At 40.7% G+C, this 135892-nt stretch overlaps 1 protein-coding gene and 1 long non-coding RNA gene across 11 annotated transcripts; one reads left to right on the top strand and one right to left on the bottom strand.

The window, feature by feature from the left end:
- Positions 1–45099: 45099 nt before the first annotated feature.
- On the bottom strand, positions 45100–114627 carry ECT2 (epithelial cell transforming 2). 9 transcript variants are annotated; one of them, XM_075202141.1, is made up of 28 exons: positions 114482–114627; positions 112878–112962; positions 112173–112316; positions 105355–105434; positions 105158–105250; positions 100347–100529; positions 99800–99889; positions 98982–99089; positions 96401–96474; positions 95911–96041; positions 95302–95417; positions 95159–95221; positions 94085–94307; positions 93774–93881; positions 92785–92921; positions 92561–92680; positions 76270–76338; positions 74200–74310; positions 61575–61671; positions 61052–61133; positions 60420–60498; positions 60093–60212; positions 59519–59657; positions 57208–57362; positions 49628–49735; positions 48044–48190; positions 47320–47647; positions 46479–46557 (listed from the first exon to the last, which is right to left on the bottom strand). In XM_075202141.1, the coding sequence occupies exons 3-27, from the start codon at positions 112291–112293 to the stop codon at positions 47336–47338; spliced, it is 3066 nt and encodes a 1021-aa protein (XP_075058242.1). In that variant the 5' UTR covers positions 112294–112316; positions 112878–112962; positions 114482–114627; the 3' UTR covers positions 46479–46557; positions 47320–47335. The 9 variants fall into 9 exon arrangements, with proteins under 9 accessions (XP_075058248.1, XP_075058249.1, XP_075058251.1 ...); XM_075202147.1 differs by lacking the exon at positions 47320–47647 and having other exon boundaries at positions 45100–46557; XM_075202145.1 differs by lacking the exon at positions 49628–49735.
- A 163-nt stretch (positions 114628–114790) lies between these two features.
- On the top strand, positions 114791–118654 carry LOC142142739 (uncharacterized). Of its 2 annotated transcripts, none has more exons than XR_012689303.1 (4): positions 114791–114852; positions 117464–117524; positions 117797–117874; positions 118519–118654. It is a non-coding gene; the product is annotated as an uncharacterized LOC142142739 (long non-coding RNA). The 2 variants fall into 2 exon arrangements; XR_012689304.1 differs by having other exon boundaries at positions 114811–114857.
- The last annotated feature ends 17238 nt before the right edge of the window (positions 118655–135892 follow it).

Below are 135892 nucleotides of genomic sequence, written 5' to 3'. Positions count from 1 at the left end.
AAACTAATACCACCTGGGGTTTAATGGAATTCATGCAAAAGCCTTGAAGCAAGTTGATAAGTAGAAAAGTAAGTGATTCATAGTGGTTTGGTTCAATTACCTTAACCAAGGGCTCATTGACTGCCTGAACGGAGAGCGGGGGGGAAGTAATTGCCCAGGAATTGCCCTTGATTTGATTTTTGATACCCATCTTGTATTACTACTTGTATTTGTTACCCACACTTTTCAGTTCTACTCGTAAATTTGTTTTCGCTTTTGTTCGTTTATGTGAACTGTCTAACTTGTTTGTTCTACTACCATGCACGCTGTGGAACTTTGCGGCACCCTATAAATAAACACTAAAAATAATTATAATATTAATAATAATTTAAAATGAAATGCAAATAAACTGATATATATCAATCTATTTGCATTTTATTTAATTAATTATATATATATATATATATATATATATATATATATATATATATATATATATATATATCTTGTTAACCTGATTAATTTAACCCAACAGTAAATGCATCAATGCCAAAATACTTATGTACTTTATATGTGTGTACATTTAGTGCTGTATATCTTGGCTTTAGGTAAAATAAAGAGATAGAAATGTGGCCAGTGCAAATGATCATGTAGACTATGTAAGCGATCACTTCCAGGAAGAATAGCATTAAATCAATCAGTAGTTTGGCTATAAAGCCTCAATCAGTAGATGACTCTAAAGTTTTCTTTGGACATTTTTATCGAAGCATTGATTAAAAGCAACACTAAATGTCATTGCCTGGAGTTAACCTTTTTCCGCATAATGTTCAGGATAATAGAACGTGATGTCATAAATCTGTGTCAGAATATGCAAATCACAGGTTTACAGATTCAGTGCTTATGAAAACGAAATAAAGTGGTCAAACAAAAATCAACAACACCTTGGAATAGACAAATCACTTTGTTACACAATTATGTGCAACTATATATCAGTAGATGAGACTAGATGTGAAAATACTGTATATGTAAAGTATGTAATGTGATAAACATTTGAATCAATTAATAGAGTATAGCAACTTTTGGACAACCATTGATATTTAGGTATGTGCTCCCTACATGTAGTGCTTTGTAAATCCACTCCTTGGGGCCACCAGTTAACTGAATTCAGCTGCCTGTCAAACTGTGCAGAAGTTAGAACTATCTGTGGACTGTACTTTGTGGATATCTCCTGTATTTTGTGGATTTATACTGTACTCTGTGGATATGAACTGTATTCTGTGGATATGTACTGTATTCTGTAGATATGTCCTGTATTCTGTGGATATGTACTGTACTTTGTGAATATGTATTGTACTCTGGATATATATTGTATTCTGTGGATATGTACTGTACTTTGTGGATATGTATTGTACTCTGGATATATACTTTATTCTGTGGATATGTATTGTACTCTTTGAATATGTACTGTATTCTGTGGATATATGTTGTACTCTGTGAATATGTACTGTATTCTGTGGACTGTACTCTGTGAATATGTACTGTACTCTGTAGATATGTACTGTATTCTGTGGATATATGCTGTACTCTGTGGATATGTAGTGTATTCTGTGGATATATATTGTACTCTGTTGATATGTATTGTACTCTGTGGATATGTACTGTGCTCTGTCGTTATATATTATATCTGATGATATGTATTGTACTCTGTAGATATATATTGAACTCTGTTGATATGTATTGTACTCTGACTATATATTGTACTCTCTGAATATGTACTGTACTCTGAATATGTAATGTACTCTGTCAACTGTACTCTGTGAATATGTACTGTACTCTATAGATATGTACTGTATTCTGTGGATATATGCTGTACTCTGTGGATATGTAGTGTATTCTGTGGATATATATTGTACTCTGTGGATATGTACTGTACTCTGTCGTTATATATTATATCTGATGATATGTATTGTACTCTGTAGATATGTATTGTACTCTGTAGATATGTATTGAACTCTGTTGATATGTATTGTACTCTGTGACTATATATTGTACTCTCTGAATATGTACTGTACTCTGTCAATTGTACTCTGTGAATATGTACTGTACTCTGTAGATATGTACTGTATTCTATGGATATATGTTGTACGCTGTAGATATGTACTGTACTCTGTTGATATGTATTGTACTTTGTGGATATGTACTATACTCTCTGGATATGTACTGTGTGCGGCCAAGTCATTCAGCTATTTAATACAATGCATACCCCTGCCCTAGCTTTCTGCATAGCAGGTTTAGGACATCAGCCACAACAGCCTTCATCTCTGTATGCTTGTCTGAGTGGCAAACTGAATGCTAAAAACATGTAACTTAGGGATCTCAGAATAGGGGTGCCCCACTGAAAGACTTAATGGGTAAGTTGCCTCAAAAGTCGGAATTATCAAAAGTGGACACCCTCTTTAAATAAGAGATTAAAGAAGAATTTCAGTACCATCAGGGCCAGCAAGAAGAAACCTGTGCCCCAGTGCGGCAGTTTCTCCCACCCCCAGATTGCAAATACAGCTTTGGAAATTAAAAATTATAATGATCATGTCCCCACCAACTTACTCTGTACCTTGCAATTCAAAATTACTTTTTTTTTGTACTAACCTAGCTTAACTGCCCCCTGATACACTGTAGTCTGCTGTATTTGAAAATACATTAAAATGGACCGGTATTAATGTGTAGTAGGACAGAGCAGATAACTTCATAGAGTGGTGGGACTACCGAAATGTCAAATTCATTACCATGCAGCCTGGGGACAGAGAGATAGTAGTGTACAATTTCAGTGCCTGTACACAGTTTCTGTATACTGCTAAAACAATAATGGATTGTGGGCTAATACTATTATTGTGGTTTCACAAATGGGTGATTGAAAGGTACAGCAGTTATTTTAACTGGAAAACCTCTGGAATCTAATAGTAAGTCTACATGCATGGACAGAAGTTTTGAGAATGACACAAGTATTGGTTTTCACAAGGTTTGCTGCTTCAGTGTTTTTAGACCTTTTTGTCAGATGTTGCTATTGTGTACTGAAGTAAAATTACAAGCATTTCATAAGTGTCAAAGGGGAGAATTCAATTCAATTCCCCCGAAGTTCTGACACGTTAAACGTATTACCATTACTACGGTAATATTAAAACGGCTTTCTGCTCGCAGCTCAGGAACCTGCAAGCAAAAAGACAGCGTTAAAACTACCCTAATAACGGTATTTACATGCACTATTACCATAATAACGGTAATAGTGCACAGGCCACGTTACTTTTTCAAGTAAAACGGCCATTTGAATTCCCCCCAAAGGCTTTTATTGACAATTACATTAAATTTATGCAAAGAGTCAATATTTGCAGTGCTGACCCTTCTTTTTGAAGACCTCTGCAATTCACCTTGGCATGCCGTCAACCAACTTCTGGACCACATACTGACTGATGGCCGCCCATTCTTGCCTAATCAATGCTTGGAGTTTGTCAGAGTTTGTGGATTTTGTTTGCCCACCCGTCTCTTGAGGATTGACCATAAGTTCTGGGGAGTTTCCTGACCATGGATCCAAAATTTTGATGTTTTGATCCCCGAGCCACTTAGTTATCACTTTTGCCTTATGGCAAGGTGCTCCATCATGCTGGAAAAGGCATTGTTCGTCACCAAACTGTTCTTGGATGGTTGGGGGATGTTGCATTTGGAGGATGTTATGGTACCATTCTTTATTCATGGCTGTGTTTTTAGTAAGGGTGTGCACCGGGCACTTTTAGTGTTTTGGGTTTTGGGTTCTGATTTGTTTTGCCAAAACACCTGACGAAAGGTTTTGGTTCTGATTTCGGGTTTTGGGTTCTGATTTATATTAAAAAAAAAAGATTAAAAAGCACTAAAATCCAGTTTTTCACTCCTACGCTATTATTAACCTCAATAACATTCAATAACAATCATTTCCACTAATTTTCAGTCTATTCTGAACACCTCACACCTCACAATATTGTTTTTAGTCCAAAACGTTGCACCGAGGTAGCTTTCTGGACTGCGTAGTGGAGTGGGTCCGGTACCCAATTTGGTACCGGGGCCACAATACCTCCTCCAACCATGGTACAGAGCATTCATCATTGAGATCCCATCAAGTATGTAAAAGACAGACAGGGTCGAAGTGTTATTTGTTGACTTTGTGAACAAAAAAAACTGTCCCTGTTGCAAATCTTCGTGCAATGAAGAGTGACTTTTTCATTTAAAGGCTCAAGCTTTCAAATGTAGTGTTTATAAGTTATATTATACTTTTGGTTTAGTTTGTTTAATTTGTTTTAATTTTGTTTTACTTTGTGCTCATGGCAAACGACTGTTGAACGGTCACATAATGCCAAAAAAAGAGTTGCAAGATGGAATTGTCCTTGGGCCCTCCCACCCACCCTGATGTTGTTGAAATAGGACATGCGCACTTTAACAAACCAATCATTTCAGAGACAGGGCCTACCAAACAACTGTGGCTGAAATGATTGGTTTGTTTGGGCCCCCACACCAAAAAAGCTATTCATCTCTCCCTGTACAAACTAAACAGGCTTTACTGAGGCAAGAGGTCGTCCTCATCCTCTGATTCCTCTCCCCCTTCAGTGTGTACTTCCTCATCCTCATACATTATCAATTCGTCCCCGCTGGACTCCACAACCACAGGTCCCTCTGTAGTATCTGGAGGGCAGTGCTGTACTTGATTGAGGAATTGATAATTCATTTTTATGAACATCATTTTTTCAACGTTCTGCGGAAGCAACCTCCTTCGCTGCTCACTGACCAGGTTCCACGCTGCACTAAAAACTCTTTCCGAGTACACACTGGAGGGGGGACAACTCAGGTAAAATAGAGCCAGTTTGTACAGGGGCTTCCAAACTGCCTTTTTTTCCTGCCACTAACAATATGGACTGTCTGACATGTCTATTTGGATGGTGTCAGAAAAATAATCCTCCACCATTTTTTCTATTGTGACAGCATCCAATGCAGCGACAGTAGACATGTCTGCAATGGTTGGCAGGTCCTTCAGTCCGGACCAGATGTTGTCTGCATCCCCGCTAGCGGGTCTTTTAGGAAAACTGGGTTTTTCCCTCGCTGCCACAGGTGTGGAAGAATATGAAGGTGGAGCTGTTGGCATGTCACGGTCCTCTTCAGAGGACAATTTCCTGACCAGCAGGTCTTTGCACCGCTGTAGACTTGTGTCCGCCGGAAACAGAGACACAATATATGCTTTAAACCGAGGATCGAGCACGGTGGCCTGAATGTATTCCTCTGACTTTAAAAGAGTGACCACCCGCGGATCCTGGCAAAGCGTACGAAGGGCTTCATCCACAAGAGCTACATGCTTGGTGGAATCGCAATGGTTTACCAGCTCCTCCCTCACTTTCTCCAGCTGCTTCTGCAACAGCCTGATCAGGGGAATCACCTGACTCAAGCTGGCAGTGTCGGAACTGACTTCTCGTGTGGCAAGTTCAAACGGCTGCAGAACCTTGCACAACACGGAAATCAGACTCCACTGCGCTTGACTCAGGCACATCCCTACTCCTTTTCCTATGTCGTAGGTGGCTGTGTAGGCTTGAATGGCCTTTTGCTGCTCCTCCATCCTCTGCAGCATATAGAGGGTGGAGTTCCAGCGCGTCACAACCTCTTGTTTGAGGTGATGGCTTGGCAGGTTCAGACTTTTTTGATGTTGCTCGAGTCTGCGGTAGGCACTGGCAGAATGCCGAAAGTGTCCAGCAATTTTGCGGGCCACCGCAAGTATCTCCTGCACACCCCTGTCACTCTTGAGGTAATGCTGCACCACCAAATTAACGGTGTGGTCAAAACATCGGACATTCTGGAAATTGCCCATATGTAATGCCCGCACAATGTTACTGGCGTTGTCTGACACCACAAATCCCCTGGAGAGTCTAAGTGGGGTAAGCCACTCCGAGATTATTTCCCTCAGTTTTTCTAAGAGGTTGTCAGCATTGTGCCTCTTACTAAAACCTGTGATACACAACGTTGCCTGCCTTGGCACGAGCAGCCGTTGTTGAGATGTTGCTAATGATGCAGCTGCTGCTGTTGCTGCGGAAGGCGATGCATCTACCCAGTGGGCTGTCACAGTAATATAGTCCTTAGTTTGCCCTGAACCACTTGTCCACATGTCCGTGGTTAAGTGGACAGTGGGTACAATCGCATTTTTCAGAGCACTGAGGACACTTGTTCTTACTTCTCTGTACATTTTTGCTATCGCCTGCCTAGTGAAGTGGAATCTCGAGGGGATTTGGTACCGGGGACACAATACCTCCATCAACCATCTAAATCCCACTCCACTGATGGCGGACACCGGACGCACATCTAACACCAACATTGCTGTTATTGACGCAGTTATCCGCTTTGCCATAGGATGACTAGTGTCGTACTTGGTGCTCATGGCAAATGACTGTTGGACGGTCAATTGTTTGATGAAAGACATAGCGGTCTTACGACTTCCCCTCTGGGAAGATGACCGACTACCATCAGCAACAGCAGCAGTGGCAGTAGTAGACGTATCGCTGCAGGATTCCTCGGATGAATCCCGTATTGAAGAGGACTCTGTCTGGCTGGTGACATGGCCTGCAGGACTAAATCTGATGGAGATCGTGGAGGAAGTTGACGAGTAGGGTGTTGGTGGTATGTATCCAACAGGACCAATGGATTTAGGTGTCCCTGGACTGCCGACGGTCCTAGCCACAGGTCCTGAACTAAACACTGAATTATGAAGGTTCTTCAGGTGACGTATAAGTGAGGATGTCCCTAGGTGGCCAAGATCCTTACTCCTGCTTATTTGAGCTTTACATAAGCTACATTATGCCATACATTTGTTGTCCGGATTCGGATAAAAATAACTCCAGACAGAAGAGGTGGATTTTTTGGTCTTCTGACCAGGCATGACGATGGGCTTTTTCATCCCATGGACAACAACTGTTTCCCCCCCTGGTGGCTCATTTATGATAACCACATCAGCATCCTCCTCATCAAGTTCCTCCTCAGCGCCAGCTACATCAATATCCTCCTCCCGGTGTACAACATTCACACCTTCATTAGCCAAATTTGTAACTGTACTGTGGGTGATCCTTCCAGCATATGCAGAGGGCGTGCTGCAAATGGTGGAAGGAGCCACCTCTTCCCGTACAGAGATGGGAAGGTCATGCTTCGCAAACTACCAACACCCTTGGACTCACCTTGGGGATTTGTGATGTCATCTGTTTAGAAGACAGAGTTGTTTGCTGTGTTATTGATGACAGCTTAAGTCTCTTAAATTTTTTAGAGGGGGGGAGGAGGAGGAGGGCTTAGATCCTTGGGTGAAGCTGAACCACTAGTCCTGAACACGGGCCAGGGCCTAAGCCGTTCCTTGCCACTACGTGTCGTAAATGGCATATTGGCAAGTTTTCGTTTCTCCTCAGATGTTTTTAATTTTCTTTTTTTTGGTAATTTTAGTCAACTTTGGGTTATTGGATTTTACATGCCCTGTACTAGGAGATTGGGCATCGGCCTTGGCAGACGACGTTGATGGCATTTCATGACTAGTGGCAGCAGCTTCAGCATTAGGAGGAAGTAGGTCTTGCTCTTTCCCTACATTATCCTCCAAATTTTTGTACTCCATTATATGCAGCACTAATGAGTGTACCCCTAAACCACACACACTTTGGAAATGCTTAAAAATTGAACGTAGTAAATGTAATATAGATTGCAGTACCTATTCTCTGGAACTGCTTAAAGAATGAACGTAGTAAATGTAATATAGATTGCAGTTCCTATTTTTTGGACTGCAGAAACAGTGAATGTAGGTACTGCAGTACTAATATTTCAGGACTGCAATAATATATTGCTCTAGAATTTCTTTATACTTTTCAAATTATTTTTTAATATTTTTTTTTTTTTTTGGAGTTTTTAATAATTAGACAATTACTATGGACTTAGCACAAAAATGCACAGGACTAAAGCACCACTGGACTCAGCAAGGACAGAGCACTGGACACAAGCATAAAGCACAACTGGACTGATCACGCAGGAGTACCACTACCCTACAACCTCCCTCTACCCTGATCACAGCCCACATGAAAATGGCGGCCGCTAGCGGGGAATTTATGAAATCCGAGTCTCGCGAGATCCGATGCGAGACTTGGACGTCAGAGCCTCAGTTTCATTTCTGGCACCGGAAATACCCGAACAGTGCTCGGATCCCGTCGGATCTTACACAGGACTTATGGTAGCGCTCACCTTTCCTTCTCTGGACAAGCATTTTTCCAGATGCCCCAAACAATCTGAAAGGGGATTCATCAGAGAAACTGACTTTATCCCAGTCCTCAGCAGTCCAATCCCTGTACCTTTTGCAAAATATGTTTTTCCTGGAGAGTAGTGGCTTCTTTGCTGGCCTTCTTGACACAAGGTCATCCTAAAAAGGTCTTCAGCTCACTGTGCTTGCAGATGCACTCACACCTGCCTGCTGCCATTCCTGAACAAGCTCTGCATTGGTGGTGCACCGATCCTACAGCTGAATCAAGTTTAGGAAATGGTCCTGGCGCTTGCTGGATGTTCTTGGGTGCCCTGAAGCCTTCTTCACAACTTATGGAACCTCTCTCCTTGAAATTCTTGATGATCCAATAAATAGTTGACTTAGGCGCAATCTTAATAGTAGCAATATCCTTGCCTGTGAAGCCCTTTTTGTGCAAAGCAATGATGACTGCACGTGTTTCCTTGCAGGTAACCATGGTTAACAGAACAAGAACAATGATGTCAAGCCCCACCCTCCTTTTAAAGCTTCCAGTCTGTTATTCTAACTCAATCAGTATGACAGAGTGATCTCCGGCCTTGGCCTCGTCAACACTCTCATCTGTGTTAACGAGTAAATCACTGACCTGATGTCAGCTGGTCCTTTTGTGGCGGGGCTGACATGCGGTGGAAATGTTGTTTTTGGGATAAAGGGCAGGTGCACATAAATGTCAACCGTCCCATTGTGACTTTACCTCTGAAGCTGACAGGTGCTTTCTTCATTGATCACACATATGTTATAGGATTTGTTTGACATATTTTAAAATATTTTTTTGCTTCTTTCATTTGTATGCAAGAAGGAATATTATTTGTACATTATTATATCAAGCCTAATAGCGCATGTGTTTTTCATTATCAAATTAAAGGTTAAACACACTTTTACTGTGTTTTCTTGTGTGTCTCTGAACATGTTGGTGTGTGCATGCCTGCTGTAAACCTGGCGTATATGCTACAGGTGCAGAACTGGACGCATCTTCAGATGCCTATGACTCAGTACATGGGAGCAAATAAGCTATTTTAATGGGCATTGCTATTAGTGTATCGGGCCCAATAACTATTTTAGGAGCAATAACTGTAACTTCTAATTTTTTGTAGTTATTGATCAGTCTCTAGTAGCACTATGGATGAATGCTGCCCATGTTTCTGTGCATGAAACTGCTTGTTTAAGGTCCTACCAGAACATCTCAATAGAATCTGTGTCTGGACTTTGGCCAGGCTGTTCCAAAACTCTACATTTTGATACAGACTTGTTTTTGATGCCTGATCCAGCAGTGTTTAATCTCACAGACTGATGATCTCATATTTCCCTGTGGAATCCTCTGATATAGAGCAGAATTTCAATCAATGATGGCAAGTTGGCGAGATACTGATGCAGCAAAACATCACCAACTATGACATTACCTATACCATGCTTGACTGTTTGTATAAAAGAGTAGAGTCAGAGATAACGGGACCATTTCCTGTATAAAATTCAACTTTTTACTCATGTGTACATATAACGTTGTTTAGAAATCTTGAGAATCATCCAGGTGCATTTGGGTGAATTTCAGGTGAGGACTCCTGTTTTTATCACCATACACCATTTTGGCAAGTGTTTTCTTTTATGATAATCAAGCACACTGACCTTAGCCAAAGCAAGAAGAACTTGCAGATCCCAAAATGTTACACCAGGTTTTATTAGGGTGGCCCCTCCTAGGAGGATTAATAATTGCCCCAAACTTTTTCTTTATAGACAATTTGGCTCCAACTGTAGTTTAGCTGCACATACCAGTCTTAAAGATGGCTTTATAATTGTTTCCAGAGTGATAAGTATCATCCTTTTTGTGGGGTATGGAAACCTAATTTTGATTATGGCATAATGTGCCATTAAAACCCTTATGCTATCATCTCCACTCCGAGGGTGCCTAACACATTATGATTTTGATTCGGAATTAGGTTGGTTTAAACCTAGTTTGCCACAAATTGCAGCATGTATGGGCCCAAACAGTTTAGCAATCCTAATTAACATGTGATTGAGACCTATCAGATGCCAGTTGAGGTGGATGCAGCAGCTGGAATGTCCCCGCTTCCTCCCAGACCCCTAGCAGCACTCCTCAGAGTAGGGGGTCAGGAGGCTACTGCAGCATTTCTGGGCTTCTACCTAAATTTGCTGTGGGGCCCCAGCGATGAACTGTTCCACCCCTGGATTGATGGTTAATGTAGTTGGACTATAACCAAATCTGACAGTGAATGCGGTCATTGCCAGCCAGCACTGATGGCACCCTGTAAGATCCATCTGTTCAGCCCAAGTGTTCAATCTGTGCATCTTTCAGATTTGACGTGTATGGTAACAGACGTCTGGCTGCTTGGTAGCTGCCCCGAGCAGCAACATTGAACTGTGTATGGCACCTTTAGTCAGATTAATATTGTCCAGAAGTGTTCTACATCAGACCCCACACGAAGCCAAACGAAAAGAGCATCAAGGTAAAAATAATTTAAAAAATTAAAATAAATATATAATCTGAAGAATATGGCAGAAAAAGGCTCCTACCTTAATATAAAAAGTCATTTATTTGAAACCATTCACAGCATCAGTGATAAAAGCTCAATGCAAAAAAAATAGGTAGATATGAAGACTAAAACTGCATATTCAGGAAAGTCAAGCAGATTATCCATCCACATTAATATAAACCCACACTCTGAGATCAAAAATTACTTCTCATATAATAGGGATATTCAAAGATAGTTGAATGCTGTTTCTCAGAAAAATAAACCAAACATATAAAGATGGATGTGAACAGTAGCATAAATTGCTGTTAATAACTCACAGCTTGGTGTGCACAATATCTATAATATTCTCAGTGATAAAAGCGATATCCGGTAAATCAATAATATGCAGAGGAGGCGAGTGGCCAGCTCTCCTCACTCTCCGCTGATTGTGTTCTTTGAACAGATGGTAAACTCAGCTGCAGCAAGGAAACCGTAGGCTTTAATTTTCGTTGGTATATCGCAATTAAATGGGCTCCTAGCTATTTTTTTTAAAGATTCTGTATCTTTAATATTCCTAACTGAACATGTTTTCTTTTAGAATCTCAGTAATCTTTCAGCTGAGTCCTTTTGATTGTCAGTGAACTATGATTGGCAGCTCCTGCTTTAAGGATAGCATATAATCTCCCAGAGTGCTGGGTATACTTAGCTTTGAAAAAGTAACAGTCTGTGACGAAACGCGTCAGTCGAAAGACATATCTGTGGGGAAATCAGATATATTAGTCCTTCTATTGGAAGTCTTATTGTTGTTACTAAGATTATCATCAGCACCCTTTATAAACCCAGCAGTGGTATGAGATAATGGATCAAGGTACTAAGCGCCCATTGATAATTCAGTTTTAACTGCGGCAAGTAATCACAGGCTCCCCTCTAAAGATTGAACAGCGGCGGGTGCTCAACTTCTCTTAATTTGCAATTTTAGCCTTCATATTTACCTATTTTTTGTATTGAGGTTTTATCACTCATACTGTGAATGGTTTCAAATAAATTACTTTTATATTAAGCTATGAGCCTTTCATGTGTTTTTAGCCATATTCTTCAGATTATGTATTTATTTTTGTTTTTTTTATTATTTTTACCTATATTACTTGGCTCTCTTTTCGTTTGGCTTAGTGTAGTCGTCTTATATTGAAGGATTTGGCATTTCCCTCTTGCAGCGAGCAGACCCGTTACATTTAAGGATATTGATAATTTTAAGCGCCCAGGAATATTTGCCTAGTGGTTATATTATTTAGTGTTCTAAATCAGACCTGATTATTAACCAAAGCATTCAAACAGCTCACTCTAATTCTTTAATCGGTTTGAACATACTGATCAAATCTATGTTTGTGTATGTAGTAAGGAAATAAGTTTTCTCCACCTGCAGACTGCATGTTCCATTACAGACATGCACATCAAGCAAATGAAAATAGCACCAAACATTGGTGTAATTTACTGCAACCTACAGAAATATCAGATAATGCAGAGTGTACCCCATTACTGGCGTACCTGGGCTGGTACTCCTGACCTCTTACTATGGATCAGGGGAGCTGTGGATGGATCGCCCCTGGCCTATCACACTGACCAGAGCGGCAGGGTAGCAAGCAGAGCGGTGGTACCGGAAAAGCTGGGTCCAACCTCAGAAACAGCTGGAGAACAGATTAGATTTAGGGTCTAATCTGCAGGTCACAGGAATACAGCAATATTGAAGATGTTTTCAAGCAGGTCTTTGAAGCAAGTGATGTTTATTTGCTCTCACACTGGTTGAAGGTACCAGTGATCGGGTCAGATGAAACAAGAAGAACATTTCAGTGTACAAGACAGTGATTTTATACTGATTTGGACATAGGCTATTTTTAGAATCAGGATGCAATGTGTTTACACAAACATGCATTTACATGCATTGCAAAGCCAACAATATTTACAATTAGCTATGAAATTCTAGAGATGCTGTGATGTCCTGCACCTGGTTTTCAGATGCAGAGAATATAGGAGCCAGTCTTAATTAAAGTTCCTGCCTTCAAAGTTGGACCTTCGCAAATCAAAAGATCTAATTAGCATGGGGCCTCTCTTCAGACAGTCCAGAATACACATTTCCAAAGAAAGGTACAAACCCCAAACAATATATATATACACCTTAAGAAATAATGCATCTCCTCTGCTAGCAAGGTTAAACAAGATACAAATTTCTTCCCCTGGTCTCAGAAATTAAAGATTTCCCTTACCAAAATATACACAATATCAAAAATAAGTGCATGTGCAATTATATAAATAAACGCACTGCACTATTTTCTTTAAACAAATTTATACCAGACGTTATTTATCAGTGATCCAGCCACAAACAGGCTCCCAGATTTCCCCTGCCAATAAGTCAACAATGGAGTGCCCCCAAGTCAGGACTGGACAAAGGTACTTTGTGTTACCCACACCTCCCAGACAGATCTATTTGTCAGCACCCTTCCTATGCCCATGAGAAACAACAAGGAGACTTTTAGGCCGTATGATACTGTATGCTGTCTCATGTTGTAAATAAGATAAACTGCAACAGCTACTCAAACTTTTGCTAAATTATCCCATGGTTTTTTCCATTAGCTAAAGTTTATCCAATTAGGGTCATCATTTATGACAGACTCACTAATACACACTAATATAACAAAACATATTTTGCTATTCTATTTGAAATAACTTATTGTACATTTCAAAAGCTTCTTTTCACCAGATAGAAGAGATTAATTTCTTCATCACTCATTCCTTTTAAAGTTTTTGTTCTTCAACGCCATTTAGGAACAGTGGTGTAATATATTCCAATTCTCACTTTGCTGGCCTCAAAGAGCTGCAGTTTTTCTGTGCCATTAAGGCAAAGTAATTGAATCCCCCAGGAAAAAGTTAGGAATATATTTTTTTTGTTTTGTTAGGAACTTCCTTTCTGGATCACTGTCCTTTCATATTTTTTTTTTGTTTCCTTTTCCCTTTGCAGAATAAACACTTTTGTTGTACACTACGAAGAGTAACTATCCATTTCTAAACTAGTAGGGCGTCTGCCGGTTCTTTGTAGATTGACCGAATTTAAGTTTTTTTGTACCAGGTGGAAGACAGGTTTTTTTTTTTTAAAAAAAAGAAAAGACTTCTGGTTGCTAGAAGGGAAACGAGGAAGAAGAGGCTTCAAAAAGCAGCGCTTAGTCAGTCTGCAGGGACAGCTGTGCCATCCACAAGACCCTCTCAGAAGAAGGCAGCAAGGATATTTGTACCATTGAAGGATGACAGCGAGAAAAACAAAGGCCTGTCTGCAAATTAATGAGGTGTCCCTTTGCTACAAGTATCCTTTAGCAAGGAGTTCCTGCACGTCGTTAGTCTTAGCTGACAGAAGCCAACGCTCCTTTGGAGTGCAGTATGATTTGCAGCTGTTTATTTAAATACACCCTAGAAAAACCTGACCCTTACTTGGATTGAGTTTTTGTAAAACATCAGAATGACAAATGTAGCTATGTAGTCACTGCACAGCCTCACATATTAATATGTTCAGCCATTAATGTATGCTTACTTTGTATATCTCAGCATTACACATTGATTAGTATTGACTTGTTTTCACACTCCATAATGTGGCGATATCACAGGTGTCCCAGGATGTGGGAAATGTTATATATTCTGCATTAGCCAAAGGATACTTGCACTTAATATTGGACTAGCGTCTGTTTATTTAATTAGCAATCACACAGAGTGCAAAAATATAATACAGATGTTAGATGTAACAGAGCAAAGGGAAAGTGCCATGTATCAGTAAACGGCGAGATCTGCATCCTGTGTGTTTTGAGGTGCATACTGAATATTTCTATCGGCTTAAATTGTGCCTCCCACCAAGCTGTTGATTATTTGCCAATCTGCAGAATATTAGAACCCACAGTTCTCAGCTGGACCTATGCACTACTGTATATTGGTTTTGACAGACTTTGAAAATCACAAAGAATTACTGAATTACAAGCGAAACCGATCATTTGTATAGCGATATCACAAAGTAATTTTAGATGAAAAGAAAAAACATGGAATTTTAATGAGGGCACATGCAATGAAAATCATTATTTCAAATAATAATAGTAATAATGACTACAGTGTGTGCCCTCAATATAGATGCTTTTGCTACCTTACCGTTTAGCAGTTTGCATGATGTCTGCTGCTGTCTGGGAGACATAAGTATCAAGTATAAAATGTCCCTTTTTTATATAGGGGTCCACTGGGTAAGAGCTGTCCAACATCAGTGAGTGGCATGATAGCAGAGCTGGATTAGGATTCAGGGAGGCCCAGGACACTTAAGATGGGGGAGGGGGGGAGGGCTATGGTCTAATATGACTATAGTTTTAGATAAATAAATGGACAATACTGTGTATACTACTGTTAGGTGCACACAGCTCTGCATTCAGTAGCAGTACAGTGTGAAGCTGGACATACCTCCCAACTGTTCTTATAGTCAGACCAAATCCTGACTAAGCGAGACAGTCATCCAAATTCAGGTATGTCCCACCAGATTCAGGACAGTTGACAGACTATCTTGGTTTCTACTACCTGCTCTTGCAGTCTTCACTATCTGCAGCTGCTGGTGTCTTCAACTCAGTTGCTTTTTGTGTGGATTCTGGAATATTGGTGCCCTATTTGCAAAGACAGGTACATAAAATTTACATAAAATTTAGAAAGCCCTAGCCAGCCCCGGCATTTAATATTTAGGCATCCCCCACTACAACTAGCCCCAACTATTAAATTAATAAAGTAATAGTGGTCACATTTAATAAATAGACCTGTTTCCCTCCACCCAGCCCTGGTTCGACCCACCAACGTTACATTAAGACTCCACCTTCCCTCACACTTACCTTCTTTCATCCGTGCTGTGTTGTAGCGGCAGAGTCTTCTGTCTGCCTCACTTACAGCCTGCACACATGGGGCGCCATGCCTGTCATGTAGCACACTTCCCATGTGACATGTCAGCGTATAAGATAGGAGGCTGTGGCGGCCACACACATAATGGAAGAGATGGAGGAACCATACAGGTCCCCCAAGGCACCCCTTGAGTCAGTACTAAGGAGAGTAATAGGTCTGAGGGGTCCCCAGAGAGAGGTATGAGGGGCCCAGACACATGCCCCTGTACCTGTCCACCTCTAAATGCCCCCACGTTAATCTGGCTCTGAATGGTAGTGTTATAGGAATCTCTTAATTCTAAGACTAGGTAAAAGGTGTTTTATTCCCGCATATATAGTTGAAATTGATTGATCTGTGAAGACTGGAATAAAGTTGCACATGAATACATGTATCTTCACTGGCTAACATCAAAACAGGTCTGTACGTCTAGTCTATGTAATCACTAGATGTAAAGTAGTCAGAAGAACTTCTCAAAAGGCATTGTCATTACAGCAAGGTTTACTCCAAAATAGAATTTTAATATTCTCTTCTCTGCCTGTTGCTGTAAGTTGTAGCTCATCATAATGACAATTACAGTGTCAACTAGATCCAAGCATTACTTATGATGTCACATAAATCCAGCATGGCAATCTAATTTCTTGTTGGTGTTTGCATCTCTTGTGACTTAGATATAAAACTTAATATGGGTCCAGGTGCTGACAATACAGGCTCTAATAGAATGATGTTGGCTTCTTTTTAGCTATATATTTTATTTTATTTTATATTTTCACTTTACTTTGCTCACATATACTGAGGCATAATGAAAACAATGTAAGATATACATTGGTAGATGTAGACACAGAGTGCATTGTGGATTTGTATTAAGAACATAGAACTGTGAAGATCAACTCACTAGCATTAAATCAACGCCAGGAGACACACTTTATCTTCCGCCTACATGTGAAAAGCAATATTCTTTTTGAAGCCCATTATTATCATACACATGGGTTCATTTTTGTTCTGTTGTTGGACGTCTCTATTGCATTTTATTACCAGGTATAAAGTAATGGTGATAACACTCAAGGCAATAAATAAGTTAGCTTTAGGCTTAATTATAGTTAGTATTTTTTTTCTATCATTCCATTTCACATATCTGTTACTATTGTATTTGTTCTGAAATTCGCCAAAATAACATTTATAGGGAGTATAATGCTTCACATGAGATTTTAATGGCAGAAGGGCATTAGCCATAATGTGTGGTATCAACTCAGAAATTGTCATTATTTACATTTCTACTAATATTGCTTAAACTGTTTTAAAGAAGGACAACACTTATGTATATAATTCCCTTACCTAGACACAGGGGATTAGAATGGACAGAGGTATTTACATAGTACAGAAAAAGACTGCAGTTCTAGAACATAAGCACCACCAAAATCATACCACCACCCCCTCCACTGACAGAGATTCACCTATGCTATACTAAATTAAAATAAAAAGGGGGTAGTCTCCAGCTGTGAGTACAGGGACATCATAGGAGGTTTTGCACAACTGCAAAAATGAAAAAAAAAATTTCTTCAAAATGTTACATTCCATTGGATTTTTGGCCAGAAAATGTTTCACATGTTGTCATGATATCGGATGTGTGTACTGTGTATTACCAGCTACAGTACTCTGTTCATTAAAAGGGTAAATACACCACAGTAATAAGTACATACCTCACATTAGCAACTAGGTTAGGCTATAATCCAATAAGTGAAAGATAAAAAATCGTGCTTCTATAAATTAATGAAATGCGTACAAGTGTATAAATTCATTGAAGACGGCAGCCAAGGACAAACAAGACCAATGTGTAAGTGCAAATAAAAGAAAAATGTTGTCCGATACTCAGAAACAAACAAAATATAAAAATCACTGTGTCAGCATATACATAAAGGAGAATTTTGTGCACAATATAGCTATATTAGGGTTAAGCTCACCTGCCAGCGTCAAGGCATCTCCTGTAGGTGAGTCCCTAAGTAAGTGATACAAATTCACATTCAGGGCGTTCCATTTAAAATCTTCCCTGAACCTCCATCTTATAAAGCATGCAGCACCTGTAGGGAATGGTCAACTGCCAAAAAACAAACTAGAAAATGGTGAAAGAGAAAAAGGCGCGCTTCTTTAAATTAATGAAATGTGTACAAGTGTTTAAAATCATTTAAGATGGCTGCACAAATTTCCACCTCTTGATGCTTCCAGATTAACAGGATAAGTGGTAATTTATAACTGTCTATTACATTTAACACCCAATAGACATATAACAAAAGTGTGGTTTTTATGGGGCCCCTTTTCTAAACTTTTATCAAGTTTCAATAATTAATCAAGACAACACACCATAAACCCTTTATCAGATGTTCCAGCATAAAATATAACACACATGTAAAACAAAATACAAATAGATAAGCAAATCATCCAAAAAAATCCTGAGATACAAAAAGATTAGTATTATTATTAATAATATTATTAATAATATTAACAACAACAACAAAACAGTAATAAAAAAAAAAAATTAAAAACCTACCATTATAAAAATGACTATTGGCTATTCAGTAATGCCATATGCCATTATACTGTTTGTTACATGATGGGATATCCTGTAACCACGGCACTGCTTTGTCATACTCATATATATAAGTGGAGTCCTGTAGAACATGTTGCCATAGGTAACAGAAGGTCAGTTTATGCAGTAGATGCCAGCCTACAGCTTTGTGTATCCATGGTGATTGCACTGGATTTACATTTTATTTGTATCTACCTATATTTTATTGTTTATTATAGCAAGATACAAAAGCCTAGTCTACAAAACAACCACATTTTACAAAACTGTTTGATACAAGTGATTCAATTATTTAACAAAAAGATACTATACAGTATTTCTAAAACTTTGTATGAAAAACTAGAAATGGAAACAGTAAAGCTGAAATGCTGACATTCTCTTCCGACACATAATGGATCTACAATAATAAAAGCAGGACTCCAAAACAGTATCAAATTTGGGGAACAACATTTTGCCAGAGCAGGAGGCAGATGTGAGTTAAACATAAGGCCTAAAGGAGCAGAGCAAAAATGTAATTGTCTCCCTATGGAAGATCCCATACATATTATATATTAGAATATGGTGTGAAGGGACAAGGCTTCTCAGTATACCTGCAAATATACCCTTAGTAGCAGCGGAAATATGCCTCCTTCAGTTTTATACAAAACCAGAGAAGTAAGCCTGCGCTCAATTAATCCCATATAATACATGGTACCTGATGCGTGGCAATATAAATGCCCTATATGTATATAAAATAGTTGTTGTCAGCGCTTATGCTTACACTGCATATCTTTGTGTATCTAGCAAAACATCATCAGATATTGCTTTTTATTTTAAACAAAACATTTAAGCCTGCATCACAGCATTAAGTGTACTTCATTATATGCAGGTCCTACACTGACCCAGGGCCGGACTGGCCATCTGGCACTTCTGGCAAATGCCAGAAGGGCCGATGGCTATATGGACCGGCCTGACTCCCTCTGTCTTCTTGGTGGCTGGAGGAACCAGCCACCTCTGCTGCGCGCTCCCCAGCTCCCTCCCCCGTTATGCTGTGCAGCCAGTTACACTGGTGAGTTTCCTGTCTTTTTTAATTTGTTTTTTTTTTTTACTGAAGAGGGAAGGGGTGCCGAGATTCTCGGGGGGGGGTCATCGCGGGGGTGCCGCGATTTTCGGGGGGGGGGGGGGGGGTGCCCGCGATTTTCAGTGGGGGGGTCGCGGGGGTGCGGCAATTTTTGGGCGGGGGTGCCCGTGATTTTCAGGACGGGTGGGTCGCGGGGGTGCCGCGATTCTCGGGGGGGGGGGGGTCGCGGGGGTGCCGCGATTTTTGGGCGGGGGTGCCCGCGATTCTCGGGGGGGATGTCGCGGGGGTGCCGCGATTTTCGGGCAGGGGTGCCCGCGATATTCAGGGGGGGGAGGGGTCGCGGGGGTGCCGCGATTTTCGGGGGTGAGAGCCAGGGGGTGCTGGGAAAGGGGGTGAGAGCCAGGGGGTGCTGGGAAAGGGGGTGAGAGCCAGGGGGTGCTTGGAGAGGGGGTGAGAGAGCCGGAGGGGGTGCTGGGAAAGGGGATGAGAGCCAGGGGGTGCTGGGAGAGGGGGGTGAGAGAGCTGAAGGGGGTGCTGGGAGAGGGGGTGAGAGAGCGGAAGGGGGTGCTGGGAAAGGGGGTGAGAGCCAGGGGGTGCTTGGAGAGGGGGTGAGAGAGCCGGAGGGGGTGCTGGGAAAGGGGATGAGAGCCAGGGGGTGCTGGGAGAGGGGGTGAGAGAGCTGAAGGGGGTGCTGGGAGAGGGGGTGAGAGAGCAGAAGGGGGTGCTGGGAAAGGGGGTGAGAGCCAGGGGGTGCTGGGAGAGGGGGTGAGAGAGCCGAAGGGGGTGCTGGGAAAGGAGGTGAGAGCCAGGGGGTGCTGGGAGAGGGGGTGAGAGAGCGGAAGGGGGTGCTGGGAAAGGTGGTGAGAGAGCTGAAGGGGGTGCTGGGAGAGGGGGTGAGAGAGCAGAAGGGGGTGCTGGGAAAGGGGGTGAGAGCCAAAGGGGGTGCTGGGAAAGGAGGTGAGAGCCGAAGGGGGTGAGAGAGCCAGGGTGGTAGGGGGTGCAGGAAGAGGAGTGAGAGAGCCGGGGGGTAGAGGGTGCAGGAAGACGTGTGAGAGAGCCAGGGGAGTAGGTGGTACAGGAAGATGTGTGAGAGCCAGCGGAGAAGGTGGTGCAGGGGGTTAAGTGAGAGGGACAAAGGAGAAGATGGTGCAGGGGCTTAGGTAAAAGAAAGTGTAAAGGGAGAGACATCTTAAGAATGGGAATGTCAGGGATGCAGCCATCATAAAACACAAGTAGTAATGAAGAATGGAAATGCACAGAGGAGACAAGTGTTAAAAAAAAATAAAAAATCAAGCCTTCATACTCCATTCACTTATATTTTCTATACCCCCACTCCTAAATTTCTGCTTCGACCACTGCCCTCTATTCTTGCTCCCGACTGCCTGTGTGAGCCGACAGCTGCTGATCCCTCCTCGCCCAGCGCGCCCACTAGGAGAACAGAACACAGGATGCCATAGTCAGGTAAGTTCATATATTTTCTCGTGTGCAATGTTTTTAACCATCCTTTCTTGAACTGGGGACACTACAGCGTATCCAATAATGTTTAACACTATGTATTGCTCATTATTGCGCTGTAATGATTTTAGCATATTTATCTGTACAGAGATTTTTAATTAAGAGGAAAAAACATTGCTTGTCAAATTTTATCTGTAATTGTGTCAATATATCTATTTTTGTTTGCATTGTAAATGATGTATTAAGCTGTTCTTGGGACTCACACTCAGTATCTGATATGCTGTAGCAATTTTTATTTGTGAATGAGTTTTTAATCTGAGCTTTACTAATGATTTGGGGGCACTACTATGCCATAATATGATTTGTGGGCACTTCTGCATGACCAAATATGAATTGAGGGTAATACTATGTGGCATAATATCACCTTGGGGCACTACGATGTGGCATAATATGAACTGGGCACACTACGGTGTGGCATCATATGAACTTCTGCCAAAGGCAAGTCTTTCATTGTTGAATATGATGGGAGCCCAAAGAAGTTGCTGTATCGGGGCCCAAAATTCCTCTTGTCAGCCCTGCCTGTGAGTCAAGGGGGTAGACGCCTCCAGGTAAATAATCTAAATGTTTCCTATCTAATCAAACTGATGGATCACATCCAATTATTTCTCACCCACCTCCTCTATCCCCCTTAATTTATATACTGTGTTATTTAAAATGAATAGAAAAGACGCATATCCAATTACTGTAGTAAAACAAAAATATTTTTCTCTGACATTTTGCTGTAGATGGAAATACTTTTAATGCGGCCGTGTGGGTTCAACTGATCATTCAATAGTTATGTTTTTTTTATATATATATGTTAGTTTTATTTCATGTGGAATGATTCATGAAAATTCTGCCATTACTATTTAATTGAGGGAAAAGGGTACCTGTTACCTATATGTGTGTAAGTATTCTGTTCGTTGTTGCTATTTTGTGGGAGATTTGAAAAAAGCAAAACATTGTTTCCTACAGTGGCGCCTGTATAATTGGTGGTATTGCTGTAGTATGGGGTGGCGTGGTGGTGGCAATGTTGTAGTGTGTTTGGTGCTTAGTATTGCTAATAAGTAGGAGAGGGTATTGCTATAATGTGGGGGGTGATGCCGGTTGATGTAATGTGGGGGGTGGTGCCGGTTGCTGTAATGTGGGGGGTGATGCTGGACGCTGTAATGTGGGGGGTGATGCTGGACGCTGTAATGTGGGGATGATTGATGTAGTATGAGTGTGTGTGGGGGGTTATTTATTGCTGTAATTTGGGTACTAATAATGTATTGTCATGGTGTTTATTAATGTAATTGGGGTGCTAATAATGTAATGTTGAGGGTCTTTAGGAGAAATAAATACACCCCCCCCCCCCCCCCACACTCATACTACATCATGTTGTACTGCGCCAGCATCAGTGTGCAACAATATAGTGCATGGAGCCCACAACACGTGGGCCTGTGTGCTTTAAATGCCAGGGCTGATTTTTAGTCCCAGTCCGGCCCTGCACTGACCTATATCCCAGGTATCTGGGCTTACAGCTAGCAAGGGCTGGCTTTTAAGCTACACCCAAAAAGACCTTATATAGCCCTGACAGACAGCAGCCAAGACTACACAAGGCAATATTTTGAAACAAAACCAGAGAAGAAATAAGCTTGTGTTCTGATTGTAACTGCATTTTAATGGTATGAAGCTTATACAGTATGTCAGTGTAGGACCTGTATAAAATTATGTACTCTTGACACTGGGATGCAGGCTTAAAAGTTTTGCTCAAAATATGAACCAATGAATTAATGTTCTGATTTTATTAAACAGACTCATATGTGGTGTAAAATACAAAAGCTTACAAGAACTGACTTTTTGTTTCCTTTATTTTCATGCAAAATCTAGTCTCCCAAAGTAACCCAAGACTTGGGGGTCAATAAGTACTTTAGAAATAAATGAACATCATGTTGTCCAGACAGAATATATTACGATGCAAGACCACCAGCAGGAGATTTTTCTTCATGTTCGTTACTGTAGAATCAGTTTTCAGCTGTATGCAACAGTGTATGTAACGATTGTGTGGCCAGAAGCAAAACAAAATGGTTTTTGGAAACAATTGTGAACACCCAGGCTGTCAACTTTACAAATGCTAATCGTCTTAAGGAGTACAATTACTACAGCAATTCATGAACTGATGAAGAAAAGGGAAATGTCAGTTAATTATACAACTTATTAAGCTTTGCTAAAATGTGTACTTTGGAAGTGTGTATTAAGTGGAAAAAGGAAGATGTGTGAAATTCTCTAACATATTCCATTTTCTAATTAGCAATCACTGCTGAATTTACTGGCATGCCAACTGTAAAACAAGTTCTGAAAACAGACATTATGAGAATCAATTATCCCTGTATTTACATTCACTTACAGATAAACTGTAACACACAGTGACATGATCTGCCAGAGCACAAAGCAAAAGGAAATGTTACTCCAATTCACTGACCGATTAGGTACAGCAGTCAAACTTGCAACCATACACTTGGCCTTAAAGCTAATTCGTTTAGGAACCTCAGGATGCACAAGAGACACTTACTCAAGGAGGGTTGAAAATCTGCCCTTATTTCATTTCCTGACACCCTAATCCACTTCTAGATGTGTCCCTGCATGGTGGGTGCAGTTTTAGCAGATGCATAGTAATCTAGCTTTCATTTCCCAACTCCATGGCAGCCCTGACAATGGGTTAATACATTTTTCTTCAGCTGGGCTGTTTGGAAGTATGGTTGCTGCCAGGGATTTCCAATTTGGACGCGCACACATGGAGGATACGCGCGCATGCGCAGTGTACTGCCAGGTTGCCGTGCACCGCTACTCCATTCATCTGTATACCTGTCAAGGGACAGGTGAAATGCATTATAGGTGGAAAACATTATCCTGCGATCGACACACTCTGATGAGGTCAGGAAAGGCACCTTTTTAAAGCAACTGACGCCCATTATATGAGGCTCATTGTTTGCTATAGGTGGTTGTATGCTGCAGGACTTAGCAGCTATCTAGATACAGTGCACTATGGACCAGGAACCCGCCCCAAAAAAAGCTGACGACACCCCAAGGTGAGCCCTTAGAAGAGGGTATTTATGTACTAAAGAATAGCTTACCTTGTACCTTTTTGTTCTTTTGTTTACAGTGCCTCTGTGAAGCTTGTGCAGGGAAAAAGAAAAGTTAAGTATAGTGTGTGTGCAGCTTGTGATGGCCGATTACTGAAAGATTGCATTGATCCATTGTGTGTGTCATGTACCCCTGAAACAATAGAAGAGCCTGACCCCCCCCCCAGACCAATTCAAACAGTTCTTTTCATGGATGGTGAAGGCCATGCAGGATTTTCAGGCCCCACAGCAGGGGGAAAAAAGAGGGACAGGACTCCAATAGCAGAGGATATGGAGGATGTGAGGCCAGGGCCATCCTCGGACTCCCAGTCCTGAAGGGAACTGAATGTTTCAGAGTCAGATAGTAAGGCTGAGGTGAACGAGGATCCCAGAATGTTTAATTTGGATACCGTAAATGTTATACTCAAGCATATTAACAAATCTCTAGGCATTGAGGAACCTACAGTTCCGGTCAAGCCACAGGATGCACTACTGTTTTCAGAACACCAGGTGAAATGTAGGAGTGTTCCACACCCATAAGGTGATAAAAGACTTGGGGGTAAATGTATTATACTCTGATTTTTTCAAGTCGCCGGAAATCGGCGACTTTGCAGCTAAAATTTAAAGTGGCGATGGCTTGTAAAGAAGAATTTACCCCTTGATCTCTAAGGAGTGGCAAGCCTTAGACAAAAGTAATCCTAACATGGGGAGACTGAAGCGCATGTACCCTTTCCAGGATGAGGATATGCTGAGATGGTGTTCAGTACCTAAGGTGGATTCAGCCATAGCCGGCTTATCCTCAAGTACCACACTCCCATGGGATGATGGGGGACCATTGAAAGACGCCATGGATAGGAGAATGGATACTTCCTTCCGGAAATTACACATCTCCTCAGGCATAACTCTAAAGTCTGGGACAGCCATGGCTTCGGTAGCTAGAGCACTTAGGTTGTGAGCCAGCACGTTACATACAGATATTGAAGATAAGATTTCAGAAGGTACAATCTATTTATTCTTAGAGGTTATGCAGAAGAGCATTGATTTCTTGTGCGACGCCTCATTGGATACGATTGGGCTTCCAAAAGCATGGCCTCGGCAGTTGTAGCAAGAAGAGTTCTTTGGTTACGTCCATGGGCGGCAGATCACCAATCCAAAAGCCGCCTGACAACGTTTCCATATGAAGGTAATTTCTTGTCTGGAGAAAAGCTGGATAATCTGATGCAGAGGCTAGCAAGTGGTAGTGCTAATCGTTTACTACAGAACAGAAAGGGGAGACGTTTCCTTCCTTACTCTCCAAGGCAACAGTCTAAAGAAGCCCGTGCCTATAGGCCTGGCAGACAGTTTTCCAGACATCAAGACAGTGGGACAAGACAGACCAGAAAGGGGGAAACAAGGACAGCAAAGAACCCAATGACTATCTGCAGATCCAGTCTCCACTGACTCTAGTGGGCGGAAGGATAGTCACCAGAAAATATGCCATACAATTCAATACCTGGCCAGAAGGAAACAGATTTGTCCAGTCAAGAAGACCCACGTCCTTCTTCGAACAGCAAGCATTGGAGGAAGGCCTGGTGAGAACAAAAGCTATTGTGCCAATGCCGTCAAATCAGGAAAACATGGGGTTCTATTGCAAACTGTTCCTCTTCCAGAAAGCATCAGGTGCCTTCAGAACGGTACTAGATTTACGAGCTCTCAATTGCTATGTGCAAGCAAAACACTTTTGGATGGAGTCTATCAACTCAATCCTCAAGGCAGTAGAAATAGGTGATTTTCTGATGGCAATAGACTTAAAAGATGCATATTTTCATATCCCGGTCACGATTCATCACTAGCAATTCCTGAGGTTTTGCATTCAAGGATGTCACTTCCAGTTTTCGTATCTTCCATTCAGCCTTTCCACATCTCCAAGAACATTTACCAAAGTCCTTATAGTCCTCATAGCGGCATTCAGGGAGAGAGGAGTAGCTCTGTGGCTGTATCTGGATGATATCCTGATTGCGGCAATGTCAGAAGAAGCGGTCCTAAAGGTTACATCCCAGGTAATCCAGTTTCTACAACAGCACGGTTGGTTAATCAATCAAAAGGCCATCTGAGACCATCACAACAGCTTGTGTTCCTAGGAGTACAAATAAATACAATAATGGACAAGGTCTGTCTCTTTCAAGAAAGAGTGGACAAAATCCAGTCCTTAGCATGTCAAATTCAGGTTCAAGCTCGAGTTTCGGCACGGACGTGTCTTCGCCTCCTGGGGATGTTTTCCTAAACAATAGGAATCCTTCCATGGGCAAGATGGCATATGAGAGATCTTCAATAAAAAACTATTTTCAGAATGGGATCATATAGTGGGGTCGCTAAAATCAACCTCTCAAGGTCAGCAAGACAGTCCCTAGCCTGGTGGCAGCTACAAGGCTTGAGGAAGCAAGGTGTGACTCTCTGGATACCGGACTGCTTTGTTCTTACCACAGACGCCATTTCAGTAGGTTGGGGTGCTCATATGCAAGCGATTGTCACACAGGGCACCTGGTGAGACGAAGAGAGACTTCTCCAGGGGAACATCTTGGAGAGGAGAGCGGTCTGGCGTGCAGTCCAGTACTTCCAGTCCTACTTACAAGACAAACATCTGCGAGTATTCTCTGACAACAGGACTGTAGTAGCTTTTATAAACAAGCAGGTGGTACCAAGAGCAGAGCAATGCTGGCTGAAATAGCCACACTGATGGCATGGGCAGAGATGAATCTGAGATCTCTCTCAGCCCTTCACGTGGCAGGCAAAGACAATGTGGTGGTGGACTATTTAAGCGGGCACCATGTCCACTCAGAAGGGTGTTGCACAAAGAGGTCTTTCAACTCATACAACACAGGTTTGGAGCACCATAAATAGACCTGATGGTCACAGGAAGCAAAGGAACTTCAAGCTGGGGTACGCGTTTCCTCCTTTTCCAGTCATCCTTTAAGTAATCAGGAAGATAAGGAAAGGGTAGACGTGAAAGCAGCCCTCCCGGCATGACCGTGTCGCCCTTGGTTCACGGTAGCATGGAGGATGCTGCTGGAACGTCCATGGCCGTTGCCGGTCAGACCAGACCTCATACATCAGGGGCCTGTTCTGCATCCAAATCCGGGATCCCTTGGTTTGATGGCGTGGAGACTGAGCAGCGACTATTGAAATCCAAAGGTGTTTCAGACGAGGTGATAGACATTCTAATTCAGGCAAGGAAAAATAATTCCTCTATAATTTATTACAGAATTTGGAAAAAATTCATTTATTGGGCGAGAAACATGGCGAAGGATCCCATGTCTGCTAGTGTTCCAGAAGTGCTAGAGTTACTTAAAGATGGTTTTGTGAAAGGACTAGCACCGTCTACATTGAAGGTTCAAATATCTGCTCTTAACATCCTTCTTGATACTAAGCTGTCATCTCAGGATCTCGTCTTCCAATTCTTTCAGGCACTGAAGAGTTTACGACCAAGAGTGAAACCATTCTTAGCCCAGTGAGACCTTAATATTGTCCTGGACGCCTTAACCAATGACCCCTTCGAACCATTGCTGGACATCTCTCTCAAATGGCTCACTCGGAAAGTCCTCTTTCTAGTGGCAATCACTTCAGCTCGTCGGATTGGGGACATACACGCGTTATGGTGTGAAGAACCCTTCCTGAACATTTATGAAGATAAAGTGATTTTGAGGACGAACCCGGCGTATCTACCCAAGGTTGTCTCTTCCTTCCACATCAATCAAGAATTGGTACTACCGTCTCTCTACCCTTATCCCACTAATAGTGAGAAGAGACAACTCCATACGCTAGATGTGGCGAGAGCCATATCTACCTACATTGTCAAGAAGGAGAAGCTTAGGAAGACAAAGCAACTATTTATACTTGCCCCATCCAAGCCCACATTGGCGAAGTAGATTAGAGAAGTGATTGCACAGGCCTACAGGGGGAAAGGGCGTGAGGTACCTAAGATACTGAAGGCGCATTCAACTAGGGCGGTAGCGACCACCTGGGCTCATAGAACCCATGCATCGGCAACCGACATCTGTAAGGCAGCCGGATGGTCGTCGATGCACACTTTTTCTAAGCATTATCTGCTTGACATTTCAGCCTCTACGGAGACCCAGTTTGGGAGAAGGATTCTCCAGCAAACGGTGTAAATAAATTTTTGTTGACCATTATTAAAGGTGTTTGATTTTATTTCTCCCCCCCCCCCCCCTCGAATATTGTACTGCTTTGGTATATCTCATTGTGAGGGCTGCCATGGAGTTGGGAAAGGAAAATTGAGAATTATACTCACCGTTAATTTCCTTTCCTTTACATACTCCATGGCAGCCCTATATTTTCCCACCCTTGTTCTAATAGTTATGTTATAGGATGGCTTGGGAAGTTACAAAAGACATGGAGGAAGAGGAGAAGCTGCCTTATATTGTGTTCAGGTGAGGCAAATCTTTTCCTGTCTACACTAAGCTGATCAGGGTATTAACCCATTGTCAGGGCTGTCATGGAGTATGTCAAGGAAAGGAAATTAACAGGGAGTATAATTCTCAATTTTCCTGTACTTCCTCTTCCCAACGTCAGTCACAGTCTTGCTTCATGTGCAGCAACTAAGTGGAAGCTCATGATAATTAGTTTGGTGTAGTCCTATTGTGACTATCAGCCCTATTTAATAAAAATAATTTACTACAACTTTATTATACAAATAAAGCATTTAAGTGTGTCGAGGGTTGCAGGCTGGCAGCAGTAATATAGAGATATGTGCAAAAGCTTAAATGCCTATGAAAGAACAACAAAAAAAAAAAAAACAACCTTATACCTCTCATTAATACTGTTCAGTTTAGCCCCATATATGACTTAAGTAAATGATGAGCGAGGGGACTTTTTATTACATATGCCATTTTTGTGTAACAAGCATATATTTTTTTTCTGCACATTTGATACATACGGCAAAGCGCTCATACAAACTGGAAGATGCAAAATGCGTTCTAATAAAAGTATAGGATGAGACTCGATATCTGCCATATCAGAACTGGTGCAAAAAGTGTTTTGTTCTGTTTTTTTGTTGTTGTTATAAAATGGCCCTATAAATGCACCCTCTCTACGCTTTTATCTAATACCACTAATCTTACTCCACAAAACTTGGCAAACTGATGTACCTACAAACTCCCACTGGATAGAGCAATTTTCTTCTCCTTAACAAATGTTGCCATCTAACTAAACTCATTACTGGTAATAGTCAAATTCAGGCATAACATTCTGCTGCTAATAACCTAACACAGGAAAACAGCATAATCCTAAGCCTTGTTCTGCCTATTCCTCACCCCAGCCCTATCAGAACAAATTAGGGTACCCAGCTATGGAAGTTAAAGTTAAAAAAAACCATCAACCCAACAAACCTAATCTATCAACTTTGTGTGTAGAAAGTATGAAGTACAGGTGGAATAAACCACTGGTAAGACGGGGGCTAAAAAGTATCCAGAAAAAAAAGACCATCATCCCATCACAATGTAGCTGGCGATAAGCAGTTTGTTTAACATACAGGTATATGTGTAAAATACATTTCTCAGAGTCAAATACTATTTAAGCAGAACCCCAAATTATGTTGAAGGGATACTTATTAGTTAATCAAGAGGACATTGTCAAGATACTGTATGTTGTTATATTATTGTCATTATTGACTGCATGGAAGGAACATATTACTTGGTTTTCCAATGCCAATCTTATATCCAAAAGGATACTTAATGCCTATACCTGAACCTGTAAATTCTTAAGCGTCAGACCTTTGTTTAAGGATTGCTGTAGAAAGTCCAGGTCATATGGAATACCTGCTGACATAAGACTAATTTAATTCTGATTGCACCAACAAATACATTTCTTCCAAATTTTATAATAGATGAGTGAAGAATTTTTTTTCCTAGCTTGAAACAAGACTTCCTTGGTTAGAGACTCATTTAGCCCTGTGCAAAACCACTCAATTTCCACTCCAATCAAGGAAAGAGTACTGGGTTTCGGATGTAACACTGGTCCCTGGTGCAGAAGGCTCTGTCTTACTGGTAAAGGCTACAGTGGCTCTTGAAGCATCTTGCAAGCAATGGTAAACCATTTTCGATGGAGGCCAAGAGGGAAGAACAGCTATCATTTCTACTGCATCCTTTTTAAGGTTTCTCTGAACTGTTAGGAGAGGAAATTTGTATTATCTGTGGTCTTGTTAGAACATCTATTACTTCCGCTATGGGATCTCTGTGGCGTGAGAGATACAGTCTCAGTTTGGTATTCTGAGCAGTTTCCATTAAATCTATTTGAGGTAGACCGAACCTCTATCAGTAACCGAAACACTTGTTGGTTAAACATACACGCTCCAGGATGAACTTGCTGACGGCTGAGAAAATCTGCCTCTATATTATTCTTGCCAACTACATGAAGAGCTACCATAGAACCTATGTTGCTCTTTGCCCAAGCCATGATTGGCGTTAGCTTTTTCATAACACCTGTACTTCTAGTACCTCCCTGTTTGTTCATTCATTTAAACTACAGTCTGGTTGTATGAAAACACCTTGAGATTTTTCTGGTGTAACAAGTTTGAAGTGAATTATTGCTCTCATTTCCAGGGCATTTATATGTAGCCATCTCTTGTGTTGACTCCAAGTACCTTCTACTGTTTGCAAAATCAGATATGCCCTCCAGCCCTTGGAGCTGGAGTCCGTTGTCAGGATCATACATTTGGTTCCAAGACATTCTTTGGTCTCTTCCATTAGGTTCTAATATAGGTTAACATATGCCACATTATATAATTATTAGAAAAAGAGTGGATTTTTTTTTTGGTTTGCCGTTTTGTTTTACTTAAAGGAGTTTAGTGTCCGTTTAAAAAGTGCTTTTGTCACCCAATAAGGGATAGAGCACTTATAGGATTATCTGTAAAAAAAAAAATAAAAAAAAAATAATTGTATTTATTTTTTTGGAACAATGTGTCTATGGGAGAGCGTGCATTTGTTTGCATGAAGTAAGAATCTAAAGGCCACAATGGCAACCTAACACCTCAAGAAACCAAAAATCCATATTTTTTTAGACTCACTGGTAACTACATGTTTCAGTAATCCAGGTTTTCTGATAGACATTGTAAAAAATAACTTTTCTCCCCACAGAACTCAAAGCACTTTACATTGTGGCAGAGTGTGAGGCAGCTCCTTTTATACTGAATCATTCACATCAGTCCCTGCTCCATTGAAGCTTACAGTAAAAATCTCTACCACACCGATAAATGTTTTGTCCAAAACATACAAGTAGTTTAATTGGTTTCGGATTGTGGAGGAAGAAGCCAGAGTACCCTGAGGAAACCCACACAAACACGAGAACATAAACTCCACACAGATGGCTCATGGTAGAAATCAAACAAATGACGCTAGCACTGTAAGGAAGCAATGTTAACCACTGTGCCTTTTAGAAGGCTTTACACTCAGGGCAGTTGTTAACAAGCAAAATGTAGGATCACACTACCCCATGAAATGCACAAGTGAGGACATGGCTAAACCATACTTTACTATAGTCAATTCCCAAAAGTGAGGTCATTCTACAAAATCAGATAGCCAACTATACTGGAAAAGTAGGCTTTCTAGAATCTATCTGCAAAGAAAATGTTGATATTATTTGAAATTCCCTTGGCTGCAATCAAAGGCAAAATCTTGTCAGGATAGCAAATGTAACAGGTGGTGAGTGCTGGTAACATTAGACTTACTACTGGACTCAACAACCATTAACACTGGACAACTAAGAAGCTAATGGCATCTCTAAAGCATTGAAAAACTCCAGCAGAGGCCAGGTGCAGACAGTTCTAGACTTCATTCTGAACAAAGATGTTTTCAGTTCGCACAAAGATTTGCGTCATTCAGCCATCACATTAACACAAGACCAGCTCTCCTGATCAGCACAGCCTTCAAACAACTTTTAATTCACTTTTCAACAAATGGAATGAACACCTGAGCACACATGGAAACTGTTGAAATGCTGTAATATGGGCCTAGCCATAAAGCCTTGCTTGCAAAAGTAAATTATACCATTATGTGAGTAAGTACGTAAATTACCAAAAGCTAAACATCCTGTCAAAGAGGTTTATCTGTTACTGTGAATTCATGACACCCTTAATGGTATTCTGTGCTATAATTTATGGTTCAGTGGTTGGGGTTGATGCAGGTGTGACACCCTTGAGCAAAGCGTGCACATATTTATTGCTTTGTGGTGTGGCATACCCTTAAAATACAAGCAAATAGACCCCATATTCCTTGGGATTCTTGGCTCCCGTCAAAATTTAGGCTATTATTAAGTACCTTATTTAACAATGCACAGTGGTTGGCATTGCTGTCCCCATGATTGCATGGGTTTCCTCCCACACTCCAAAAGTCATACTAGCAGGTTAATTTGCTTCAGCCAAAATTGGCCTTAGTGTTTGTCAGTGTGGTAGGGAATGTAAACTAATCTCCACTGGGTCTGATGTCAATGATCATATCCTCTGTAAAGCACTGCATAACATGAAGATGTTATTTAAATAATTGTTAAAAAATAAAATGGAAAATCCCACACTAACTTTCCTTCCAAATACTCCCATGCTATTTAAGTCATACTTGCCCACTCTCCTGGAAAGTCCAGGAGACTCCCGAAATTCGGGTCAGTCTCCCGGGCTCCAGCAAGAACTGGCATTTCTTCCACATCCCGGAATTCCCTTGTTAAAATGACGCGATTCAACAAGAATCGCGTCATTTTGGCCCCGCCCCCGCGACAAAACACTGAACTCAGGCTGATGTAGACACAAACTGGAACATTTGAGTTTTTCATTTCTCTTGTTCTTGCAATTTGCTTTCCTTCTTCAAGCTCTGCATCCAATATTGTACATGCTGAGCTTCGGTGCCTTACATTATTTGTATGTAATCATCCTCTCAGAACAAACATTCCTATAGATAAAAACCTCCTATAGATAATAAAAAAAATGCTTTTACAAAAATTCATGCCATTTGGGCCTCGTTGTTGAGCCCTTAAATTAGACAATAAAGGGGGAAAACTTTATACCATTTGTCTAGGGGTGACAAAATGGTTCCAAATGGACTTACTGAAAGGTGGCTGTCATTTGATCACACACTCTGGTGTTTTGTGTGGTTTACAGATTCCACATGCAAGTACATCCCCCCAACCATCATAGTTCCCTTTTCTGTAAGATGTCATTTTTGCCATTTGCAACAAACAAAATAAGTCAATAGTTCCTAATACGCAGCAGTAAATATAAAATTATATAAAATTTGATTAAAAAATAAAAATAAAATAAAAAAAATGATGCACAATATAGGCATTTGTGTTCTGTAAAAGTTGCAGGTCATAACAGCAAAAAATCATTCTGCCAAAACTTGACTTGAACATGGCAAATACAAACACTTACAACCCAGATACAATGCAACCACTTGCTTTGTAGAGCTCTGACATTTATAAATAGCATGCATGGAACAGGAAGCAGGGTGAAATGAATCGAATCAAAGATAGAACTAAAGATTTCCCTATAGTATAATTGTCTGTGTTTCTATGTAGCTAATCTAAAAAACAGCACTCTGGTAGGAATATTCTCTTTTTCTATTGAGGTGGGCTTTGTATGCATATAATGTTACACCTTATTGCCAGGTAATGTCCTGTAAGACTCACGAGGTATAGTGTACTAAAATTGAAAATTACATTTCTTCAAATTATAGTAAAAGGTACTAAAAAGAAGCTTTTTACTCACCGTAAAATCAATTTCTCTGACTCCATTGGGGGACACTGCGAGACATTGTGGTATAGTAGGTGGGACTAGGAGTTTAGGCACTTATTAAACTTGTTTGTTCCATTGACTCCTCACCTACTATGCCCCTCCTCCGTAGCGCAGACTTCAGTTTTGTATAACCAAGCAATGAAGAGAGAAGCAATTCAGAAAGTAACACCAAGAACAGCACTACTTTCAGAGCAAGGGAGGGTGCGCAGTGTCCCCCCAATGGAGTCAGAGAATTGATATTACGGTGAGTAAAAAGCTTCTTTTCTCTTTCTTGCCATTGTGGGACACTGCGAGACATTGGGGACATACCAAAGCTGCCTCTAAGAGCGGGAATGCTCTGGAACAGCTGTGCGCAATATTTTGTGGCCAAAACCTGCACCAGTGGATGCAAAGTCATACCAAGAAAACAACATGCAGCCGAAGTAGACGCTGCCACGCTGTACAACTGCGCCATTAAAGCGCCCTGATGTGCCGTCCAAGTAGCTGCAACCCCCCCTGGAGAGTGCACTCTAAAAGCCACTCGGACCGGCAGAGGGGTACAGACAGAATGGTGGGCGTGATGTAGCGGCAAGAGACCACCTGGACCGTGACCCCCCCCCCACGCTCTTAAGCTCTGAAGAGGCTAAAGGGGCATTAGATTCCTGGACGGGAAACGTGCGAACAAGAGCACAAACTGCCTCCCGCCAGAGAAGCGTTACACAAAAAGAGGAGGCACAAGAATGATAGACCGCAATCCCTGTGAAAGTGGGATGCAGGCACTAATCGTCTAAACCAATAATGCCTTGTGCGACGCGCCACTATATTTCTGGGAAATAACATGTGGGAAAGCCATATACACTCTCGCCCCGGAACCTCTGCGAGATGTGATATCCAAGGGAGCACCCATACACTGAGTTAACAGCTTAACTAACTCAGAGGGTCACAGGAGGCCAAAGCAAGCCCCCTGATGACGAGAACTAGACTCCATGGTTCTTCCCGACAAACCAAAAGGTGGGCTGAGCCTGAAGAAACCCCTTAAGCGAGACAGCCCTCCGCTGAGCTAGATGGAGAGCAACGGGAACTCTGAAGGGAGCAAGGCGGAGACCCCTATCGGAGGCAACTCGTAAAGAAAAACCCCTTAGAGATTCCTGAGTGGGACATGTGAAATTCTAGGAATTTACAACGGAATATCGTTTCTAGCCCAAAGAGAACAGCTGAGGAAGCTGCCCTACGGCTGTATTGAAGGTACCAACCATTTCCTTGCGAGGCCCCTCTGGCTGTAAGGGTTGAGCGTCCCACGCTACAGCGCCAAACTAGATGATGTAGAGCAAAAGGTCCCGAACTACGAGATGAGGCCGCATTGGAAAGCGGAAAAGTAAGGACGTAGGCGCTAGTCCCCAAACTTAGAACCCCGGTTTGTGAGACTCACAGCAGGTCACCAGGCTAGCTGGAATGCGCCTCCTTCTAGAAACTCTTTAGCACCCACGAGAAAATGGGACCTGTAATTAACATGTACACTTCCTAAGTTCTAGGGAGACCAGACTTGGCTATGGAAAATTCCAACTGAGGGTCATTAGATTGAGAGCAGAAACAGAAATACAGGGTAACATAAGATAGGAACCTGGGCTCCCTCTCGGAGAGCCCTTTGACCCCATCAGGAGGGCACAAAGGAATTACCCTGGAGTGACCCATTTTCCCTCGAGACCGAATGTCTATAGGTTTCTTGACCACCTGACAAGGTCAACGACTGACCCACTCTTGACTCCTTGTGGCTGAGCACCACCCGAAGGGTAAACAAGTGGATTAGGGCAAAGAGATGCTATGCGCATCCAATAACTTGGAAGGCAGCTGCAATTGATGAGAATCTCCTTCTTGAGATATTGGTGATGTCCGCAGTGGGAAATGCAGATGATACAAGTAGAACCTTGGTATCCTAGTTTGCAGACAAAAAGCTCATGTTACCGACAGGTAATTCTGCCAGGAGCATCCTGAAACTGTATTGAAGTGAGATGAGCGTGTTCTTCAGTAGGAAGATACTGAGGGTCCCAGTCTAGAAGATGAGGCATAAGCAAAAGCATCTGCTGTGGTAGAATGAGCGAAGACCTGGGTAGGTCCTGAGCTAAGTTGTGTGCTTTCCGGACCTGGATGGAAGTCTGGATGTGAGAGAGCCAGATGATGAATCCCTCAGCAAGGGGTCGTGTAGACAAGGTAATATTTTGACATACTAGGTTGTGTAGAAAGTAGAGATGGGCGGGTCCAGTTCCCCGAGAACCGAACCCACCCGAACTTTGGGTATCCGAGTACCGAGCCGCGTAGCTCGGTACTCTCCCGCCCGCTCCGAATACAAATCGAGGGCCGAACGTCATCGGATCTCGGTTCTCGCGATACTTCAACTTTATAAATACATGCCTCCACAGCAATCCATCGCCATTTGACAGAGGGAGAGAGCAGGGTGTAGTCACAGGCTGATTAGAGCAGGGACAGAGAATCAGAAAATTCTTCTTGCAATTGCTCTAACAAAAAATCGCTGGAGAGGAGGATAGAGGTTTATTTTTATTTTTTTTAATATTTGGCACTCCACGGTGCATTTGGGGTGTCCCCCCATAATTGTGCATAAATATTTCTGGCTGTCAAAGTCACATCTGTCAGCAGTATCTACCAAATAATTTTTACCACTACAAGTGCTTTGCGCTCAGAATGGATTCAAAGCAGTCCACATATGATCAGAATGAGCAACCAGGTTCTGTCACCAGTCCTGATGTTAGTGTTCCCAGTACGTCATCTTGCCAAACAGAGTGTTTCCAAATCAGTGCAAAAAACAAAACCCCCCCAAAAAATTTACTGTATTGAAGCGAAAAAGAAGTGTTACTGAGCAAAAGTTAAGTGGCGATAAAAAAAAAATTGCAAACATGCCATTCTACACACGCAGTGGCAAAGAGAGAATAAGGGCTTCACCTTTGGCTATTAGTGGCAGATCCCAAAAAGTTACCCAGCCTACAATTTGTGCACAACTACTGTTATGCGTCAAAGCCGAGCTGCAAGATAACAGTAAGGCATTAGAGGAGAATGTTTGCTCTGATTCACAAATGACACCAATCCCTGTGGAGAGTCCATCCAATAGTGGGATGTCTAATCGTGAGCATTCTGCTGATGTGTGCCGTAATAGCTCGAGTGTAGCCGGTGATACCCAAATTGCGGATGCTACTTTGGAATTAGAAGAGGATGAGGGGGAGATTTGTGTAGGCGACGAGGGCGCTAATGAGGATGTTGATGAGGATGAGGTTGTTTGTGTAAGTCCTGCACCAGTGGCAGCAGTTCTGGCACGTGACAAGAAAAAGGCCATTGTCATGCCTGGGCATAAAACAAAAAAATCCACTTCTTATGTGTGGAATTATTTCTACCCAAATCCAGACAACAATTGTATAGCCATTTGTAGTGTATGTCAAGCCACAGTCAGTCGAGGGAGGGACCTTAACCATCTTGGAACCTCGTCTATGTTACGCCATTTAACGAGAGTTCATGGCAAAGTGTTGGGAAAAGCTGAAAGTTCTTCCCAAAAAATTACAAGCACTCCATCAGCTAAGACCCTCCGCTCACCGACATCCCGACGGCTACAAAATACACACACCACACCATCCTCATCAATATCCTCAGTAGCGCTCGGAGTTAGCCCGGCATCCCACTTAAGGCTGGATGACTCCTGCACTATTATTGATTCCTCTGAAGAAAGCGTTCGTCCCACTGCTGCTGCTGTTGGGGGTGAATCGTCATCCCAGAGGCAGGTCAAGAAAATGAGCAGTCCTACATTTCAGCAATTAACTGTGAAACAATCATTTGCGAGGGGAAGCAAATATGACAGCAGTCACCCAGTCGCCAAGCGAATCAGACGCCATGGCTGCAATGTTAGTGTTAGATCTGCGTCCAATCTCCACAATAAACGCAGCTGTTTTTTCACAGTTAATTGAGGTTTTGTGTCCGCGTTACAGAATTCCATCGCGACACCATTTCTCCCGTAAAGCAATTCCACAACTATGCCAAAAAGTGTGTAAAAATGTAGAGATTGCGCTGAAAAATGCCATTCTGCCCACTGTCCACTCAACCACATATGTGGACAAGTGGAAGTGGCCAAACCAAAGACTATATGACTGACAGCCCACTGGGTTGGTCATTCACCTTCACCAGCAGGAACAGCAGCAGCATGTACACCACTACGTAACATTTGTCACAGGCAGGCCACTCTTTGTATCACTGGCTTCACTAACAGTTTGCGTAACAAATTGTCAGCCGTATGCCTGAGAGATGTGATTGATGCATGGCTTATACCACTCGGACTCTCCCTAGGGTATGTAATTTCTGATAACGCCAACAATATAGTGAGAGCATTACAGCTGGGTGATTTCCAACATAATCCCTGTTTTGCTCACACCATCAACTTGGTGGTGCAGAGCTTCCTACGAAATAACCGTGAGGTGCAGGAGATGCTTTCGGTGGCCCGTAAAATTTCAGGCCATTTCAGGCATTCAGCCACAGCATGTAGGAGATTACAGCAGCTCCAAGAGCAGTTTAACTTGCCCTGCCACCAACTTAAGCAAGAGGTGGTAACTAGGTGGAATTCAACCCTGTACATGCTTCAGAGGATGGAGGAACAGCGCAAAGCCATCCAAGTATATTGCACAAGCCATGACATTGGGAAAGGATGGGGGAAGCATTTCACTCTTGCACAGTGGGGAATCCTTTCAGTCCTGTGCAAGGTGCTGAAACCATTTGAAGTTGTGACGTGTGAGGTGAGTGCAGACTCTGCTAGTTTGAGCCAAGTCATTTCTTTAATTAGACTATTGGAAAAGCAGCTTGAGAAAATGAAGGAGCTGAAAGCAAGCAATTCAGCAAAGTATGTTGGCCTTGTCGATCAAGTACTTCATTCGCTTCACAATGATCCTCGAGTTAAAATCTTGAACCCGGATCAGTACGTTTTGGCCACTGTGCTTGATCCAAGGTTTAAAACCTACATTGAGTCTTTACTTGTAAATGAGCGAGATGTGAACTTTTGCAAGGAGCTATTGCTCAGCAAGTTGGCTGCTGAACTGGGCCTCGGCTTGACGACGTGTCCTCCTTCACTTTCTCAAGCTGCTGCTGCTCGTAAAAAATTAAAATTTCCCAAAAAGAAGCAGGGAAGACGCAGGGGGCAGACCAGAACAATTTAACATCTGGGCTGGCTTCAAGGATTTTTCAAAAAAAATGTGTCACTTTGCCCATAACTCCATCCAATATGAGTATAAACATGCAAAGGATGGTGGAGGATTACTTTCAAGAGGTAGTTGATATGGAAATGTCAGACAGTCCCTTTCCTTACTGGGAAGAAAAGCAGGCCATTTGGAAACCCATGTACAAACTTGCTTTGCAATACCTAAGCTGCCCACCCTCCAGTGTGTACTCTGAACGAGTGTTCAGCACAGCAGGGAACTTAGTCAGTGATCGCCGTAGAAGGTTACTTCCCAAAAATGTGGAGAAAATGATGTTTATAAAAATGAACTACATCTTCCACGAGGAAGGCCTTCACCATCCAAGAACTGACTGTTTTCTAATGGCGGATTCAAGCGGCGATGAATTGATAGTCTGTGATGACGTACACACTGATGAGGGTGAGGGTGAGGATGAAGCTGAAGATGACGGTAACATCTTTTTAAAACTTTCTATGAAATTAATTCCTAATTTAAATCTCAGCCTATGGGTATCAAACGGAATAACCTCATTCTCTCAATTACTAGACGATCAGAGTTTACTATCTTTTACACAAATAAAGAAAAATTTCACCTCCCTTCTCAGGAATTTTATAAATACCTGCAGCTCAGACACTGGTTTAATTCCCTTCCCAGACTAGGTCTACCTATTACATCACCACCGCCCTTGTTGTTCACTAAATTAACAAAAGGAGATAATAGAGCCAGTATTACCTTCTGGTACCGCTATACCCTCCCCTCTACATCAGAAAATAAAACCAAAATACAACTGCAGTGGGAATCTGACCTTCAACTAGATTTGGAAAGTGAAGATTGGGAAGCCATTTTCACAAACGCGTTCCGAATGTCCAAATGTATAAATCACACAGAAATGATGATAAAATGAATTAATAGATTGTATCTTACCCCAACTAGACTTCATAAAATGTGGCCTTCCCAGTCTAAACTTTGCTGGCGGCAATGCAATATACCGGGGGATTTGATGCATATATTCTGGAATTGTCCCCATATACAGTCGTTCTGGGTACAAATCTTCCAGCTAGCCAATAAGGTTACTAGACAAAATCTCTCTCCTACCCCGGAGGTTGCGTTACTGCAGCATTACCCCCCCCAGTTTCCATCATATGCTAAATATGTCTTTAGTCATATTCTGATTGCCGCAAGAGCGTCCTTAGCTCAAGGTTGGAAGTCACCACAGATACCCTTGATATCGAAAGTAGTGGCCAAGGTGCAATTCAGCTTTGAAATGGAGACAGAGGGGATGCCCTACTCCACTGCCACCTCGTCCCCGATAATGAAGTGGTTCAGTTGGCATGTGTATGTTACGGACGGAGAGGGAGCGCGTCCAGACCGAATAGACTCTGATTTACTACCTGCATCTCCTACACTTAGCGAAGTTCCCCAATGTCCCTATTAATAGTTCCATGGTGACCATTCGACCAGTGTAACTTTCACGAATTGGAAGGGATCCTATTAGGTTCCCTCCCTCATGTGTTCAATATGGCTTAACAGCAGAATTGTTTAATGTGTTCCCCCCACTATGTACCCCTTCAATCCTTCCCCCTTTTTATTTTGTGTCCTTTCCTTACCCCCCATCCCTTTCTTCTTTCTGTACCCCATAATTTTTGAAAAATTAATAATAAAAATACTATTGAAGTTAAAAAAAAAAAAAACTTTCTATGTAAGTGTAGGGTGCAATCTACCCCCAAAGAGGAAAGGGACTTGTGGCATTTCCATATCATGTACCATCTTGAAAGGCTGCTGTATGGGGTCACTCGTCTATGACACCCTACCCTTAAGGATAAATTGCCCAAACTGCCTTTGTCCATTTCTCTTAATATTGTACAGTCTATAACGGCTGAATTTTTTTGTATTTTATACAAGTGGAGGGGGGCCTATAGAGCCAGAAAGCAAACTGCCTTTTTCCATTTCTTTACATATTTAACTATAAGTGTAGGGTGTAATATACATCCAAAGACGATGGCTGCATTGCCAATATGCATAGATGGAGAGGAAGACAATCTGTTTTGTGTGTAGAATAAATGAAGGCCTAACAACGAAGAATTGAACTGTTTTTTTGGATGATTTATTACCTCTACAATTAGATTACTTATCTCTAAAACAGTTGGAGCACTAAATTGGGTTATTTTAGGCCCAAACACATTGATTTTCCAACAAAATAGCAAAACAAAACCAAAACCGAAACACGCAATGGCGGTTTTGCAAAACCAAAACCCGACGGTAATCCAGATCCAAAACCGAATCCAAAACCAATACACGGGGGTCAGTGACCATCTCTAGTAGCAGGCCTGTCATGACCAACAATACCTAGGGAACGTCTGATGTCCTGTGTGAAGATAACGAACGGCAGGGGACGGAGCCTGCACTGCAATTATTGCACAACCCAAGTGGTAGAGACAGCGGTGTCTCTTTCAGAAAAGGTACATAAAAGAAATAGTCTATGATACTTGTTGAGGCCAGGAACGGACTAAGTTCCCTGCTCGCAATGAGTGAGCGAAGTGACCACCTGCGAACTCGATAATGCAGACCTGCTGCTTGCTGAGGGGCTGCAAGTATAAATGTGATGGCAGAAAACGTCTAGTTGTAAGCTAGGCGTCAGTTGGGATAAATAACTTCCACCTCCGGGAGATGTCCCCAGGCCTATGGGTGTTTACCTCAATGCCACTGTACATGTACTATAAGCCGCCTTTGTAAGGCTAGGCATGACCTGCAATGTGGCACTCTGACCTGCGTAAGAGAGAGGATGAACGGATTAGACGTGTAAACGTCAAGTCCTGGTGTCGCTGACATAAACGGGAAGTACACCTACCACCAGAGGCCCTAGGATACTAGTTTGTAGTAGTGCAAACTGAGAGTTCTGTTATTGGAACATAATCCTGGGTGCATGAGGATAACTGCTCTTATAGCTGGATGGCTTTATGAATACCAGCTATGACCCTGCTGGGTGTATACCAACCGCCCCGTTGACCCTCTAATCCGAGTAAGGCTAGAGAACTCCTTCTGTCAGAGAGCCTCTAGATAAAACCCATCTACCGGATCCTGCTCTGTGTAGGGGATTGCAGAATAAGAGAACTGAAAAGCAATTGGGTTGTCAACTCCAGGGTTTCTTCCCCTGTATTCTCTCTGGCGGGAGAGGGAAGGGAGTTGAAAATCTGCCCAGCCTATTACTGTTTACCTGGCTTTTGTCAAGACAGACACGAAGTCTATTATATGAGGAAAATCGTTTTCTCAAATAGGGTGTCACTGAGGCTTAGGGTGCGGATTGAAAAATAGACTGGTGTCTTGTAAATGCTAAAACTGTGTAAAGTTTAAGCTGATATTATCCCCCTCGTGTGTAATCAGAGGAAATAATGTTCTTGTTAGTAAATCAAGATTGAGATAGACATCCTCTGGTGAGGAATGAACTATATCTTTATTCTGACTGTGACAACAGTGAATGGTAAAATCGTGCTCATCTGTGCGAGATGGTGAGCAAAAGCATCTTTATCCAGCTGGACTTCCACCGGGATAGCGGAATGCCGCTTCTGTGTTAGCGGACAGATATGAGCTGTATGGGGGCTTAACCAACACGGTGTAAACGTGTGTGGAAGCGTGAAAAAGGGTATACTCACGTACCTTTTCGGACTAAAAAAAAATCACCTTAATGAGTTCGGCCACTAGTGCCGACAGCGATTTAAGCCAGACCTGTTCCTGCAAAACTGCTGACAACGAAATGGGAGCACCCTGTTTGTAGACCCTAGGCCATTGATGCTGCCATAGATTTAGCCCAGCTTGACTTCTGTGAAACTGCTGACACCGAAGTGGGTGCACCCTGTTCGCCAACTTTAGTCTCATAAGCTGCACAGAGAGCATCTGGACTAAGCTGTAGAGAAGGTAATATTAAAATATATTTTGTACAGACATAATGCAATTCAGGCGTACCAGCGAGGTCCTCTGACACCTAAGACAAAGGGTCAGGGAATAAAAATGAATCTCGTCATTGGTACATAAATATTGTCAGTACAGACGGAAATCTCCTACTGGGGGATCCTTTCCAGCCATAACGCAATGGTAGAATAGGTGATACCAAATACATCTGTATGATATTTATTGGGCACTTTAATTATATACACATTGCAACATGCTGGTTTCTTACCACGGAAAAGCATAGAGCATTTTTTTTTTTTTTTTTTAGTAAATACAATGTGTGATGTGTGTGTGTGTGTGTGTGTGTGTGTGTGTGTGTGTGTGTGTGTGTGTGTGTGTGTGTGTGTGTGTGTGTGTGTGTGTATGTGTACACACACACATACACACACATATACATACACACACACACATACATATATACACACACATCCATGTGCATACAGAGCATTTTGGATAGGCTGGCCAAAAGATAGTACAGACATACCAGAGGATGTTTATTATTCTTGGGAGCTCCTATACAGACACATTGAAAATTAAAGGCACAAGTTACAATAACAAGCCTTTCATATCTATTAAATGTTCAATGCAGCATAGAAATTCTTCTAGTCTATATACCAGGTAGTTTCTAGGTATTAGACACCAAGTCTGAAAACAGTCCTAGGGGTAAATGTATGAAGCTCCGGATTCTTCAACTCCGGCGAGTTCAGCGTCTTCAGCGCTTAAATTTAAAGCGGCGCTGCCTTGTAAAGGGAAGTCTCCCTTTACAAGGCAGCGCCGCTTTAAATTTAAGCGCTGAAGACGCTGAACTCGCCGGAGTTGAAGAATCCGGAGCTTCATACATTTACCCCCTAGTCTATATTCAACTAGAGACTGAGCGAGTTAACATTTGTTTAGCAAACAAAGACAATACAGAGGTAGCGGCAGATTAGAGGCAGAGAGGTTTCATCGTGCTGCATGATGCCTCTGTTTGGCACAGTCTCCAGGCATGGGCGCCGTCTGTGTTCAGAAGCTGAAAGGGAGAGGGAGTTCAAACTTCCATCCGTCCTTCAAGATGGCCGCCGAACTGCACATACAAAAAGTATGGCTGTCTGCTTTAACAATGCATCCTCCGCCTACAGTATTAACATGCCCAGGTTGCGGGAGCATTAGCGAGTTAATCGCCTCTTATGAACTGCGATTGCTTCGCTGTCCCCACCGCTCGCTGCCCAGGGGGGGGGGAGGAGGTGAGGGAACTTGCCGACATGTCCGTGGGCGGGAAGGAGAGGCTATTGTAGCTTCACTCCCACCCGAACTAAGAATTAAGGCCCCCGGCTGTCTATATGGCCGTTCTAATTATAGTGCTGACTGCTGTGACAGACAGCTGCCCGAATGGCAGTTATAATTTGTGGGTCAACTGTCGTTTCTAGGGAGAGACGGCAATGGTGCAAGACAAGTGAGCCAGGCTGCTGCTTACCTTGTGCGGGGACCAGGGTGAAGGAAGCCGACAGGCTATTCACCCCTCTGGGACTTAGGCTCGATCCCCACGCCGCACCTGTAAATGGAAATAAAAATAAAAACGTGAAAACCTAAATCTAATTAAAGTATAGGCAGGAGCCTATACCAGAGTGACCTATCTCCTAGACTGAAGTCTGAGCTACGGAGGAGGCGCATAGTAAGGGAAGAGTCAGGGGAACAAACAAGTTTAATAAGTGCATAAACTCCTAGTCCCACCTACTATACCCCAATGTCTTGCAGTGTCCCCCAATGGAAGGAAAGAGAAATATAGCTGGTCATGTTTAATTCTGCATTTCAGCGTTAAAATAATGTAAAATTACTTAATCTAGACAGAATTTCCCCAAATGTCTAAAACACTGTGCAAGTTGTATGTACTACAGTTAATATGAGGATATCCACACTTTCAATTGACTTCCATTAAATGTATTCGACCCAAACATTTATATACCAAATACAACATGGTACCTGCAAGACTTAGTTTAAAAGAGTCGGCTATGCCTTGCCTACTGTACAAATATTGTGAAATATGTAAAGCGCTACAGAATTTGCTGGCGCTATATAAATAAATGTTGATGATGAAATATTAGACCCACGCCCAGTACAAATTGTAGAATAGAGTAGTTGTGTTGTCAAATGTCAACATTCAAAACAATCGCAAACAAATCTTGTGAAAATATCAAACATTTTAAAAGTTCATCCTTCATTCCTTATACACAGTAATAAATGCATGCCTCACAAGCCACACATTATGTATCAAAATAGCTTTAATTAGTTGCATCACAACGCAAACCATGTCTACTCATTATAGCAAAACCGTGTTCTCCTTAAATCTGCAATACAAGACAACAAGTAAAGATAGCTTTTACAAGTTTATTTATATACAAGATACAGTTCCAATGAATACAAACCATTTTAAAATATAGCCGCTAGATTTGTTATGCTTGAATAGGGATTGATGAGCAGCTGTTTATTTAACCATCATACTGACAATTTCCACTAAAAACAAACCAAATAATTACAATAGGAAACGTAGTGTTAATACAGAGAATCCGAGATCGCAGCAATTGTCCTGCAAGAATTACAAACTAGGACTATAAATAAATATGCATATATAGTTAAAACAAATGAAGAAAAACCATTTTGAATAATTGCCTTAATTGCCAGGTTTAACACATGTTAAAAAGAGGAAAACAAAACAAAAAAAAAAAAAAATATATATATCACACACGATTTTCTTTTTGGGACTTTATAGGCATTTGAAGTTCTTCTCATTTATTTTTTATGGACTATGAATTGTCTCCATTTTCAGAGAATGTTGTAAACTCCTCAAAATATTTTTGCCTTTCAGACCATCCATAGCAATTTTAAAAAGGAATCGTAGCCAGAAAATATAATTCATAAGAAAAAGTTACATTTCTTGTAAGAAAAGATATTCAGAACATTTCTAGCAGTCTTTATTTCAGCATGTACCACTAGAAGAACATAAATATGTAGTGCTTGAAAATAGACCTGTCTCCAGTGCAGAAATGGAAGTTTTAGTTTCCATTCTGTGACCCGAGCATCCCTCATTTCGCCATCAGCATGACTCATGCATCGTACAAGAAAAAAAAAAAGCAAAAAAAAAAAAAACATAAATATATAGTACAACAGATCTTCCAGAACCGCGAAACTGTGCTACTGCCACGTGTTCCATTAACTGATGCACAAAAAGCAGAACAAGAGAATGCATCTTAACTGGATGGGAGATTTATATCTAACATAAGCACAATATGTTCTCATAATATATAGACTGTAAAACCTCAGATGAAAAGGAGCTATACTTTATCAAAACAGGTACAAACGTGACTTACGAATCATTTTGATGAATGGATGACGGTAACATGTAAAACATTTATAATAACGAACACAGTAACATAAAGAAGAGAGAATGTCTGCCATTTATACAAGCACAGCTCTTGCTGGAACACATTATTCAGCATTTTACAAAATCAAGACTTCATCTTCGTTTGCCAGCTGCTAGGCAGAGCTACTGGAGAGTACCATACTGAAACCACAAAATCTGTAAGAACAGCCAGCTGCTTTAGTCAGTAACTGCAGTAATAAGCTCTCCACACTCAGATAAGATGGGTTGTTGAACGACTGAAGGTATGGTATTTCCGTTCAAATAAAGATGGCAGGTTTACCAACGAAGGAGATTGGACATTCTGTAAGAATAAAGATGAACAACATAATCACGACTCTGCAGAGCAGAATGCATAAGACACATTCATGGGGAAGGTTCTTGAAACAAAACACCAAGTCCCACTAACCTGTGCAAATGGCGATTATGAAAAAAGTATCTTTCTTTCCAAGCTTTTACTTGTATTATTTAGTCATTTCTTTTCTCAGCATTTTTAACATGTTTGCTGAACTTCTCTTAAAACATACCTTTATACTGTATATGATTTAAACAAAGTGTGTACATTATTGACTAAGACACAGTAACTGATTGTACTGTAGTTAACACTGGCTTGTAAACAGTAAACCGATCTATTTACACAAATGAGTATAAAATGTGAAGTGTAAAAAGATAGTAGGTAATAGGTTTATACAAAATTCAAGTGAATTGTTGAAGGTTAGACCAAAATAAATGGCAATCATTACAATGGTGTCAAATGACAGAACGGCAGTGAGTTGTTAAACGTATGTTACCGAGAACATGACACCTGTTATAGCAGCAATATTGTTGGCCCATGCCAACCACAAACTAAGCGGAACACACCTTATATGTCTGCAACATGACTATGTAGCATTAGACTATAACTTTGATGTACGTTTTAAATCAAAATCCTTGGAAAGAAAGACCAAAATGAAAGTGGTGCGCTAAAAATTCTTTAAAATCACCCAAATGTGGACATGTTATCAACTACTCACAAGATGAAGTGACCATTTGTGAAAGTTAAACACATTACATCTAGGGAGCTCACAGAGGTATGCGGTTCATTACGAGGGCTCCTCCATAGATTTCTTGCTGCAGGAAGTGTCAATGCCCTGCTCATTCTGTCCTGCACATGCTGTTGTAACAATATGGGGAATAGTACGGGTTTCGCCCAACTGGCCAGCGTAACATAATTGGGGGGTAGACTGGCTAGCTTCTCCTTTCACAGAACGATGTAAAGGACTGCTGGGGAGACCCAAGTAAAGAACTGCACGGGATCTGGGACTTTGAGAGTTCCCATCTAGGGAGTTAGATCGTTGAACAGTAGTGTGTTTAGCTGGTCCATTTATGTTGACGGTAGAGGAAGAACGGGTAATCTAAGAACAGGAACGAATAATTTATTATAGTGCATGTGAGCGGGTAGTGTATAAGTTTACAAGTGATACATTTACAGTGCAAAGTGTCAAGTTGAACACGAAAAATGGTAAAAACCAACAAAAGAAAAAACAAAAACATTTTCAGATCCTTTTAGTGTGTACTCTAGGTGCAAGACACATTTTGCTTGTAATCAAAAATGTCCAGATTTTCCATGTTTATAAAACTGCACCACTTCGTAAGTGAAAAAAAAAAATGTACAGGGACCATGCTCTAAACAAAAATAGTGATCCTGATGTAAACGATGTAGAGAAAACAAATATTTTTTAAAAACCCCGATTATGACTGTGAAACACTATTTTATACAGAAGGTGATGAGTGAAACATGCTCTACTCACTGCTAGAGAAGTAGTACTTGGCATGCGGCAGCTTGCAAATCCCTCCGTTCTCGGACCAGGACTCCGTCCCTCCGGTGTATTATGTGCCATGAGCGCCCTCTGCAGTGCTCTCTTTGGAGTTTTGGAAAATGAAAATGCTCTTGTGACCTATAAAGAGTTTTAACAAAAATGTTTTCTAAAGTTAAATGCCCATGTATAACTCAAAATTCACCTATTACTTTCTCTCACACAAGATCCACAGATATATATGCGTGTAGATCTATTATACAACGATCAGCCACAACATTAGAACCACTGACAAGAGAAGTGAATAACATTGATTATCTTGTCACAATGGCACCTGTCAATTGGGTGGGATATTCAAGTTCAAGAACTGACTGTTCATTTGCTAGCTTAATGTGTTGGAAGCAAAAAACAAAAAATGGACAAGCGTAAGGATCTGAGCGACTATGACAAGTGCCTAGTTGTGATGGCTAGACAACTGGGTCAGAGCATCTCCAAAACTGTAGGTCTTGACTGATGTTCCCGATATACAGTGGTTAGTACCTACCAAAAGTGGTCCAAAGAAGGATAACCGGTGGACTGGCGACAGGGTCAAGAGAGTCCAAGGCTCACTGATACGTGTGGGGAGCGAAGACTGGTCTGTCTGGTGCAATTCCACAGAAGAGCTACTGTAGCACAAATTGCTGAAAAAGTTGATGGTAGCTATGATAGATAGGTGTCAGAACACACCTAAACATTGATGCAAACCAAGTACAACCCTTTATAGCAACTGTATTTCCTGAAGACAGTGGCCTCTTTCAGCAGGATAATGCGTTCTGGCACACTGCAAAAATTATAATGTTCTGCAAACCATTCCTGAACAATGAGTGCAAGGTGTTCACTTGGTCTCCATATAAAATGAGCATCTGTGGGATGTGCTGGAAAATATAAGTCAGAGCCATGAAGGCCCCACCTCTAAACTTACTGGACTTGTAGTATCTGGCACAAAGACAGTAACAGCAGACCCTTTAAGATATCTTTAGAGGTTTTGTGGAGTCCATGTCTCGACAGATGAGAGCTGTTTTGGAGACACGAAAGAGCTACACAATAATTGGCAGGTGGTTTTAATGTTGTGGGTGATTGATATAGATACAGCTATAGAGATACACAAACACACACACTATCTATAGCTATATCTACATATACACACACCCCGTTTATTTATAAGGTACCATAGATTACACAGCACTGAACTGCAAGGGTACATCAATACAAAACAAATACATAAATTCAATAAACATACAAAAACCAGATCAGTTGATACCTAGGCGCAAATTAGCACATTACAAATACAACAATACACATAGCTAACATAGTAAATGTTAATTATACAAAGCAGAAAGATGGAATCCGAAAGATATTTTACATACACAATGCCATAATAGTTATTCCATTACAAAACCATGTTTTGAAGCTTAATAAATATGTTACTATGTGCAAATAAAACTCAACCCTTCATCTTTTCCATACTAAAATTGGAGAAGAGAGAGAAACATTTTGTAAACACAACAACAACAAAAAACTGATAGCAGATGGACCTACTTTCTTGGATGTTTTCTTAATGGCCCTCGACGCTCTACTCAATGTACTATCCACATCTTTTGTATTTACCTCTAATGAATCAGGGTCAGTAGTATAAATCAAATTTTCCTACAAATAAAAAGAAAAATAAATGTATGCAAAAACAGGTAATTGATCTATTACTATTGGAAAAAGCAACCTGAAACAAGACAATTTTACAAGAGCTGAAGATTAGTGAATAACTCTATAAGAGAGAATACTTAAACCTACACTGCCATCATGTGGGACCCTACAAAGCTGCAAGAGGAAAGCTAAAAAATGTACTCTAGAAAAAGCTAAAGCAATCAAAAAAAAACACGAAATGGTTTCAAGAACCTATTTACTTGATCAGTAGTAGATTACACTATATAGCATTTTTGTATGCATTACTACTTTAATAAGAATATACTGACTGGATCCTGAAATTATAAAATATGACAGTTACAGTCTGGGCAATTTTCAACATCAAGGATTTATGATAATTCAAGCCTTTATATTAGTATTTAAGTTACAATATTCACCAAAGTCTAAATACATTATCTTAACTATGATTAGAAATGTATAGGGCAATGCAATGTTACCCTGCAGCAGGGCATAAATATGTATTCACTTCCTGTATGGATCTAGGTAGTGCAATGCTAAGAGTGGACACAAAGTCATTGGTAAAACCGAGAAGGGGGAAGGGGGGGGGGGGGGGGAATAAGAAAAATGTATAAACTTTATTAACCCTTACCAGTTCAAATACAGGGATACATCACTATAAGTAATTATAAGCCATAAAAAAACCCACTAAATTAGCCAATGTCTGGCTGCACACACTGCCTGCTAAAAAAAAACTTTACAGAAACCTCCATTTTCCCTTGCGTCCCATAGGGATGAGGAAAAAGGAGCGGAGGCTTCTACACCGTTTTAGCCAGCAATGTGCTGAAATTTTAATAAAAACACTAAAGCTATTTCTCTCTGTGGACTGCGAGTGACACATTGCGATCAACTCTCGGCTAATTGAATCTGCCCCTTAGGGGGGTATTCAATTGTTAGCGAGATCCCCGGAAAACGAGTGCTCTAAAAATATTAGCGTTAATACGGTAATTACTCGCTGAATTTCATCTCGCAGAGATGAAATTCAGCGAGTAAACTACCGTATTAACGGTATTTACGCTAGAGATGAGCGGGCTCGGATATCTAAAATCCGAGCCCATCCGAACGTTGCCGATCCGAGACAGATCCGGGTATTCCCGCCAATTGCAAAACTGAAACCGAGGCTCTGAGTCATAATCCCGCTGTCGGGTCTCGCGATACTCGGATCCTATAAATTCCCCGTTAGCCGCCGCCATCTTCACTCGGGCATTGATCAGGGTAGAGGGAGGTTGTGTTAGGTGGTCCTCTGTCCTGCTATATCTTGTGCTGTGCTGGGGAAATAACAATGCCCTTCGAAGGGCACAGCACAAAAAATTTTAAAAAAAAGTTATAAAAAAAAAAGAAATTAAAAAAATATCCAAAAACAACCCTGCAGTATAAGTCCATTGGTACTGCAATATTACAAAGTTCACTGATTCTGCAAAATAGACTGGGAATTAGTGGAAATGATTGTTATTGAATGTTATGGAGGTTAATAATAGCGTAGGAGTGAAAATAAACCAAAAAAAACTTGATTTTAACACTTATGTTTTTTTCAAAATAAATCCGAACCAAAACCTTTCGTCAGGTGTTTTGCGAAACAAATCCAAACCCAAAACCTCAAGCAAATCCGAATCCAAAACACAAAACACGACACCAAAAGTGGCTGGTGCACATCCCTAATTTACGCGCATATTACCGTATTAACGTGAATATATTTTAAGCGCTCGTTTTTCCGGGGATCTCGCTAACAATTGAATACCCTCCTTAGAGATAGATTTGCGATTATTGTACTAAATACAAGAGAAAATTGTGGCTAAGTGCCTTTCTTCCCCTATTTTTTTTTATTTATTATTCCCTTTACATCGCTTTTTAACACTTTCGTTCTTTATTTGTAGGTCAAGTGGGTGTCGAGTTTTTCGCAATCGAAAAACCGTTCCCAACTCTTCCTCATCACTACTGCAGTCCTTGTCCAGCTCCTCAAGGTCCTTTTCTTCTGTCCTCCAGTTTCACAACACCTGGAGTGTCACAGGTTAGCCATCACTGGTCTAGACCAGGCTACAATAGACTACTCTAGAGAGGCAGCCATACCATCCACTAAAAAAATTACAGGTTACAAAAAACAATAAAAAACCCAGCAACAATTGCAAGGGAAAAAGGGATTTGGACACTTGTGTTAAATCCTTCTCTCCGACTCTGTAGGTGTATAGGAGATCCAATCAGATTCTAGTTGTCATTTTGTAGAATCTATTAAATAAATAACTAGAATCTGATTGGTTGCCATAGGCAACATCTCCACTTTTTCAAACCTGCAGTTTAGTAAATACACCCAGGAGTTTGGCACTTTAAGAAGTCTAAGACAGGAAAACTCATCTCCTAATAATCAGCAGTTAAACCTAATTCATGTAAAAATTATAAATATATTTGGAAACATAGGTCAATTTCATATTTAAGAATTCACATTCTGTTTAAAGTTTCCAATGTATTTGAAGTTAATTACCCTCCACTAATTGCTCAGCTTGTGAAATTGTCTAATTCCTGGATGGGTTACGAGGTCCCCTTGCTGGGAAGAGTGGCAGCATTTAAACGCTTCTCCCTAAGCTGATCTACTTTTTCAAACCATATCATACTTTATTCCAAAGAAGTATCTGGATTTGCTTATGCTTAGGTATATTTGGAGGGGCAATCCTTCACATTTCTTTTTTAACTTGCCCTTTCAAATTACTTAAATATCGGGAGGTATGTATCATCTCTTAGAATAGAGAATGTGCGCTCCTAAATCAATATAAACTATGGGTTGACCTGGAATGGTCATTGAACTATTCCTAGAACCCTTTTATTAGCTAGAGTAGCTAAAAACTTATACCATTTTTAAATGTATCCTTGTGGATAGCCAAGGTTATCTTTTCAATTACCTATTTAAGTCTGACAGCCACTGTTCCTTTGCACAAATACAGGAGAAATTCCATATCCCCTCCATAGATTTTTAGAAATATTTACAATTACGACATTCGATTAATGGACTGCTCCAACAAAAATGTATTTTTCCCCATTCTGTCCAGTGCAGATTTATGCCAAACCAGCCATGCTGGACCAGATTCCGACCCACCATAGGTATATATGGAAACATATGGTACCGTTGGACACAGTTAAATTATATGATAATTCTATAGGACCAACATAGTGTCCACTGGAAATGCTTGTGGGTCCCTTGTCCTTGTGCATAATCAGTCCATTCTGTGGCTTAACCTGGATACCATCATGGAGACATCTGGCTGACCCCATATATTCACAATCTGCTGTAACACCTCGTGTTGTAGGGACCATTTTCTGAGGTGTAGGACAAGCATGTTGAGAAAATCTGTTTCACAGTTCTCCACCCCCCAGTATGAAGACTGCTGAGGTTGCTGGAACATTCTAATCCACAAAGCGCATCCAATTTTTGGGTGTCCCTCATGGCAAGGGAGCTCTGGTTACCTTCCTGATGGTTGATTTATGCAACCGCAGTGACATTGTCCGACTGAATTTTTACATTCCTTATTTGCAAAATATGATGTCTTGACCAGAGCTTTCAGTTCTACCACATTAGTAGCTACTGACACCCCTGAAAAAGACATTAAACAGTGACAGCCCACTCCCAGCCTTGAAGGCTGGTGTCTGACTTTGTCCAAATGGCAAAGATGTGATCCTTGCTGAGGTTGTCGACCCTCAGTCACCATAAGAACGACTGACTCCCCCTTTGAGACTATGATGAACTGACTGGTGTGACTTGTTCCAATTCTGTATTAGCTCTCAAATGGAACCCTGCACATTGCACAGCTACAAAGTTCAAGACCATCCTTCATAAGACATTCATGCAAAATAATACACATCCATCAGAGAGCCAATAAAGACACTACTAGTCCCTATCTTCTGGCAAGAACATAGTCTGCTGTCTAGTATTGAACAGCAGCTCTATAAAAGAAATTCTCTGAGCAGGTGTTACTTTGGATACATTGAAAAATATAGAAGTAAGCATCTTTGATGCCCATATGGATCATGAACTCGTTCGCCTCCATGATGATTATAACAGACCACACTGACTACACCTTGAAAATCACCACTTGAAACCGAGTGTTCAGGGCTTTTAGATTCAAAATGGGCCAAAATAATCAGTGTTTTAGACAAAGTAGAGATTTGAAAAATATCCCGGACCTCTTGTGTTCTTCTTCTGGCACTGGCATGACAAACCCCGAGGAGATTAAAGACTGAATAGCCTCCCACAGAGCAATCTATATTTTTTCTCACCTAGGTATCTGAAGTAGAACTGAACCTCTAAACCCGGAAGAGAAGTAGACAGGCATCCACCACAAGTCTTAAAGTCTGGGCAGATTCTAGTCATGCCAAGTGTTTTTCTGAGGGTTTGTAAGCTGGCTGGTACGCTAACCAAGCCTTTTTTTCCCCCTCATTATCCACCATGACGAGGAGAGAACTGTCCAGTGGACATTGGGCCACTTGCCTTTCCTGCAGAATGAAACCTGGGAACTCTAGGCTATTGTGTATTAACAGGCAAGAAAGGAACTATTCCTACTGCCTAGTTAATAATGTTATCCAGTTCTGGACCAATTATAATATTTTTTTTTAAAAATTAAAATTTACAGTAGTATACACTACACACAGTAACAATCCATAACAATACATAAAACACAAAATAATGGATAGACCATTCATCTACTAATTAAATTATACACAGATAACTAGGTAATGCAGATCAAGCTGTTGACGAGACTAAGAGTGATGGGAATTTCCAATGTGAACTAGGTCTGGGCTTGAGAAAATGGAGGAAGCAAGCCTAGCGGTGCAGAGTAGAAAGAGAACACGAAGGAACAGGCCCCTGCTCATGAGAGCTTGCATCCTAAAAGGATGGGGAAGTCAGATAGGGTGGCACAGAGTGGGGGAGTGGAGGTGATAGGAAATGAAATAGCCGATAGGCTTGAATAAAGAAATCAAGGCTTCAAGCATGCCTGTAAAACTCAGAGAGTAGAGGCTAATCTGATAGGGTGGGAGATCACTCAGAAGGTGGGCAGCAGCCTGGGTGAATTCTTGGAGGCAGGAATAGGAAGAGATGATCTGTGTGGTAGTGATACAGAGTTGTCGGAGCACAGAGGGCAGGAAGAAGTGCGGGTGGAGATGAGGTTGGAGATGTGAGGAGGTGGATTAGTTGAAAGCTTTGTAGGCGAGTTTAATTCTGTAGTCCATTAGCGACTAGCAGAGAGGGATGCAGCATTGAGGACTGACTTAAGAGGGGCAAACCAGGAGTTGGGTAGGCAAGAGAGAAGTAGGTTACAGTAATCAAGTCAAAAAATTACAAGGGAGTGGAACAAACAGTTCTGGTGGCTTCCAGTGTGAAAGGGCCAGATCATGGATATATTCTGGAGATCAAAGCTCTAGGATTTGGAGAGGTGCTGAAAGTGAAGTGTGATAGCCAGGTAGGAGTAAAGAATGACCGCTAGGCAGCAAACTTTAGGGACAGGGAAGAGGGTAGTGTTAACATAAAGAGAGGGAGGGTTTTTTTTTTTTCTTAGAAATGTTGAGTTTAAGAAAGCGCCGACATATGCAAGATGAGATCCCATAAAGACAGCAGGAGACACAAGACTTAAGGGAAGGGATACGAGGAAGAAAGATAGATTTGGGTGTCAGGTAGTATTGAAGGCCAAAGGAGCTGATAAGGTCATTAAGGAAGGAGGTGTAGAGGAAAAAAGAGCAGGGTATCAAGATCTGATCTTTGGGGAACTCAGACAAGTAAGGGAAGAGGTGTAGTTTGGAGCAGACACTGAAAAGGAGCACTTTGTGAGAGCAGCATCAAAACAAGCAGAGAAGTCAAGAAGCATAAGGGAGCAGTGTCTGCAAGCTTAAGCAGAGAAAAGATAAATTATTGACTTTAGTGAGGGAAGGTGAGTTGATAAGAGATTACCTGAAAACGTTAGGGAACTCAAGAGTCCTTTTACACTCAACATCTAAGCCATAGTATATGGTGTTCCACAGAGACTGAATACCACTCCAATAAGCCCTGCATCTAAATCTGCTTCTCACATATGATCTGACACCTCCCGAATATGCTCGACTAATGTCAGCAGTCCTGACTTGGGTCTGCCCGATTGCAAACCCTTCAACACTTGCTTAGACCACTTCCCTGCACTGTTACCTCATGCAGCGGCTAAAATGGGTCAGAGAGAACCCTGCAGCTCCATATAGACTTAATGTAGTAGCGGTCTTTGACATCACTATGGAGACATCTTCATTTAGTGCAAATTCTCACCTCAAATTCTCTTATGTGTGTCCTTGGGTAAAGGATCTACAGTCTGAGATGAACGAAAACTGCATTCAGATTTTGTTCTTGCTTCATGTAGTAAATCCTAAAACGGGGAGCTGAAGGGAAGAAAATCAAGTGCTAATTTCTCCCTTTTAAGTATAGTATCAGCCGACAACGCCAAGACTGGGAGAAAATGTACAGCTGTAGGTTCACAATCAAAGAGAAAGTGAAGTCTACAACAGACATTCTGACCTAGCAGAAAGTGGGGTTTGTAACTCACTAAAGGAAAGCCTCCCATCACAGAACAGTGAGCAGGGATATAGAACAGGAGAATGCTCATGGAGCTGCGAATCCCTCCCACCCTGTATGAATTTAGGAAGAAAGCCTGCTACAGAGAAGGTGCAAGACTCTCTGGTCGCTGGAGGCTGTCTTCCTGGAAGGACATTGTACACCCAAAGTTCAGTTCTAAGGCCAGGAACTGTGAGAAGGGTCTCGTCAGTGTGTCCGCCAAGCTAGGGAAAGTACCACAATGGAAGTAAAAGGGAGTAGGAATACACTGGCCGGGATCCTGGACTCCATGACCTTCTTCCTATTTCGAGCAGAGGAAGAACATACAAGTTATCTAGGGAGCTCTGGGTGAAGCTCGCAGCATGTATCTTACAATCAGTGGCAGACCAGGAACACTGGTGTAAAGATGGTCCAGAAGTTGTGGCGGTGGTGCAATATGTAAAAATCCCTGATGCCACTGACCGTACTCCACAACCTAGTCCTTAGAGTCGGGACTGGACGCACTGCCCTGTGGGGAAGCTCATGATACAACCTCCCCCGTCACCATTGGCAATGAAGCTGCATAACATGGGTTAAGATTAGTGGTGGAGACATTGAAGAAATCTGTGGCAGGATATAAACCTCTAGCTTAGACATATGCTGTAGCATGTAAACACACACACACACACACACACACACTAGAATAACAGGACATACTATCTCCAAGATACCACTTTTAATTATCTTCGATTTAAATGGGGGGATCCTAAATTCAATGAGCAGTTTACACTGCACAAAGTTGAAGATTTATATCCATATGCAGTTAGCTGGAAGCACTTTAAACAAATTAATATGTTTGTAGGCTAAAACAAAAAAAACAACTTACAGAATCCGCTTTACAAATCGTGTTGGCTATGTGACGACATAACATCTTTAGCCAATCCACCTTCAAAGGCTCCTCAGTCGTCAGTTGGAAACTAAATAACTGGTTTGCCTGTTCTGTTGGAGGTCGCACAACCAATGCAAATGCATTATGGCAGTCTGCAAATTCAAAATGAAACCTTATTCATGTTTGATATAGCAACAGTGAAGACGGCTATTCAAGAATAAATACAATGGTTTTAGACAATGTAGGATTCGATGTTAAAAAACCCAAATAATTTACTTATTAGCAAATTTTTGGTTAAAGGTACAATCCGAATTTGTGGCACTTGCACTGCAGCGTAGAGCAGAGCATAGCATTAATTATTGGAAGAGCACTGAAGCATGATCACTTCAGAACTGTCAGTAAATATATTTTTTAAATTTAGAAAGCACTCGTAGCTGTGTAACCATGGTACAGTATGTAATTACATAGCCATTATTGTTAAGTTTGCATTGGGTCTTCTTGTTAATACACTACAGATATTAGAATAACAAATCGAAATACTAAACTGGCCTGCTGTGCCCAGAGAAATAGGATTTACTACTATAACACATAGTAATAGCAATTGATAAAGCTTCGATATTGTAGAATATATATTCCACTCTTTAGCAATATTTAAATTACTATAAAAATAGTATAAAATACTAAGCACAGTATATCATGCATTATTACAATTTAATACTTAGAAGTCCTTTTATTTGTACTGGAATTAAAAAAAAAAAAAAAAAAAAAAAAAAAAAAAGGTGTTCACACCAAATATAAAAAATGTGAGCATTTAACCAGCAGAATTCAAGTGAAAAAAAAAAGACCATTTTTAGGAAAAGTAAAGAAAAATTAAATAAAAACCTACAATACCCCGCTTATATAAGTGTGCACGCCCTTACATAATGGAGCTGTAGCTGGGCTCAGAGTTAACCATTCACATTCAAAAGGTGATTCACAAACACCTGCCAACAATGAAGCGGGTTGTGTTTAACCCCAAATAAAGATCAGCTGTTCCTGTAGACCTCAATCAGATTGAAAACCTGTGGAATGACCTAAAAAGAGAGAGCTGTGCACAGGAGATCCCCCTGTAATTTGATGGACCTTAAACTTTTCATTTTGTAGTTAAGTGTGGGAAAGAGTTGCAAAGTACATGCGTGCAAAATTGATACTTGTTCAAAGCAACTCACTACTAGAATAAAAGCTTTAGATGCCTCCACAAACTATTAGTTTAGGGATGTGCACACTTATGCAACCAAGACATTGTAAGATTTTTATTTTCACTTTTTTCCTAAAAAAATGTTATTCACCTGAATTTTGATAGTTGCAAGGTCACAATAAAAATGGAAAGGTCTGACATTTTACATCCACTGTAGGTAAACAGATCTATTCTCCCAGTAAGTAACGTATTTCATGCAGCTCTTCTACCTAACACTAATGTTCTATGTTTGGTAGCACATTATAGTGTGGTCTATGACCCACCAAAATGCATGTCCACAAATACAATTAGCTGCACAGTCTGTGGGGAGGGGGGGGTATATGTGACGAAACAAGTGCCAACACTAACCATCCTGTTTCTCACATAATGTGGATTATAGCAAGTACTTTTTATAGTCCTTGCTTTTGTTTTGTTGCTCAACAGAGTACCACTGCAGTGTCTAATTACTGGTGGATAAGGTGACTAACTTCTTAAGCTAGTGGGGTAAAGGACAGATGATGTGGTAAGCCTGCCTGGTATCCATTTACTGTGTGTATATAATAATCTAGTGATTGATCTTATTTTACAATAAATTTATTTTTTACTTTCTAACTGCATGTTGCCCTTGTGTGACCGAAAACCCTAGAAGGTACTGGGTAGAATTCCCAGCCAGCGTGAAGTGGGTAGCATTGGGCTAGATAAACCCGATATCATCACATTGTTCAAGGATATAGTGAGCACAAGTAGTACATGAACACAAAGTGGTTGAGAAAGAACAGTCTGCATAGGCAGATATGAGTGTGGGCAAATAACACAATAAGCAACACGGGCACAATTTCATCATGATGGACCCAAATACTACTTACATGGAAGATGCCCAACAATTCAGATATAGAGCAAGCTGCATGTAACAATGTAGTACATGCACAACATGTTTATCTGAATAGTTCAAGTACAACATGTTCTGTTTACATCAAAATCATCTTTAACTGAATTCAACAGTTATTTTTGCATCTGACCTCAAAATATAGAGAAAATGTGACACCAGTTACTGCAGTTTAGTCATCAATTATATTAAAATGTTTCACTAACCTTCAGTCTCCCGGATATCAAGAACTTTCTTTATCTGTGACAAAGGCATCAAACTAATGTGCTTAAGAGATGCAGGGGGTCTTGTGTGACCATGAGGACTCTTAAAAGCACCAATAACTTTATGCCGCTTCCTTGCAATCTGAAAACACATTTTATTTTGTTAAGTGCGGACAGGAGAACACAAGATTACAAAATGCCTTGTTTTTTTTATTTTACAAATAAGATTTTAAATAAGTACACACACATATACACATTTTTCCCCTATACACAGTGCCATTGTGGGTAGTAACATCTGTCAGTAAACGATCACACAACCTTTACACATTTGACCTCCTTTTTATCCATTCTATAGATCGGATTCAGTTTATACTTACAGTACTAATTGTCGCCATTGGCAATCCCATGAGCCCAACTATTTTATAGAATCTCATGCGTAAAACATTAACAATTCTTCTACATTTCCCTGCACGTAACTTAATATATTTTACAATTCCAGAGCACTCTTTGTGCCTTTTAAATTTCCTAACAGACCGCCCTACATTTTTTCCAATGTTAATATTCAATATAGTTTTACCTCAAGGCAATCATTAAATAGAAAGAGTGTGACTTGTTCTCCCCTGTCACACAGATCTTCCCCAAGAGCTATAGTTTCCACTCTCTGTACCAGCATCCTGTGTGAAGATAATAGATTTGCCTACAACACGAGCAGAAATAGTCACAAGGTTACATTGCAAATTGGGAATCAAATTAAAATCTGTTTGGTAACAGAAAAAACAAAAACCTGCAACATTTATGTTCTGATAATTACTGTAAAACTGCCGTAATAGGTAGTAAGTAGCAGTATGTGTTTCAATAATTACCAGCACTGTACATTTGTACACAAGTTAAATTGAACACTTACAGGACATCCATCCACTTCATAGACCACATCAAAGATCTGCCTCTGCCCTTCAGTTTTCCTTTTATCTTCATTAATGTGACTGTCAATTTAGAAAAAAGTATAGATTTCTGCACTGTAAATCATCAAATGTATTTCTATATAACAACTTGGTTTTGTAAGAAATGTATACAAAAGGTTGGTTAGATAACACAGAAGTAAAAGCTTTGCCTGGATGAAAGGAAAGGATTAGTAATTACATATCAGTGTGAAGTCGCTTGTTTATATGGTTGCTCCTCAGAATATACGATGCAAGCAATGTCAAGAAAGTATTTATGTAGTCAAGTGGAAGATTATGTACTATAAATATGTTTCAGGGGAAATTTGTTTCAAATATACTGTCAAAAGTCCAAGACACACAGATTTAGCAGACTGAAGGTTGAGTGAAGGTTACAAACTAATTTACAAGATCTCTAGGAGCATTTTGCAAATGACAAGTAAACAGTGCACTAGTTCATAGATGAGCCGACATACAGCACATCATTTGCTTAGAATACAATGATAGATCAAGTAACTACCACAAATTGCGAGAAATGTGAGCAGAGTAAGCTAAGGAGTCCTAATAATTGTTCCATATCTGTGATGTGTTTACTTACGTCATTACTTCTTTTAATGACTCAATAGCTTTCTCAAGCATTACTTTATCTGGGTTGTCCTCCATAGTATGCTTCTTGAGATCTGCAATATTAAAAATGAAAAAAAAAAAAAAAAAAGTTTACAAACCTCCATAAATTTAGAGGTCCTAAAAAAATTTAAGCTTCAGATTTGTCAAACAAAGTAAACCCTTGTAATTTCAGCAGTTTATGGTTTTTAAGATATTCGCTAAGTCATGCATCTTTCACTCATTTACAGAACTGTGCCATTTGGAGCAACATTAATGTGAACAGCGATCTACTTGCTTATATGATGTGGAGTTAAACTTTGTTTTTCGGCTGCCCGTTTACAATTGTGCTTCTTCATTTTGTTTTTGGAAAAAGTGTGCAATACAGACAAAGTCTTTATGTAATATTAGTGACACAAATGGGTACATCCCACATCACCACGTATCCAGTTATAACTTTTATATGCAAAAGAGAAATGTTGATGCTTTCTTTTAGTCAGTAGTATAGGCCATCTTACCATTTAAAAGAAGAGCGACACTTGGTAACCTTTGAACTGGTCGTATTAACAGTTCTACTAACGTTTGTCTTCCACATTCTGGTTTTGTTTGATTAATCTGAAATCATAGTAAATCATGTTGTTACCATTTCATGTTTTCCCACTAAACCAAGAAACCCAAAACACACACTTAAAAAAATAAACACTAAACACAAACTGCACAAAAACTGAATGGAGAAAGTTCTTATCCAGTCTAAATTATAGCATCACTAAACAGTGCTTTGCAGGCTCTGTGAGCACTTCATAGACTACATGGGATAAGGAATCATCTAATGCTACAGACTTATGCTCGGTGCACATCACTTATATGATCAGTCTCAGACAAAGGTAATATACACCGGAGTTAAATCTGCATTTAAAGACTCATATCTAATGCAAGTGTATGTAAACTGATGTGACAATAAGTGTCACTGTACCAAAATGAATAAGTTTAACTTGAGCTGCAGTGGAGTTTTTTTTGAATGCTTCTTGTTACATTTCACTACAAACGCATTTCAACGCAGTTGGATAAACTTAAATTTCTGAGTGCATTGTAAATGACATAAAATGTGATAAAAGCACTTACATATATGCTCTCACACAATTGGCCTTAAGAAAATTACTTTTTCCTGTTCTATCACAGATGCATATTTGAACACACTTGTACAGGTAATACTAATAATGATAAACAGTGCGCACTACCACAAAAATATCCAATCAAGACAAATGTCTATAGAGTAAATGAAAATCCAAGGTGCTTCTGTTTGTCTAGACTTTAAAACAGCACTAGCAGATCGTAATCTGCGCCTCTACCCCTTTCAAAACCCAATCTCCACGAGACAAACGAATTTCTAAAATATCAAACACAAAGGGGGCACTTCCATAGTGTATTATCAGATGTAAAAGATTTATTCATAAAATGTAAAAACATGCACGCAGAACAACAAGTATTCACAGCATATCAGGTCACAATTCAGCTTATTCTTCATTCTAAAACATCCTGTTCAGCAGCTCTCCCACTTTTAATCAAGCGTCTACTCCGGAGTAAAGGCTTGATTGCAAGCTGATAATACACTATGGAAGCGCCCCTTTGTGTTTGCTATTTTAGACACTTGTACAAATATTTCAAATGCATAAAAACAATGGGCTTAAAGCAGAGTTGAACATATGCCTGTTTGCATATGTAAATTGCGTGAGTTCGCTCTGTGAATGCCCACAAAAAAACTTGCATGTGCCTATGCAGAGTTGTATGAAGCCAGGCTTGTGCCTGAAGTGGTGTAACGGGGGAGAGAAGGGGCGTTCCATAAAGTAAAGGTGTGTTCGTATATATTTACAAACAGATGCAAATTGGAATCACATTGATGGCGATGACGAATGCCAGCAGTAGCTAACCGCTTCCGAATGTGAATTGCCCTTAAAATCTGCTGTGTGGCTTTCTTCACTGCTTATATTAAGTGATATATATTATAGGGTTTGATGTGAATTAAAAAAAAAAAAAAAAAATACTTTCATGCAGATGTGCAAAGGAAGGTTATATCTGCTGTATTATATGAACCCTAATAGCATACATATACGTGTTTTACTATGAAAAGTGTTTTATTTCACCTACAACCTGGTTCTGCGCACGAGTGCGTGCAAGTACTCCTGCTGCATATACTACAGATGCATCTTGAAATGCATGATACTCATATGGGCTGAAATATGCCACTTTTGCTTGATCATTTTTTGGGGCGTATTGTGAAGTACCAGTATGTATGTAGCCCAAGACAGATTTTTAGCCAGGACATGAATCTTTAAAGTAACTGCACATTAGTGCGCAGTTTTGGTCCAAGGGGACTAATATGCATGACCTTTTTGCAGCCTTGCCAATGCAAGAGGTGAAAATCCATGTCAGGGAGAGAAGAGTTCCACAGCTACCACCTTCTTTACACCAAAACCATTCCATTGTTAAACTACCATGAGAGCCTGAACCAGACACAGATATTAGGCACAGAACAATGTCTCTTATTCTGTATACTTTGTGGCAGAGCCGTAACTTAGAATTCTAGCGCCCAGGGCGAGAAAGACAAATGCCGCCCCTCTAGCCCTAATTTTTAACCAAATTAACCTAAAATATTCCTAAGTTGCGCCCCCCCCCTTCAGCGTTGCGCCCTGGACGGTCGCCCCTGTGGCACAGCCCTAGTTACGGCCCTGCTTTATGGTATGCTCTTTATTCTGGATGCTTGTTTTCTGTATGCTTTACAAGTTAATGCTTATTGAATGGGAATTGCGAGGACTGCACTTAACCTACCACATAAGCATCTTCCCTCAAAATAGAAAACATTAAACATTTGTGAACGCAGTGCGAAATTACATTATAGTGCTAAGGAGAGTCATCACAGCAAGGACAAGGAAGATTTACTGAATACCACAAAAGTGCCCATGTAAAGCAAAAGCCTCCTCTAGAACAAGCAGAGGAAGGACACTAATTTAAAATAAATGGTGAAGAACAATCAGTTGCCAGCAACTGATTTCTACTGGGACCGGAATGTGGAAACACAGAAGGAGAAAATAGGAAACTTGAACCAAACAACTCTGGATGCTGCACAAATTGCCAGTCGAGAACGACTGCTTTATTATCAGAGGCTGATAATACTGGAACCTAAGAAGAGCCACAGGTACATTCCCTGTCATCAACTACAATTGTTATTCCTGTACCTTATGGTCAAAATGTTCCCCACACCTCTTGGGTTGTAAGCTCATTTGGACAAGGCAATCTTCACCTTCTGTTTCATGCCATTGTATGTGATTTGTGTTTCATGATCCCCTCACTGAACAGCGCTAATAATATTTTGGCACTTTATAAACACACGGGTTCTGCCATTTGACACACAAAACTATTAATATGTCTTCAAAAACTGCAGTAACCAAGGAAATAAAATAAGTGGAATTGGTTTTATGTCAGGATGGTCCTGGTAAGGCTAAGTTTCTCTAGTCGAACATGTAAACAGTTTATATTAATTTGTAATTAAAGTGGGGTGTTATCTCAAAAAAATAAAATAAAAAAATACTACACTTTTAATAGGGTAGGTGTTAGTGAAAGCAGTGGAAAGACTTTGGGAGATTTGCAGTCAACTACTCGATTATGGAAAAAAATAAAAATAAAAAAATAGGTTTATTGTACTTACCGTAAAATCGCTCTCTTTCTCCAATCACAAGTTGGGGGACACTGCTCACCTTGGGGTATAGAGGGCGCTGTGGGAGTAATGGCACTAAAACACTTGTCTAGCCTGCTCCCCTCCCCTCTATGCCCCCTCCACAGGACGAGCTCAGTTTATTTACTATCCTAGCCACAAGGAAGGGCGAAAACACAACCAACAGAACACACATCAGGACTTTCAGAACAAAGGGTGGGCACGTGTCCACCAACTCGTGTTCAGAGAAAGATTTTACGGCAAGTGCAAAAATCCCATTCTCTCTTTCACACTAGTTGGGGGACACTGCTCACCTAGGGGACGTTCCAAAGCTGTCCCTATGGGTGGAAATGCTAAGAATGAACTGCACGTAAAACTTTACAGCCAAAACGTGCGTATTTTGTAGCAGGCATGAAAACGATAAAACCTGGTGACTGTATGAACAGAAGACCAAGTAGCTGCCCTACACAACTGCTCAGCTGAGGCCCCATGCTGCGCCGCCCGCCGACCTCGTGGAATGAGCCGTCAGACCTTCAGGAACCTTAGAGCCCTCCGAAATGTACGCCTGCTGGATAGTAGCGGTGATCCATCTTAGCCCCGTCTGCTTTGTGGTCGACCAACCATACTTGCGATCGTGATACAGGACTAGAAGACCATCAGTCTTCCGAACCAAAGCTGTACGGTCCACATAAATCCTTAAAGCTCTGACCACAGCTAAAGAGACCGAGTCCTGACCAGGCGCCAGCCAGTCCTGATAAATAACCAGCTGAACAATACCCTGATTTATGTGAAACGAAGCACCGCATGATCGCTATGGAAAATCATAAGAGGAGCCCAACATGATAGGGCTGCCAAACTCCGAAATCCATCTGAACGAAGCAATGACAGCAAAAAGGTCACTTTCCACGATTTTTTTTTCAAAGAAACAGATTCCAAAAGGTTCAAAGGGCGACTTTTGAAGCGTCAAAAGGACAAAGTTTAGGTCTCACTGTAGCCCCTGGCGGAACAAAAGGCAGTTGAACACGAAGTACACCCTGTAGAAACGTCTGCACCTCCGGTAACAGAGCAATAGGTTTCTGAAAATACACCGCAAACGCCGCTACCTGGACCTTAAGGAAGGACAAGTTCATTCCCATGTCCAGACCATCATGTAGAAAAGCCAACACCCTAGGTTAACGAAAAGAATTAGTAGGCACTTTGATCTTCTCACACCAACATATATATACTTTCCAAATGCAGTGATAAATGGTGGATGATGGTTTTCTTGCCCGGATCATGGTTTTAACCACTCTTTTCGAAAACCCTTTCTTTTTGAGAATCAAGAATTCAACATTTAAGCCGTCAAAGCCAATCGATATAGGCCCTGATGAAGGGAAGAACCTTCTCAATCAAGGTCCATTCTGAGAGGCTGACGCCAAGGACAATTCATTGACATGTCCTAGTACCACGCTCTTCTCGGCCAATCTGGTGCCAGTAGAATCACTGGAACCCTTTCACCTCCCACTTTCTGCAAGATCTGCGGAAGCATCGGAACTGGAGGTTAAAAGGTACACCAACTTGAATTTACAGTGTACCGTCATTTCGTCCACTAAGAATGGCTGAAGGTCTTTTGACCTGGCACAATACCTTTCTACCTTGTGGTTGTGCCGCGAAGACATCATGTCCATTTCTGGCTGACCCACCAGAGGACTATTTGAGAAAACCCCTCCGAATGGAGCAACCATTCGCCTGACTTAAGTAGTCGGCCTCCCAGTTGTCCATCCCCGGAATGAACACCTCTGAAATTGCGGGAACCTGTTCCGTCCATTTCATGATCTTTGACACTTCCTACATGGCAAGAGGATTCCTTGTTCCTCCTTGATGATTTATGTAAGCTACCGCCATACCATTGTCCGACTGTATTTGGATCGGCCAACGTGCCATGAAGGACTGTGCCTGAACTAGAGCCCTTAGTACTGCCCGTAGTTCCAGAACATTTATGGACAACCGTGCTTCATCTGGCATCCAAGTCCCTTGCAATCTGAGGTGAAGAGTGACTGCACTCCACCCCAAGAAGCTGGCATCCGTCGTTACTACGGTACAGTCCCACACAGAGAAAGGACGCCCCTGTGTTAGAATGTCCCTCCTCAGCCACCAGAGAAGAGACAGGCATGTTGTCTGTGACAACCGAAAAACCTGCCTTTCTAAGCGGGGATCTGACCTTGACCACTTTGCAAGAACCTCCTACTGGAACTTGCTCAAACGGAAACGAGCAAGCTGCAGAGCCTCGAACGAGGAAACCTTGCGACCCAGTAGCTTCATACACTGATGTACCGAGATGCGATTTAGAGATAAAAGATCTTTCATCCGACGCCGGATCTTCCGCACTTTGTCTGAAGGGAGAAAAACCCTCTGACAATTTGTGTCGAACAACAATCCCAGAAACACCACACGTTGGGTTGGTATCCAACTGGATTTTTTGTAGTTAATCACCCACATCCTGTTCCTGCAGAATGTCCCTGGTCAGCTGCAAATGTGACTGAAGCCGAGGTACCGGCTCAGTCTTTATCAGCAGGTTGTCTAGGTAAGGTAAAATAGTCACCCCCTGTAAACGCAGCTGAGCTGCCATTATAGCCATCACCTTTATGAACACTCGCGGTGCGTTGGCCAAACCGAATGGGAGAGCCATGAACTGAAAATGCTCCAGACCCATCGCAAACCGCAAGAGACTTTGATGAACTGTCACTATCGGAATGTGTAGGTAAGCATCCTTGATATCCAAGGATGCCAAATACTTGCCTTTCTTCTTGGAATTTATTACAGATCTGATGGACTCCATTCGAAAGCTGGATACTCATAAGCGGGTGTTGAGGTACATCAGGTTTAGACTTGGTTTGAAGGACCGATCCGGTTTCTGAACCAGAAAAATGTGAGAGTAAAAGCCTTGACCTCTCTGCCCCAACGGAACTGGAACAATGACCCCGACATCCCGAAGTGACTGTACTGCCCCCTGCAAAACTTGTCTTTTCTCTGACTCCCTGGGAAAAGTAGTCATGGAGGCGCTCCCACTAGGTCCAAAATGTATCCCATGGACACAATACCTTTCACCCAGGCATTTGCGGTGGAACTGAGCCACGGCTCCTGAAAAAGAGCAGTAGGCACACTCCCAGAGCCCCCGATGGAGGATGCAGGAAATCATGCTGCTTGTTTGTCTGCTGGTTTAGGGGCAGGGCAATGACCTATCCAGGCCCATCTGCCTCTTTGCCCCCCCTCCCTAGTAATCTGGGCTTGGTTTCTGGAAGAACCACCTTTAGAGCGACCAACAAACCGAAAGGAGAGAACGCCTCCCTTTTGCTTTTGGCGCAGCTACCAGAAGAGGAGCACTCTTTCCCCTCCTTCCCCCCCGCCCCCCTGTGGCTCGAGCAATGAATTTGTTCAAAGGAGACCAAAAAATCCACCTCCCTAGATCTTAACCACAATGTGCGCCTAGCTGCCACTGCTAAGGAAGAGGTTTTTGACAACCCCTGACCGGCATCCAGAACTGCATCCCTTAAAAACTCGGCAGCATCTTTAATATGCTATGCCAGTTCTAGCCACGCCAGACTGAATTCCTGCATGAAGGGTAGTGGCCCATTTTTCAACAGTTTTAACAACCCAAGCTGCCGCCATCACCGGGCGCAGGAACACCCCAGACACTAAATAAATCGATTTCAAAATCGCTTCACACTTTTTGTCAGTACTATCTTTAACGAGACGCTGCATTCGGCACAGAAAAATAGTAGACTTTGCCAAGTGTGCAATAGGTGCATCGATACTGGGATGAGTTTCCCATGATCCTACCTCCGAATCTGAATAGGGGTAGAAAAGTTTGTATCGTCTGGTAATCTGAAAATTTATCAGGCTTAAGTCTGGCCTCGTCTCAAATTTCAAACAGTTGTGCAGAAGTAGGGAAGAAAACAGTTTTTTGTCCTTTTAAACATGGAGGTCTGTGATAGATTGTTCCCCATCCAATATGTTAAGAATCTGTCGCACTGTGAGGTTAAGGTCCTCAATGCCCTGTCTATTGGACATATCCTTCTCACCTGTGGACAAGTTCTCATAGTCAGAATTCTCCAGAATACCACCATCTCCCAATTCGGATGGATCTGTGTCCGAATCTACCAACTCCTGGGCAATAGTCAGACCCAAGACTTTACGCTGTCCACCTGCCATCCTCGAATGGAATAATATTTCAAGGGAATTAGACACTCTGGAACAGTCTGTACAGGGGTTGAACAAACAGGCTCCTGGGAGACCCCTGGACCACCCTGCAGCAACTGAGACGCCTATCCCGAAAGGAGGGTAAAGAGACACCAGGGACAGAAAGGAGTCCGTTAAGGGGATAGCATGTAGGAGAAAACAAAGAGAATAGGAAGAGAGGGGAAATAAAAGCGAGCGGAGGAAATAGAGACAGGGTTAGGTGGATGGCAGATGGGCTTATAGACTTTAAAAGTGGCTCAATTATAATGTACTGTATTAGAAACAGTACTGCGACACCCATCCGAGCTGCTATCAGCGTACCTTCTTTGCGGTGGTCTCGGCAACCGCATCAGGACCATTAGAGAAACTACAGCTGAAGAAAATGGCTTCTTATATAGCGGTTGAGGGTGTTGGACACTGGGATTCTGTTTAGTGATATTTGAAGTGTGGTGATCACTTGGGGTGTTGCTTTATTTGTTCTCAGAAATTATTAGCTATCGTTTACAGTTGTATTTTGCCTTCTGTAATAAAGATAAGTTGTACCATCACTCCTTTGCCTGTGTGATCTTAAACAACAAGATACCAGAGTTATCCAGTGGACTCTTGCCCTAACACCCTGGAATCCTTACAGGCGGTATCGGAGCATGTGTAGTCAACTTAGTTCATACAGCAATTGAGCTAGTCTTCAACTTATGGGATTACCCAGTGCAAATAAGAAACCTACATAGTTATCTATCCATTTATGCTGAGTAGGTGCAGAGAAAGTCCAGCAGATTCAAACAGCACTCCCAACAAGAATGGGAGACATTGCTGCACCTTGACACATTTTGGTGAAATAACATTTTCCTTTCTATAGATAGTACATACAAACAAAGTATATGCTGTGAGACACCGCTCTCAAACATGAATCAATGCTATAGATTCCAAAACATTGACTGCATAATACTTCTCAGAACCTGATTTTAAGTAAAATCACCTTCATGGTAACATTGAAGCATGCAAGGAAAATGACTGACCAGTTTGGAGAAGCTTTCATGATGAGCGAATTAAGCCTTGCTTGGCTTTCACCAGCTATAAACTGGTAGTGTAGGGTGCAAAACCTGAGGTTGCAGTTTTCAACACTTAGGTGGCAGAAGCTGGGGAGAATTTCAGAGAATTCTCCATTTCATAAAGAATAGTTTGGAAATGCAACAAAATATAAAGTGGAGACACAATGAGAGGCAAGCACGCCCTATGGAACGCCAGATCTGTTTTTAACAAACTTACATACATCCATGATTTATTCATTTCTAAATCTCTCAATCTCCTTGTTATTACAGAAGCTTGCCTCACCTAGTCTGACACTACATCCCCTGCAACTCTCACCAATGGGGGACTCTCCCTCAGCCACACTGCCAGCCCCAGAAACAGACAAGTTGGTGGAGTAGGCATTCTACTCTCTCCAAGTTGAACCTTCCAAGTCATACCCTCTGAACCCTCCCTCTCACATTCTCTTCCTTTGAAGTCCACACTATCAGTCTATTTTATCCTCTCCACCTTCGTGTTGCTGTTATCTATCTCCCCTCATGTCCAATTTCCCAATTCCTTGACAACTTTGCGGCCTGGCTCACTTATCTCCTATCCTTTGACCTGCCTACACTCACACTAGGCAATTTCAACATTCTCATTGATAATTCCACGGTCTCTTCCACCCACTGTGATGGGCACTCCCTTGACCTCATCTTTTCCCACTACTGCTCCATCTCCAGTTTCTCCAATTTAGCCTTTTCACTCCACGACCACAACCTCCTTTCCTTCAGCCTCTTTTAACCCAAACCACTTCTCATTTTCACTAAAACTATATTCTCTAATGACTGCATTGTCTTGTCCTAATCAGGCTGCCTCTTTCTATAACAAAACCTTCACTTCAGCCCTAGACAATGCAGCTCCAGCTACTACATATAGTTTTTCGACAATCCAAACCCCAGCCATGGCACAACAAACAAACCTGCTACCTGCAAAAGTGCTCCCGCTCTACAGAGCGCCACTAGAGGAAATCTCGTTCCTATCCAGATTTCCTCCACTATAAGTTCAACCCGTCATCTTAGAGCACTGCCCTTTCAATTGGCAAACAAACATTCTTCAAATCTTTAATATCCACCCAGTCTTCTATCCCACGCCGCCTCTTTGCCACCTTCAACTCACTTCTTTGCCCACCTGCACCTCCTCCTTCACTGCCCATCAATTTGCCACCTATTTCAAAGACAAAATTGACACCATTCGACAAGATATCTCCTCATGCCAAAACCCAATTACTCCACCCACCATTACCTACACTCCCCAATCCACCGTTAATTCATTCTGTCCAGTAACTGAAGACAAAGGCTCTGCACTCATCTTATCTCACCCTATAACCTATCCACTCAACTCAATTCCCTTCCAACCACTTTGCTCCCTCTCCTCCACTGCATGCCTAACTAACCTCTTCAACCTGTCTCTCTATACTGCCATCCTCCTTCAAACATGCGCTCATCTCACCTATTCTAAAAGAAACCATCTCTCGATCCAGCCGCTCTCTCCAATTACTGCTCTATTTCTCTCTTCCCCTTTGCCTTCAAACTACTTGAGCGATTAGTGTACAGACACCTGTCTCACTTTCTCTCCTCATTCCATTGTCTACTCTTTGTAATCAGGCTCCTGCCCTCAACAGTCCACTGAAACTGCTCTCACAAAAGTGACCAATGATCTAGTTACTGCAAAATCTAATGGGAATTTCTCCATACACATTCTCCTAGACCTCTCTGCTGGTTTTTGATACTGTTGACCACCCTCTTCTCCTACACACCCTTCACTCCATTGGCCTTTGTGACAGTCCTTTCCCTGGTTCACATCCTACCCATCGAACCGCTCCTTTAGTATTTCTACCTCTGGCACATCCTCCCCTAGACTCCCATCATCTGTTGGGATTCCAGAAGGCTCTGTTCTTGGCCCTACTTTTTTTATTGTACACCTCTTCTCTTGGGGCACCAATTCGCTCATTTGGCCTCCAATAACACCTCTATGCTGATGACACCCAAATCTATATCTCTTCCGCTGACCTCTCTCCTTCTGTACTATCTCGTGTAACCAACTGTCTTTCTGCTATCTCCACATGGATGTCCCAATGCTACCTAAAGCTCAACATGTCCAAAACAGAGCTTATTATCTTCCCTCCTGCCAGAGTCACCACCTGCCCTCAAATCTCCCTCACTGTCAATAACATCACAATTTTCTCAGTCTTCCAAATCTGCTGCCTTTGTGTCACACTTGGACTCTGCCCTCTGCTTTATTCCTCACATCCATACCCTCTACCAGTCCTGTCGCCTCCACCTTAAAAACATTGCTAGAATACACCCTTTTATTACTCAACATGCTACTAAAGCTCTTATCCATTCTCTCATCATCTCCAGTCTTGACTATAGCAACCTCCTGCTATCTAGCATTTCTGACACCCATATAGCCACACTTAAATCCATCCTAAATCCTGCTGCTAGACCGATATTCCTCTCTCACTACTCCACATCTGCTGCACCACTTTGCAAATCCCTGCACTGGCTCCGTATCCTCCAGAATCAAATTCAAATTAGTCACCCCTACCTGCAAAGCCCTCAACACTACCCCTGCATACATCTCAAATCAAAATACTCTCTCCTTCCCTCTTAGATCTACCTCTGTCCAGCGCCTTGTCTTGTCTACTCTCTGGTAACCACCTCTCACACCTGCCTACAAGACTTCTCCCCACTTATGGAATTCCCTACACCGCTCAGACTTTCCTGCAGTCTTCAAATCTTTAGATGCTCTTTGAAAACCCATCTGTCTTTTTATTTTTTTATTTTAGAGGGTAACTTATCCTCGATAATACTTTTCACACTAATGCACCCTCACAACTATCCCAATCTCCAATCTGAAACATTTACTCCACTCATTTCAGCTGGGCCCACTTCCACTTAGAATGTAAGTTCTCTAATGAGCAGCAGGGTCCTTCATACACTTTGTTTTCATGTCTGCATTTATTTTGTCTACCTTGTATGTCCCTGTTTTACATATGTACTGTTTTCCCTACTATACAGTGATGCGTACAACTGTGGCACCATACAAATCTATGATAATATTATTGGGAAACTGTTGGTTTATAGGTGCTAAACAGCAACAAGATCTACTAGAAACAGCCATCTATTATTGGATGACTCCACCCTTCAGAAGCCAGGTCAGCTTTCAAGGATTATATGGGATACCAACAGTCCCCATAAGCTTTTCCTAATGCCACCAAATATACTGAAGTTTAGGCAACCGCTCAATCACAGAGGTCACAGGTGACACCCACTAAATTCGCATTTTGTCCCAAAAGAAAACCTCTTTAAATATACTGGAATTCATAAAATAAAAAAAATAAAAACCATTTTAAAAAAAGGGAGAGGGCACCTTATTTTACATAATTCGTATCAAATAAGAAAAACAAAAATTTTTATAAAAAAAAAAAAACATATAAGTTACAGAGCTGTGTACAAACATGTATATAAAACCAAAATATGTTCATAAACCAGTATCAATATAAAATAAATACTTTGGCTATACTCAATTTTTATAACATGAGAACCCTTATACTGAAAGTATATTTATAAAAAAATAATATACAAGTGATACAATGAGAAAACTGTATTAATATAAGACCAAAGTTGATATAAATACTTGAGTTGTAAAATTTAAAGTATTAACCAAAAATCCTTATACTGAATGTAATAATGGAGGAGCAGGTAGATAAAACAGGAATATAAACTAATACAATAATAAACAACACCCTCCAGATAGCAACTTCATATTTTCCCCTTGCATGGGTGTATAGGGTACGTATAAACGGATTATCCAGTTCCTATTTCTGGTAGAGCAGAGAGTAAGCAGTCCTATCAATGCTCTCTCTACCTGTGTGTCAAAACACCATCTGGCGTCAAAGTTAGTGCACAAACCGCTGAAGTCAGCCAAGTAAGGTAGCAATGCGGGACAGAAGTAGACTATTATTGCATAAACCCATCACCCGCAGAAAGAGAGAAAGAGGGAGTCTGCATAACAAGTTCTAGATACTCTACACAAAGCTTTAATTTGCATTACTGTAGTTCCACCAAATTAATGTTTGGAGACACTTGTTATGTAATGGACAATGGAGTTCATTTTCTTTTAGACAGATTTAAAAAATTGCATACCTTCAGGAAAGCATGGAACCTTGGTTTTAGCTTCTCACACTGTATAATGGTTTCCTTGCTCATTTCAAAGAAATTTACAAAAGGTGGATAGGTTTTCACCAAATCATTTGACTGAAAAAGAAAGTTGTGTTTTAGGTTAATGAAGTTTCATTTAAAATCAATATTATGATAAAAAAAAAAAGCAAAGTACATGAACAAATCTTGTAAATCATACACAAGCACCAAAAGTTTGACTACTCCGATAATTATGTTCACATAAAACTCCTATGGAATAGCTATTCTCAAATAAATTTTCTTTAAACCTATTGAGCAACAAATTCAGATGTATAGATTTCCACAATACTATAAAAATGACATCCCAAGCAACATGTATTACTTTTTTTTTATTATTATAACTGCAACATGGCATATCTTCAGATTTCAGCTAAATGCTACACTATGCTCGCACCTAGGCCAACTTTACATCACATTAACTCCCCACCACTCACAAGGGTGAAAAGTAGTATGTGATATGCTGTGAGAGTGAAAGCATAAAGCTCAACTCTGCTTCAGATATTTTTATATGAAAAAAACCCAAAAACCGTTAACTCCTTCAGTACTAAGGGTGAGTGGGACACATCCTCAGCATATACCTCAAAAGTGCCAAGTACGATCCCACTTATCCTTAGCACTGAGAGTTCAAATGGGGGACAACGTACTTTTCTCCAACGCTAGTTACTGCGATCTGGGGCTTCATTAAGTAACTGCACCAGTGCGCAATGATGTCAAGCTCCATCTCCTCCCAGCCACTATACAGAAAATTATGAAGAGCCAGGGGATGGGGGAGGACACTAGAAGTGATCTACATCCCCTATCCAGACACTCAACTTGAGGAGGTCCCTTCTTTCAAACTATATGTCCCATAAGTAGTTATCAGTGTGACCACTAGACAAAAAAAAACAAAAAATAAAAATAAAATACTTTGACATTTGTTTTACTTTCTAATTAGAGTTAAAGCAGTACTCTCAGGTAGTGTCATTCACCAGAGCCTGGGGAATGCGGCATGTTTATCTCAGGGCTCAGTGGTTCGTCTAGCAACACTGGTAGAAACTGGAGCTGTGTGATGCTCTGGTGGGGGCCACCATAAGCTGTAATCATGGCGATTGCGACGCCTCACTGGTCCTCCTACTAAAAACCACCCCCGTCTCCCCGGCTTGCTCCCATATTAAAATAGTGAATTTAAAGCTGCTTTCCCACCTTAACCGACAAACCTTTTTAACAGAACATGCATATTACATTTTTTTTACATTGAACTACAACATAAAACTTATGGGAAAATTACCAGGAAATGAAAATATACCTATGAATATATACCTATTTTAGAACACATTTTTATAGTTGGACACCAGATATTGCCAAGTCTGAACTCTAAATCCAGGTATGTCATCTCTACTGGGGTTTACAGCACAGTTTGACTTACACATCCCTCCCCACCTATATGTGAAAGTTAAACGACCAAATAAAATAAATTAAAAAAAATGTTTTTGCTGAACTATGTTAATTCTATGATAGTTACCCCTTTAACCTAATGCATCAGAAATCGATTCCTTTTGATTTTAAAAACATCTTATCCCAGAATACCTCAGGTCCACGTCACCATTATTTGGAATTGATATATTCTGTGCGTGTGTTAATACAGAAGAGAGCATAGTTATGAGTTTGATAGTACTCAATTAATGGGCACTCATTACTTCATGCAAATACGTAAAAAAGAAAAGCTAATCAGCTGTAACACTGTAAATGTTTATATAGGTTTTCTGTTTAATGTACAGATGTGTCTTACATGGAATTCTTATACTTTTTTATCTATTCACCACATATCGGAGCAAGTTTATACCATACGTCAGTTTAGTGAACGCACAATACTTTTAAAAATGTCATAACAATTACGGCTACAAAATACATTTTTTAAGCCTTACATCATTATATTTTTAGTAAAAGTGTTTTAAAAGGGTTATTTTGCATGTCCATGAAAAGCCACCTAAAAAAACATTTTACTACTAATTTTTCAAGAGAAGTAAAATAACTTACATAAGAAATAATTACATCGCCAATACTTTTGGTTTCTGCCCAGTCCATCATCATTTTTTCTAGATCGCCCTAAAAAAGAAAATGTTAAAATGTAAAATTTGCAAAGTTGCTCCTTTTAAAAAACACATCAAAGTGGAGGAGATTAAGGTAGAGGCACACAAGGTTGGGGTGCCACAGGCAACATAAATCTCAAATCAGCATTAGTGTGACAGAAAACAGACATTTGCACTGTTTACAACAGTGATGGGCATCCTGATCCTTATCAAGGGCCATATAAGTGGCATTATAGCCTTCAAAAAGACCACACATCACTCTTAATATTAGTAATAAGTTAAAACTATATTTAACCAAAGATACTCAAATCTGTAATATAGCAGCATGCATTTTAATGTAGGATAAGTGTTACAAGCTATAACAAACAAATCTGACAACTCAGTGCAACTTCTGGGTGAACAGGTTTACAAATAGCTTTTGAAAGTCAGGTGTAAGCCTGGAACAGGCATAATACAATTTGCCAGAAACTTTTCCATCCATCTAACCATTACACTTATAATTTTAAAAAAAAGCTGAGGCATATTAAAAAATAACGGTTTCATGTGTAAGGGGAAGCCAAAAGCAGCCAACCGCACAGCACAATGGTACATAACAGGACCTGCCTAAAAATATGGTTTGCTCAGCAGCAAATAAAAAGGTAACAAAAGTGGTTAAATTACACTTTATAGCATTGGAGGAAAACAAAAAGGTGAGCACTTAAATTGTAAATATGCAAAAAGTACATTAAAAGAAAGGGAATGATGAGGATGAAAAACAGACTGCCAAGACCAAAAGTCTAATTCCAAAGTTTTTTCAAGTAAATTAAACAAAAAAAAAAAAAAAAAAAAAAAAAGAAAGAAATATGGGGCACTAAATGTTAAAGAAAAATAATGGAGTAAAGAGAAATCTGATCTGTTAAAATGTGTTTTGCATTGGTCTGTATTCAGAAAGAAAGAGAAAAAAAAAAATCTTCCAAAACAAAAAATACAGGGCCTGATTCATCAAGGCACACTCACATTGGCAGATACATATCGTACACAGTCAGTCTGCGCATGCCCAGAACTGAGAGATACGTCCTGACAGCTGCGTCTGTGCATGCATAGGCTATATACTACAGCCTACGGTGTCAGGGAAAGAACGGGGAGGTGAAGGGTAGTTTTGTGGAAAAACTATTTTTTTTAATAGTGGTTTTTATTGGAAGATTTTTCTAAACACAAAAATTAAAAAACAAACAAAGACCCCCAAAAAACACAAAACATACAAAAAAAAACCTGACATATGTTATGCTAACAATCATTTGCAAATCTAATCAATAAATTGACATTAGTTATCCAGGTTTTTTTGTGGATGCTGCATGTATGAGAGCATGGAATTTCAGAGTCCCAGGAATTTTTACTGTGTTTTTGAAGTGATCATCTAAAAATATTGCTGTCTCAATATGTTGTTCTTGTGTTGAGTAAGTAAAATGCATTCCTGTAATGTTTTCCTCTACCCATTAAAAAAGTTGTAGTGTAAGAATAATTTGGACGTTGCAAGCTTGCTCGGGATGCTAACCTCTTCACTGTGCCACCTACACCATCGCAAAGCCCTTTGCCATATGCAGTCGGTAAAAACATGCCACTCTGCTTCTATACCAAAATCATCTATACCAGAGCATAAGTTGGCAATGTTTTTCTTGTTCTTAAACTGTGTCGCTAACCCATTAAAGTAGAAAATCTTTTTTGGTGGTTTCTCAAATTTTGTGTTGAACAAGTCTGGCAGTTTTCTGCTTCCAGAGAAAACTCATACTGTGTTGTGTGCCCCTTCTGCAAGTTGCTGTTCCTCCCAGCACACATTCTCCCAGTCTAGTACTCCACTGTAATTAAACAGTCCGCTTTTTCAAATGCGACACAAATGGTCCAGGGTTGTGCGAGCTTAAACTAATGACCCAAGGGCTTTTCTTCACTAATTAAAGACCACCCAAACCCAACCTGTCCCTGTAAAAAAATGGGCCTATTCAATACAATTGAAGTGTCTTTCCCCGTGGAGTGGCCTTCCACTTAAGTTTGTACAAGTGGGAGCAGGCACTGTCTGTAGAATCTAGTCACCAAGCACACCTGAAGAGGAACGTGCATTCCTCTAATGAAGTGAACTGGAAAAAATATTGTTTTGTTGATTCTCTCAGATGTGTAGTGGCTCAATAAAATACAATTTTCACGAATCACTCACAAATGAAAGCTCTTGTAGCAGATGATCCCATCATGATCCCAAAATAAAACTTTGGGGATTTATCAACAGCACTATAAACAATTTGAGATGCTTTTAAAAAAATTAAAAATATGGCTTTTTGATAAAAATCAAATTTTTATTTTAGTAAATGTTACAATTTAAATTTTTATTGAAACACACTGCTGTGTTATATATCATGAATGCTCATATAAAGAAGATTATTGTACTTACATTAAATCTTTCTCCGATTCCATCTGGGGGACACAGCTACCATGGAGTTGCATGAGGGTGCATGGAGTTGGCATTTAAATAGTTAAACTGTTAATGTAACTTGACAGAAGCTCCTCCCCTCTGCAACCCCTGTAGCTCCTCAGTGTAATTGAAAAGCCCCAAGGAAGGGAAACAGAATAGCACGCAACCAGCAAGAGCAACAGAAGAGTGAAAGGCGGCAACAGTGTCCCACAGATAAATCAGAGAAAAGTATTTAACGCAAGTACAAAAATTCTCTTTTCTCCATCATCTGGGGGACACTGCTACCATGGGGACGTTCTAAAGTAAAACTTTGCAGCCAAAACTTGCATCAGGAGACACAAACATGAAAATGGTAAAACTGGGTAAAGTGTGGACAGAGAACCTGGTTGGCGCCAGGCAGAAATGATTTGCCGATGCACCGTTGCGCGCATCCCGTGCTGTCCTCCACAGAACGGATGGAATTTGCGGCGACACGATCAAGTACAGGCCGCTCAAAACCAATATAAGCCCTGCCTGACAGGGAACATTATCCACCTAGCAGCAGTTTGTTTTGTAGCCAGACAACCCCTATTACAAGCATCATACAAGAAAAGGGAATCCGTCTTCCGCATAGCGGACATCCTGCCCACATACATTCTTAGAGCATGGACCACATCCTATGAAGTCAAGGATCCCTTATCTGAAGAGGCAGTCACCTCCTGGAAGACTAGGAACACAATTTTTTGATTAAGATGAAAACCAGACCACTTTCTGGTTGGAAGGAAGGTATGTTGCACAATACAGCCCTGTCAGTACGTAATACCAGATAAGCTGAACGACAAGAGCCCCAAAGCTCTGAAGCTCTCCTCGCAAAAATGGTGGCGAAGAGAAAAATCATCTTCCAAATTAGGAACTTGAGTTCAGTCAACTCCAACAGTTCAAAGAGGGAATAATTTTAGATCGCTAAGTACCAACTTCAAGTCCCAAGGTGCCTTAGGTGGTATATATGGAGGCTGGATGTGTAGAACCCATTGGAGGAAAGTCTGCAGCTTTGGTATAACCGCTAGCCTTTTCTCAAAATATATCGAAAGGGCTGATACCTGCACCTTCAGGGAACTAAGGCGAAAGTCTGCCTCCAAACCATGCTGCGAAAAAGCTAAGAATCTGGAGATTCGAAAGGCTGTCATATTACAAGTCCTGAGTACCTCAGTTAACTGAGGTAAGTCTGCCACACTATGATACTTTAGGGGAGAGAACGGTTTATTTGCCTTCAACATGGCAGCAACCACCTTGGGGGCAAGGTTGCTGAAATGGCCCCTGAAGCAATAGATTGTCTCGATGTAGAAGTCGCCACCCTTTACCGAGTGTCATGCGCAGTACATCCACATACCAGGCTCGACAGGGACAATCGGGTGCAATCAAGATCACTGGATTACACAGTTTCCAATTTCGTGTTCATGACATCCAGCATGCACGCCAAGGGTCTCTGGGGTCCTGGAGCAGAACCTGGGCACATGGAGCAGAACCTGGGCACATGGAGCAGAACCTGGGCACATGGAGCAGAACCTGGGCACATGGAGCAGAACCTGGGCACATGGAGCAGAACCTGGGCACCTGGCAGTTTTAGCGAGACGCCATGAGGGCCACATCCGAAGATTCCCACTTCTGGACCAACCATCGAAACACCTCCATGAGTAGAGACCATTCCCCTGGCAACACGGTGTGTTTGTTTTGGCAGTCGTCCTCCCAATTCTTCTACGTCCAGGATAAATATCCAAGAATTTTCCAGGACATACATTTCCACCCAATATCTGGGGCGTCTCTCCTTAATCCGACTCAAACACTCCTGCGACCATTATTCAGAACCACGGGACAAACGACCTGCACACCGTCAAGTGACCCATCACCAACCAATGGAAAGGCACATTCTGGAAGACAACTGGAGTGTCTAAGAGGCCAGCTGAATGTGGGATGCCAACTAGCTGAACAAGATGTCTCACTGAACTATGCAAGAGTGGAACCATACGGAAACACTTCAAATGTGGAGACCTTCTCACCTATTAGTTTCATACATAGTAGGATGTAGACCTGAAGAAAACGCACCTTGTTGATTGTTAGAAACACCTTTTACATTCTGCTGTCTAGATTAAGGCCAAGGATAAAACATCCTCTGACAGGGGACAAATTGGGATTTTTGTAAAAATTGCTTCCGCCACTTGTTTGGACAGCCAAAAGAGGATAAATCGGTTTCTCAGATTCCATCTGGGGGGACACTGCTTTACCATGGGGTTGTGTGAGGGGAGGAGTTTGGCACTTAACTGGTTAACTAAGTGAGCTGCCGACAGACTCCTCCACCTGCCAACCCCGAGCTCTGTTTAATTATAAAGGTCCAAAGAAGATTGGCCAATCAACCAAGAACATCCAGAGAAAAAGCAGAAAGGAAAGACCGCAGTGTCCCCCAGATGGAATCAGATTTATCGTAAGCATAAATCCTCTTTTCTCTTTCATCCAACTGGGGGACACGGCTTTACCATGGGGACATTCTAAGGCAGCCTATCTAGCAATAAATGGCTTTAAGGCTGGCCAACCACATTTTAAAAAGTCAAATAAAATAAACAGACAAGTATCTGTATGGCGAATCTTTGCTGTCCTACGCACATAAATTCTTAAAGCTCTAACGACATCCAAGAATTTCATAGATCCTGTACCAGAAGGTTATGGATCAACCAAAAATACAGGAACTACAATTTCCTGGTTTACATGAAAACCAGAAAGTACCTTCGGTAGAAATGATGGAACCGTTCTGAGAACTGCTATGTCATCATGAAATACCAGATAAGGCTCCCGACAAAAAAACAGTGTGCCCAGCTCAGAAACCCTACGAACTGAGGCAATTGCCAGAAGGAAAACCACCTTCCACGTTAAGAACCGTAACTCTGCAGACTAACGGTTCAAAAGGCGGCTTCTGGAGCATATTAAGAACCAAATTAAGATCTCAGGGTGCTGGATATGCAGTACCCCCTGTAAGAAAGTCCTGACATCCGGTATATCTGGCAGGCGACTGTAAAAATAAAAAAAAACAAAAACAAAAACACTGAAAGCGCTGAAATCTGCACTTTTAAAGAAACCAGGCGAAGACTCACACCTAGGTCGTCCTGGAGAAAAGCAAGAAACCTAGACAGATGGAATGAATTTGAATGATAAGTCCGTTTTTCACACCATTTAATGTATGTAAGCTCCGAATCAGAGAGGGACAGAAGGGGATTAGCAGATCGATGTCTCTTATTCCTAGGTTAATGTCTAGGATTTTCTAAAAATCAATTCAACCCATCCAGATCCCTAACCAACGATGTGGACCAAGCCAGGTCACCCATAATGGGGGCCCGAGATTGCGCTTCAGAGGAATGTCCCGCTAGTCCTGAAATAATTGGCTCAGCAATTCCCGCAGTTACCCCTGAATTAAGCAGGGCTACCGTTCCATCAGTTGAAGGAAGACCTGCAGCAACCACTGGAATTTCTGAGGGCTTAGAAAGCAGTTGTACCAATGTACTAACCCCTGCGTCAGGGCAGCCGCCCACGCTGACATTTCTATCATAACTAGAGTATTGGTCTGTGACTAAGCCGCCGCGAATACCCCAATGCAGTCAGAACAGAGCGCTCCTGGTGTTCCCTAGGCAATTTAGTATTACACTTGGAACAAGCATAATATTTGGCCCGAGGTGCTTTACCTTTATCAGACATTTTAAGGAAACACAGTACAGCCAATAGGAAAATTGCAAACACACAAGAGCTAAACAGAAGATACTAACTAATCTGTGACCACGGTCAAGAGATAGAGATAGAGATATATTCACAAGTATCTATATATGCTGTATACTATGCCCCAAACTATGCAGATACATGCAACAGTGTTCCACTAACTCACTATCCACAATATAGGGAGAAAATAGAAAGAATTTGGGTACTTGGCCTTCCAAGACTAAGCCACAGATGAAAAGAGAAGCCCGTCAGCAGCTCTCCTCTCCTCACACTGACTTATCTTTTTCCCGGCCAGATTTGGCACCAGACAAGTCCACTGTATAATGCAGACGGGGGAAGTCCTCTCAAGGTAACTTCCCCCCGATTCTGTCCGCTGGTTACATGGCTTATTGTGAAGCCCATTCAGTGCCCAGGCGATTCACGGCTTCTCTTATAAGCAGAATCGCCATTTCCACTCTCATCTAGTGCTGCTATTGCAGCCTGCTCACAGCGTCTCTGCCCAGCAGCGTAGTACCAAGTTCCCCCTTCCTCTGCTGAGGCGGACTTAGTAATTTCTATGTCAACCGGAGGCTGAGGGGATTATCGGTGCTCTCTGCCTCCGCGGCAGCGCCGGAAATCCAATTACCCTCAGTGTGAGAACGGTTTGTATTAGCCGCTTGTCACACTGTTACAGGAGCATAAAAATCTCAAAGAACCGTCAGCGAGAGTCATTCGGCTCTTAGCTGACAGCTGCTCCTGTCAACGAGTGTGTTCTGTACAGAACAGAGCACACACGTGCTCTAAAGAAAATTATAAAACAAAACAAATCAAAAACATGAGAAGAACAGTGAATAAATTCACTGCATACCATAAAAATAAGCCCAACTCCTTTGGGCACTCAAACTAAACTGAGAGCTCAGTGAGTTGGCAGGGGGAAAAGTCTGTCAGCAGCTCACTTAGTTAACCAGTTAAGTGCTAAACTCCTCCTCCCCTCACACAACGCCATGGTAAAACAGTGTCCACCAGATGGATGAAAGATGGAGCCAGAGGGTCTGATCAGAGTTCACCTTTGCTAGCAAATCATCCAAGTCTGGGATGATGCAGACTCCCAGAGTACACAATCGTGGTGCCATAACTGCTATGATATTTGTAAAGACTTATGGTCTTTACAAGGCACTTAAGGAGCCTTGAAAAGGCCTAACGAAATTAAAAGTGGGAGTTCCCCACTGCACTCTGCGACGGAACGACAGGAGCCATCTGGCTTCAGAACCAGAAAGAGATTTGAATAGAAGCCTTCTGCCCCTTTGTCCCTCTGGGACCTGGCAAAGAAGCGAAGTCATCAACTATCTCTTTACTTTGTCTCGCGGAGTGGTGGAAAAGAAACAGTGAGGTGGCCGACTTTGGAGGTCTATCATGTAGCCATGTTGCATAATTCTCGTAATCCACAGATCCTGAGTGGAAGCCGCCCATTGGTTCAGGAACAAAAAGAGGCATCCACCCACAATGGCTGCGAAGAGGAGAGGAATCCTGTCAGGTTGCAGGCTTTTCAGGGTTTTTAGGCTCTGGATACCTGTTGGAATAGAACAGCCTGCCCCTCTGTGACTGGTCTCTGGAACGCAATAGGCTTACCTCTGCAAGACTACCCTCTCAGGGTGACACTTTAAACCGTAGGCAGACAAAAGGACCAAAACAAGGTCCTCGTGGTTTCTGGACATTAACAGGGAGGAAGAAACTTTTTCCTCCAGTAGCCTGCTTTATGACATTGTATAGCTCTGCACCTAAAAGAACAGTGTTGGCATAAGGAAGATATGCCAAGGACTTTTTGGATTTTTTTATCTGCGTTCCATGAACGTAACCACATAATTCTTCGATCTGCAACTACTGAAACGGAGATGGAAGACTACACTGAGTCTGAATTCCAAGCTGCCTCATATATGATATCCTTTCGTATGTAATGCCAGAGGAAGCAAATCAGATTGCTGTAGACCTGGGCAAATCAGCTTGCTAATGGTCTATCTCTCTATCCAATAAAGTAGACCAAGAAACTTTCACCTGGATTTGACCCTGGGAATCAAGAGGAGCTGGAAGGACAGAAGAACCTTTTCCTGCAACCGTTGAAGATGTCGTATGGGCAGCAGTCTTAGAAGGCTGCACGGATACATTTTGAACCAGAGTGATAATCACATCCACTGTGGGCATCTCTGCTGGATGGGTGAGCAACTGAAATAGCGCCGCCACCTACTGTTCCAATGCAGTTGCCTACGCTGGATCCCCCATTTGAGTAGGTGCCCTCGTACGCACCCATCGTAGCCATCTGCATCACAGTCCACACAAACTGACCCCGGATCCTACCATCCACTTGGTAGTTTGGTTTTACATTTTGCAGAGGTAAAATATTCCACCTGGCTTGTTTTACCTTTGTCAGACATGATGTGCAATATTTATGATGCAACAGAAATAGCTAACCTGCAATTCTAACACATAGTCGCAGTATACATATAAACACACACGCATACACACAGCTATATATAGCTATGCGTTTATATAAATACACATACATAACTCTACAGGCATACACCCAGAGTTGTACTCCCCAACACAATTTTGTGTTAATATACATAACGGAATATTCCTCACAATAGAAAGAATCTCAACAGAAAGACCATCTATGTGAAGGAATTAGTACAGCTATGTACAAAACTGATGTAAGGTACTCCTTCCCTACAGAACAATGTCTAGGGTAGTTTTTTTTTTCTTCTTAGTAGTGTGGGAGGTGAAACTGCTCAGGAGGTTCAACTGTCTCTTCCCCTGAATTGTCTCCAATGAAACATCCCAATTTGTGAAGGGAAGCAATCCTATATGAAAAGGACATGCTCCTCCTAAATTTTTAAACCACTATATATGCGTGTAATAGTACTTGTATCTGTCAAGTAAAAAAGTATGTGTTATTAATTAAAAGAAAAACAGAGTCCATAAACACACCACAAAGATAATAGATTGTATAATCAATTTTGTTTTGACCCTGGCTAATGCCTCAAAAGAGTATGGAAATTAATCTCTGAATAATAATATGAATATCTCAGAATAATTTAACTGAACACTCATGTAAAATACTGTCTCCATCAACTTTAGAACATTGTATAACAAGGCTCTAAACTTTAGAAAGATTATAATTTTATATACATATATACACACACATACACCCTTTACACTCTATTACAACAAGGAACCTCATGAATTAGTTATTCCCCAGTGAGGTACTTAGCTGCTGAGGACCCAAGGCCTGTGCAAGGATGAAGAGGGAAGGAGCCAGCCACTGTAATTTAATAGGTGATGTCCCAGTCTTCTGTGAGGTGAGCAGTAAACGGTGCATCTGTCATTTAGGTGCAAAAAAATCACGTTCTGGGGAATATCAAGATTCGGGGGGGGGGGGGGGGGGGGCTCTCTGCTCTCACTCCCCGCAATGTTTGCTCTCTCACTTTTCTGTCTGGTGAGATCAAAGTTTCCCCCTCCGCCTCAGCAGGGGAGTTAATATCTCCCTGTAATGGCTGCTCACCGATCAGGGCACAACGCTTTATGCCTGAGGCAGCGCAGACCTGTCATAAGAAATCAGTGACTGCCTCATCAACGCACGGCTGGCACTGCCTCTAACTGAAGAAATCTACCAGCGTAACTGAATTGAACGGAGCGGTGATCCATCTAGTCCTATGGGTGTAGGACGGGGTAAGTAAAAAATAAATAAGAATAAATAAAAGAAAATCTGATCTAAACTAACAGCAAGTACTACAGAGCAGTACTGAAAACAGCCCAACTCCTTGGGCACTTAAAGAACACTGAGCAGCTACAGGGGTTGCAGTGGGGAGGAGCTTCTGTCAGTTAACTAACTAAGTGCCAACTCCATGCGCCCTCATACAACCCCATGGTAGCAGTATCCCCCAGATTGGATGAAAAAGACAAAAAAAAAGGTTTAAAATGAGACTTTGTCCAACTCTCTAGCTCAATTAGGTGAGCTAGAAATGCAACATAAAAAAATATTAACAGCAAATTTTGCGTTAAAAAAAATTACAATTTTAAAGACATAACTTCAAATCCAGTGTACATATCAGCCTAAGATTTAGGCATTTTCTTTACACCCATGGCAGCATTTACCATACTAAATTCAATTGAAATTATCCAGATTAAAGTATAAATTGGACACCACCTTATGTTGGAAGAATAGGGATGTACGCAAGAAAGCCCTGTAGTCGTGAAATCTAGAAGGGAGATCTGCAAGAAAGGGCTACCAATTCCGAAACCCAGCTAGCTGAAGAGATGGCTTTAAGGAAAATAATTTTCCAAGTGAAGAACTTTAAGCCAACAGACTCCAAAGATTCAAACGGAGAATGCTGAAGAGCAAGAAGAACCAAGTTAAGATTCCATGGTGCGTAGGAGGGACATAAGGAGACAGCATATGTAAAAACCCTGTAAATCTGGCATCAAAGTCAACTTTCTCTGGAAATACACCGACCAGGTCAAGAACTGAACCTTAAAGGAACAAAGCTTCAGTTCACCATCCAGACTGTCCTGTAGAATATAAAGAATATATGAAAGCCTAAAAGGAAGAAGTGTGGAAGCTTTTGCATTCGCACCAAAACACAGAAGTTTTCCAAACCTTAATAAAATCATGGAATGCATAATAAAAGGGGAAATGCACGTAGAGCCAACATAGTACTACTAAAGATAGAATCAAAGATAGAAAAGAAGGTATAAGAGGTGAGAAGAATTGGAGTTTGCTTAGTTTGGAAAAATACACCTTAGAAGTGCACTAATTAAAAAGGACAAGAGGTTACCAATTGTGAACAGAAGAAAGATTGTTTCACCATGAACAAAGGAAGGATTTCTTTACGACAAATGTAGTAAATCTGTAGAAATTCTTACCCAATATAGTGATGGTAAATTCACTAACAATGTAAAAGTCTTACAAACAATGGTATCTGTAGCTATGATTAGTCAAGAAAGTTATGGGTGTGGATTTTTTTTTTTGGGGGGAGGGGAATTGGCAAAAATGACACTAGGGGTTCGTTTTACCTGCAATCAATACCTAAAATTTCTAAAAGGTTGATGGATTGGTGTCTTGTTTACAAACTGTAACACTAACAATGAAGCAATGACTCAGAAAAGCAGGATAATTATAGCTTTAACATAGACCTAACTCAGTGAGGTTGGTCTGTCAGGAGTCATTCATGCTCTTATTCTACAACTTTAAACAGCTATGTGAATAGGCAGCATACAATGTTATGGCATGACCAATATAACCCCATCTTCTATGAAGCATCAGCATAATAATTAGGTCACAGAGACAGAAAGAGATAGACAGTAAGGATGAAGGAAAAAGGATGTAGAAACACTAAGCGATACAAGATATTGCAGTCCCTACAGTGAAACAAGGAAAAACGTGGGCACAGGCGAAATGTTGTTATACAAGGAATTGGACTCAAAAAGGTAAAGGTTGCGTTATTTGAATAGTACAGAGCATTCTATTTTGAACCACCAGCCTAAAACTCAGACAAATATAGGTATTACAGCAATGGTGGTATCATGGAAATGCCTTTTCCTTTCCCTACTCCATGGCAGCCCTTACAATGGGGTTAATACCCTGATCAGCTAGTGCAGACAGGAAGACTTTTGCCCCACCTGGTCCCTATATAAGGCAGCTCCTCCTCTTCCTCAGTGTCGTCTTTTCCTGACCCAGCGTGTGTAGGACAGGGTAGTGTAGTGTTTTTTTTGTTTTCGTGTTTTATCTTATCCGAGAGGGCTTACTTATTAGAGGTTTCTGGCATCCCTCTGTGCCGAGTGTGCAGTACCAGCAGGGCAGGTCTGTGGTGAGAGTTTCTCCTCTCTGGAAGTATTTGGTTTCCTGGACTCCCGGCAGGCATGCACGAAAATGCGCGCATGCGCAGTGCGCTGCCGGCAGTGCCATTTCTCATCCAACTCACCTGTCAGGAAGGAGACAGGAGAGATAATCACTCTGCTAAAAGGCTCACTATGATTAAGAGCACCAAGTCTAGTGTTCCATACACATAAGGTGATTAAAGACTTGATCGGTAAGGAATGGCAAGCCTTAGACAAGAGTCATCCTAATATGGGGAGAATGTACCCTTTTCAGGATAAGGATATGCTGAAATGGTGTTCGGTGCCTAAGGTGGATTCAGCCATAGCTGGCTTATCCTCCAGGACCACTCTCCCGTGGGATGATGGGATAAAAGATGCTATAGATAGGAGAATGGAAACTTCCTTCAGGAAATTACACATCACTTCAGGAATAACTCTAAAGTCTGGGATAGCCATGGGTTCGGTAGCTAGAGCCCTTCGGTTGTGGGCCAGTACTCTACATACAGATATTCAGGATAAGATAGATAGGTTGCATCTTCTTAAATCCTTAGCGATTATGCAGAAAAGCATTGATTTCTTGTGTGAAGTCTCATTGGATGCGATTGCGTTCTCTTCCAAGAGCATGGCCTCGGCAGTTGTGGCAAGAAGAGCGCTTTGGCAACGTCCGTAGGCGGCAGATCAATCCAAAAGCCGTCTGACAACGCTTCCATATGAAGGCAATTTTTTATTTTGGTGAAAAACTGGATAATCTAATGCAGAGGCTAGCAAGTGGCAATGCCAATAGTCTACCACTAGACAGAAAGGTTAGACGTTTCCTCTCTTATTCTCCAAGGACACAGTTTAAGGAAGCCCGTGCCTGTAGGCCAGGGAGACAATATTCTAAACACCAAGATAATATGGCAAAACAGTCCTTTCGGCCCTTCAGACCATAACAAAAGGGAGAAACAAGGACAGCAAAGAACCCAATGACTATCTGCAGATCCAGTCTCCACTAACTCCAGTGGGCGGCAGAATATCACGCTTTTCAAAAGTTTGGATTCAGACCACACAAGACAAATGGGTCCAGGAGATAGTCACCAAGGGATATGCCATAGAATTCCATACCTACCCAGAAAGAAACAAATTTATTCAGTCAAGAAGTCCCTCGTCTTCTTTACAACAGCAAGCATTGGAGGAAAGCCTAAGAGGTGTAGTGAAAACAAAAGCTATTGTACCAGTACCGTCAAGTCAGAAAAATATGGGGTTCTATTCCAGACTGTTCCCCGTCCAGAAACCATCAGGAGCCTTCGGGACAGTACTAGATTTACGGGTTCTCAACCGCTATGTGCGAGCAAAACATTTCCGGATGGAATCTATCAACTCAATCCTCGAAGCAGTAGAAACAGATGTTCTGACGGTAATAGACTTAAAGGATGCATATTTTCATATTCCGATCACATCCCATCACCAGCAATTCCCGATTTTGCATTCAAGGACGCCACTTCCAGTTTACTTGCCCTCCGTTTGGCCTTTCCATGTCTCCAAGAACGTTCACCAAGATCCTTATAGTTCTCATAGCCGCACTCGGGGAGAGAGGAGTGGCTTTGTAGCCGTATCTGGAGAATATCCTAAGTTCGGCAAAGTCAGAGGAAGCGGCCTTGGAGGTTGCATCCCAAGAAATCCAGTTTCTGCAATGGCATGGTTGGTTAGTCAATGTTTTAAAAAGCCATCTGACACAGTCACAACAGCTTGTGTTTCTAGGAGTGCAAATAAATATAACGAATGAACAAGGTCGGTCTCTCTCAAGAAAGATTGGACAAAATCCAGTCCTTAGCGCACCAAATTCAGATTCAACCTCGTGTTGCAGCACAAACATGTCTTCGCCTCCTAGAAATGTTTTCCTAAACAATAGGAATCCTTGCGTGGGCAAGATGGCATATGAGAGATCTTCAAGCAAACCTCTTTGCACAATGGTATCGTACAGCGGGGTCTCTAGATGCCAAAATCAACCTCTCAAGATTGGCGAGACAATCCTTACGCTGGTGGCAGCTCCCAGGCCTGAGAAAACAAGGTGTGACTCTCTCGATACCAGACTGGTGTGTCCTTACCACAAACGCCAGTTCAGTAGGTTGGGGTGCTCACATGCAGACGATGGTCACGCCAAGCACTTGGCGAGACAAAGTTTTCTCCAGGGGAACACTCTTGGAGATAAGAGCGTTCTGGCGTGCGTTACAGTACTTCCAGGTCTATCTACGAACCAAGCATCTACGAGTGTTATCACGACAACAGGACTGTGGTAGCCTTTATAAACAAGCAAGGTGGTACCAAGACCAGGGCAATGTTGGCCAAAATAACCACATTAATGGCATGGGTTTAAATGAACCGGAGAACTCTCTCAGCCCTTGACGTACAAGACAACGTAGTAGAGGACTACTTAAGCAGATTTGGAACGCCAGAAATAGACCTGATGGCCACACAGAACAATGCCCCTCTTCTACTTTCGTCAGAGACAACAGGGCCTTAGGGATAGAGGCCCTGTCAATGCGCTGGAGCTTCAAGCTGGGTTACGTGTTTCCTCCCTTTCCAGTCATACCTCAGGTACTCAGGAAGATAAGGAAAGAGAAGGTGGAGGGGATAGCAGTCCTCCCGGCGTGGCCGCGGCACCCTTGGCTCGCTGTAGCATGGAGAATGTTCGTGGAACATCCATGGCCGTTGCCGGTCAGGTCAGACCTCATACATCAGGGTCCGGTTTTGTATCCAAATCCAGACTCCCTTGGTTTGATGGCGTGGAGACTGAGCAGCGATTACTGAAATCCAAAGGTGTTTCAGATGAGGTAATAGATATTCGAATTCAGGCCAGGAAAAATAATTCCTCTATAATTTATGACAGAATTTGGAAAAAATGTGATTGTTGGGCAGGGGACATGGCGAAAGATTCCATGTCTGCCAGTGTGCCGGATGTGTTGAGTTTCTTAAAGATGGTATCTGCTGTTAGCATCCTTCAACTAGGGCAGCAGCAACCTCCTGGGCACATGCATCGGCAACAGACATCTGTAAGGCAGCCGCCAGATGGTCCTCGATGCACACGTTTTCTAAGCATTATCTTCTTGACGTTTCAGTCTCCAAGGAGTCAGTTTGGGAAAAAGATTCTCCAACAAGCATATAAGGTTTTGATTTTTTATTGCCCTCCCGACTATTGTACAGCTTTGGTAAGGGCTGCCATGGAGTAGGGAGAGGAAAATTGAGAATTATACTCGCCGTTAATTTCCTTTCCTTGAGATACTCAATGGCAGCTCTATATTTTCCCACCTTTGTTCTAATAGTTATGTTTTAGGACGGCTTCGGAAGTTACGAAAGACACTGAGGAAGAGGCTGAGCTGCCTTATATAGGGACCAGGTGGGGCAAAATTCTTCCCGACTACACTAGCTGATCACGGCATTAACCCCATTGTAAGGGCTGCCATGGAGTATCTCAAGGAAAGGAAATTAACGGCGAGTATAATTCTCAATTTTTGTTCCATGGCAATACTTAATGGTACAATCAATACATTTGAATCAAACGTTTGTGTATTATCATTTTATACAATATTTGTTATACTTTATGAATATTTTTTAAATTAAAGAAAGGGAAACTGTCAGGCATCTGTGTTTAGCAGGCTAACTGTTGTCTGTTTTGTGAGAAAATTCAAATGACAATCTGTTTTTGTTTGGGACTAAAGGTCAACTGCAAGTATAGTAGCTCAGGATACTTGGAGGAAAAGTGGAAAGGAGAAAAAGCTATAGGTTTTGTTTAAACTGTAGATGAAAAAAATGTGTAGTGAACTTGACAGATATAATATTCAGTTGTTTATATAGTTATTTATACCACTTGTATCTGTCCATCTTTGATGACTTGACCAAACTGAGCACTTCAAAGGAATCCAACTCCATAACCAAACTTCATTGGGTTTAAACTGAGTGGCACAAACAGATTTTCCTACTACTCTGTTCAATCACATGCCATCGGAAAGATCAAATGGTGAAGGAGTAAGATGAATCTTCTGACTAAAATACAGCTGGCCGCTCGAAGATGTCATGAGTTTCAGGACAAGTAAATGTTTTATCCACTCTCCTGAAGAGTGTATGTAGACTTGCTATGGACTGTGTCGCACAGATTATATATACATACACATTTCTAACCTTGTACATAATGCATAGCTTGTCTAGCTATAGTTTGCATTTAAAGTGATACCTTAATTTGTGTGTGTACATCCAGAATATCTGGTATGCTGCCAAAAATAGTTTTGATCTCTTCTGGAGCAAGGATTGGTCCTCCTACTTGTCCCTCCTTTTCTAATGGAACTTGAAAAAGCTGCAAAAGGCATTTCAGAGTTAAAGAATATCATAAAATTATTTAAACATTTTAACATATTAAAAAACAATGCTTACTTCATACATCAAAATGTTTGAAGTTACCTGTACTATTGTAGTTAGAATGTCAACATAATTGCTCTCAGTCTGATACAATTCCATTGCTACTTGCCATCTTGCAGACTGTTTTTGAGGTACAGGTGTGGAAACTTTAGAAGGCTTTGTAGAAATTCTTGGTAGATCTGATAAAAGGAAATATATATTAAACTGGTGTCTAAACAGTTCTCTCCTATTTTCCAAAGTTGGCATTGCTGCATGATAGTTCCAAGATGTGTGCACACCCTGTGTGTAAGCATGGTCATGTGACAAAGTAACCACTGATCACAAACTGGTAGTTTACAACACAGATTTGCGATGCATTTTGAAGGGCAACAAAACTGCGCATCCCAAAAGACAGCCCCCATTAGCAGCTTATTTACATTTTGCTTAGTCAAAATAGCAGGAAATATAAGAATGGCATTAGTTTGTGCTTTGCAATTACATTTAGTTGATCTTTACCATTAAATGACAGATTTTAACAACATGCATTACAAAGTCAAACTGTCTGGAACACCTAAAAGGTATCCCACAATCTTGTCTTGGGCAATGTCAAAATGGCATTGTTTTCCCAAAGTAAACATATCTAATGGAACCCATCTGATGAATATTTTATGCAAATATAGGAGATTCAATGTTTGTTTATATAATTTGGATGATTTGTCAACCGATTATAATGGATTCAAACTAGGGGTAATCAAATGATTGGGTTACAAAACTACAGTGTGTGTGAATGGTCTGTAACACTATGAACAAAGCTGGTCTTCAGAAATTGGTTGTTACAAACGAAAATTCTATCAAAAGTAAAAAGCCTTCACCCGCAGCCACATAATGTACAGTCATTATTTACGCAGGTGAACTCCCAGGCTGAAATAAGCGGTAGGTGGAAGCTTTGACTTTGTTAAGATGAAATCGATCCCTGCAACTTTAATCCATAGAGCAAGTTTAAGGCACATCAGTCTCACACAACGCATTGGTGTACAACTAGTAAACATTACTGGTGCTTGAACGTCTACTTTGGCTTCTCCGTGTATTCTTCCTTGATTGACTACACCTATTACTTGTGGATTGTCCTGTCTCACAATCTCCTACTGCTACTCTGCTTCCTGCACAAGTTAAAAGACACAAACATTAGTCTACTTTTTCTATATATTTCTATACTGTACAACACAAATAACAAAACCTAAATATAGTTAAGACTTTTGAAGTTCACGAATACAGAAACGTTTTTATTCATGATCCTTTCTTTTTGAATATACTTTTCATTATGTTCCATGGATCAAAATCACACCTGTTGATGAATGTTTACCTGAAAGAGACTTTCCAGACTCTGGTGTGTTTGAGATGTCAAGTAGTGATCCCATAGACAAGGAATGTTCAGCTGAAGGACGTTTGCGAGGTGGAAAGGGCGAAATGTCAGTTTCTCTGGTTAGTTGTGCAAGAGTATCTTTCAATCTACGTTTCTTGCGATTACTACTTGGTGTATTCAAAGAAAGCAGAGACACAGATTTTTTAAGAGCCGGGCTATCCTGCTATAAAAGAGAAAAAAAAAAATATATAATGAAAAAAATAAATAAATTTTATATATATATATATATACACATATACATATACACACACATCATCTCATCATAAGTCATTATGCCGCCACCCTTCTAAAAATGTATTATGTCCTGCGTTTTGAAGAGAGCTCTACAACTGTCTAAACTACAAAACAGACCTCTTGCCACTTTCGATTACAGATATTAGTGACCTAATGTTTTTTTGATAACAAATAATTTGGAAGCAATCTTTTCAAAGGCTGTGCTAAGATAGTAATTTAGGGGTATCAGCAATCGGGTGTCCAAGAGGAACAATATGAAAAAGTGCAGCATGCATATAGAACTTTCCAATATGTAAGACAGGAATAAGTAATGTTACATATATGTTACACTGAGAACACTCAGTTCATACATCACAAAATTACCAGAACATGGAGGGAGGGTCTACATTAGTCATCAAAAATGGGCTCGGTATTGTGCACTAAGCTATCATGCAGTTTGCAGTATACTAATCCACCAGGAATGGGCTCTGTATGGATTATTACTTCTGATCATAATAGTCACAAGAATAGGCTCTACACTAATACCACCAGTGTTTATGCCTCCGCATGGAGTTCCCTACACAGTCACTCTCCATACTGACAAATAAGAACAGCACCACGTCATGGCACAAACATTTCCTCTTCCTTACACTCACTGAACATGAGTTATATTACTATTCTATTTCCCCCATTCTTAATGTGATTTTCTACATGTGTTATGCCAATTTTAAAATACTGCCCCAATTTCTCAGATTTGCCAGAAATGCACAGTATTAGGAAGATTTGGCTAACACTTATTACCTTTTCAAAGAGGTACATTGTTTCTCCAGCTCTTGCATCCATTTGTATGCTTCCCCAAAACCACTGAGGAGACAATTACAAAAATTAACAAAAGTAATGGACCTCACAGTTGTGAAGCAGTTATTGTAATCCATGGTGCTCACCTCTTGCTTTACTACATAAAGTTTTTTTGGAGGCTCAAAGGTTAACTCTCTTACAGAGTTTTCTTCAACAACAAGGTGAGTGCACTTTTCGTCTGCCACTGGTAAAAACTGCCCCCCTATCGCAGAAAAAAAGTTAAAATATGCAGTTGAAGGAGTATGCCAATTTTCTGTTTAATTTACAGCCCAATAATACATATGATCTTCAGAACAATATTTTTTCCCCCATGAACTAAAAAAAGAAATTACCAGTAAAATACAAAAAGTTTTCCAACTACAACGGAGTTCCATCAATCAGATTACAAGTACATACTAAGGTCTTTAACCAGTTATGTTTTAATATACTTTGTCATTGTAAGGACAGAGGTGCATAAAAACAATATGAAAGATGCAATGTAGCGTCAAATCTACAATTTTGCCTCAATGGGCAAAAAAACAAAAAACAAAACACACATCATTAAGATATATTCTCAGCTACAATCCATCTATTCATATTAGTTGACAGCTAGGAATATTTCTGCACACTCTCAAACATGTGTATTGTACATTTGTATTAGTTTTATTGTATATAAAATATGACCTGCCATCACACAACATGCATTTTCTAGCTACCTTGCATTTCCGTCATTTCTTCCATATTGGCCCGATCTTCTTCTGAAAACCCCAGAAAACTTAATATGCAGTCCTGAAATGGAGGAACCTTGAATTCATTTTTAAATTCCTCATCTGCTGCACTGAATTCTCTAAAAAAAAACAAAAAAAAAAAACAATATCATCTTATTAAAATATTTGCAAGCTTTCCCCAATTCTTGATGAAATAGGAGAGCATTCCTTCTCATCATTGAGTATTGCATACATTTTAGCTATGCAATGGTGAAGTAGAATATATTGTTTTTTTACATTCCAAATGAATAAAAAGGGTGTATCTTGTCTGTAGTCACTAGCTGAAATGGCTGACTTCTCCTTTGTTACAAAAGTCTTCAAGAGGGAGTATAAATGTATGAGAATGTACAAATGTTTTAATTTGCTATTAAAACTTATAGGAAAATTAAGCATTACATAAGCAGTGTTAAACACCATTATATATCTCATTAATACTCACAGCTCATTCCTCTTCTCCCAGGCTTTTAATATCCAGTCAGCCCTCATGATAGGAGTTCCCAAACTTACAGCAACCTAAAAAGGGAAGACAAACAAAACCTAAACCCACTAGAATTTTAAAAGAATATGATGCATCTCCCATTTTGTAATCAAAGTAGTTTGTTATCCTTTGTTCTTATAGTAGACATACTTTTGCCGCTCTGTAAAAGAAATGTGGTCCTATATAATGAACTTCATAATTGAATAAATGACATGATGGAAAAGCCTAGGCTATACATATGATACAACTAATATGCTAATAAAGTGGCATATAGCACGTTATCGCAAACACGGGATCTTCATGTTATCCTATTCAAGTCTCTCAATTATGGAAGCAAAGCAGATAGAATCAGGTCTCCCAATAAAGCATTGGATTTCAGCAATGGACAGGTATTAGACCACACAAGAAGGATTACCCACCAATGGCTTCAGTCATCTACTGTGCACAGTAAAGAGTTAGTTTGAAAGACCACACAATAACTTTAAAAATATGAAAAATTATGTAAAGCCAGTGTTTTAGCTGCGAGGGCAAACATCATAAAAGACACAGTGACAGCTGTTCCTGATAAGTCTACTTCAAAAACTGATAATTTCCCCAGAAATGATTTTATATATCCATCATTTTGTGAACCAAATCCGCCAGGGTCTCAGATGCCTGTAATAGTTCCATTTCGTTCTACACTCCAACCAGTCACCAGGCTGAGCGAGTGTCGATACATGTCAAAAGGAATCAAATTCCCTTTTATTGGAGCTATTTGGAACAGTTTCTGGCATTGGAGATATCTGTGGATTCGGTGTATGGCACATAGCAGGGAAGTAGGACTTCAGATTTTAGTCTGTTATTGAACTCCAGCTATGGAGGCAGGCTTTAATAACAAGAACGTCATGAGTTATACGTGTGTTATTTACAAAGGGCCCCCCATAGTACTACAAAATTGGAGGAGAAAAAAAATGTTTAAGTATAATCACACCGATAGTTATTTCTGTGAAAATATTTAGATACTAAAAGCACTGTCATGTGTGTCTGCTCGCAGAGTTGGAGTATTGCAGGCACTGTGGTGCAAGGAGCCATTTCTCAATATCTATACAGCGGTGCTTCGAGCCAATCTGGAATTTCCAACCAAAGTAGTGTCTTCACTCCACATTAAATCAGGAGGTTGTATTGTCATTTTTCTGCCCACGGCCAAAATATGAAAGAAAGAAAACTGCATTCCCTGGACTTGGTGAGAGCAATTTCCATAGATCTGTCCTGGACAGAAGAATTCAAAAAACACAAAACAACTTCATGGTTGCAGATGGAAAGCAAATGCCAATGCTAAACAAGTCATTTCCAGATGTACAGGTGTAAAAGAGTAATGGAAGTAAGGTACTAGATATCCTGAGTGCCCACTAAACAAGAGAAGGTCCAACATCTTGGGTAAGCAAGTCACAGGCTTCTGCAGTGGAGCTTTGCAAAGCAGCTGGATGATCTTCTATTCATACTCTTGCTAGGAATTATCATCTGGATATATTATCTGACTCGGATTCTAAGTTTGGGAGACATGTTCTCAAATAAGCCACCAAGTAAATTCTTGATTTTTTCAACATATGTGACTGGTTTTGATTTCTTGTGTGGCCATGCCACATGCCATTGTAATGGCTGCTATGGATGATTGGAGAGAAAAAATATGAATTATACTTACAGTACTTCATTTTCCTTGAAATACTCCATAGCAGATTACCCATTTCCTACCCTCAGTTTTCTTTGTTTATGTTTCTCAGAAGAAAACTTGGGAAGACACTAAGATATAAGGAAAGAGTAGGAGCTACACTATATACCAGCCAGGGTGTGTTTTTAACCTGTCTCTACCTAAAACTGGAAAGGGGGTGCACCTTAACAATGGCTGCCATGGAGTATTTAAAGGAAAAGGATTTAACGGTAAACATCATCATCACCATTTATTTATATAGCGCAACTAATTCCTCAGCGCTGTACAGAGAACTTGCTCACATCAGTCCCTGCCCCACTGGAGCTTACAGTCTAAATTACCTGACATACATACACAGGCAGTCATCACTCACTTTTCTTTTCACACTTTCATACTATAAACACTTGTGTATCCACTCTCTGAAAGTGTGTGCTTGGTAATTTGCATGGTGAATCTATGCTAGTTTAACTCTCGGTGCGTACTGGGTCTCTAAATAAACATAACACAATAATTACTTTGTTTAGTTTTGGTGGAGTTCTTTAAGTCATCCAATTTGAAAACAGATAAAAGTTATTGCGCACAGGAGCCAGAGGGATTACATTTCTGCCCATGTATAATACAGCAGGACCAAAATAAATAGATTCAAGTTTCATCTTTAACAATGTACATGTTAAACTACTGGATACGCTTTATGAAATGCAGGAAATAACGCGAGATGTACAGTACAAAGATCCAATGCACTCAATTGTGCATCCCCAGCACTTCACTGAAGAGAAATCTTGAAATTTTCCTCTATCCAATGCGTCCACTTAACACTTTATTAGATATAAAAACAAAAAAATAAGCAATACATACCCTAAATTTATCTCCATGAGTGGAGCTGGCAATAAGATGTGTGACTTTAGAACTGAAATCTTTACGTATAGTTCCTCCCATATGATGAACTAATGTCACAAGTCTTACCTAAAATGAAAGTCACAATTACATAGACATCCATATATAAATCTTTGATGAGACTGTAAAACAAATACACTACATTCCACAAGCAAACAAGTGAAATACATGGCAGAATACAATTGCCATATACATCAGTGTTGGGAAACAGGTAGCCCTACTAGCAACAATAATTTCCCTTATTACATGCTATTTTTATGGATTCTGTTATTACAGTAAGTACAGTGCATTTAGTCTGTAGCAGGTCAGCCTCTCCAATCCAATGCTAAACTGCTATTGGGCTGCTTCATGCCGCTTCTCTATCCAGTGCCACCCGACTTACAAAAGCATCTTTAACTCGTGACCTACACATTAACATATATGCTCAGAAAGGTTTACATTGATTTGCTATATATAGTTTTGTTGTATTTTTACGTTTACATAAGCTAGAATATGCACAAATGTCAAATATATATGAGTATTGACAATTGTGAACTTTCAAGATGGAAGAAAATACAAGACAGAAGAAATAGCACATTTTGCAGTCGTTTTTTTCTACAAGTGTGTGATAACTGTGCAATGGAACTAAGTTTACTTAGGCTTTACTATTAAATTTTAGAGTTGCACAAAACCCTTACTTTTAGAACAAGACACTGTTCTCCTCTTAACAAATTCCATGCACTGTTTCCCAAACAGATGTGGTATTCTTTGCACGTTAAATATTAGATAATCATTCTTACCAGTTCTTCCTTTCTTCTGAAGCCAGTAAAGCAAAGTACTAGATTTAACATGCTTGCACAATACAGAGGGCGAGATGTGAATGGCAAGGCCTAGAAAAAATAAAAACAAAACAATGTTGTCTGATCCTATTAGAAGAGCTTCCACATAAGCCACAACTAACTGGTGGTTCAAGCAGCTAACTTCTGGAGCGGAAGCCGAGCCTAGATTAAACATTTGCATTAGATAACACAAAGTTTTTAAAAGTTTCTATGGAAATATTTTGCTTTAATAATTTATCTATAGTCTCCATTTATCAACTGGGCATCACTCACCAACTCTGTTGGAGACTATAAGGTCTCAGATCAGAGAATTTTATTTATTTTTTTAAATCAGAGTGATTTCGCACTTATTTCTTGTACCAAAAACAAAGAAAATAAAAAACAAGTTAAGAGTGCCTTAAAGTCTCCTTTCAATAAAAATAAAAATAAAACATATGGTTAAATGTTTGTCATAACAAGACATTGAACAGAATACACATTTTAGTTAAGTCATTTATAACCATTGTACCTCTCCTTTCTGTGCATAATACAAGATGACTGGTGGGCCAAGTATTCTGCAGTCAGCTTTATACAGATATCGAAAAGCAGCATGTTGGAAATCTGTTAGCACAAACACATTCTCAAATTCCGGGGTATCAGCTTCTGCATACTCTTCCACAGATTCTGTTGTGACGTAAGGAAGCTTGATTTCCTGTGTGTTCCCATGAGAAAGATATGAGAGTTTAAGGATAGTCCAGAATAGTTTGCTTTTAATACACGTCAGAAGACATCTCATATCCCCCTCTGTGGAAGGTGAGGTGGGAGGAGGAATTACTCACCAGACAAGAATTTCATTGAATTAAAGACATTTCTCATAGAGAAAGAAAACAATTTCCAGTATTTGAATGCCTCCCTCCATTAGTTCTTAAATCATCATTCACAAATTTCTGAAAGATTCTAAAATAGGAGCTGATTAATGCAGTGAGCATTGAGTTTTCCCCTATGTACGGTAGACCACCTGTCTTTAGTCTACTGAAGGACCCAGACAGGCTTTTTTTTCCCAAATGACAAATTATAGAACCACTGAACTAAAAATATAAGGTGTGTGAATGTAAACTGCCCATTAAGTACAATTTAGAACAAGGCTGGACACATCATGGTCACCATGGCGAGTAAAAATAAACAAACATACGTACACCGGGCAAATGGATTATGTTTAGCGTTGTATAGTGTTCATTTTATGAGCTAAATAAAAACTTGTGCGGCTGCACTTTACAAGAAAAGAAAAACCCTCCTCCCCTATTTTGAGAGGCAATGTAGAGAAACACTAGGTCTTGCGCAAGTGCTGGTCACCCATATACATAATGAGCAACAAGCCAGAGCATGGGGAGAAACTACTAGGGTTGCAGATATTAGCAGCTACTGAGAGGGTCCATCAGCTACCAGTTCTACCGGGCCCTGCTCCCACGGAACCATCTCTGAGCGCTGTGGTCCCTGCTGTGTGACCCCCAACACTGCAATGTAAATTCTACTAAGGTAGAAGTAAACGGACGTCTCATTCCTCTCTTTGCAGGAAGTGCAGAACAATGCACAGAGGACCTGCAAACAGCTGCTCCAGTATGATAAGGGAGGGGAAGGAATAATGGAGGTTGGTATGAAAACGACAAGGCACTAAACATGCCCCTTGGCTCAGCTAGACACACCCCTTGGGTGGTGTTAATCATTTGGTATGGGCCAAGTTTCTGTTGACATTCCTACTATGGAAGGGAAGGTCAGTCAAACTGAAGCATAACATGTGCAGTCACAGCATGTGGATAGGAGGCGGTTAGTGACACTAAAGCTGGGGTATGTATTTTTACACAGCTGTGGAAGCACAGGCCAGGACTGCAGAGTGGGGATAAAACTGGGGACTGAATTAGCACAATAAGGGTAGATAAAGTTTGAACAGTGATGTAGATACTCTGCAAACATACACCTGATAGACAGGTAAAAAATAAGTGGGGATGAAGAGAGAAGCAAGGATAGTACAGATCAAGTGATCACAGTGTGTTTACTATGAAGTAATGCATGGGATATTATACAATTCCTGTTATGGGAACAAAGACTCATGCACTGTGGCACAGGCATAGATTGCTGTAATATGTTTGGCCAGTATAATGATCTGTTATAGGAATGATGCCATGTTGCATGCCAATATGTATCACTTACACTACTCACCACTAAATGTATCCAAAAACATATGCCCAGACTCAGTTTTGGAGACTTTTTGTTTAATATTTTTTACAGTTGACCAGAGACGACGACTAGAAAAGCAGTTTTTCTACAACCTGCAATCTACAGACAAGATCGCTCATAGTTCCCATCGTCAATTACATGACTAAGAACCATAACTGTTATTGACTAAAAAAAAAAAAGAAAAAAAAAAAAAGCATACTGTTTAATCTAACCTATTCAGGTGTCTAAAACCTGCCTGCCAGACATATACAATCAAGGAAAAGAACAAAAGGTATAATGGGTTCAAACAGCAATAAAACAGTCCAATAATCAAAGCTGAAAGAGCATATAAAACATATTAATATGAACAAACACAAATCAAGGAAACCAAAAACAATTGTACTCAATAATTTGAGCACCAGTAAGTGAATACATGTACATATAGTAATATCACCAACCTCTAAGACGACACAGTGTCTCAAACTGTACTCGGAGCAAATGACTACCAGCATCCATGTATTGCAGTAGATCAATAAGTGACATATATAAATGCACAATTCAAGTTTTACCATAAACTACCTGGCAAAATAAAAAAGTATTTTCCCCGAATAGTTTATCACTGTAAATTAGATAAAATAGAACATAAAAAGTTGTGTATGAATATTCTTATTATGTTTACTTAACAGATCCAGTGACCACCATGAGATGATTCATTGGTTTAACTATACATATTGCTTTATATTTTTACTATCCTCATGTGTTTTTGTATTTTTAAACAATCTCTTTTAGATTGTTAGGCAACGCTACTGGCATTGTCCTTGGATACGACCCAAAACTGCTTCCTGGATACAACTATCAGGTGTACAAAGCACAGCAGAGATGTGTTGTATCCCGGGTCAATGGAAAGAGAAAAACGTAACGAAAATATAAAATACTGTGCAGAAGTTTTAGGCACGTGGGGAAAATATGCTGCAAAGTAAGAATGTTTTCAAAAAAAATAGAAGTGTTAATAGTTCATTTTTATCATTTAACAAAATTCAAATTGAATGAACAGAAGAGAAATCTAAATCAAATCAATATTTGGTGTGACCACCCTTTGCCTTCAAAACAGCATCAATTCTTCTAGGTACACTTGCACAGTTTTAGAAGTAACTCGGCAGGGAAGTTGTTCCAAACATAAATGTTATATCATCAATTCCAGGACTCCTTGTACTTCTTTAGGATGAAAATAGTTCTTTATGACATTGGCTGTATGTTTGGAGCCGTTGTCCTGCTGCAGAATAAATTTGGAGCCAATCAGACGCCTCCTCGATTGTATTGCATGATGGATAAGTACCTGCATGTATTTATCAGCATTGAGGACACCATTAATCCTGACCAAATTCCCAACTCCATTTGCTGAAATGCAGCTCCAAACTTGCAAGGAACCATGTTTCACTGTTGCCTACAGTCACTCATTATTGTACCTCTATCCAGCCAATGTCATTAAGAACCATCTTCAGCGTAAAGAAGAATAAGGAGTCCTGGGAGTGATGAGATCAGGGCTCTGTGGGGGCCATATCAACATCGTCGAGTCTGTCTGGGATTACATGAAGAGACAGAAGGATTTGAGCAAGCCTACATCCACAGAAGATCTGTGGTTTGTTCTCCAAGATGTTTGGAATAACCTCCCTGTCAAGTTCCTTTAAAAACTGTGTGCAAGTGCACCTAGAAGAATTGATGCTGTTTTGAAGGCAAATGATGGTCACACCAAATATAAATTTGATTTCTTTTCATTCACTTTGCATTTTGTTAATTGATAAAAATATACTATTACCACTTCTACTTTTGAAAGCATTTTTATTTTGCAGCATTTTTTCCCACACCTGCCTAAAACTTTTGCAGTTTTGAAATATATATATATATATATATCTATCTATCAAGACACACTTCATACTAACCAATAAAAGGACGCAATTTGTCCACCTTTAAAAAAAAGAGCATACACAGTGCTTGCAACAATACTGACAAAAGATTAACATCTACAGCAGTCTCAATTTTGATTAGATCAGATAATAAAAAATATCCACATGATAATGCAGGAGACCATATCACATGACACACCTTGGGTGTGTTGGCTGTGTGCAATGGATCACAGTACCTTTCAGTAGAAGAGACCCAGTTGTGCTTAACATTGTCCCAATCTGAGATACATAAATTGGTTGAATACCTTGGTCATTAATATTGCAAGTCTCCTGCATGGGCATATGACCTTTCAGCACTGATTATTGGGCCACTGTCACATAAATATAATCAGTTTACTTGCATTTGTGTGTATGCATAATAATTATAATTTGGAGAAATACCAGACCGTGCAATGATTTCCACTGTTCTGCTTTACCCAAAACAGAACACGCAGCCTTGAAAGTTACAAATCTAAAGTTGACCATGCGCAGACTGGTCACCTCACTCAGCCCAAGCTTCAAACTGCTTACACAGAGTGTCCAAATTGGACACATGTGGTTGTTCAGCACTCAGATTGGGTGAAAGAACTGCATTAGGACTTTGTGATCAGAAAATGACTGCACACACAGGCAGATAATGGCCATATACCACATGCTTTTAAGGACATGCCCAAAAATGATTGGCTTTGATTAGATTATTCCCAGGCCTCAAGTACGTTTTGGGGCCAACAGACACTGCAAAATAAGGGTAGTTTACAATATAGTAGGGCCTGACAAATCTTCTCAGTGGAAGGGTGGAAAGAAAAACATTACTGAAAAATATTTTAAAAAAACTAGACCCAGAACATTTGAGAATATATTTTCCTGCAATAGCAGAAGTATCTAATACATAGACTGTATACACTGGTACCAAATAAGGAATATCTGAATTATCTAGCCAGTCATTCTTGGGGGAAAAAATCCTCCACCACAAGTAAGAACCAAAAGGTTAATTACAATTATTGGATAAGCCCCCGTGGATAAGTCACAAAATCTCAGTAAGTGCATAGCCACGTGTTAAATATCACATTACATTAGCAAAGGTTGAGATTTTCATTCAAAACTGAATGTTAGTGGTGCAATTTAAAGAGCCAATTGTGATGTGCTGCATGCAAGATCAGATGGTATGAATAAGTCACCATACCATATTTACAATACTTTTTATAAAGGATTCTCTGGATTTTTCTTGATAATTTTCCCTTATCTTTATAACTGGAACTTCCATTAGTTTAACTGTCTGTGAAAATGAAGATTCAGATAAGAGTATTAAAAACAAAAGTACATCTTATTTTACAGAACAAACAAAACAAAAAACAAACAAAAACTAAAGAACACACATACCTCCAGAGCTTTTAATAATGCTTCATTTTTGCCAGCGTCTTCAACTAGTACCACCCTGGTTTCTATTTGGGGCATGTCTTCTGCATTTATTAAGAAAAGACTTGTTAAAATTAGTGTTTTGCTTTTTTTGAAGAGTACAACAATTATTTTATTTCTTCAAACTACCAGTATATGTATTTTCTCTTGCTACAAAAGGTTATGGGTTTAACATCAAAGCTCAATCACAGCAGGAAATTTGAGAAAGATGGCACAGGGTATGGCTTGATAGTAATAGAAGTTTAACTCATGACCTGCAATAAAAGCTTATAAATGCTGCATTATATCCAGCAGTTACCACTTATTTTTGAATACAAGTACTATGGATAAATATAGCTATATAAATAGATATAAAACATGAAAATTGTCCAGTAAATGATTATTAACAAAGAAAATGGGAACAGGATTTATGGAGTAATATTTTAAATTGGTATGTACCAAATATATGATCAAAAGTAGTGGTGTATACTATTTATCCAATAGGAAACAAAAAAGTGAAGGTGCACAAAAAGGGTGAGCCATTTTTTATTAGTTTCCAAAAGGGTAACAGGACATAAATCGAGTGCTTACAGCGTTTCACCACTATTTGTTCACATTTATCCCTTCCACAGAAATAACACTTTTATTAGGTATACTTGGAAGCTATAATTAAAGGCGTAGTGGAGATCCACCAGTCATTTACAGGCTTTAAACATTGTTAAGATCAGTTTTCTGCAGGATTATAAATGGCGCTAGGCTGGCTGCACGGAATTCCACATATATGTAATAAGAGGTTTAACAGAGAAGATACTGTCAGGCAGAGATCACTTCAAAGCCAGTAGCTTCTTACAGCTCAGTTTGAATGGAGCACAAAGTAGGTAGCTAGCAATACACGCGGCACATATTAGAATATAGGTATAGTGGACAACTGTTTCTTTTGAATAGCCCAAGCAGTGAAAACAATTACTACACACGTTGATATTATGGACTAATGATTGCCAAGTAGCAACAAATGTGTCCATTAAGAGAAACAGGAGTGAAATGTTGATTCACAAATAAAAGGGAATCTCCTAATCCAATTTATATTAAAAGCACTAATACAGGCCTGTCCAACCTGCAGCCCTCCAGATGTTTGTGAAACTACAAGTCCCAGCATGCCCTTCCAGCTATCAACTGGTTGTCTACTGGCAAAGCATGCTGGGGCTTGTAGTTTCACAACACCTGGAGGGTCGCAGGTTGGACAGGCCTGCACTAATAGAAGACAGTGCAACTTAAAGCATGTCGAAAAAGCCATTAACTAACTTACTACGAATATCAATGAATGTAAGCTTTAAATGGGCTTTATTGATCCCTCTCATCGGCTTGAACAAATTGATCTACCAATAGTAGCATTAATGAGGTATATCAATACAAATTAAACTACAATTACTGATTTAGTGAACAATTTATATCTCAGTACGAGGAACTGAAACATTAGTATAAAAATACTAGTGCATCCAGCCTTTTTAATTTCACATGTATTCACTTATACATAATTTCACTAATATTTTACTGAATTTTCTTAGAAAGTTTTAAATAAATATCAAAAAAATTGGTTTAAATCAAAATGAGACAATCCTATACAATTTGAAAATAGGAGGATCTCATGTGCACTACACAAAATAAACTCATTTCTTTCGATGCTCAATGCAGTTTAGTAGTTGCACCCTGCATTTAATATAGATAGGAGTATTATCTCAATAACAAAATATAGGGCTAAGTGATCCTCTTCATTACAAAAATTGGTGCGGCATTAAAATCCTCTTTCTCATTCAGGATTATAAACTTGACAGGTTTGAAGACAGCTGTGTCCATTGTTCTTTTCTGGTTTCTCTGCAATGGTCAATATAAAAAGTGATCAGGCCCATGATTTAAGACTTTGTAGAGTCAAATTTTGCTATAAAATCAGCCAGTATGTTTACATATCTCTCTAGCAGCTTTGTAAACCTAGATTGGAGAACATTTGCTCATTATTCCTTGCAGAAATGTTTAAGTTGCTTTCATAACAGCAAGTTTAGGGTCATTGTTGTCGTGCTGGAAGGTGAATCACCTGCCCATCTTCAGCTGTTTAGCAGAGGGCCACTGTTTTTTCCTCAAGAATTTGGGTGTATTTGACAGATCCATCTTTCCTCGATTCCAGCCCAATTTCCCTGTCCCTGCTGAAGAGAAACACCCCCACAACATAATGTTATCCCCACTATGCTTCACAGAAGGTATGATGTGCTTTGGGTGTGGTGCGCCAAACATACTCCAAAATATATCTTGGTCTTCTATATCTCCATAGAACCTTTTGCCACATGGCATGATAATCTTCCAAGTGGTTTTTTTGTATTATTTGGAAAAGTGCAAACAAGAGTGTGTGTGGTCCTTTTTCAGAAGAGGCTTCTTCCTTGCCAACCTGCCATACAGGGCAGCAATGTGCAAAGCCTGTGAGATAGTTGTCACATGCACAGACTGACCAATTTGCCTCTTGGTAGCTTCCCTGATCAATATCCTCCTAGCTTTGTCATCCAGTTTGGAGGGACAGCTTTCCACTTTTAAGAATGCCTTAAAAGGTACTCAGGGAGAGTAAAATCCTTTGAAATCTTTTTTTACTCTTCTTCTAACTTGTGCCCTTCAACAAACTTATCCCACAGCCCTTTTGAAAGCCCCTTTCTTTGCCTTACCATGCACTACTAATAGTGGAATCCTCAAGGAACAGCCGGTTATTTCAGAAATCAAAACCACTACAATTTATGTCAAGTTGTGTGATCTGACAGGTCATTGATTGTACCTGAGAAAGTTTATAAAGGTTATTCTAAGGGTATGATCACTTATTCAAACCAGGTATTTAAGTTATTAAACCATATTAATTGTTAAGAATTTTGGAACAGCTATTTTTATTTTGATGTTTGGGGTTATAGTGTGTAAATATAGCTGGAAAAACTCTGATTTAATTTATTTCAATTTTCATGGTGTAATGTGACAAAAGGTAACCATTTTAACAGGGTATGATGATTTTCTATAGGCACTATATTATGTGGCTTATAGTGTTCGCACACAAGGACCTTAGTGTTGCAGAGACCCCCCAGGAGTCATGGGTCTGTCAATCCATCAAAACACTGCAATTAAAAGGAATTAACAGTTTATAGAATCTGTTTCCCCCTATTGCAGGTAGGGACAGTGTATAAAAATGCCCTTTTCTCTAAGTCACCTCAAAGGAAAGGGATAGAGGCTCAAGAATGAACAGCTCTCTGGAGGATAAAAAAAAAAGGAAGGGAGGCCAAGCACTAAGATGGCAGAAGGATCTGTCATAACATGTTGAGAGAAAGAAGAACTAAAGTCTACCCAAAGGTGAAGAGGTTGATCATGAGTAGTGAGATTAGTTTCTGGAATGAATGAAAGTTGTCCTGGAAAGATACATTTTCTAAAGCACTTCCTCAAAAGTAGATCGATAGGAAAAACCATGGATGACGACAAAACCATAAATGATTTGTGCCAATAAAAGAATAACTCCAGCCTTATGAGTCCAGGAGTTGAAGACTAAACTGGAGATGAATTGCCAGCTTCCTATATCAGGGTGACAATGAAGGAGTGATGCCATGGAAGTCAACACCATGGCAATAAAAATCTCAAAGCTCCTCATATTGCCTGGAAATATGCCACTTTAATTACCGACAGAGTAAACAGAGATTTTAACCTCTTGAAAAAAATTGCAGGATTTTTTTTTTCTGGAAAGCATACATATGTAGCATCAGTAGAAAGTCTTGTTATTCTTCTAAGTGCCTCCAGTTGTGGATTGTTGGTTACTATAAGGAGGTACCCAATTGTATCCTTGCAGGTTTGATCATTTCATTGTCAAATGCTGTAAACAGTAAATTAAGGTGTGGAATACAATCCACAATATCAGAGTTTTGGGTATGATTAAAATGAGACACGTTACATTTGAAGTACAGTATTTGGGATTTTCCCCAAAAATTATATGGGTTTGTCTTTAAACAAAAACAAAAGTGTAAAGTCTGGGATGTTCACCCACCACTCCGCCAGTCTCTAGAGGACATAGAGCAGGATTGTTACTGAGCAAGGTAGAGACTTATAATGCTCACCATGAAATAAAGCCACCGACTACATCACGTGAAAGGGTAGGTTTTTTTAACTCTTTCTGTGAAGTAATTTTTCCTCACTTTTCTCTGAACCTACTTCTCCCCCCCCCCCCCAGTGTCAGTGCATGGCCTCATGTTCTAATACTTCTCTTCCTTTAAAGAATGTTCCCCTTCTGTTCCTTGTTAAAACCATTGAAAGATTTAAAAGCTTCTATCATCTCCCCCTTTCCCTTCTCTGTTCCAAACTATACATATTAAGATCCCTTATTCTTTCCGGGTAAGTATTGTGCTGTAGGTCACGCACCATTTTAGCTGCCCTCCTTTGTACAGTCTCTGATGTATTTATAGACTTCTGGAGATATGGCCTCCAGACTTGAACACAGTATTCTATATGAGGCTGTACCAATGACCTATACAGTGGCATTAATACTTCTTTCTGCTACCGATTCCTCTCTCTCTCTCTGCAACCAAGCATCTGACTTGCCTTCCTCATTGCTTTGTTACATTGCTTGCCTGCCGTTAAGTCATCTGAAATGGTGTCTCCTAGATCCCATTCTTCCTCAGCAGTTTCCATTATAGTGCCACTAATACAATATTTAGCCTTTGGGTTTTTGAGACCCAAGTGCATGATTTTGCATTTTTTTGGCATTAAACTGTAGTTGCTACATTCTTGCCCCTTCCTCTAGTCTAACTAGATCATCAATCATTTGTTTTATCCCCCCCTGATGTGTCTACCCTATTACATATCTTTGTGTCATCTGCAAAAAAAAATGCACATGTTCCCTTCAAAATTATTTGCAATGACACCAATAAAAGGTATTAAAAACCACAGGTCCAAGTACAGATCACTGGGATACTCTATTAACCTTTCCCTCCTGTGAATGCACTAAATTTACTACAACTGTTTTCTATGCTGCAACCAAGATCTTATCCATTCAACCATCTTAGAATCCAATCCCAAGCTTTCGAGTTTATTTGCCAGTTTGCTATATGGGACAGTGTCAAAAGCCTTACTAAAATCTAGATAAGCTACATATACAGTCCCCCCTGATCTATTACTTTAGTCACCCAATCAAAAAAAGTCAATAAGATTTGTTTGACATGAGCTCTCCCCAGTAAATCCATGCTGTGTGGGATCCTGTAAATTATTGAATTTGAGATATTGTACAACTCTTTCTTTTAAGAGTGTTTCCATCAAATTCCCCACTACTGATGTAAGTCTCACTGGTCTGTAGTTGCTTGCCTCTTCCTTGCTTCCACTTGTGTGCAGTGGGACTACATTTGCTATTTTCCAGTCCTCTGAAATAACTCCTGTTGCTAGTGACTAGTTGAAACATTAATGGTGCTACAGTCACCCCTTTAAGCTCTTTTAGTATCCTTAGATGTATCCCATCTGGCCCCATTGATTTATCCACTTTCAATTTTGAGAGCTCTGTTAGGACCTTCTCCTCTGTAAATGTATTTGTATCTACCCGATTTTCATGAAAATACTTGTAACTTAACTGTGGCCCCTTCCCTTCTCTTTTTGTAGTGAACACGGAGCAAAAATAATTATTAAAATGATCTGCTATTACCTTGTATCCCTCAACAAGACTCTCAGTCTCTTTCTTTAATCTTATTATCTAGCTCCCCAAATATTTCATTTTGCTCCACCTCAGCATGGCGAGGTCCTTTCGCCACCTGAGGCATAGAAAGTTTTATCCTGTTTATGAACACACTCAGTGGTAAAGTTATCAAGATACGGGTTTTAAAAAGTGGAGATGTTGCCTATAGCAACCAGATTCTAGTTATCATTTATTTAGTACATTCTAAAAATTGGCAGCCAGAATCTGACTGGTTACTATAGGCAATATCTCTACCTTTTCAAATCCGCAGCTTGATACATTTACCCTTCAGTCTCTCTCTGGAATCCCATTACGGCCTTACCAAGTGAAAGGCAATTGGAAGTGGAAGTTACTTCTCAAAATGCTGATTTAACACTGAAAGCAAAGAACTGAACGCTACTACTGGCCACATATGCTACAACCCTGCCACTTCATTACTTAGGCCAGGCTGACAGATCTCTTCTGGTGTCACTGGGTCAAAGATGACCATATAGACAAGTCAATAGTAATCATCTGTGGTCACCTACCAACCATATTTAGCAACATGTCCGAGCGTGAACCCACCAATTATTATCAGCATTGGAACCATTGTGAACCCATAAATGATGAAACTGGGAAAACTGACAAATATCGCAGCATGTGGCCAGCAAAACATCCTCTGTAACTGTCGCTCATCAGTTTAACTTGCTGGCCCCTTTATTTCAATTATTTTTCCAGGAGCATCAGCAATGTGTTAATTGACATTTTCTCAAAATGGGACAATCTTTCTGATTTGTTTAACTACTGGTCCATAAGGCCATTGCTATTTAACTATATCTGCATTTTTTCCCTAACAGAAAAAAATGCACATGCAGAGTTATGTATAAGTGAATTTTGCATTTCCTCCTATAGACTAAAAAGGAGAAAAAAGACAAAACTATAGGTTGTAAATACATGCATACAAATGCAAAAAATAATCCCTCCCCATCAATCTTCCACGGCACCTTTACAATTGCATCAATATTCATAAACATTTAAAATACAAATTCTAGTGCCAAGTACTTTAGAGAAGAGGCGGATATAATGAACCAAAATTTACCATCAGTGCAACCAGTAAATAGGATTTCTTTTGAAGTTTCTGCGATTTTGGAGTCAAACACAGAAGAGTCAGCCAGTAGACTCCTACCCCCAGCAAGTGCCAACATACTGTGGTCATTCATGACTGTACACTGCTTTCAGTAGCCTGTGAAACAAATAGAAATTGCTAGTTTACATGTTCGCATAGTAGAGAACACATTATACCCAACAATACATGCACAGAAAGGATTAGATGACCCACTTAACAGAGGAAGGTGTTTTATTATTTTATTAACAACTTATTAATGATGGAACAACATGAGAATTAATTGTCAGAGGCCTCTCCACCATTTGGAAAACAAGCGCATACATTTGATGCTGATGAAAATTCATCCCTGAGAAATGACAAGTTTATATTTAATAAATGTCTCAAATTTACAAATTCAGAGTTACCAAAGGTTTTTACCCATACTATGCCTACCTTCATACGTCACGACTGAGCCAACCGGTGAGCACCTAACAATTTCCTCTCAGGTATACTTGTATAGTTAGTTGCCTTTGTTTTTTTTATTTCTCTAACTCTGCACATGTGTAACCACAGTATTTGTAATTTTCACTAGTTCACAAAGACAATACTACATAGTCATCCAACCCAGATTTAATCATATAAATGTATGAAATAAAAGGGCATCCCAAACATCAGTATAAACACATTATGGACACTCACCCCAAAACTGTGTCCTCAGTTCCCGTCCGAGACTCAACTCTACATAAGCTTCAAAACTTGAAAGCACATCTTTTACTTGAAATGCCTAATTGAGAATTTGAAGTTAATTTAAATGTATATTTTTCAAAATGTTTACCATACTGAACTGCTCTTTTTAAGACTTATTTTTCTTTAACACACTAATACTAGCTTGATTAAAGGTACAGTATAGCTAAAACCTATTAAAACTCAGAGGTGGTTGCAAGAGTTAGTTCTGTGACTCCCCCCTATGCAACTTCCATGCGGTCTGCTTGCCAATTGGCAGTAGAGGCAGGCTGAATTATGTGTGGAATATATAAAGGAAGTCTTTGCCCAAACTCTGAAGAGAAGTACCTTAAGGCACAATATGAGTAATAATTACCTCTGCATACTCATAGGGTAAATTCAACAAAAAAATTAAACAAAGAGCTAACAAATCAAGAGGTTGTGTGGGCTACTTACACATGAATTTTCAAGACTAACAAGTTACATTACTATGCAGAAATATGTTTCAACCTTTCACCACTGCATGAAAAAACACTGGTATCTGATAAGGGTTTAAATTCCACTATGTTAATGTTCCACAACAAATAGTGTTTTAGTTTTAAATGAGTAGTTATCATACAAGGATTGGCATTTTTTTAACAAGATCTCTACAAAACAAATAGTCTCAAACATCTCTTTTTTTGCCCTTATAAAAATATTTTGACCAAACAAAAGTTCCTTTTTGTTTTTTAATATATTCACTCCTTAAAATCAAATGTGTCAGAGGGTCATCCTTTGAGCTGCATGGAAATAATTATATTTACTGAATTTGTATGATCCATCCAACTAGTGTATAATTGGCATTAAACACTCAATGCAAACAAAAAGAAAAATGTGGACTTTAATACAGGTCACAGAACTTCAATGTGATGTTTTATTCATTCTTACAGTAAGTGGGTACATTTCTTATATTTTTACACTAAACACTAGACAGAAAGATGTGTCACAATATATATTTCAATACTTCTAAATAACAAACAACCTGACTCATTTGCACTGTGGGAGATTATTGTTTTCATAATACACAGGTTTCAATTTGAAATAAAACAAGTTGCTCATATGGGTGATGGCTGGCTATAATGCTTGATACTTTTCTATCACTTGCACAGTATTTGTTTTTAAACACCCACAATCCCCAAAGTATAAAGTACTGAATAAAATGAATATGTATGGTCTTAACCATCACTAGCAATGGCTAAAATAGATAATACTATGTCCAATAGACTGTCTCACTGTGGAGTCAGGTGTGATCTATATGAAAAGTACAACAAGTACATACGGTTCAGGTGACTGACAGGTGTCACACGCTCCTCAGAGAAGAGCTAGACAAAGTGTGACATCTTCTTGTCACAAGCTCTCCCTACACTTTAGGTAACACACACACATTGAGCATGTGAGTCCTCCATGACTAGAGAACTACACCCGGATTTGACACTGCGATGCCCCGGGGCGCCGGGGATTTAACCTGGGCCCGCCTCCCATACCCCCAGACACCGATTACCCAGGCACAGACCAGCCCCTTAGTTTCGGATTATAATTACCAGTCAGCGGGTCCGTAGCACAGGTAGACACTACCAGCACCACACTACGTCGGCCTGTACAGGTGCACCGCGTCACTACAGAGGGCTCACTCGCCTCCTACAGCGGCCATCAACAGTATTCAAAATCTAGAGCCAAAACATAAGGACTCATCTGATTGGCTAACAAGACGCTATATGTCATCATACCTGTCATTGGCTGAGCTATAACGTGATGCTTAATAGGTGTCCTATGATTGGCTGGAACGTTCCATTCTGGTCTCATGGGATAACGTCATTTAGATTCTGATTGGTCCGTTATCAGTTTGAACGATTGGATGATAACGGATAGTGGAAAATACTATGAAGTCTCAGGAAAGGCCACAGACTGTCTGGTGACGTAAAAATAACCTGGTTTCTGATTGGCTGATAATGTTTACCTTAGCCTGCTGCATGGTTTAACTGCTGGCAGCCCTGCACAGGCGGGTGGGATGTTGCTGGAGTTGAGCTTTGTGCTGGGTTAGACGTTAGGCTGTAGAAATAAAGGCAGTCATTGTGATAATCTATTCACAGTTCTATGCTATATACACAATACATCAACATGGTGTTTTTACACTGTGACTAGGAGGAGATGTGTCCCCACAGCGCTTTGGGAAATAACTGCTTGAAAATATTCACTTTGTGGCAATTTTTACACTGTACAATCTTTTAGTGGTAATAGAGTAAAGATCTTTAGCATAGCTCCTGTACGGCACTAATGACAGTACAGCGCTCACGATGGGCGATGAGAAATACCTGTGCATGTCTAATATGGGTGTGATGTACCCAGCATATGAAATAAATGAAAAAATGTTATTTCAAAGACCTATAAACAGTATTCAATACATAGCTTATTCTACTAGCCAGCATACAATGCAGAGAACATTCTAGCAACATATACAATACAGAGAATTCTAGTGACAGATATATTATGCATAGAGCATTCATATGACTGCTATAGAAAACAGTGCATACTGATGACCACTATACAATTTTAACCCTATTTTGAACTCAATTATACAATACAGATGTTTAATCTATGGTAACTTTATAATGCAGTCCCTCAAATTTATGTTTGCTTTACAAAGCAGCCTCTACTGTACATATGAATTTGAACTGTACATATGTGGTCATAATAAAGTGCAGACTCCAAATCTGTGGTGGCTATACAATGCAGACTCCAGATTTCTGAAGGCAATCCAATGCAGACTTCATCTCTGGTAGTCGTATGATGCAGATTCTCCAAGTATATCCTATATATCCCGGTTGGTTTGCCTAGTGGTGGTTGCATGAAAGTGGGGAGGGACCCCACGCAAATGTTTCCCCAATTTTCACGCAACCAGCAGTAGGCTGGCAGCACTAGGGTTAATAGTGCTCAGAGGGGGGGACCCCACTCATTTTTTTTTTACAAGGCATTATTCAAATTTGCAATGGAGTCAGGCGCAGGGTTCTGCTCCTGTTTGTGTTTTGGGGGGACCATTGTTAATTTCAGGGCCATTAGTGTTGTCCTTTCAAGGGTCAACATTTTCCCTGTAGGGGAGGTTACTAATTAGAATCTATACTGCATTTTAAGAAATGTTAAACTAGAGTGACACTATACTTTTATGGGAATGAGGTGGTACCACATATAATTTTTCAACCACTTTCCAATGGGGGCCAATTTGAAATGATTAGATTGTAAAACTATAACCACCTGCATTTAATCAGCAAGCTTACAACAATAATCAACCATTCTATGCAGGCTGGTGAGGACTACAAAAAGAGGAAAATTTACCAGTCATATGAGGGTTGTAGAAAATGGAGGTTATGGTAAATTGGCTGTTAGATGTTGTTGAGGCAAATGAGTAAATGGAGGCTGAACGTAGAGGGATAGAGGAACCTCAGCAGCAAGAGGCCTACGAGGAGTAGGTTGTGCATGCCACGTGCTTTTAGGGCACACTTGCATTGGGAGTCAGAACAGGACATGATCCAGATGTTTAGGCTCAACATCCTGCAGCTCTATGAACAGGTTAAAATAGATTTAGAGCCATTAACCTGTCACACACAGGCCTTAACAGGGATGCAGAAATTTTCTTCTGCACTACATTTTTTGGCTACAGGATCATTTCACTCGGTAGTAGGGCTCACCCAGGCAACATTTTCTAGACACTTTAATGTTGTGCTCTAAACAAGATTGTGCAAACCTACATCTGTTTCCCCCAAGAGAATTGTGATTGGCATAAATTGAAGGTAGCTTTCTATAGGCTCTCAGGCTCTCCTAATGTCCTGGGAGCTATAGACTGCACACACATTGGGCTGAGACCACCTCGTGCAAGGGCACAGGTGTATACTAACAGACACCATGCATACTCGATGAGTGTGGTTGCAGGCTTTCCTGGTTCTTGCCATGATACCTATATCCTGCGCCAGTCATCCCTCTATCAAAATTTTGAGCATGGTGAAATGTCTGAAGGATGGCTACTGGGTATACATTTATAAGGGGGGTTGCAGTTTTGATGTGATGTTTTAATCAACTAAAATTATTTATGTTTCTGTTGAATCCACATACTCCTGCCGAACATAGATATAATGAGTCGCACACAGCCACTAGAGGGGCGATAGAACGTACGTTTGGCCTATTAAAGATCAGATTCAGGTGCCTAGATACTTCTGGTGGTGTGCTGCTCTATGCCCCAGGTAAGGTGGCAGATATTGTGTTGGTGTGCTGTCTGCTGCATAATTTGGCTCTAAATCAAAATTTACCAGTAACACCTGTAGTAGAGAGTAACGAAGCAGGAGAGCTCAATCCATCAGCTGATGTGGATAATACGGGGGGGGGGGGGGGCAGGTGAGAGCAATGATAATCCAGAGTTATTTTGTAGGTGAGGATGGTTTTTAATTAACTCTATTTTTGTGATTTAGCAATAACTAATAATAGATAAATAAAGCAATAACTAAGCAATACATTTTTTTTCTATTTTCTTATAGAATAAACTTTCACGTCATCACCACAGAATATGAAGACAAATCAGCTAACATCATTTCAAAGGTATGCGCATGTGTTTTGAAATACCCATTAATTGTAAGATGAAAATACTATTCAAAGTTGTACCATTTTGCACATGTAAACATATTAAGAACAAAGACCATTGCAATTACCAGTGTCAACAGATTTAGTGGTTTATTTGTAAAGAAAATGAAACTATACACATATGGCACTGTCTGTGACTTGTATGCGTTTCATAGCAAAAAATATGCTCTTTTCAGACATATTTAACAAAAAAAACATAACATTATTTATTTATGTATTCTTCCCTGCAGGCTCTGGAGACTTTGTCCGGCTGCTGGATGGACGTCTCCCACCCCTGATCCACCCACTGGACCATACAGGAGTAACGGGTAAGGAAGGGCTTGGGGTAGTGTTCTGGCTACTAGCAGCTGAGGTTGTGGGCACTGGGAGCTGTGTCCTTATTTGTCCCAAAACTGCAAATAAATTAGACGACAGTTACCGCATTGCCCCTATCTGGCTATTTATAGCAGTGTGTATGTGTACCAATTAACTGTCTATGCGGTCCATCGTGGTACATAAACGGCTTTGCTGATCCTGCATATGCTGTAAAACGTGAAAGCCTTTTGTCAGCTGCCTTTGTATTCCCCGCAATGAGTTTTGATGAAATTCCACTAAATTTGACTGGACATTGCTGAACTGGCGGATAGACTCTGCCAATGTGGGGGCAGTTTGCGGTTCAGGTTGGCTCTGTGGGGGATGTTGTGGAGTGTCTGTTGGTGCCAATTCAGGCTGCAGCTGGACTTCAAGGGAAATGTGGCCCAGTTTCTATGAATATGTATTCCTCACTGAAGTCTGCAGCGTCTACATTTTCTGTTGCTCCAATACTGACACTTGTATCTTTTGCTTGAGATGTTCCTTAACCCCCCCAAAAAACAAAACATTAATAACCATTCTCTGTACACTAGCAGATACTGTTCATTAACATTACAGGCAAATAATTAACAGCATGTTTTTTTCCCAAAATACAACATAGGAGGATTTAACTGCTACAAACTCCTCCTCATGTGTTTCAATTGCTGCTGGCGTTGCTGCTGGTGCTGCACTTGACTGCTGTGCGGAGACACATGGGAAATGTTACATAAAATTGCTGCTTTGTGTACAATTAAGAATCACCCTTGATATTAAAAAAAACATTGAAAACTGTTCTGACTTCTGTGTGAAATTTTAAAAAAAAGCTCTTTAACAGGCTGTAGGATAACTGTTTAAACATAACATTTAAAATGTTATTTAGGCCCCCATGTGTCGGTCTTAGTACAATAGTCTACTATTATTTGTATTTGTATCCTCACTATTTACGCTCTGTATAGTCCACTACAAAGGAGACACTAGGACTCCTTGGATAATATGTTAATTTCAAGTTTTGATTGTTTTTCTTGTTCACCAACCCCAGTTGACCCCCACTACAGTACATTTATCTCAAAGGATGGGAATGGCTTGGTCCCTCTCCTTTCTTTAGGGCGGTATTTGTTTTATACTACTTTATGCAAGTGCTTTTCTCTATGTCTTTCTCTTTCTCTCCTACTTTCATCTTTTCCCTCTCCTCTCCTCCTCACATCCCCCCACTGGCTCCATGGATATAACTCGTCTATGGTTTAACTCTGTAGCTTCCTCCATAGCATCTCCTGTTGATGGCCTGCCCTCATGACGGATAACCTTAAAGTGGTCTCGGTCAACACCAAGGGATTGAACCTACCAGAGAAACGTTCACGCGCCTTGTGTGAGTTTCATAAATAAGGTGCAGATGTTGTTTTTGTACAGCAGACGCATTTTAAACAAGGAGCTTCCCCGGTTTTTCAAGACCGTTACTACCCTAGTACTTTAGCAACAGCAGCACAGGTAAAACTCTTGGGGTGGCAACACTATTTTCCAAATAACGTCCCTTTACTGTCTTACAGAGGATTAGACTTGTAGAGGGGAGAGCCCTCATGGTTAAATGTAAATTGTATGACACCACTTATACTTTTGTCAATCTATATGCTCCGAACCAGGGTCAGCTGCTTGTAAATGGTCTTGGAGAAGGTGGCTATGCTGACAAAGGGTGTGTTGGTGGTGGGTCATTGCATTCTGAACTCGACACATCCAACAGGGCTCCCAGGTACTGATGATCTCTCCGCAGGAAAGTAAGGCACACCCTACATGACTCCCGGCTGGTCGACACATGGAGATTACAACACCCTTCAGAGAGAGATGATACCTTTTTCTCCCACCCACATGGAGTTTACTCTCGTATTGACTACTTGTTCCTCTCCCATAGACATCTCCCACGGATTCACTCCACTTCCATAGGTCTGCTGACTTGGACAGACCACACTCCTATTTCCCTGTCTTTACATTTAGCACAACCTAAGACTAGGAGTTATTCGTGGAGACTCAATGAGCTCCTACTACAAGACCCAACTGCAAGACCCAAACTGAACAGGCCCTTGACGATTATATCAAATTTAATAATACCTTGTATTGGAGCCACATAAATGTGTCCTCCATGGCAAAATAATACAGCTGGGCTCATTTATGAAGAAACAAAAGGAAGTACTTAAAACGCAGCTTCTTCAAAAAATCACTGAATTAGAATCCAGCCACAAAGCCACCTTATCCCCTGAGGTATTAGTGAAATTGACGGAATCTAAATGTTACGGCTTACGCCCCAGGCATCAGCTCCTAGAACCTCTTCAGAAGGTCTTCGCCTATAGGAACCGCTTTTCCCGTAGAGCTTTATGCGCGCACAGGTACTCTGATGCCCCCAGGTCTTGTACTCTAGTAGTAGGAGCTGATACCTGAGAACGTAGCACTGGTGTAATACAGAGGTGGAGTGAAAGTCCCGGCAAGGAGTATATGTAGCCGGCAATGACAGCGTGTAGGTCCAGGCCAGAGGTCTAAACGTCCCAGGAAAAGTAGCAGGGTCGGGGTCACAGGCAAATATGAAGTCAGAATCCAGGCAAGAGGTCAAGGGTCACAGGCAATCCACAAAGTCAATATCCAGGCAAGGGTCAGCAACGGTAATTCAACAAAGAATAGCAGGCGTTGAGACATAACACAACAGGGTAGTGTGCATAAAGCAGGGACTATAACCGGCAGGTAGGGCTTGTCCCTTCCTGCCCTATAAACCGACAGAGCCCAATGAGAGCTGTCCTGCATAGCAGGAGAAACTTAGCCCAGCTGGGCTATAACTAATTTAATTGTGCGCATGCGCCCAGCTGCTCTAGATGCCGGGACACGGCGCTAATTGCTGAGAGCATCCAGATTGTTGCCTAGGCAACGGCTGGGACCAGGAGGAAATGACGTCCCGGTCGTCATGACGACAGCCGGGAAACAGAGCCTGCAGAGGAAGTGAGTCGCGGCGGTGCCTGGAGCCGCCGCGGCTCGTAACACTAAGACAGCTTTGAACAAACTCCTTTATGAAAGAATAAAATTGGACTTCCAAAAATTACGTAACTTTGGGGCAACAAACCTGGGTCCGTGCTGGTGAGGGCTCTACGTTCCCAAAGAGCTAAAACTTTCATAGTTATGGTTAAAAATGATAAGGGTAAAGAATGTCAGCTTATTACTGACATCACGGCGGTCTTTCAGTCTTTTTATTCCCGACTCTACAATATCTCAGGCAAGGTCCCCTGGACAGAGTTACCTGATGGGAGTCCCCCAATTTTATTTAAGAGAGATTGGTTTCCCCTCTCTCTCGAAAAAAGATGTAGCCTTGCTGGAAGAACCCTTCACCCGCGGTAAATTAGCAGGTGCAATCAAATCAACCCCCTCGGTCAAAAGCCCTGGCCCAGATGTTTGTTCAGTCTCTTATTACATGGCTTTTAAGCTCATTCCTTTGATGGTACCGGCCTTCAACGCTGTGTTGAAGGATACCTTTCTCTACACGTAATCCTTAGAAGCTCATGTAACAGTGATACCTAAAGACTGCAATGACCCGACAAAGTACCCGAGTTAGAGGCTGATGTCCTTACTCAATGTGGACATTAAACTACATGCTAAGCTCATTGCTAGCCGGCTGAAAATTCTACTTCCGGGAATAATCCACTCGGACCAAGTCCAAGAGGCTAGGGATAATATGACTAAAGTTATCAATCTAGTTCACTCGGCACTGTGTTTGAATACTCCAGCCATGTTGTTATCCACAGATGCCGAAAAGGCCTTCGACCGCACTGATTGGTCATTCCTGATGTGTATACTCTCCCATATGGGTTTAGGTCTGTTGGGTCTACACCGGAGTTTGGCCCTTTACCCCACTCCCACAGTCTGAATAAAAATCAACGGGTCGCTCTCGGATCCAGTCTTGATCGGTAATAGTACCAAACAGGGTTGTCCACTCTCCCCACCCATTTTCATGCTCTGTATGGAAGCCCCGGCCAGGTCCATAAGAGCCAATCCTGACATTTCGGGTGTGCAAGTGGGAAAGGTGGACTATAAACTAGCGCTTTTCACAGACTAGCTCCTCGCCGTGGTAACCAACCCAGTAATATCAATTTCCAATTTGGTTAAAGAGTTTCTACGTTTCAGTTCCCTATCAAATTTCAAAATTAACTATTCAAAATCGGTGGCCCTTAATTTATCCTTGCCTTCTCCCGTGGTTGAGGGACTCCAGCAGGCGTTTTCATTCCAATTGCGCCCTGCCCACATTAAATATTTGGGCGTGTTCATCTCTATTTGTCATAAACAATATGAATCCATGGATTCATCCTGACATGTGGTGAAACAAAACATTTGCAGCTGTAATAATGTGAACACTCAACCATTAATTACTTGGTGTGCTTGGTTTACCTACCCAAACTTAACACATTGATTTATATCACATATATTATAGGTAGTTGGTAATTACAGGCACTGTGCTAGTTTCTGGCTAGAAGCAGTTGGTATTTGCAGGTACTACAGTATTTCCTTTCTCTGGGCAGTTGGTGATTAAAGTCACTGTGCTGCTTCCTGGCTCCAAACAATTGGTAATTGCAGGTAGAGCACTAGATACTGGCTTTACACAGTTGGTGATCACATGCACTAGGCTAGTTTCATTAAGATATACCATCCAAAACTATATCTCTTACCATTCGACCACCTTTCCTACTGTACTATTTTCACTAATACTATGCCGTTACCTATCCCCTCCATAAATATGCAGAATGTTGCTGTCAGGTGCCGTCCCTTCTTACCTTCTCTGCCGCAGGAACAGACGTCTTCCTCTCTTGATGCTTGCAGTGCATGCCCATTGCCTAAACAACCGGGCACAACCTTTGGGGGGGGGGTCCTGTCAGCAGGACTGCACATAAGCCGTGCTCTAAGGGTTTTCCTATTGGCGATAAGCTGTCAGGTAACACCACTGACTGCTAGAATGCGTATTGGACTATCTAAATAAGGCAGACTCTTGCACCCACATCTTCAGTTGGGTTCCAGTGTGCTATTGTTCCGGTTCCTTCCTAGTTCAATTAATCCTTGACATCCTTGTTCTGACTTCTGCATATTCCTGACTACTCTTCTGCCTCACATTATGGTTCTGTTCAGATCTCCAGTTCTTAAGTCGGCTACCCAAACTACTCTCTCTTGTGTCGACTACCCAGGCTACACTCTACTTGTATTGCAGCTGCCCCACTAGCAACTGGCATAGAGTGTCAAAAGACAAAGCATTTCAGGTTAGCCAGCCAATCTTAAAACAAAATTCTCTATTTTACAGCCAGTCAGTGTAAAGAGCAAAATATAGGTATAGTGAGCAAAATTGTGTTGGCTGTTTAGAAACTCTGCATCTTCAGTTGGTGTAACTCTTTTCTGGAAGAATTGTGCAGAGGACACTACATTCAATCTACTTTGAAGATACCAAATCATTAATTTTGGCATATCCTCAGCTGGAATTAGTGTTTGATTCTAATGATATTCATAAGAAAGCCTATTTAATGACTGACATCTGAAGACCCACATAAATCAGCATCCAATACTACATCCCGGATGCTTCCATGGACTGAGATCTAGACATTTATATGTCCAAGTTATTGACCCACAGTCTGCTCCTTCTGACATTTTTATTAAACTCTTTATTTATACATACCAACAGATTAAGGTAAGTACAGGAGAAACTATAATTCCAGAGGATCCATATTATTAAATAGAGCCAGGTGGGTTCCACGTGTCTAACAGGGGTTGGAACCAGATGCCTTTCCTGGTTGCTTGTTCCCACCCATCTTGGAGACAGGAAGTGAACATCAACTAAGGCCCTTTCCACGTCACACAATCATGGAAGGGGTTAAAACAAGGAGGCTCTGTTTATTAAGCCAAACCTCCTCATCAACTGGATGAAGTGGCTATTGTTCTCTCCTGGACTTCACCAACCTTTGTACCAACTCACCAGGGGGTAAACTAATATGGTGCTACTCTCCATCCACTCCCACATCCAGACCCTAAGACTACTCTGGCCAATTACCTACTATGTGAACATGAGAAAATTTGCTGGGTGAAATCCCATTTTAGAATTTTTTAAAGAAGTCTGCAAGGGATTCAGAGGTTTTTCCGGGGATTGGAAAGAGCTTGGTGTTGGAGTTCTGTCTCTACCAGTTCAATTGCTAAATCTTGCTCCAGATTCTGTGTCTCATGTGCAAGTTGTGCCATGTACAAGTTGTGCTTGACATTTTCTTCCAGTGATCCTGTACTCCTTTAGGAGAAGCTCGAGGATCTGTCTACCTGGTGAATCTACTGGAATAGGTGGACCAGGATTTAAATCCCTACCAGATTGGTAGAGAGCATATTGACTGAACAGCTAGGACCCTCAAAATTGGAAGCAGGAATAGCAACTTGGCAATTTGGCCAGCCTTGGTTGCCCAGATAACTGCCTCCACTAGTCCATCATACATATAGCTTGGCTGGAGAAATGATACACTCCCAAAATACTGGTATATTCTCAATGTGGTTGCCTCGAAATCTGCATCAGAATCACTTTTATAACTACATCTCGACCTGGGAATATAACAGCTTATCCGGGTAAGTGATTTCCCTATATCTCATAGTGGCTGATGGACTCCGGGTAGCTGTGGGGGGTTTCTGGGAACTGATGATTGCTCTGGCTGTTATTTGATTATATTCCTGTGCGTAATTGCTCTTGTTTTACAATTTATATATCCTTGTGTAATAAAGATATTGATTTATCTTACATGTCTCCTTTCCTGTGTGATCCATAAACCCTAAGGTGCCAAGGCTACTCTGTGAGCTTGCAATCTAATGCCCTGGGAGCCTGACTGACCTTAAGCCTGAACTGGGCTATTAAGGGACAATCCTACCACATATGCTTAAATGACCCAGTGTTCCCACAATTTCTTCAGCAAAGTTTAGACGTCTGGGGAAATATTTGTGTGGCTTAGATGGTACAATATAGCATCTGGTATATATCTTAGAAGCATTTTCCTTTAGAGCTACATTGTTTTAAGCTTTTGGCTACTCTATGTCTAATGTGTTCCCATGTCATGTGATGTTTAGGTCTCTTTCCCATCTAGATTTATGAGGCTCAGGACAGCAAAGTATTGAGTTGCAGTGGACTGAGATCAAGTATTTGCAGTTTACTTTATAAATACAAATAATCTCAGTTAACTGTCTTAATTTGGGTGATTTTATCCGCATTTGAAGTTTTCAATTTGGATATATTTCAAGGTGTTTTTTTGCGCAAATCCAACCTCCAGCAATTTTTGTTGGCTCCCTCTGTCCACCAACCACTTTATTACCTGGGTGTCAATTAGCTACCACTACTCCTGTCAGGTTAATCCGAGTCCTATGGTTGAAACAGAATCCGAGTCCTATGGTTGAAACAGAATCCGAGTCCTATGGTTGAAACAGAATCCGAGTCCTATGGTTGAAACAGTATCAGACCAGTGGTATCATTTAGGAAAGCAAAGAAGTAGTCTGCGTACAGGTCAAATTTGGTACAGAGTTCAACAGTAATAGGAGAGAGACAGATGGGTAGCTGTTCACAGTCCAAGTTTGGTACTTGGCTCAGCAAACATTATTAAAGCAAAATGCAACTGAATAACAGCAACAAGAAGCGAGATTAGAGGCACAATAATCTGCAAATAGTGCACAGGCCAGGTTTATATAGGATGTCAGTATGGCTGGACTAAAAATGCTGCTAAATGGAGCTACAGCTCTAGGCCGCCTCTCAAAAATATAACCATGGGCAGTGCATTTGTCTGTTTCATTTTATTTAGCTCTGTTGAATGGTTCTAGCCAGACCTGGGAGAACTTCTCTATCATTAGTGCCAACTGGTATTTATAGTTATGTTGACAAGCAGTCATAATGCATGGTGGCTTCACCAGCCCGCTGTGCTTGTGTTCAGAGTGCAGCTCCTCCTGCATGATAATGTGATGTCACACACAATGCAGCTGCATGCTCAACACAGTAAGCCTGCCACTCATTTCATCTCCATCAATGATCATCAATGGCCTGTATGTAAAATAATATTAAATTAATAGTCTCTCAAACCATGAGAGAATTGCTGTATTTCACCTTCCTATGTATAATGTTCTGATGGGACTCCTAGTTAGAACACGGTCTATACTGTGAAAGCATTAGAGCTATTTTAAATTATTTGTGCCATGTAGGGTGCATTCCCTGCAAATCACAAATGGAGCTGGACTGAACCGTCATGTTACATGCTTAAGATGAACTGAAATGCTGCTTTCTGCAAATATGCATTGTACATGCATGATACCTTATTATTTTACTTACCTCCAAATGTCTATTATAATTCATACTAAAAAGGAAAAAGGGGGTACACTCTAAATAATAATCTCATTTATTAATACAAAAACAGACAACAAATAAAAAGCAGGAAATTTAGAGTAACATAAATTTTTGGAATTTGTTTGAACTCTTCAATAGTTCTTGATCAATAGGAGTAACTATCATAGTCCAAATTGATATTATATATACATACTAATGAAGTTACATATAGGAGGGTATTTATTGTAAGATACTCAGCCCTGTACTACTGGGATTCCCGATCAATCACTGATGAAATGTGTAATTAAAAGGGACTTGAGTATTTGAACCATTCTATATGATTAATATTGCCCCATAGGATGTCTGAGTAGAATTAAATAATCAGGTCTTCTGTATAAATTAAAATAGGATGTAATGATGCAGTAATACGGAAAAGGGAAACTCACATATGGTTTAATAAAATATTGACTTTTTTCTGTTTTCACAATCACTATATTTTAACTTGTGTTTCTGTCAATATTTCACTGTGAAATTTGAGAGGGGGAATAAAGAATTATAATAAATTGTGTAAGTTTTAATATTAATAACATTTGAGCTACATACAAACAACAAGTGATTAGGAATCAGCGTGTACTACAAATCATCTTTAAAATGGAAAGCCTATTTTAAATTTTACCAATGGACCAAAAGCTATGCTTGAGAACGAAATATTAACAGAGGGCTGGGGTGATGGGCAACACCTACCACTCAGGGACTTCCATAGAGAAGACTCACACCAAAAAGGTACATCGACTATTGGTCCTAAACAGCAAGAGTTGTCCAAAGATACACAACCCTTCTGAAGCCACGATGTTTGTCTCATATCTGTCTTTGTCAGAGTAAGATTGCTGAACAGTTTGGGGCACTTGAAAGTTCTCCCAACTGTGTTAAAGATTTGCATAGCAAAAACATATGTGTTGCAATGTCTCCAGGTTGTGGACATGATGTGGCTAATTTGGACACAGCTCTGATAACTTGTTATTTAGACCAAACAATCTGCCCATGTATAAAAAGATTTAATCTCTTCATAGTAAATAATAATAATTTGAATAGAGAGAGTAAGCTCCACATTTTGTGACATCATTGATTTATCATAAAGCAGCAATCCCATGAAAAAAATCAGGTGTGTTTTTAACATAAATTACTGTGGTAAACTATAAGAAGTGTTTTGGTATTTACCATTGTTTTTTTTCTTCCGACTGCTATTAATGATTTATGATTCTGGACTACCATAGCAACTACAGTCATATGCCAAATGATGTAATGAGCTGATTGGCTATGGAGATTGTTTTCTTATTTAAGAACTTGCAACATACACTTTGTGCAACAATCTGACAATGTTTGAATACTTGAGTTTTAAAGGGAATCCATGTCTCATTAGAAAAGAAACATTAAAGAGTCCATTACTGTCCATATAAAAGAACTGAAAAATATGTTGTTGTTTTTTTTGTGAAATTCAACTATAATAGACCTAACAGATGAACTGACACTTTAGCTGTATGCAAAGTCTTTTTTTTATTGTTTTCAAATAAGCATTGCCCAAGCGATTGTATTGTGTTTCTAACGCACAAAGTGATTTATTTTAGCAGATGCAAAGTTTAACAGTTAAACACATGATTATATTATGATACAGTACAGTACAGCCAATACCAAAAGATACATACATACCGCTGCGCTAACCACGGGCATCAGTGAACAGTAATTCATCCTTGAATACTGTGTTCAGTGTAGACTGAGGCTGGTGGGGGTGCAGCTATGATTATATATACAGTCAGTGTTACAAAGTGAACAATAGAGATGACGTGGCTTGCTTCTATAGGTCCATACATCAGATGGGTCCAGGGTAAACAGGTCATAGGCTGGTTCAATCTAAGGAATCCAAAGGTGGGGGTCATCTCTCCAGGGGATAAGCTCTGTTCTTCCCGCCTGAATCTCCAGTTACAATTGGTCTATTAGCATTTTATGGTCAGTATCATATTAAAGGTTTATTCCCTAACATCAATAACTAGAGTATGCAATGTGCGATCTCTTCGCAGAATGCACCGGACAGCTGCTGATGTAAAGGGGATTAATATGATATCAGACATGACACATTTCCTTTAACCTGAGCCTTAAATAACACTGAAGTGTACATTTAATCATATTATATAAACGAATAATAAACTAACTACTATCTGCTCATAAATTACAGTGTAACGGAACCAATATGAATATGAATTACATAAATAACTAAATGTTGTAATGTGTGTACGTGCGTATTTTACCGTGCGATCGCAATATGCCACGTGTAGCGTGGCATACTGAATGCAATCGACCAATAAAACAATATCAACCAATATACTTTCGTTCATCCAATTATACGACTTCGACAGTTTCACCCTTTGATAGTATAATAAACTATCACCTTAAAGATGTTATGCAGGATCTCAGTACCACGTTTCATTGCTATGTAATGCAAGTCTCCCTTGGTGTATGAAAACAAGTTATCATAAGAGAGAGTCTCAATCCTCAAAACGATTTCTTCTTTTACTATAGACCGTACATCTCTGGAGCTTGGAGATAACCTTTTGTATGCCCTTCAAGGGTGCCCTAAAACACTTAATACGTTATTTGGAAAGGTACAAAGTACAATAGAACATGTATCAGCTATAAAGAATACTCTACTACAGTTCTTCAAGTTTAACAGGTTCATCTGTCCAACGCATGTCTTTAAGCTCAGAATACATTTAAACACTTCATGTTCATCAATAGCATCATCCTATGTCTATCAATAATGCCATATACAATCTCCTTCAGCTTGCGTTAATATACACACTTCTAATAATGTCATCAGTTCTTTTCATCAACACTTGTGGGTGGGCTATTGTCTGTTCGTTCTTCCCAGTCTCCCAATACTCAGGTTTCTTTGTACGTAAAACAGTGATCGGCTTGCAAACTATTGGGAGACTCCAGACTAAAGGACCTAGGTGTTGTACTCTTCCCCTAGTGACCTCCCACCCATAATTCGGGTACCTCAAGAATATTTAGTGGAAAGAGAACTAATCCTACTTGATATAATCACTGAGGCACATGAGAGCACGCCCAGCACTTTGTTTGGTCTAAAACCTTACCCTCCCAAGAATGATAATCATTCTCAAGGATGCCTGCTCAAGTCCGAATATTACTGGACTGGCATCGCTGGGTGTACCTCTTTTTTTTTTTTATTATGGGGTCAACGTACTTACGGACGTAATGCTACTCAGATAATAGCCCCTCGCACTTTCTCCAAGCTTTCCAAATTTTCCTTTACCCCTGAATTGAATAGAGTAATTGGCTGGACCGATTATGCTACTAACTTCTCCTTCATTCCCAATACCTCATTATCATTACCTGAACCAGTCTCTGTCACCTGCCAATAATTAAAAGAATTGACCGTCCTGAGAAGAGAATGAAATGAAAGAAACACAGAACAGGAAAAACTACAACTTCATGCTGGACAACTGTCTTAGCCTTTGGCTCAGGTGCTACTAATTGCATTCGAGGCCTTCCAGAACAGAATTATGAGTGCCCTTGGACCCTTCTCTGAGTGTTGGCTCCTCTGCAGTGAGTGGAATAGGTACCAGTGTGTCTCTGCTACCCTTGAAGCCGTGATGCTGGTAGCCTACACCTGGTACCTGTCTGTCAAATAACCTGAGCCTAAGAAATTACTGTTCCACAACTTACTCTCCAGATCCAACATCCTGACAGTTAGTGTGACTTTTCAGAAAACAGTGTTTTGGACGTTCTCGGTTGCTGTCTCACTATTTACCTTCTCTCAAGGTCTATGCTAGCCTCTCCGTTACAATCTCATCTCACGAGGGGTCAAGAACATTTCAAAAACTGACAGGTTAAGAGTCTGCCCAGGAGTGATCTTTGGTAGCGGGGAAGGACTAGTGGCCAAAGCTATCAGTCACTTCAATTAAGTTCCAACTCTTATTCTATTCAATTTCTTCTACCTAGTACCGTTACTTTATGTTCACACTGGTTTGTGGCTAATTGAAAGTATGTGATTTGTTACCACTACTCATACATTATACATCTATTATCAATAACATGAATACCCCTATCACCTATTATAACTCTAGGGCTATCGCATTGAATAACAAAAGCTTTGAGTATGACACAGTAATACATTAGACACATTTCAATACACCTTTACCCAGACATATTTCATTAGTACACCAGTGTATACTTGAGAATCCTGCATGGTGGTAATTGGATGACGTGGATTTGTTTTACCTGGAGAAAACCCTATCTGCAGGAGGGATATGGGATGGCTCTATTGGTATCATTTTCCTGACATTCTCTTAATCAAGATAGGACGTTGCCGTCCTACTAGCTTGAGAAGAAATGTCTGGTGCACCCCAATATACTCTTACCAGCTTGCACATACTCTCTGTACCCAGCTGAGCCAGACCATGTGCTGCCTCCGCTGGGTCTGGAAGATACACTCTGGGAGCTACTGGTCTACCTTGTTCATCTCTCCAGAGTCCACCAGACTCCTCACCACATCTCTTCACCTTCCAGACAGTTATTTCTTCAGGTAACACAAATCTTCATATATTAACCAATATGTGTATGCGTGAATGTGTGTGTGTGTGTGTGTTCACATTTTAAAACTAAAACAATATATAACGAAAAACAAAACAAAACATAGATTTGTTAGCTATCACATAAAACCCTGCTGTCTATTTGACAGCTGTGTTCGCCCTGGTGTGACAGCCATGTATGGTCGTGTGTGTAAGTGTGGACTTTACTAGCAGTTACTTCAGTTGGTAACTGTGTCACTGTATAAAGTCCTCTATGTAGTGTCCTACTCATGTGCTGGTACTGTTATAAAAAGATTTTTCAGTTAACTCAACATCGCCCCCATGACTAGAAAAATGCTGAAGACCAATGTATATCAATCGATTTTTCCCTCTGCCAACTCACATGCAATTCTCAGTACCTCACATTCAGCTACTTGACTAAGTGAGAAAGACAAAGGGGTCTATTTCTATAACACTTTCTTCAAATATAACAGTACCCAGTACATGTCTGTCTAACAGTGAAAAAATATAAAACACGAAAATTCTACATTTTCTAGGGTTTCGCATTATGTCGTATCTTGTGGAAAAAATCCTACTCCAATGTTCTACACAGAGATGCATATCTGTATACCTAACCTCCAGCAATCTCCTCCTATCCACCCTTTGTGCATACATATAAAGGCACATTTTTGTACAGGAGGCACATAACACAAAAAAAACAAAACAGATATGCAATCTATAAAAACATGACTCGCATTTCCTCACAAAAAACATTCTGCTTAAAATTAGCAGCTTCTATACACATAACACCAAACCCCTGACTGTTTCTGTAACTCATGTCAATCTAATGTGTGTATCCCTCAATTTGTCTTAAAAAAAAATATGTTTTAGCCCCATTAATGAGACTATGTCTATGTCTTTTCGTATCTATACAAGAGCAGAGAGAGAGAGAGAGAGAGAGAGAGGTACTAGCATAGATGTAAAGAATGAGAAATAAGAAAGCAATGAATAATAGGAATACAAAGCTTTGAATACAAGGGTTTGAAAACAAACATACATGCAGAAAGGGAGATTTTACAGCAAAAATGACAGCTGGATTGGACTCTATGGGAAAATGTCTGAATTCATTCCACTAATCCCCTTAGCTATTTGCCAAACTATGACCCCTCCCCATACTTGACTAGGGGGTCTTACGTCAACTGTGCAATCCAGTGTCGTCTGTCATTTGTTCATTAAGAACTCGGTATCACATTAACTACATACCTTTTCATCTGACTTTCTGACTTATCATCATCATCATCATCATCATTTATTTATATAGCGCCACTAATTCCGCAGCGCTGTACAGAGAACTCATTCACATCAGTCCCTGCCCCATTGGAGCTTACAGTCTAAATTCCCTAATATAGACACACACACACACACACATAGACATATACATACAGACAGAGAGGTAGAGACTAGGGTCAATTTTTGATAGCAGCCAATTAACCTACCAGTATGTTTTTGGAGTGTGGGAGGAAACCGGAGCACCCGGAGGAAACCCACGCAAACACAGGGAGAACATACAAACTCCACACAGATAAGGCCATGGTCGGGAATCGAACTCATGACCCCAGTGCTGCGAAGCACAAGTGCTAACCACTAGGCCACTGTGCTGCCCACAGAGAAATATAGAAATTAACTCTTGATGACTCATCTGAGATACATAAAACAATATTTTGGAGAAAAGTATGTACATACTTCATTTTAGGATAATGATTCTCAGCCAAAGAAATTATCATGTGTCACTGCACCCTAAAACAAAGAGTGTTCCAATGGTCTATTGTTAATTTGTCTTTCAAGAGTAAACTTTTATTTTTCTCTATCCCATCCCCTTAAGCACTAAGTCTATATTTCTTTTGTGTACCTTTTATCTGTGAGAAGAAAAACAAGATAGTTATCTTGAAACAGCAGACAAAACAAACATTTCCATTCTTTTCCATCGGCCAGCGATCAGAAAAGCAAGCATGTGACAACATAAAACAAACAAGCAAAATCAACAACGATTACCTTTTAAATCAGTTTGTTTTCTAAAAGTGCACACTAATACTTACCACAGTTTTAACCTTTACCTTGCCTGGTTGTAGGACTACAGATATAACCTGATCTTTTTTTAGTTGACTATGGTTCTCCCTCAAACATTTACTGTTGTGAGGTGTGCAGATGCCTGTTGGAAAACCTCTGTGGATGTCTATGTAATTCCCCCTTAGGTGGCCCAAGTCTATTTGTTTCTGCTCTTGTCATAGTACAGCCCGTTGCTTAAAGTCCTGTTTTATGGCATCTAAAACACTTCCTCAACTCATGTCGTTTCTGTTCCTCAAACCAGGTGTCATTATACTGTGGTCTTGTGTGCAGTCCCTCTGGTGCTGGGTTACTTACCATCATTAGCCTATCACTCTGTGATTTTTCCTCTTTACATATATTTTTATCATGTCCTATAACTGACTCCCTGAGAACACTTACAGTGATTCCTCTCCAGTGTGGTAATGAAGTTTGCACCCTTCTTTTCAAGTTTTCCCTGAGGCCATCCATTAAAACTTTAACAGCAACCTCTCTGTAGTGTACATTATCTTTTATGTCTGATACCCCAGTATATTTGGCCATCGCTATTAGAGCCCTGCAAAAATAGTCTGTTGCTTTTTCACTGTCCTTTTATTTGATAGTAAAAATTTTACTCCAGTCCACTATCACTGGAAAATATATAGCCAGCTGTGTGATTATATGTCTAATATTGTCCTGATTATCATCCTCGGTTAAGGATTCATCCTCCTCCAACATACAATCCTTAATGAATTTTTGTATATCAATAGAAGACAGGCTCTAAGCACCATTCGCCATTTTTTATTAGTAGGTTCATGTGCATTACCTAAATGTCTAATAAATTTCTGACTCTTGGCCAAATCTTTTCTAGGATCAGGGAAATCAGACATAATTGAAAACATTTCAAACCTAGTCCATGAATCATGTGTTACTACATGTTTTAAGGGAACATCACCATCCTTGTTCACCTTCCCATTGGGAACTGCTGTTGTGCGAACAGGATGTAAGCCTACCAAATCACTATGTTCTGAACTAGCTGCTGAAATTGCTGCTGCAGTACAATGGGTGTCTTCCCCTGTGATAACCTTTACATTATTCTCACTACTTTCAGCCGTTACCCCTGCTGATGGGATCGTTCCTTTTCTTTGTCCTGAAACGTTACTTTTAACATTACTTAAAACAACATACTAGTTACAGTTTTCACATTTTTGGTATTGGCTGTACTTTCCGCCCCGACCGAATTTGTCAGGGGCGTGCTTGCGCTCAGTTCTCCACGCTTTGCAACGCACACTTCCGGAACGCTCATTTCCGGTACGCTGATTTCTGCTGTGCGCGCACTTTTCACTACACTTACTCCCGCTGTGCATTCGCTGCTCTGCCATGTGTTACCTTCCATTTGCCACGACTTTAAACAATTGTCATGTTTATTTCTCACTTTCGTTGACTTAATCAACCACACTTTATCTTTTACGTTATTTAGTACCTCTGCATTAAAACTCCCTATTGTTGGGAAAGGCCTAACACAATCTTTGGTCATCTCGACCCCTGTGTCACAATAAGCCGTTGCGTATGCACCATATTTCTTACACATTCGAAACCTTGCTGAATCAATAAGGCCTTCCTTAGGCAGTACACTGGCCATCTCTAGCGTATGTTTATCACCTATTTGGAACAATACTCTTTATGCGGACCACCGATAACACCGCAGTACTCTGTCCCTTTCAGCAAACAATGCCCTTTATTATAAACACGCTTCCGCTAGAGATCTCTTACTGGCCGTGGACATATTTGCTCAAGCCGCGTCCACTCGCTTCCTCTCGTACCAAATGAGGACCCCTAACACAGAAATATCACTTGTGGGACCCAAGGGCTATCAGCTCCTCGATACCTTGGCTAAACCACAAAAATCTGTTGAGTTTATTATAACTGGGAGAACAAAGTCGATACAATCAACAAGCCTTTCCAATATAATTCCTCCCCGCTGCCTTCCCAAGTCACAATCACGGCTCTCCTTGCCGTGCGGTCCGATCGCAACTGTCACGGGCACTAGGAGTTCTGCCCAGGATTTCACCAGATGACTTTGCTTACCAGAGGGGCGGAGTTTGCACAGCGGTCCTCTGGCAGTAGGGTGAATAGTGGAACAGAATATATAACAGCAGATGGAGAGAGGATGCCAATGGAAATGATGATAGTCAGTGACTTGCAGCTATACTGGTAAATGAGTCAGCGACTTGCATCTATAGTGGAAAGGCAGGTTTGAACCACGGAGACCAGGTTGGACGTGAGCAGGTGAAGGAAGGTAACAGGAGAGTCAGTGGTCTGCGTACAGCAAGTTGTACCACTGCTATGGTGAGAAGACTTGTCCAGGTGCAGGTAGGTAGCAGGGAAGTCAGTGGTCTGCGTACAGCAAGTTGTACCACTGCTTATAGTGAGAAGACTTGTCCAGGTACAGGTAGGTAGTGGGGAAGTCAGTGGTCTGCGTACAGCAAGTTGTACCACTGCTAGTAAGTGAGGACTTGTACTGGTGCTGATAAGTGAATACAGGGAAAGAGTCAATAACTGAATGAGGACAATGAGAGCACAGAGGAACTTCTCCAAACGGGTAGGCAGCGTTATCGCTAATAGTCTATGGTGATATGTATACCACTGCTCAGTAGAGAGGCTTGTATCAAGCGGATAGGCAGAGTATCAGCCAAAGTCTATAACGGGTATGGATACCGCTGTTGAGAAGAGGAGCTTGTCCTAAGCGGATATGCAAAGTAACAGTGGATAGTCAATAACGAGTGCGCATACCGCTGATGAGTAGAGAATATGAAGACACAGCAGGAGCGTTAAACGGCTGTAGCGGGTATGGGAGCTGCAGGTGAGCAGAGTAGATAATCCAACAGGCAGCTGAGAACACGAGCAGGATACAGGAGTAGGTAGCGGGTATGGAAACCACCGATGAGTAGAGCAGGTAATCAGCAGGAAACTGAAGACACTAGCAGAAC

The sequence above is a fragment of the Mixophyes fleayi genome, chromosome 3 (genome assembly GCF_038048845.1).
Source record: "Mixophyes fleayi isolate aMixFle1 chromosome 3, aMixFle1.hap1, whole genome shotgun sequence".
NCBI lineage: Eukaryota > Metazoa > Chordata > Amphibia > Anura > Limnodynastidae > Mixophyes > Mixophyes fleayi.
Note: the sequence above shows the minus strand (reverse complement) of the source record. Positions and strands in the feature narration are given on the sequence as shown.

Bases quoted from the DNA above. Each gene is read 5' to 3' on its own strand.
- ECT2 (XM_075202141.1), bottom strand. From the start codon at position 112,293: ATGAATGACCACAGTATGTTGGCACTTGCTGGGGGTAGGAGTCTACTG. The intron at 74,311-76,269 runs GTAAGTTATTTT...TTTCTTTTTCAG, and splicing joins GCGATGTAATTATTTCTTAT to TCAAATGATTTGGTGAAAAC. The intron at 47,648-48,043 runs GTGAGTAGAGCA...TCCTGTTCTTAG, and splicing joins CAAGTACTACTTCTCTAGCA to ATTACCCGTTCTTCCTCTAC.